The sequence below is a fragment of the Echeneis naucrates genome, chromosome 22 (assembly GCF_900963305.1).
Source record: "Echeneis naucrates chromosome 22, fEcheNa1.1, whole genome shotgun sequence".
NCBI lineage: Eukaryota > Metazoa > Chordata > Actinopteri > Carangiformes > Echeneidae > Echeneis > Echeneis naucrates.
Genome location: NC_042532.1, coordinates 13,159,168 through 13,303,346, shown reverse-complemented (window position 1 = coordinate 13,303,346; position 144,179 = coordinate 13,159,168). Strand labels below are relative to the sequence as shown.

General features: G+C 42.2%; 5 protein-coding genes across 12 annotated transcripts; 4 read left to right on the top strand and 1 right to left on the bottom strand.

Annotated features, from left to right (window-relative positions):
• The first annotated feature begins 7,073 nt into the window (after positions 1-7,073).
• msrab (methionine sulfoxide reductase Ab) lies at positions 7,074-37,537 on the top strand. The gene is made up of 6 exons (XM_029494025.1): positions 7,074-7,203; positions 13,255-13,323; positions 13,473-13,592; positions 17,197-17,301; positions 27,328-27,434; positions 36,556-37,537. Exons 1-6 carry the CDS (start codon positions 7,131-7,133, stop codon positions 36,727-36,729), a joined length of 648 nt encoding a protein of 215 aa, XP_029349885.1. The 5' UTR covers positions 7,074-7,130; the 3' UTR covers positions 36,730-37,537.
• A 21,747-nt stretch (positions 37,538-59,284) lies between these two features.
• id3 (inhibitor of DNA binding 3) lies at positions 59,285-60,936 on the top strand. The gene is made up of 3 exons (XM_029493818.1): positions 59,285-59,694; positions 60,009-60,082; positions 60,490-60,936. The coding sequence occupies exons 1-2, from the start codon at positions 59,395-59,397 to the stop codon at positions 60,060-60,062; spliced, it is 354 nt and encodes a 117-aa protein (XP_029349678.1). The 5' UTR covers positions 59,285-59,394; the 3' UTR covers positions 60,063-60,082; positions 60,490-60,936.
• A 4,053-nt stretch (positions 60,937-64,989) lies between these two features.
• e2f2 (E2F transcription factor 2) lies at positions 64,990-74,669 on the top strand. Of its 4 annotated transcripts, none has more exons than XM_029494010.1 (7): positions 64,990-65,504; positions 71,499-71,598; positions 72,299-72,518; positions 72,893-73,054; positions 73,175-73,289; positions 73,702-73,900; positions 74,128-74,669. In XM_029494010.1, exons 1-7 carry the CDS (start codon positions 65,256-65,258, stop codon positions 74,400-74,402), a joined length of 1,320 nt encoding a protein of 439 aa, XP_029349870.1. In that variant the 5' UTR covers positions 64,990-65,255; the 3' UTR covers positions 74,403-74,669. The 4 variants fall into 4 exon arrangements, with proteins under 4 accessions (XP_029349870.1, XP_029349869.1, XP_029349868.1 ...); XM_029494009.1 differs by having other exon boundaries at positions 71,499-71,622; positions 73,705-73,900; XM_029494008.1 differs by having other exon boundaries at positions 71,499-71,622.
• A 6,280-nt stretch (positions 74,670-80,949) lies between these two features.
• asap3 (ArfGAP with SH3 domain, ankyrin repeat and PH domain 3) lies at positions 80,950-103,276 on the top strand. 4 transcript variants are annotated; one of them, XM_029493788.1, is made up of 26 exons: positions 80,950-81,367; positions 84,317-84,389; positions 87,285-87,430; positions 88,640-88,714; positions 89,801-89,850; positions 91,084-91,207; positions 92,004-92,089; positions 92,440-92,515; positions 93,376-93,462; positions 93,653-93,762; positions 94,417-94,486; positions 94,583-94,670; positions 95,023-95,071; positions 95,817-95,983; positions 96,095-96,228; positions 96,387-96,478; positions 96,584-96,764; positions 97,614-97,699; positions 97,812-97,927; positions 98,015-98,082; positions 98,963-99,070; positions 99,270-99,483; positions 99,684-99,975; positions 100,176-100,386; positions 100,556-100,687; positions 100,813-103,271. In XM_029493788.1, the coding sequence occupies exons 1-26, from the start codon at positions 81,242-81,244 to the stop codon at positions 100,885-100,887; spliced, it is 3,036 nt and encodes a 1,011-aa protein (XP_029349648.1). In that variant the 5' UTR covers positions 80,950-81,241; the 3' UTR covers positions 100,888-103,271. The 4 variants fall into 4 exon arrangements, with proteins under 4 accessions (XP_029349648.1, XP_029349647.1, XP_029349646.1 ...); XM_029493787.1 differs by having other exon boundaries at positions 94,417-94,670; positions 100,813-103,273; XM_029493786.1 differs by having other exon boundaries at positions 94,417-94,670; positions 95,817-96,228; positions 100,813-103,276.
• Positions 103,277-115,492: 12,216 nt separating this feature from the next.
• On the bottom strand, positions 115,493-127,731 carry rps6ka1 (ribosomal protein S6 kinase a, polypeptide 1). Of its 2 annotated transcripts, XM_029493333.1 has the most exons (23): positions 127,598-127,731; positions 126,725-126,778; positions 125,409-125,507; positions 124,005-124,121; positions 123,766-123,847; positions 122,989-123,069; positions 122,779-122,858; positions 122,517-122,623; positions 121,574-121,611; positions 120,879-121,021; positions 120,719-120,789; positions 120,510-120,598; positions 120,290-120,354; positions 120,067-120,169; positions 119,712-119,842; positions 119,273-119,398; positions 119,025-119,114; positions 118,751-118,909; positions 118,326-118,487; positions 118,167-118,243; positions 117,953-118,070; positions 117,729-117,866; positions 115,493-117,433 (listed from the first exon to the last, which is right to left on the bottom strand). In XM_029493333.1, the coding sequence occupies exons 1-23, from the start codon at positions 127,637-127,639 to the stop codon at positions 117,311-117,313; spliced, it is 2,295 nt and encodes a 764-aa protein (XP_029349193.1). In that variant the 5' UTR covers positions 127,640-127,731; the 3' UTR covers positions 115,493-117,310. The 2 variants fall into 2 exon arrangements, with proteins under 2 accessions (XP_029349193.1, XP_029349194.1); XM_029493334.1 differs by lacking the exons at positions 126,725-126,778; positions 127,598-127,731 and having other exon boundaries at positions 125,409-125,943.
• Between the last annotated feature and the right edge of the window lie 16,448 nt (positions 127,732-144,179).

Below are 144,179 nucleotides of genomic sequence, written 5' to 3'. Positions count from 1 at the left end.
AATATGTGCACATTTGATCGCTCTCACACACATGCAAACAGATACTAACTGATCTGCGTTCCCAAAAATACCTTCCCTTTTGCCACTGCCTCTGCATACACCATGCCCCAGTTCCCCACCCCCATCCCTTTTTGTCAAATAAATTGCTACGTGACCTACTTCCCATTTTGCACCATTTCTCTCATGTTCAGATATTATTGTTTGAACATGAGTGATTTGCTCTGGGGCATACAGTATCAAAGAAAACACAGTGAACATAATACGGGGAATAGTCTACCGTAAAGTGTAATGAATGATTTTTTTTTTTCTTAAATATGGTAGCATTCACATCAGCTATGACACTTTTTTAATGTTTTTTTTTTTTTTTTTTAATCATGATTTGGTGTTGTTGCAGCATGGCATCTTCTGTTGATGTGTGGGCAACACAGTATGAGTGGGGTTTATTTTTAAAGGCTTTTGTTTTTGAAATTGCCCTTGTATGATTTGTAATTAAAATACATGGTTCACATATTTTCTGATTAACACATACAATAATACTCACAGCCCTCATAATAACAGGATGTCTTTGTGATGGTCATAGACTGGGGAAATAAGGTAAATCAATTTTGCAGCCTAGTTAAGCAGAAAGCACAGTGGTAATTTTCAGTAATAAGCATGGCTAATTCATTAGACCACATTGCATATATAACCCAGTTATGTCTGCACTAGTTGGCATCCAGTATTCTGTTTGGACTTGAGGTGCATTTTTTAAAAGCTCCTCATGATGAAGGGAACCTTGTGGCGGAGAACTGTGGATCCCCGATATCACAAGTAGGCGATACAGCAGTGATGTTTGCAGGGCTGCGACTTTTTTTCCCGTACTACAGCAAATTTATTTACACAACTTCTTTTTTTTTTCCAGGCTACTTTTGGTCATAATTTTGTCCATCTGATATGCTTTACAAATTACTGAAGGATTATGAAATTTCTCAGTGTTTCTTAAATTTCATGCTAAGCAGTTTGAGATGTGCACACTTACAATTACATTGGACTAACGGCATGTGCGTAAGTTTGTGTGCTTGTGCATACGTGTAAATTTGGGTGCCAGTATGTGTCTACCAGATCAAGCCTCCATCGTGCCTTTTCCCAGCCATGCGGAGATGGCACCGGAGACCACACTGACCCTGATTTATTGGGATCAGAATCCACATGACAGCAATTAATTTACATCCATTAACTACATCACTCGCTCCCTCTTTCCTGCTCTCTGTGGACATTTTGCACTCTCACACAATCACTTTGAACATTTTTCGTTTCTTCCCTCACTCTCTGACTTATTCCTTTCTCAGCATGTTCTTTGGCTACCTCTTTCAATCAGTCACTCTCACTCTGGCAGTCACTCCCACATCTTGCTGCTTGTTTTGTTCCAGGCACCGGGATTCGATATTCCTAATCCAGGGAGTAGACACTTAGCATCTCCCTCCATGTAGCAAAAACTATAAGTCATCAACTTCATATTATCTGTAAGTATATTTGTGTTCATGCAATGTGAGTATATGTGTCTTGGAGGCATGAGAAACCTTCGCCCGAGTGGGCAACATACAAATGAACCCTATAAATAATCATTATGTTACTTGGATTTTTTTTAATAAGCGAATAGACTATCTGTGTAATCGGAACAAATTAAAAACCACTCAACAAATTGGCTGCCTATGATTACACCAGGAATTTGACATTAACATTTCAACGGATCCTTCATCCTCCTCCACCGATCCTCCATGTCGGTTTCTCATTAAAGCGTCCAACTCTTGCAGGTTCTCGTGCTCAAGGGTCTTTTTCTCTGCCCCTCACGAAAAGATGGCCTACATCTCTCTGTTCCTCCCTACCTTAGTCTCAATTCAACTAGTTTCTGTCTGCCAAGTGCTTTTCCTCAGCTTTTCAACGCAAAAAGGAAAGGAGACTTTGCTTGAGGGAGATTTTGTCATTTATTTCCAGAGACAAAAAAAAAAGAAAAGGGGCTTTAGCACTTTGTATCTTTCCTCCCTTTGTGTCTTCATTCTCTACGCATCTTTGCTCTTTGCACCATTGTGCGTCTCTTCATCCTGCTCAGGCCTCCATGCCTTCTCTGTGTCCTCGGGCTGAGAGGACTAGGAGAGCATGGCTGGCTAAATGCACGGGGGGTTGAGTGACTGGGACAGAAAGAGTGAAGGATGAATTATTTTGACTTTCATCTAAACTCCTCGTCCACATGAATTAGGTAATCCGTTGTGGAAATGAACAAAAGATGCGCCCATGCTATTGCAGCAAGCACTCATACTGCATGCACACTTACTTTCCATAGTCATTTATTACTGTATGGTTATGCATGGATGCAAACAAGCGTTTTAATTTAGCACAGTGTATGCACAATATTTAGCAGCCTTGCCTAATTCAAAATTTATTGTAAAGAGGAAGACAATGCAAGGATCCTCTGCTCACATCACATAACCAGCATAGCTTGGGGACTCGTTGTACCAGTATCTGTTTAAGGATTGGCTGAGAATGTGGTGCGCGAGGAAAAGTTGCAGTTGGCAGCAGGCGGGAAGACACAGCAAAGGGAGTGGGGGTTCACAATAAAGGATTTTAAACCAAAGCCTCTTTGGTAAAGAGGAGGGAGGGAGGGAGGAAAGAATGATGCTGTGGGGGTGGCAGATAGATACAGGATGACACAAGGTCCAGATTAACCCTAATCTCAGGCCTGGTGGTTTAGGTGAGGCTGAGGGACTATAGGAAACTGTCCCATACCAGGTGGTCACGATGAGGTTAAAACTGGGAGAGGGTGGGGGACACAGGGGGATGGGGATGGGACAGGGTGTTGCTAGGGAAGACAGAGGAAAAGAGACAGAGAGTAAAGGAAAGAAATGACAGCGGAATTAAGTATTTCTACATCGGCCTCTAGCGTGCATTTCTCGGATAGAAATTCAGCCGAAAATCCAAAATGAGGGACCAAAAACAGAGGCAGAGAAGGTGTTAGGGATTGGGGTGGAGGGGTTGCACAGCCAGCAGAACAGCAGGCACTGCGACGATGGCTGCAGGGTGATTGGGTGGTTGGTGCATGGTGACAGTGGCACATGCTCCGGTGCATGGGATTAGAGAGACAGTCAGTAATCTGCTGTTTAGGCTGTATGTAGGGCAAGAGTGGTTTAGCCTAGCCACTCTGAGCGCGGGTCGAACACCAGAGCAAGGGGGAGAGGAAGTACGCTGGCGTTACATAGCCGAGATTGATTTCATTCCTCTCTCTTTGCTTGTATCTGGCATTTAACAGCTTCTAATGTCGAGCATTACATCTGCTGTTCTGAAATGTAAAAAAAAAATACACCTGTTAAACAAACAGACACGGTGTTGGAAGTACGGGAAAGCACGTTTACCAAAGCACTGCGCGTCTTGTCAGATTTCTTGCAAAATTAGACACAATTGAGTAATGCAAACATTTGGGGGCTAACTATGTTCATATAATTTCTACAAAACTACAAAATCTAAGCAGAGCTCAACCAGTTTATTTTGTTGAAGAAAACAAACTTCTAAAAGAGATCTTATACAATAAAATCCGAAGGGTGCAGGTGAAGATACAAGACAAAGAAAGACTTCTGGTAGAGCAGACATTCTCCTCCTACTTGTGATAAATATTGAAAATGGACCATTAAATTTAAAATCCAGTCCCTAACAATCCCTGCAATGCCATGTAGAACTCTGTCATAGGCACACTCAAGATTTACAGCATTAGCACCGTTACACTACAAACATCTTTCAGTGAAGCAAAATCACTGAACAAATTAATAAATCTCATTATTTGAACCACTGAAATAACAAATCCAAAACTCACAGTAAAATGATGTGCTACATGGCTCCAAAGCGATACTACATATTGGCAGACTGTTTCCTCAGAAGCTGAGGCACATCCCAAGCGAGTATAGACTCAGTGACCATCAAATAAGAAGAATACACAAAAAGACAAAGCTGCCAAAGCTGCCAAAAGAGGAGTGCGTACAGTTTTTAAAACAGTGGAATAGGAGAGATTGAGAATAAGTTTCTCTGCAATTTACAGAAATTGCCATTTCTCTGTCTGCTGAGAATCTTTTTGAATTATACGGTTTAATATATATATATATATATATATATATATATATATATATATGTCTTCTACTGTAGTTTTTGTTTGGTGTCCACTTGTAGTACTCTTAGATGATTTAAAGGTGCTCCCCATTTTCCAATGAGCCAAGTGATTTATGTCAAGTGAAGTCAAGCATGGGCCAGAGGATGAATCAAATTTTGTCAAGTTGCCTTTTTACACTAAGCTCTATGAATTGATACAGCTCAGTTTTGAATATGAATCCCCAGAGAGCATCACGCTGCTTTTAACTGACTCTAGCTTTAGCCAAGCAATCAAACCCTTTGTTTTTTCACACCATCCCACAATCCCACCTGCTTCGGCGAGACGATGGAGGACCCTTTGAAAACAACGAGGCGGCATGATTTATTATTCTAATTAGGCAAAGTGAGACTTTAGCAAAGCCACAATTACACTAAATCGCCAAAACTGTTTTCTGGTTGGCTGGCTCCTGTTCTCTTTAGATGTTAATCAGAGCTAGCTATTGAGTGGCAGTGGAAACTGCTCATGAGTCACACTATTGCTTGGTAATACCTTCCGTGAACGCAAAAATAATCAAACAACTGCTAGTGTGCTATACTGAATAACAAATAAGCATTTTAGATTACTAAATAAATTTACATTAATCTGTCCTAACCAGGAAACATGCAGCTTTCCAACCATGTCCGAGTCAAACAGATGGCTTAAGGTGTCACGATACCCAGTTCAAATCTACCAAGGTGGTTAATTCCAGGTCATTTCATAATCTCTTTGATACTCACTCACATCTGCACATCTCTTTGCTCTCACTCACTGACAATCAAACAGCTGCAAGCTGGCACACTCACTAAATCCTCCGGTACAACACACAAACCACACACGCTAACATATGCAATCACCGCCATACACACGCACACACACACACACACACTGCATACACGAGTGCCCATTAGAGAGCTTGCACACCATGTTGCACACAGGCCTGTGTACATGCAGACACGCAAACAAGTCTGCATGGAAATTTACATACACATGCTATCAGACTACTACTGCACTCGGACAATAAAAAAAAAAAAGGTTTTATTCACCAGAAATATTCCTCTGAATTAAAAGTAGATTCCACCTACTGTATGTCACAGCGAACAGAAGAGACATGGAAATGCAAAATTTATTGATCATTTCTAAGCTATACACACATATATTCACACACATGTGGATGAGGGGGCAGGGGCCAACACATATTTCGAGATGTGTGTAACTATGTATGTGTTTTCCATCCATGCCTTTGGCTCTCATCACCTTTTCATCCCCTCCTCCCCGCTTACTTTCCTCTTCTTACATATCTCCACACACCACCAAAACACCCCAACCACCCTGCATCAACAGGCATGTGAACCCGGTGTTCAGTTCATCTTTTTCCCTCTCTCTCTCTCTCTCTCTCTCTCTGCCTGCTCTATTTTCATCTGTGTGCTTCCACTCTCCTGGCTTTCGGGTAATTACCTGGCATTTGCATTGCAAAGTCCCCTGTGCCGCCCTCAGCTCCTCCGCAGGTGATTGAGCTTCATTTCCCCAGCAGATAAGAGAGAGAGAGAGGAAAGGGGGATTGCAGCAGGCTGTGATGTTATTCTCGCTTAGAGGATATAGGAACAATGCCCCAAATTCTTGCCAATGGTAGATCGGTTGCTTCATGGGGTACACAAGACGTTCCCACGCCCAAATAATCTTGCTCATTACTATCACATTACTCTGAGGCCAGACTGTTGTGAAATAAATCCAAAGAGCGGTTCAGGGAGCAACCTGACCAGTATATGTCTCCGACTTTTCCTGTTTTTCAGCATTTTTTGCCTTTTATTTGACAGGTTACAGTCGAGGATCAGACTGGACATGTGAGGTCACCGTGAGCACTAAATGTCATGCACCTTCCTTGACGTTACAGTGATGTGTATCTTCGACCAGTAGACCATCACTGTGACTCCCGTTAGATGTTACTATAAATTTCATTATTCTCTTGCACACACACACACAGGAACAGTGTCCACAGTGACATCTTGGAATGTTTAACTGTATGTGACAAATGACTGGACTTGTACTTTTCATTTTAATTTGCTTGACTGATTCAACTCTGTTGTTCGCTGCACATGGATTTTATATTTGTGACTAACTCAGAATCACGTCCAGCTTTTCATGACTCTTTCTGAACAGTGATTTTCGGAAAGAGTGCCCGTTGACTTGAAATAGAAATATGGATTTCTACTGGCAATTGGCAACTTTTCTTTTTCCAATATAACTGCAAAATGGCACACACGCACTATTATACATGCACGTGCATATCTTTAAAATGATTTGAAAGACAGAGGAGATGTGCAGACCCAACACGAAACCTCTGCATCGCTTTTTAAAAGAATCATACTGATGCTTTTGGAGACAGAAGACTGAGACTCTGTGGGAACCCTGGCGCTGTTTTCTTGTGCAGATGCTTTTCAAACATTTGTATAATACTGGCGTCAGGGACAGAGCGCTGTTTGAAAGGCTCTTCCCCGGCGCGGTCTTGAAGCTGTTGCTCGTCCAGATTAACAGCAAACACATGTCCCTTGATGTGAAAGCAGCCACAAAGGGAAGCCCAGGCCGCCATACGTCCATCCTGTAACCTGCCCTCCCAGAAACACCTCCCACAGAATGAGGGCTGATAATTGGCGGGAGCTCATTTGCATGCTGAGCGGCGTGGATATTTATTTAAATTCAATTTCGTTCCCGCACACGGTGCACTGTAGGCTTTTGTGCCAAAGTCATATTAACCCCTTGACTAGTTAATATGCAGTGCACGACGTTGCCCACGCACGATGAATATTCATATTGGTGGCGTTTTTTGCCGCCCCCCCCTCCTCCCCGCTGGAAAACGCCCCGGCTCGGTGTTATGGAGGCATCCCGGAAGACTCGGCCATTTTCACCACAGTTGTCCTCCCAAACACAAACACACACAGTTTGACTCCTTGTCGTTTCCGCTTCGGTCGCCGCCGCGGACACGATGTCACATAAGACTCAGCTGCCGAGCAGAGAGCGCGCGCTGAGAGGAAGAGAGGACAAAATGAACGTGGCAGGTAAATAACGCCCGCGTGGCCACCTGGCAGACCGTCAGCGGCACGCGACCCGCATCCGGGCAGCGGGAAGAAAAACAATGACAGGAAGTAGCCTGTAAGCGCAATGGCTGATGGGATTCATGGCTGAAATGTGAGTGTTCGGTTTGAGTGGGGTTGCAGAACTGCATTAATGTGGAGGCACCTGCCGAAAGGACAGCTACAGACCGGATGATTTTTTTTTAATCACCAGTATCCGTGTAGCATCATGCACTAAGATCACCTTCTGCCCCCTTCAGAAAAATAAACCCATCAGTGACAATGAAAAGTTCTTTGAATAGTAATTTGCACCACCAGATGAAGTAAAAACTTCTGTGAACTTTTTCTAATGCCTCTATTCTACAGAAAATACCCACAGCAGAAAAGATAACACATCCATTGAACAGATTATAGGTTCCAGGGAGAAAACCATTTTTTTTTTAAGTGGATGTCTGGGGTTTAAACTGTCTTTACTTAAAGGGCCCTTGACATCAGAAAATTGAAAATCATCGTCCAAAAGTAAGCTTGATGCTTATAAAGTTTATTTGAAGATATAAAGTTTAGTCTGAGGATCAATCCAAACATGTGGTTTAACATTGCTGTCTCACCTCTAAAGTGTGGCAATAAGTCAATAGAATCACGATTCCAGACGGACAGAAATGATAGTCCCAGAATATGCCTGAGGTCTGTTATGCTACTTTGGGTAGAAGCTGAAACTCAAATGTGCAAGTAGTTTGCTTTTTTTTCTTCTTCTTCTTCTTCTTCTCCTTCTTTTTGAGCTCTTCATCGCTTTGCAGAAAAGTCACTCAGAGCAACAGGGTGACTCCTAATGGACAACTGTCAGCTTCTTCTTCTTTTCTTTCTCTGTTGTCTTAAAATATAAAAACATTGACTTCTACGAGCTCCGAATCTGGGATAAAGTATCACAATGTGTTTGATTCATACAGTGCAAAGTCACCTTCTTTATCAACTGTGATTTGGCCCTTTGAATTTTGGTCCTGGGGAACTCACTTAGCCTTAAAGACCAAGTATATCTACGGTAAACTTCCTTGAATACTTTTTTAGCCTCTTTAGGGACACTGTTGAAATCTCTTAGTCAACCACAAAATCTGAAGTGGCAAGAAAAGCCTGTTGGGATATATGGTAGTATTGTGTTGCAAATAGTTCATGATTAAATTGGGATAAAGTAAATCTGTATGGATCAGATTCCTAGCACTGTCAGAGAGATACTGGCAATCACAGAGAATATGACATTTGTGTTACTATTGTTTTTAATCCCTTTAGCTGGAAGCCTGAAGTAAAGTTTGTCATCATCATTGATAAGATGACTTTTTTGCCAGTTGTCGTGCAAGAGAAGAATATATTATGCTCCTACTTTTGCTCTCCTATTTATAAATTTCATTCATTTTTGATGTGTAGCACCCAGTCAAACCTCTCCCTCACATCTCAGCCCGTCTTATCCTTTCATTCATCTTTTTCGCTATTTTGGGACAGGAGTGCTTGTAGGAGTCAGCGACAAAGGAGAGGTATGTAGCTATTTGAACCTGCTGCTCCCAGTCGTCACCTTGTCAGACGTGAACGTCCACAAAGTGCATTGTGGGAGCTGAGTATGAGTTTCTTAGAGGAAATGGTGCCGCAGCGTCCAGGGGCCCATCTGGGCATTATGCGCATGAAGGCTCCGCCCCGTCGCAAGTTCCTGCTCCGTCTGTCGAAGCAGCTCGGAGACACCGCATGGCAGAAATCTGTTCCTCCCCTTTCACCATGGGGGGCAGCTTAGGTGGGGATGGGGTTGTTCTAGTGTGTGTGTGTGTGTGTGTGTGTGGATTGGGATAGCATACTACTGTGTTTTGTCAGTGTGGGCCCAGTTTGTATTGAAAGGACTGTCTCCACACATGATTTGTTTAGTCCCAGCCTTGTGTGTGATCGAGTGGACACATTTGCTTCCTCTGTACAATTAAAATCACTAATATTAGAAGTTGCTGCGAGCCATGCAGCTTCTTTCAAGGAAGCTCCTTATTCCTTGTTCAGATGTCCCAGTGTTGTCCGTTCCATCCCTCGCTCCAGTGTGTGTAATGTACTCTGTGACCTTGGCGAGAATGATCCAGTGGCAGATTGCTACATGGTAGGGGCACAGTAGCTATTATTTTGAGTCAGTGCAGAATAGGCTGCCAATATTTCTTCCAAACAGGATGGGGAAGGTCAGCTGACCAAAATCAATCTTTGTTACATGCTTCTCCATAACTCTTTAAAGCAGGTTCATGGAGAAGATATATTTCTGGCATTATTTCTCAGTTGTTTTCTCGTCTCTGCTGTCTCCAGATGCCCTTGCTTCTTGCTATTTGGCCTTAGCTATGAGCTCAGAGAGGAAGAAAAATGTATAAGTAAGTGGTAGAGCGTGCAAATTAAGGTTAACAGTAGGTAAATAAAAAAACTATTTGCTCACAGGCAGCACCATAGTTTGGTGATTAATACTGTTGCCCCAGTACGGTAATAAAACGTAGAGTGTGTATGTTCCCCCTTTGTCTGCATGGATTTTCTTCAGGTGCTGAGGTTTCCAACCCAGTCACTTAGGTGAATTGAAGACCCTGAATAGTGTAACATGTATTTTTCCCGGTGTCTGTTGAAAAGATTGACTGGTAGAGAAAATGGATGGATTTTCTCCAAAACATTTTCAGAGGGAGGGTGTCCAGGTAGATTTCTTTTAACAAAATTAAGACAAGGTGCCTTTATCGTTTACTCCTACTTGTAGGATGGCATCCCCTTCTTTTCTTTTGAATCTGGCTTTTTGAGCAGTCCTCAACAGGATGTCCCTCCATCTTGCTGGTGGAAGATAATGGAGTCACTGCTATAGTAGATGGAGTCTTCTCCATAGCAACTGTATCTGTTGCTAGGCTACAGTATGTATAGAATGCATGGATGGCTTGAAAGTTGTATTCTCCAGAGTCTAGACACCGTGAACAGAGGCAGCTTCATGTGTGTGTTATATGTCACAATACCAAGTTGGTTTGGAGGTTTTAAGGCCACAGCAGCATAATTTCTTGTACTTACTTACCTCTTACTTATCATAAAAATGGACCACTTCCCAACAGCCTTGCCTCTTTCCTCCCCTCCCTTCCCCTTCTTCTTCTGCCCCATTCTTTCTCGCCACCCATCCTCCCATACAGCAGAGGGTAGTTGGCACCAATATAAAGCATCAGCCTCCTCCGATGACTCGTGTCTGACTCTCTGCCAACCTGCGTGAAGCTAGAAAGAGGAATAGTGAGAGGGAGGGAAGAGGAAAAGAGAGGGATAGGGAGAGAATGGATTTTTGGAAGGAAATAAACAGAGCTTGCTGGAAATCAACCTTTCGTCACCAGTTTTGGCATCCAGGGATAGTGCTTGTCCCGTGTCCCTGCAAGAGGGGACAGCAGCACTTGGACTTCAGTTTTATGCATGAGAGACACACGACCATTGGTAGAACCAGAGGGTAACAAAGACTAAATGCCCACCGAAACAAGTCAAACTGGACCTTATTATCCGCTAAGCCACAGCCAGATTGTTGTCTTTGACTGTTGGTAACCATGATACAAGCAGAGTGGCAGGAAACCGGGTCCGATGTTTTGGTTCTGATCCAGCTGCCCACAACAACCATATTAAAAGCAAGAAAAGGTGACCAAAGTATTCCGCTTCAGTCCCGCTGAACTGCATAGCCTGCACTGCGCTTTTCAGATATCCTCAAAACAAAGGCGCACAAAAAAAATTACGCTCATATCTCGTCCAAGTTGGGGGGAAAAAATCCTCTTCATGAGTGCTTCCCCCATATTCAGCCTGTTTTCTTCTTTTGTGAGCTTAGTCAGTCACCCTCCCTGCGTATTTTTTGTCGTCCTCTGTTCTTTCTTTTGCTGGCGTAGTGAGGGTATTCAGCCAGTTCTTTCTCAGAGCCTGTGTGTGTTAGGTGGGGTAGTTCTGGCAGAATGGGGTGTGGGCACTGGGCTGGCAGGGGGGAATGTCAGGCTAGGCACAGTGAAAAGAGCCAGCCTGGCACCGCCTGGACCTCTGCCAGCTGCTCCATGGGAGAAATACCCACAGCAGAGGTTTGGCGTGCGAACGATTGTGCGGCTGATTGCGTGCTTGCATGCGGGCGGGGGCACATGTGTTTGTAAAGAGGGGAGTGAGGGATGATGGGAAGTAGTGGTGTGCAGGAGAGAGTGTGAAGTTGAAGATGGAGAGCAGCTGAGAGAGACAAAAGGGCAGGGAGTTTTGGCTCGCTGTTGGATTCTCTGGACAGTGCTGTGTCGGCGTGTTCTTGGCTGTCTTCATTTTACTGCTCTGTATTTTTTTTGTTTGTTTGTTTATTTGCTTGCTTGTTTGTTTTCTCTCTGTTCTCTCTTGGACGAAACACTTGGTCTTTTCATATAGCGCTCAAAGGCATGGTGGTCTGAAAGCCAAAAGAATCCTTCACTGCTTCTCTGCTACCCTCATCTGTTGCTTCTCACTGGCTATTTACTACTTTTATTGTTTTGGCAGACTGATCTCTCCTCCTCCCACTCCTCCTCCTCCTATCAAACTCTTGTCTCTCTCTCACCCTCAAATTTTCTCTCTCTCAGTCAATTGGCAACCTCACTACTTTTTCAGTTTGGACAGAATTGCAGGACAAGAGGGTGAGAGTGAGCAGAGGATAGGCACGAAACAAATTCAGGGAAGAATTCTCCTGTCTTCCCAACACATTCAGTCACCATCGTGGACTGAGACTATTCAGCTAGTACAGTCACTGACACAGATATACTTTGACTACTGCTGACTGTGCCCGTGAACGTGACCTGGCAGTACCAAACAACCTGCTGCTAAAAGACAGAACTGTCACACAACAGGAGGGCAGGAAGTGACTGCCTGAGGGCAGCCAGGCCTCTGTGACATTTTAGGAGTCCTTTATGCTTCAGCAATCTGTTACTGCACAAAAAAAAAAAAAAAAAACCCAAACAGTTTTGTCTAGTATCAAAAAGTGCCCTTAAGGTGGCACACCAAGACAGCCATTATCAGCTCAAGTGCTGTGGTGCTTCTTTTTCCACCAATATTCTTCAAAACACTTGTTAATCTTTAGGGTACTGGAGAGGCAACACAGTTTGTGTGACTTTACAATAATCATTTAAAGCCTGAAATAGACAGAAGGTATCTGTGGGCCTATGCACAGAGAGAGATCATCCTGGACCTATCTAGGAAATGAACTATTCTGTCTGTATCAGATTAGAGATTGTTTGTATTGAGGTCAGCATCATACATCTCATCTCTGGGTGACCACGGAGCAATCACACAATGAACATAGATGAAGCATCCATTATTGGTATGTGCCTAAGCTCTTGGTGTACCCTGTGGCCTGTTTAGCTGGAGACTAATATTAGTGGTTGCTGTACAAACCAGCCTTGCTTAGTGCAGATTTGCACGTTAAGTCACCTCAGTCTTCTTAAACCCTAATCCTTCTCACACATCTGTGGGTTACACAGACACACACACTTCCTTTTTAGCTCTCTAATTCCAGGCAGCACAGTTGGCAGTAGAGTGACACCCCCCTGCCACCTCTCATCCCTCCAGTTTGTTTTACTTACTGGGTATTTTTAACATGGTGAAGATTAGGATAACGTTGGGTTTACTCGCGCAGCCCTCCGCAACTTGTGGGGTTAAACAAGTGTGTGCCCCTGATGTGTTGCCATGGGCTTTGTTCTCTGCCTGATGATGCCAAGCCTAGCACTTTATATACTTGCATTCAAAGACATGCACTCGAGTAAAAGAGAGATCAGAAAATAACTGTTTAATTGTGGGCATTGAGGAGAGAACAGCAGGGATAGGATAGGCGGTCAAAGCCGTGTAATCTCTTAAATGTCTTCCAGCACAGAAGCCTTTGGCTCTGATCCGCTGGCCTAGGTCAGCCTGTAGCAAAGTGCAGACCTATACAGCCAAGTTGAAGCAGCTAATGGGCCTCTTAAGTCGCCTACTGTAATTTGGGCCGCTGAAATACTGTTATGATCTGATGCGAGATTTACACACTCTGTCCCTTTGCAGACAAGCATGCAGTCAATGGGAATCCCACCGTAGAGCCTTTTCCAGAAGGCATGGAGACCATCATGTTTGGTGAGATCACACAATCACACATATTTTTTTATCAGAAATAACCCGGAGTGGAATCATCAGTGAGAGCACATTGTGGTTAAAATATTGCCCACCCCCTCTGTGGATGCTATCAGTAAACAAACACATTCCAACTGTGTGTTTTTGCCCAGGTATGGGCTGCTTCTGGGGAGCAGAGAGACTTTTCTGGAGGCTTCCACAAGTCTTCTCCACACAAGTGGGCTACGCGGGCGGCTTTACTCCCAACCCCACCTACCATGAAGTTTGCTCAGGTACTATCCTCACCACTTTTTTGTCTGTTTACTGCATCTACACTTTGATTTATATTAACCAATCAGGCTGCCTTCCAATCAGGGGGTGTGGGCAACTGGCAGGACATTTATTGCTTAGATTAGTCAAGGTTCAAAAGATAAAAAAAAATGCTAAGAAAAAAGAATAAGAAACGGAGTTGGAAAGGGCGTTTTTAAGCGCAGCACTCTCATCCTCTCGCCTCCTTCCCTTCATCTGCAGTCAACTACTCAGAATGTACTGCTCCAGATGGGCTGCACCCCCCCCCCCCCCCCCCCATCCCCACCCCCCCATGACCTACTTGTAAGGACTGGGCTCTGTGCTGTGCTGTACTGCGGCGTTTTTGCCAACAGAAGTTACTGTGTGTGTCGTGCCATAAATGGGTTTCATTCCCCAAGATTATGAGTTGGGCAACAATATGCTTTTACTTGAATTCTGTAATTTTGTTGTCAGAAACAATGAAAACGTGTGACCACTTGTGGGTATTTCCGGATTAGTTTTTTTCTGTTAATCTCATCACGAGATTCTAAAAGATCATGTACGGCGTTTATGTATAATTCAAGTGAAGATGTCTGGGCTCCATGTTTCCCTGTGTGCCTCTGCTGTATTTTAGAAGTCATGAGCTGTTAATTTGGGGCTGCTCCATTTTTGAGGGCACATCATTGCAGGCAGGTGTGCAGCCTAGGTGCAGGCACAGCATGGGGGACATGAAGAGGAGGCGAAAGATGCTTTGGGCTTGGCTGGCAGACTTTCTGATCCGAGCCCTTCAAGGGATGGTGTGTTTCCTATCTGTCTGCCGCCCAGTCTCTCTCTCGCTCTCTCCTTCTATCTGTCAGCTCCCCAGCAACAAGATGGCCAGGACGGAGATGGAGACAGATGACAGAGAAAGAGAGATTGAGACCTGCAGCAAGGGAAGGAACTGGTAAAATAAACTTTTGAGGGGGAAGAAATTTTGAGGAAAAAGAACTGTGAGAAAGAGCGGTTGCCTGTCCATCGGCTGAGGGAGTGCAGGAGTCGCTCCAGTGGCCATGACGGAGCAGAACACTGCGATGACATGAGACCGAGGAGCTGTCAACAGCCAGGGCAGACAGACAGACAGACAGACAGACAGACAGGAAAGAAGGGGATGATGGACCTGTCAGCACAGCCAGGGGAGGATGGAAGGACAGGCAGTTAGGTGGATGGTCTGATAGACAGAAATAAGAAAGGTTGAGGTGCGACCAGGTTTGTCTTGAGAGGACAGACGATATAGACAGCTGAGAGGTATTATCAATTATCAATCAACGTATCTCTCAACAAGGCTCTTTTGCAGCTCAGAATCAAGAGTTGATGCGCCACCCCTTTTTGTTTTAACTCTGAAGTTCTCCAACCATAACAAAATAGCCCCTTGGTTTTCTAAATAGCCTTTAAATGTAAGATTGTTCCAAAAACATCTCATGGCAGTATTTCCTGTGCGGCCCAAACTGGAGGAACCAAAGAGTAAATTGTGCTCATGCATCAATAAAAGAAACCAGCATTGATTGTTGATTTAGTGGGACATAAGCTACAGTTTCATTGAGTCAAATGTTTTGGTATGAACAACAATTCCACACAACAAGGCTTTGCTTCTTAAACTGGATTTAGGCTTGGCACATTGGGTTAGCATGGCTTTTGCTGTAGACACCTAAGTTTTGATTTACAGCACAATGTTAGATTCCACTTGTTGGTATTACACTAAATTGGTATAGCTTTATTGCTCTTTAATTATTATCCCCACAGTCACTGTGTGCGTGATAGAAGCCGTGACAGGAAGGCCTGTCTGGCTTCATTACTAGGAAATGGGGTATATTCCATACAGGTGGTGTTTTTACGATGTTTCAGTCACCGTGATCGTCTGGACTGGTGATTTCAGAAGGTTTGCAGTGTAAATGGCTCGGCTAGTTGTGTGTCTGAAATGGAGAAGATAACGTTCCCTTTTTAACGTGCGTCATGTTGTTTTCACCCATCGCCACCATCACATCAGTAACTTGTAGGAGAAAACGCAAGCAAATCACAAATTCATGCAGTGCCCACATTTTTATCTCTGTTGCTTTTGTAGCATGCAGTTACATTACAGTTACGGCATGGCTTCAGAGCCTGTGCGTGCCATAGGGTCAGTCATAACCTCTTAACACAGAGGTATAAATCCGGCTTTGCAGATGACCTTTCAGGATTTACCTCAAGTTTTTTTTTTTTTTCTGGTTCTTGTAATATGTCTGTATTTAATAGTATATTGGAAAGTCTGAGAACCCTTTAAACCGAAATTACTTGTGTCTGTTTTCAACAGCAGGGAACAATTAAACAAGAGGGGCAACAGGGTGGCATGTTGCTTTGGGAGGTTGTCATCAGCCAGAAGGCCATTCTGCCTTCTGAAGTGTCCTTCACCAAAACATTGAATCTCTAGCAGCTTTAGTGGTGCCGGTCTGCATCACTTCTCAGCCTCTCACCCCCTTCAGGTGGGACGAGCATAGAAAATCATGAAGCACATTCACTTTTTTTTCCATCAGTTCTTCACAGCTACTTTTGTTGCATTTTTAATGTCTCTTTGTTCTGTTTTCTAGCATTCTTGTTGATGTTCATGTGCAGTGAATGTACAGTATAATAGGTATATGATCCGTCCTCATACGTTGCCAACAAAGAAAGAAAATGTGAATGCCTCCTACTGTTAGAAATGATAAAGTCCTCAATAATAATTTGGCACCAGATGATCCTTTGGGCTTGTGTGTGTGTCATTTAAAGACAGAAACTAGAAATGAATTTGACAGGCTTTCTTCTGTTGTCTTCAATGCCCCTGATGCATCTATACGTGTTGGCATCCTTGTGGAGGTATATACTGTGTGCGCGCGCGCGCGCGTGTGTGTGTGTGTGTGTGTGTGTGTGTGTGTGTGTGTGTGTGTGTGTGTGTGTGTGTGTGTGTGTGTGTGTGTGTGTGTGTGTGTGTGTGTGTGTGTGTGAAAACGAGAAGGGGAACGCTTCAATGGATACAATCCCAGACTAACTCTGTTTACGTTTTGCAGCAGTATGTTAGGGCGAGGTGTGTGAGTATAGCTTTTCTGCTGTGAATGTGTGTATGCATGTGTCTACGTGCATGCACCTGCATGTGAGACATAAAGCAGCCCCACCTGAAAGCAGCTTGTTGAAGCTCTGGGGTCCTGGCAGCTGCCGACAGGAGTGGGTGTATGTTTGTGTGCTTTTGGCAACTGCCACCTTAAGCTCCAACCTTTACTGTGCCCTTTCTCTCTCTTTCCCCCTCTTCACCTTTCTCTATCAGCCTCTCTCTCTCATTGTGCCATAAGCACTAATGTAGCTCTGTGTAGATTCAACCTGAATGTGCTCTACTGGTGGCACGTGCTCTCTGACTACCACACACTCAATAAATTAGTATGCTGTTCATATGCAATGTTTTTCCATAAAGACTTCAATATGTTGATTGTGGAGTCGGAGGTTTGGCCAGCGTCAGTGAGTCAAACTCAGGATGTAGATTAAGGGGATTGAGTCAAGCAGGCATCATGGGTGAAAAGCATCGCACAACTGGATCATGATTAATGCAAGTTTGTGTTTCTCCTTTAGGTCTGACAGGTCACACTGAGGTGGTGAGAGTGGTCTTCTCCCCTAAAGATATCAGCCTTGAGGAACTGCTCAAACGCTTTTGGGAGGCCCACGATCCTACCCAAGGTAGCGCGCACACACATGCACAAACCCAAATGTTGCCCTCAAAAAAAGACCCGTCCCGAGGGGCACAGGGTGTATTAGAGCAGAAGGATGATGCCCAGACGTGTGCCTGCGTGTGCGTTGTGATGGTGGTAGTGGAGTGAGGGTTGGGGGTCTCATGGGTGTAAGTTAACGCCAGACAGTGTTAATGTGTCTGAGATCCAGCCATCCATGGAGAGACACACCAGTGTGGTGTGTGTTCAAGCACCAAATGCAAAAAAAAAAAAAAAAAAAGAGGAAAAGGAAAGACCTCACTGTTGGTGCATGTGTGTGGTACGTACCTTGTCCAACGTGAACCAGCTGAGAAATTTTTTCTCTTTTGTTATTCCCATCACGTGTGGGCCTCTGACTGATCCACTGATGATGCTAAGTTTGTTCTTTTCTGGGTCTCTGCGTTTCAACTGTGGGTTTATTCCCTTGACAACTGTTCTGAAGTTACCAATAACAGGAAAGTGGTAAATTTAAAACAGTGTTACACTTTACCCAATGCATTTAAATGCTGCAGGGTTGTTTTGTTGGGTTTTGATCCATATTCTTACACCACATCTTCTATACAGTGCGCTGAATATATTAAATTTGATAGCATTCGAGTCGTAGTCTCTTCACCTCTCTTCTTTAATGACACACATCTCTTCTCCACCCGACTCCCAACTCCTCCCTTTCAATGCTGACAAGAAGCCCCTAATCCAAAACCCATCTTGCCATCTCTTCTCTTCTGAGTTTCTTGCTGTCTTATTTTCTCTGCTCACTGGAGGAGGTGATGTAAGAACATTAATGCACTGGAAGGGCAGGGAGAGTGTGTGTGTGTGTGTGTGTGTGTGTGTGTGTGTGTGTGTGTGTGTGTGTGTGTGTGTGTGTGTGTGTGTGTGTGTGTGTGTGTGTGTGTGAGAATGAAAGGACAGGCAAAGAGGTACTTTGTTCACTCGTGTTGAATGCAGGGAGGAGCATGACAAGTTGGGAAGAAATGGATCAAAGATTCAAAGGCCCGACCTTCAGCCTTAAAACAGGCTCGCACACACGCTACATGATCAGCGGTGTTGGCCACATCAGTTCTGTCATCTTTTTTACATCATTACAAATACATTAAGATGATAGCCAAATTTGTGCATCTTTCACAGCTAGCATGCTAAAAGGATCATACCACGTTCTTCAAATTTCACTTCAGCTCTTCAACGAGAGGTGAGGCTTTACGGCAGGAGGCAGGGGAGGAAGGAAAGTTGAGTATTGAGGTTCGTTCCATAACTACAAGAACGCAGATCAGAAGAGATTCTTCTCCTGTTGTATGTAGCCGAGGGCAGAGACACATCTTACTACGGGCAAAGGCGCACGCAAAGTTGAGTCGACACACCACGGGGCAATGGCAGGGAGGCCAAAAGTGTAGTCATGCATTTCCCCTGACTCACTGCCTTGTCTCATCTCATGTTTTATTAATAGCATGCAGCTTATTGTCTACGCACTCCGCTAGCTTGTTTTTTTTGGCACAGTTAAGACCAGGTGACTTACTTTAAACCGCAAACTGAAATGTACATCTTTTTCTGGGAGTGTTACTGCCTGCTGCTTCTCTCTTCTTTGATTCTGGGTTCATGTGTAGCAGAAATTCCACTGATTTGACAAATGTGGTGTGGAGAGGTGGAAAGAGGCCCGCTGGCTGTGCCTTCACGCATGCTTAACCTCCAATTTATTCTGTCCACCTTAGAGCCGGGCTTAAAAGAGAATGAAGAAGTTAAGGAAGTTTGCTCTTATTCCCTTTTTAACTGCACAGATTCATTACAGATAATCAGACGAACCCGGGAACGTTACAAATTACGTTTTGTCCTGACACGTCAACACTGAGCCATCAGGCTTTTTATCTGCACGCTCTGTTGCAGCGTCTGTAGAATTATCATGTAAAGATACATATTCAGTGGCATGCAATACTTAATGTGTATGTGTAGGTGTGCATCTGCACAAGTGTGCGCGTGTGTGTGTTTTGAGATCCGTGCCTCACTGCTTTGCCTCAGTTCAAAAGGGTTTAGTCCCGACAACGTGATGTCGGGCTGCGCCAGCTCCACCAATCCCAGCCTGGATAGCAACATTAACAGCCAATCAGAAACTCCCAGCAGCCTTTGCTGTATGCCCTCTTTCCATATTCAGCAACACTAGTCTCAATCTGCTGGAATGTTGCATAAAGACCCCCCATTCAATACGCTCCCATATTACAAGTTTCTTATGTCTGCATAATGACAACTCTTCAGTAGCAGAATCTCCTCACGCAAGTTTGTGGGAACACCTGAGCTCGGGCAAACTCTCCGCCTTCAACGTGACACCCACATGTCAGAGGGTAGCTGCGGCTCTGTTTCATCACAACAGTTGAAAAGAGGATTTGATGTGTTTAGAATGATCACCGTCGGGATGCAAACGCACGGTGCAGTTCTTTCACACATTGCGGCTCAATTGTGCATGCATCTTCATACAGAAGCATACTGTTCATTTCACATTATGCACAAGTGCTCATTATGCCCACTCATAGACGGCTTTTTCTCTGTTTGTGCATGCATGCGAAAAGGCGCAACTTACACACACATGCACACACTGTACATGCAGAGGGTGCGCACAGCTGCACCAATGGTAGTTTGTCCAGTGAATACTTCCTCACAGAAGGCCGCATTTCACTCCGTTTAGCTATGTCCCCTTACCTGCCACTGGAGGATAGAAGCATCTTCACTAGCCACGTTTTTACCCTGCTAGCTCACCCCTTATCTCTTACCTACTTCCTCCAGAGTACTCTCCTGCTTTTAGTGTTTTTTTTTCCCCTCCATGACTTATTCATGTATAAGGTCACTTCCCTTCCTCTTCTCTCATTTTTCACTGATTTCTTGTTTCCTTTCCCCTCTGTTCTTCAGTTCTCTCTCCCATTCAAATTTCCAAATATTATTCACCAATTTCCGCCTTCCTCTTGTCGTCCTCTCAACCGCTGTCCCCACCTCACCTGTCTCACCTGTAAACCTTCCCCTTCCCTCCCCCAACCTGCCCTCCTTTTTCAGTGAGTGGAGCAGGGGACCAAATGAGTGAGCCAGCGGCCCCAGAGCCCATCAGCACATCCGCTCAGCAGCTCAGAGTCGACCGTTCCCTGAGGCCATCCGCTCATCACATAAATACACTCACATCAACTCACTCCTCTTTTATCTCTTAGTCACCCCCCACCCCAACCTAAAAAAAAAAAATCTTTTCCTCCCTTCCCCTCCTTCCCCCCTCTGCCGCTCTTCATCTTAACAAGCAAGGCTTTTCCCTTCCTCTTTGTTTCCTCCTCATCTCTTTTCCTCTCCTTTTCCCTCCCTATATCCCGTGTTCCCTCCATCCTCTCTATTTTTTTGAGGCCATGCAGTATTTATGGTGTGGGCTGCTGATGCTGCGTCAGTGAACAGGCATCTCAGGCATTCGCGGGTATACACAAAAACACCAATGCATGGCTAAGATGGCCAACTCTGCTGTCCTAATTTGATAACATCTCCACAAATGTGTGTGCTAACCTTTAAAACAATACTTAACAGTTAAATGCGTTTTGAAAATCAGTGCTCATGGCCATTTTTATTCATTCAAGTTTTAAAAACCAAAACGACTTATACCCAATTTTAAATTACACAAATATCTTATGCCACATGAAAATGGCACATCACAGGGAAGAATCACATGTCACACTTACCATGGAAAGGGTCAGATCACAAATACTCAGCTGTATGTAGACATATATTCAGCTGTCAGCAATCTGCTAAGTCATGATGGCGACAGTTACTTTCTGACAATTGAAATGAACATGAATATTCCATTCATATAATGCCTTCACCCCAGCTGGCTGCGACACACGCCAATTCCCTGTTGGGGTAGCCCCGCATCTCCCCTTGTGTCGCCACATCCCTTAATTTAGGGCTGTCCCTGCCACCTAAAGTCAAACCCCACAGGAGCTGACCTTGACCCCTGACCCCTTCACCTCTGCCACCCCCACGCTTCTAACCAAACCTCACTCCGTCTCCCCTGGTTGGTTGAGAATGGCGTGCTCATTACCAGGTGTCATTTATTACACCCTCACACACGCTGACAGCCCTAATTTATGGAGATTGTGGCACGTGTGTGTGCACAGTGTGGGGGGTGGAGATGTGTGTGTCCATTTGATTACGCTGAAGCTTTATAACTTCTTCTTATAACTGTCTTCTTTTTTTCCCCAAATATTCTATCATTTTCTTATGTGTTATGTTACATGTGAAAGTAAACTCGCATAAAACAGTGAATTAGAATGGGGAAAAAAAACGCATAAGTATACAGAGTCACTGATAAGCAAGAGAGTGACTTGCAAATCAAATATTATTAGTTAAAAAATATGTCTCAGCCAGAGCTTCAGGTGTTGATTAGACACAGAAATCCTCCTCATCAGTGTTGTTTATTATAATAACTGATAAAACATCAGCTAATGCAACACACATCAACACAGAGCTAAAACATCGTCATTATCTTAATTTCAAGTTATGAAAATTGGCATTTGAGTGTTGGCAAATTGTGTTGATGTCAAATGAAGTCAGACCTTTGCTCCAAAATAAGATGTGCAGCAGCATTGGAAAATCAATATTTTCTTACACTTATATAGCCTGCAGCAAAGAAAAACTCAGTCTGGTCTTCATTTTAAAGAGGAAATTATAAACAGAAGGAGTTATAATAATGTTATTGTTATTAAACTGCATCAACGTTCGTGGGATATTTCAGTATATTACAAATTATAATTATTTCAAAATAAAGTAAATATAAATATGAACATTTACATTGAAATTTTATGTGTTAAGTTATATGTGATAGAAAATAAATACCTCCATTCAAAATATTCAACATCTGTTTGCAATATTTGAGAAATTGCATATCTTAACAATATATAAAATAAAATAAAAAAAAAAATCATCTTCAACAAATGTGATATATTTGGAATTCAACATACTCTCTCATACGGGCCGATTTGGATGCAATGGTAGGACATGGTCTGCTTAGATTTAGATCCAGCCAAAAATAAATGGAACAGGGGCCAGAGTCACAGAGCTCTGACAGCATGCCCAAACCATGAATTGATCATGTTAGAGAGCACGGCTCCAGCAGAGAACAGGGAATTAAAGCTAGCGGCAGGAGTAAAACAGATTCTTAAAAGAGATGACAATAGTTACTGCAGTGGTAATCTACATGAAGTGCATGTGTAACTCTTAGGCATACATGCACTTCATGTAGATTACCACTGCAGTGCCACTGTTGGTTTATGGTTCCCTCTACATGTGTAGTGCCACTATCTGACAGCCAGCAGAGCATCAATTTCAGTTTTGCTTTGTTTGTTTCCATATGTCACATATATAAAAAAATCTATATATACACCCACTGTATGTGTGCGCGTGTATGTGGGCGCATGTGTTTGCACGTGCAGGCTAGTGTATGTGTGTATCCGCTGGGGGATGCTTTCACCATCCCAACTCCGTTCTCTGCCTCTGTCTCCAGCCCATCAGGAGCAGCTTACATAAGAACAGGGCAAAAATAGCTGCTGAGAGAGGAGAGGAGGAGAGGGCTCTGCTGGCACGCACATAGTCATAACAGGGCCGCGGGGCACAGCACAACTCCGACTACTATCACGCACACACACACACACACAGAGGGAAGACTGCTGTTATCAGGCATTATACTTTTTAAAGAAAAAAAAAAAATTCATTGTGCACTTTGTGGCAGAATAGTAGGAATGACGATAGCTGGTCAGACTTCCACAGCAAAATAATCCTTGCTGATGTTTCAGCACAGGTTAAAAACAAGGGTTATGCCTTCAGTGGGTAAAGTTAGAATTGCACTGAATGAGTTAGAGGTAGTGGGAAAGAATAAAGAGGTAAATAGTAAGGAAAAAGAAGCTTCAAGAGATTGTTCATTAGTGCTTACTCCATAGTCTAATTGGTACGCTCTCCCAAATGTAATAATTTGAATTTACTTCAAATGTTTTTCCTCCAAACTCAAAAGAATGCCAAGAATCTCCAATTATGCAGAAACTTTTCTTAATTATCGTTGACATCGACAATAGCTTGACTGTTGAAATGTGAATTCTTTCATCTCTCCGATTAATTTTTTCCCTCTCTCATTTGCAATCTTGTTTTACATTATGAAACACAGAGGATAGGGAGGGCGCTGAAAGAGGAGGAAGGGATGGGCCCACAGCACATAAAGAGACGTCGAGGTTAGGCTAATCTTCGTCCTTACAGAGGTTAACAGATGAAGGATTGTTGAGTAGAGGGCACCAGGGGAGAATAAGCCTGCATTAGGCCGAAGATTCCTGAAAGGAGCGGGAATAAAAGGACACGTTAAAGTTGTGACACGCATCGGTACAGTGCCCTCGTTCTTCCTCCTTCTCTCCCTCATTTCTTTTCCAGTTTTTCGTAGCAGCCAACGTCCCATTTAATCTGATTACCTTCTTTCTGTTCGGTCGTCTTTTTTTTTTTTTTCTCTTTTTGAACAACTGAAAATCACACATCTTGTTAAACACGGCGCGTGCCCACTCTTTCTTTCACCAGCATTGTAGCACACAAGCATATATGCACATGTGGTTAGATGGAGGAAGAAGCAATGGATGTTGGATAGGGATTCAGTGGGGGGGTACGCAAAAGAGCCAGAGAAGAAAGCTGAGCAGAACAAATTGCAGAAAGAAGGAGGGAGCGTGAATATGGATGTGGGAGAAATAGCAGACTTTTATCCCCAACAGCCAGCAAGGACAAACTGAGTGGAGCGAGTGTAAACACTGGAAGAGATTTTACAGAGTTGGAAGAAATCTCAGCGGGTTTAAACACAACAAGCCCAAAAAAGTGTACGCATCTCAGTTTGTGTTTGTTGGTTTGTGGATGAATGTTTGACAGAATTCTTACTCCCTCAGAGACACCCTACCACCCTCGCATTTGGGTGGAAGGGGGTAATTTGCTAATCTTTTTTTTTTTTTTGTGGGGGGGGGGTTAATAAATATTTTTGGCTCCTGTGGGTGTAGGTCAGTGACCCTGAGAGGCAGTGTGTGTATGCGTGTGTGCATGTGTGTGACCCATAGCCCCTCCCCTTCTGTCCACCCCCCCATTACCCTCTGCTTTCAGAGGCAAGGCTCTCATGCATAATGCAGAAAGAACAGGGAGGCTCTCATTAATAATTACTGCCGCCTTTGATGGATGGAGAAAATAACGAAGGGGGCTGTTAAAAATGGAGCGAGCGAGAGAGAGATGGAGGCAGGAGGAGAGAACCAGAGTTTTTTGGGGTGGTATTTGTTGCTGTTGTAGCTCTTTGAGGACTGAATGCTTATGGGGATGGATTTGGAGTTCGTATAATCAAAAGATAGGCTGATGTTTTGGCTGGTGTTAATATTTTCATTAGGAAGTAACTCCTCTTCTGATGGTGGAGGAAGCTATGAAGATGAGATGAATCTTAATTGTCTTTGTCCTAGAAGTAGCTATTACCACTCATGGGTTTCTGTCTCGTGGCTTATCTCTAATTTTCTTCAAGCTTCAAGCATTTCTTTGAGGTGAAAAAATTTTATTTTTATTTATCTCTGTAATTTTGGGACATTAAATCTTGCTCTGCTAGAAAATGGCTTTAATGAACAGTCAAACTATTAGTTTGATGATAAATGACCACTTCAATCTTCATATAATTATAATGCATATTTTGAAGCAATATAATCTTCCACGTGTACGTTTGTGCGTGCATGTGTCTCAGGTGTGTGTGGTTGGTCAGAGCCACAGGGCCAGTCTGAAAGGTCAGAAGGTCAGAGGGAACAGCACAGCTTCAAGACCCCATGCTGGGCCATCCAATCAGAGTAAAGGCTCAGGCTGACAGCCAATGGCAGAGCGGCTTGGTGGCCTTTAATGGCGGGGCCACCATTAACATTGTCCCTGAACAACAGTGCTGGGGGCAAGATGGCCGACATTAAGCACTGCAGAGATGGAAAGGATGAGCGATGTGAAGAGGAGGGCGAAAAACGAGAGAGGCAATAGATGGGAGGTGGTAGAATACTCAAGAAAATTACTTCTGTAGGCTTTTGCATCAGTTAGTAGATGCACTAACATGTAAATAATATTTATGTCCAAAGTTAATGTTCTTGGTATTATAAGCAGGACATTTTGAAGAGAGCCCTAGTAAGTGTGACAACGGTGTGTGTGTGTGTGTTGAGAGCACAGGAGTCACCTGAAGGTAACATAAATTAACTAGGCTCTTATAGAACATTTTAGATATAAACTATGTTCCGCAGAATTAAAGGGGATGAACTCTACACTGGACAAAGCTTGATTAAATGCACTAATTTTCTTCAACAGCATAATCACCACACCACCACTTTTTAAAGAATCTCAACACAAGTATTTAACATGGTTGAACACATTTTAAATGAAGCAAATTGTCTGAGGCAGCAACATTAGTTATAGAGAGTTTATTCAGTGTGTGTCGGAGAGCAGGCGACGCCTGCCTGTCTGCTCTGATTTCAATGAAGACCAGATGAATGCTTGTATCCCTCGTATGTGAACAGACTGTGTCACAGATAGGTTGTGACACCTAATGATGTAAGGTAACATTTAATATACAGAGAACAAGATTGGCAGATCTCTGTGATTGCACATTCAGTAAAATTCACTTTCTGCCATACACATGAGATATTGACTTCAATGTGTTGTTGTTTAAAGCTGTAAATGGCAACTTCATCTCTTAAATAAATGAAAGGGAAAGGAAACAGTGGATTTATGAAACGATCATAGCTCCACTTCCAGTAGATAGACCTGACACATTTCCCTCAACTGATGTACAATACACACTTTGATCTCTCAAACAGACCACCCAAATCACATTTTTTAAAAAGATTAAATTTCAATGTGCTTTTTCAGCCCATTGCTTCGGTTTTCCCAGTGCCTTACCACTGTCACCACTGTCATCACCCTCATTTCTCCATCAATCTGCTGTGAATCAACCTGCCAAGCAAAATGATTAGCAGCTGAGAGGCCAGAAATATATCCCTGGCGGAGCTGGGGGAGAGCAAAGCAGAGCTAAAAGAACGGGGAATGTTGGACTGTAGATGCAAGCACAACTGTGTGCCAACATGTTCAGGATATCAGCTTTATAAGGAGATAATACAGCATGTTCTTGTGTTCGCAGCTTGTATTGCTGCCCTTAAGTGGCCAAGAGAACAAATTATAAAAATATTTGAAAAGACAGGGAAGAGTTGAACACATCAAAGTCCACCAACAGAAGCTGAATCAGCTCTTATACTCATGTTATCTTCGCTCCTTCATTTTGACTGGAAGTGACTGACCAACCTCAATGGCAGGAATGAGTTTTTGTGATTCAGATACGCTAAGTTGCCGTCAGTGTCACAGCAGGCTGAAAGACAAAGCTGTAAAAGCTTTAAAGAAGAACACAAACATGCCACTCAGCTCAGCTCCAACCAGAAGGCCAAAGATTGGGTAACACAAGGATTTAGCTAGACGGAACAAGAAAAGAAACTACGCTCTTCGGTTGCAACATGAAACAAAGGCTGAGTGGGAGAGATCTGGAGAGATGAATACAGAGAGAAAGCTGCTGTAGGGATGTCAATGGATGCCAGAGGTGCTCTGGGTTGTAGCATCTGAAAAGCATAGAAGTGATGGTGGCTGTTTGGCCTGCTAATCAAGGTACTCTAGGCCTGGGACTCTGCCAAACACACTGATGTAAAGCTGATGAAAATTTTGACAGTGCCACATAGATGACAAAAAAGGAGAATGCACCCACCTACATGAGAGCATACACCTACACACCACAGGCCTCCTTAATGAAAGCCCAAATCTGCTGTGAACTTTGAATTCATTTAGCTTCTTTTATTCAACATGCAAGGTGATGACATAATTGTGAAAATCCTTTTCAAGCAAATAACATTGTCTCTGCTGTGACTGAGCATCTGAGTTTATTTCCAGAGTGTCTTAATTTGCTGTTGTGTGTATGCTAACGCAGGTATGAGGCAGCAGAATGACCACGGCACTCAGTATCGCTCAGCCATCTACACATTCAGCTCCGCTCAGCAGGACATTGCAATAAAGAGCAAAAGGGCCTTCCAGCAGGTACAAGACACACACACACACACACACACCACAAGGTTTCATTATGGAATTTACTCAAGCATGGAGTTTCGTATAGCCAAACCATGTGTGAAGTAAGGCAGGGGTGGCAGAGCATGTGTTGAAAAAGTGTAAACAGAGATTCACATTTTTTGTAGTTTGGCCGTTAATGTAAAGGCATAGCATAAAAGTGCCCATTGTTAAAGTAAATAAGAAAGTAAAGTCATAAATTCACTTTCACACATAAATTCACAAATACGTTTGCGTATTTGAATCACTTTTAGCAACAAAGGGAGATTTATCAGGATCCCAAAAAAAACCAAAAACGTTTCCTCATCATTTCCAACAACTTTTGGCCGTTAAGTTGGGTTAAGATGTAGCGTGGAGGTGCTATTTGAGTGACAGTTTAAGGCCCCTGGAGTGGTGACCTGGTGCCGTTGTTTGGTGTTTAGTCAAGCAAAGTCACCCCTGTTCAGTTGATCCCCAGCTATATCTAATCTGAGACACCCCTTTCTTAAACTGAATGAGAGGAAAGGGGTCGATAGGTCATCAAAACTCATTTCTAAATCTCTCCCTTTCAATGGCACACGCGTCCTCCTTTTGTCCTCTTCTTCCATATGTCTGTTCCTCTGTCCATCTATCCGTTGATCCCTCCTTCAGCTCCATTTGCTTGTGTCCTTTCTCTCAAAATGGTATTCATGGATAGGCAGGCAGGGGGCAAAGGGGCGAAAATTACGGTGGTCATGGTTACTTAGGACACTGGGGGTCAGCAGTCACAGGCCACAGGGCTGTCACATTGCCATGACAACAACCTCCCAACCTTGGCCTTGGGCTGGGGTCAGAGGTGAGCGAAGAGTGGCAGCTGGGACCGGGAAGGTGGGGACAGGCCAAGGGGGAGGAAAAGTGGGAAGAGAGAGAGAAAGATCAGATCAGAGGACCATGACTGACGTGTTAGGGTCACACACACACACACACACACACACACACACACACACACACACACACACACACACACACACACACACACACACATCCCCACCCATCCTTTGGCCATCAATTGATAGGAACCCCCCAATTCCCAAACCAGTTTGAAATTGTACGCTCTCACAGTGTTGAGAGAGACAAAACCACAACTGGCATTTGGGGAAGTAAGAGAAGAAAGAGTATGCATCCACAGCAAAGCATGATGGGATCTGCTGGCACAAAATATATGTAGCAGAAAAACAAATCATACCAATCACTTTTACTGCAGGTGACAGAACAATCTCACCTCAAAAATACATCCTTTTCTCTGAGCACTTTTACGGTCTCTCTTCCATATTGTGTGAAAAGTTGAGCTGAAAAGATGTTTCTTGACTGAGGAAACATTAGTTGACCAAATTACCCAACCCCAATGTTAACATGTGCTGATATTATGGCTTTTATGATATAATAATATAATCTTTTAATAATATTGAAACTCCTCCTGATGAGGATCACTGGAACAATTTAAGGAACCTGGAGGTAAAATTGATTTTTCAAAAGAAAAATTGTAATAGTAACAAAATCAATGGACTTCTTTTACACTAAAGTAGTTTTTTAATTTAATAATGCTGACACTATCCCATTATTGTAATTCTTTTACTCTCCAAACACTGATGTTTATAGAGAAGTATTTGCTTCGAGTACGATCTTTGAGACGTTTAATAAAAGTTGTGTGTTTTATTTTCAAGAAATTTGGTGGAGGGGAAAGTGTATTCAAACACACGTTTACCACCCACAACCAAATCAGTACCATTTCTGAGTTGCCCAACCTGTTCTGAAAATAACAGTATATGAAATGAAGTCATTCTGCCACGAGCCTGCAAATAAACTTAGTGAAAACCCAGCAAGGAAAGAAGCCTTGGGTTCATCAAGTTAATATTACAGCACAAAGAGGCAGCAGATACTCACACATTGCACAGATTTATAAACATCTAGAAGAGAAAGAACACTAAAACTGTTTCCCCCTTGTCTCTCCCCACCAACACTGCTGACACCACTGATCTGCCAACCACTTCAGTGGCACCCCAGTTTCATCTGAGGGGCCACGGGGACACATATCTTCTCAAAGCAGTTGACACGCTCTGAACCAAAATGGCAGCTTCCTGCCCTGAAATGGCTGCCTTTGCCGCATTGACGCTGAGTCTCAAAAACCCCTGGCTGGAAAATGGCATCTCTACAGAGGAAGGGCTCGCAGTGTGCGTTTGTCTGCGAGGTTACTTGCATGTGTGCGTGTGTTTTATCCGAAAAAGCTCTCGCGCTCTATTCGGAGAAGTACGTTCATGTTCGGTAGAATGACAAGAAGGAGTGGGTGGAGGCGATCTAAGACGACCAGAGATAAGACAGGCATCACAAAAATCCAGATTCCACCCCACTGCCAGCCCATGACTCACACACAGACACACACACACACACATACAGACATACATTTGGCACATACACGCACAACCCAATGAATAATTAACCCATACCAAGAGTCTCTTCTGCAGGGCTTTCAGTTTCTTAACTTCAGCATTGGAAGTGGAGGGGTGGGGGAGGTGGAGTCAGGGGTGGGGGTTGTGGGGTGGGTGAGGCAGAAAAGCTTGTTTAAGCGCTAGAGCAGAGAGGGGGAGGCGAGGGAGAGGGCAGAAGAGAAGGGGGTTCTCTATAATGAAATTTGAAATTTGCAGAACATCAAAGGCTTCTGTAGCCAAGCCGCTGTGGCAGCAGAGCAGAGAGGAGGAGTGCATCTCTTTCTCTCCCTCTGTCTCCCCCGGTCTCTCACACTCTCTCGTTCCCCTTCTCTTTTTCCCTCTATCCCTCCCTTTCCACTAAAATGTGTCTCCCCAGAGCTTGGAGGGGCTGAGAGGAGGGTGAGAGAGGAGGGATGGGAAGAGTTGATTAGGAGAGGAGTGCGGGGTTGGGTGGGGTGGGTCAGAGACGAGTTAGGATTTGGAGAGAAAAATGGGAGAACAGAGGTTCCATATGACTGTGTGTGTTTGTGTGAGAAAGAGAGGAGTGTGTGTGTGTGTGTGTGTGTGTCTGCATGTATGAACAATAGGTTTTATCAAGCCAGCTTGAATATTGTGTGTGCGCACATGTATGTGTAGAGCCTTGGAGGGGTGAGTGTGCCCTCTGATAAGGCATCCTAACTTAATGAGCTTGAAAGGGGGATGGAGGGGAGAGCACAGGGGGTTCGAATGATGCTTGGAAAAAAAAAAAAAAAGAACGGGGGTGTTATTTGGGGCTAGAAGTCTTGAGGAGAAGCCTGGGGGTTGTTAAAAGGTGCCACAGCATCAGCAGGTTTCATAATCGGGCTTCAAGTCGCATAAGCTCATGTCTCTCATTTTGGAAAGTATTCAAAAGTCAGAATTACCCTTCTCCCTATTTTTCCCAGCTCGCGCATTTTATAGTCTGTCTTGAATTCACATAGAAACCTTCCAATAGTTTTGCCATTTGCTGAACTTCAATATTAACAGGACATCTTGCTTACATAGTTCTAAAACAGTATCAGCTTAGATAAAAGGGAATAATAGAATATTGTTTGTGGTTTGATTTTCACACAACTTTTTCCAATCGCCCGAAGGTAGCCGCACATCCTCCAGTGAGATCTGGAGTTTGTCGCAGCTGAGATGTAAAAATGCAATTGGTTTTAAGAAAAATGTTGTGCTGATGTTTTGCGTTTTTGCTCTTCAGATGTTGAGCTACTTGTTGTCTGCCCTGAAAAAAAATAAAATAAAAAATGTAGGATCGTGCACCGCCTCGCTTCGAGACTGAAATGCGTACATCCTCTCTCCCTCTCAAAATGTAGGAGTGTTGGCTTCCTCACTCACAAAATGTAGGCGTGCTCGCTGAAGATTAGAGCCCAGCTAAAATGGATGACTGACCTGCACTGAGAGAGAAAGAGAGATGAACAGAGCAGGGCAGCAAAAAAAAAAAAAAAAAAAAAAAAACTCTTTATCCTCTGTGCATAGACAGACACACAGAGGGAATAGACATCCTTTCTCACAAACACAGTTGCGGTGATGTATTGGACTGTTTCACATGTATACCATATTACAGAACCTCAGAGGACCACGAAGCATCATGTTGTCCTACTTCAGTGTCTTTTTCTCTCTTTCAGACTCTTTGGTTTTCATCTTTCTGCATGACTCTGCACCATCTCCACGTCTTTTCTCCCCGATGGTCCTCTCTCCATCAATCCCACTCTTTCCCTCCCTCTCTCTCTCTCTCTCTCTCTCCCTTTCTCTCCCTTGCTCTCTGAGGTCATTGGGGGCAACCGTGGTGCAGCAGACTAGTCAATAAGTATCATGTCAGGTCATTTCATGTGTTTTCAGGCAGAGCCACAGTTGATCTATTACCAGCGTTGTACCACAGAGCAGCTTTTTCCTGACTGCGGTACTCGGTGTATTTACATTTTTAAGATGTTGAAGGGCTTTTTGTGCGCCAGCATTCAGGTGTGCTGCTTGAAATAGAGTATCCATGTTAATGCACAAACCGTCTGTTTTCTTTTGTCTTAAAATTTGGAATCACAGTGCTTGGAGGGTGCCTAAGTGCTTTATTTGAGACAGATTTTGAAGCACTTGAACATACGTCTTTTTATTTTCTGCTATTTTAGCCTCGTTTCTGTACATCTCATAGGTGATCTGTTTGTATCTTTTGTCACTTTTGTATTTAAATTTAGAAAAACAATTTGAAAGTAGGATAATTGAGTTTAACCTTTTTGCTGAGTATTGCAGTATAAACAGGAAGCACACAGAGAGGGTGGAGAAGTGATGACATTTGCTAAAGGTCCTCAGCCAGAATTTAATCTGGAAAGTTGTGGTGGTACATCAGCACGAACGTTTTATTGAATTATTATTATTTTTATTATTATTTTATTATTATTTAACTTAATAAGAGATCCCAGTGCTTGTTCCGCTGCTGCTGAATTACTGTACATCCTTTGTTAACCACCATGCTTTTCCAATCCTGTACTAAATTATGATCCTTCTATTGAAGCAAATTTGATTTTTAATTTGAAATTAGGAAAGTCAAAAACAATAGAGGTGAGCAGAAATGGTAAACTGGTGAACCATGCAATGGAGGGGACTGAGGGGTGATTACATAAATCACCAAATTGAGGTCATATTTTTCTTCAAATGTCTTCGCCGTGAGTTATCGGGTGTCACAAACTCTATGAGGATGCACGACTCTTCCCTACCGCTCTGCAGCCGTAGGCCTTCTGAAGGAAAATGACAGATAGAAACAAGAGAGTGGGGTAAGGAAGAGAGGAGAGAGTACATTTTCCTCCTCCTCCTCGTCTTCCTCCACCACCTCCACCCTCTCTCAGGGTGTCACGTCCTATTTGTGTCCTGGGGCTGTCTCTCTGGTGATGGTGATGGCGAAAGGGGCTCTCTCGCTTGGCTGGATAGCAGGGAGGACTTGGTAGCACGAAGCGAAGGTCTGTGCTCACATGGGGGGTAGAGAGAGCATCAGCAATGGAGGGGAATGGCAAGAGTCAGAAAGGAAGAGAAGGAGAGAGATGCACCCGTTCAGCCATGTCTTTGACAGGGGAGTCTTTCCGACAGGCGTGAAAAAAGGAAGGGCTGACTGGGCTGACTGAGCCCTGGACACACACACAAACATGCTTTTGTACCGTAAGAGGACATTGTATTGACTTAAATTCACTCCCCGAGTTTTAACAGACATGCCTAAATGTAACCGTAACCATAACACGAACCAAAGACCGAAGCTTAACTTTAAACTCCGGCGCTTTACCCTGTGAGGACCATCCTTTTGTCTCTAATTAGGAGGTGAATCCCTGTAAGGTTGCTTTATGTGACCCTACAAATTCAGTTATGCGTGTACAAATGCACACATATTGAACTGTTCTTTGCATTTCCCTTTGTTCCAGTCCTCCCTCACACATGTCTATGGCGTGTACAAATTTTTCTCCCCCTTTTGCAACCATCATTTGAACATTATCATCATGAACATCTAGTTTGCTCTTCCTCTCTGGAATTTTCTCTCCTCCATCTTTGCCATTTTTTACCCTCCACATTCTTCCCTCCATTCCTTTGCTGCTGCTGCTGCAGTGAGAGAGAGAGAGAGAGAGCGAGAGAAAGCAAAGCCACATAAGGTTATACACAGTGGCGTGACGCCATGCATTCTGATTTATAGATCTAAAATGGCCGCCGTGTTGTGACTGCTGTAGAGGGCTGGATGGAGAGCGAGGGAGTGGTGCGGGGGTGTATGCTTGCTCGGAAGAGCAGACCTTTTCTTGGACTTGGTGTTCTCCTCACATGTAGCATCCTCTGCCCCGGAGGGTTTGCTACTACACTGGTTTGGTGATGATGACTGATTAATTAGGCCATGATGTACAAAGCTCCACGCTTGTGTCGGGCTGGTTTCAGTGCTGTTGGATAAAGGCAGGGTGAAATGGGTTCTTCTGACTGCACGCCCTTTGCATTTGAAAGGTAAATATGTCCATGCTTATGATGCCAGTGCTCTTGGTTGAGGGCTGCGTGGTGCTGCAGTTTGGTCTGTGGACATTGGTTTCATCCTGCAGGGAGATTAGAGCCCTCACATTGTAGCTGCAGCCACTGAGGACTTGGAGGTCAGCTGCTGCCTCAGCCTCTCTGTGGGGCGCGGAGCTTTGATTTACTGACTCCACTGCATCACCTCTCACAAACACACACACACACACACACACACACACACACACACACACACACACACACACATATACAGCCAGTACCACACTGCCTCCATGTGGACAAAACTACACACTACCCTGCTGCCTTTCATTGACATTACTCCTTAGGAATTAGCAGCATTTTACATTTTAAGAGAAATCATCTCGATATTAAATGAACTCCTTAAGACCAAGTTAAAAGAAGAGCCATCTCCAAGCTGTCTGTCCTGATCAAAACTATTGAATTCCATACTTCCAGTTATTCAGCCCATCTGATAATATGACACGGGCCATACCTCATCTCTGCCTTGTATTTTGCCTGGCTCTGTGTATTTCAGCATGAGATCGCCCCTTATCAACCATCTGAAATATGGAGAACTGCTTGCATAGTCAGACGCAACAAAATGAGAAATCTATTTAAACATTTGGTCCTTGTAAGGGTTGAGGACACAAAGAGTAGCTGCTCAGAACTTTCTCCGGGAATTTCTCTGGATTCAATCCAAGATGGTGCACTAATAATATAAACAGTGCAATACTGATCAATGTTTCACTTTCGATTAATAAATAGAGGACTCACTACATTTAATTTTGTTCTCTCAACACTGTAAAAAGTTATTTATTTATGCTCTTAGATTTACACTTGTAGGCTCAATGCAAAATGTTTTAAGACAAATCAGAAGTTTTTTTGAGAGTCTGTTCTTCAGTAAGTGACTTTTGTGCTTGTTGTCAGTCATCTATGCCACATTTTTGCCCACCTGGTGGCAGTAAAACTCACAGTGAACCTCATATCGTCTCACCCATGTATCAACTTGTTAACGTGTCAGCGTACCAGCTAATCCAGCAAACAGTTGGATGATTTGGGCTAATATATTTGCCCAACTGGCAGATTTAAGTCTAATAGTCACACTATTCTAAAATCCTGAAACAATCTTTAGCTTTTTAGCTATGAAATGCTCCCCCATTTTTACCAGCTAATCCCTAACTTTCCCCCGCCGTGGAACTATTGCAGAGTTGTCACTACAAACAACACATTTTACATTACACATACAGTAATGTGACATTTTTGTTATGGTAAAAGCTTGATTAATGCAACTTCATGGTTACACCTACATCCAAGAATGTGTACCAGCCCACAAGATTCTATGTTCATCATATCCCAAATTTAAAATGAGTGATCACCATATTTCTGTAAATATCTGAATCAAATTCAGTTCAACAGTGGAAAAGTGGAAAACACAGCATGAATCAGCTTTATCAAGACTTTTTAACACAATATTTCACCTTGCAAATTTGTCAGCATGGAATAAAGTAATTTAAGCTGACCAAGGTTTAAGAAGAATGAGTCCCTGTTCTTAAAGACTCGAATGATATCCATGACAGTCTCATACAGCAAAGTAGGATGTAAACAGAAGCTGATAAGTACAGGTTGAGTGTGGATTAAATATATATACTCTGTAGCGCGGTGCCAGCTGAACGATGCCAGCTGACGCCTCCACGAAGCAAAAGCTCTTCCATCCTGGACACTGTTTTCAGGTGTAGCACGCTCCACGTAAGATACTTGTTGCCCACAGACAGTGCCGGCGCAACCAGAACTTGTTGTTTTGTCAGCTCTCAGGAGCACTGATCTAGAGAGGACCGAGCACTTGTATTATTAGATGAGAAACCCACTCAGCACAGCAGGCACACCTTTGATTTATCTGTCAGAGGTGTTTTTTGTGTGTGTGTGTGTGTGTGTGTTTGCTTGCTCGCGCGCGTGCCTCTGTGAGAGCGAACTGGCTTTTTTTAGTGCGTTTGAAGCCTTCTCTCAAGGTGTTTAGTAAAATGTAAGTGTGAAAATGTCTTAAAGAGTTCTGAAAGAGAGCGGATACTCTTTGATGCTTTGTCCCAGAGAGAGAGCCACAGTAGCAAGCTGCACTACAAAGATAAAAAGATGTTCTTTTCTTCTGTCACTCAATCACCCTGCTTTCTAGTTGAGGAGCAGAAACTCTTTACTGTATTAGTAAGAGGTATTGAAAGTTCACATCCAATACGCTACAGAATAAAACAAGCGTTTAAGAGTCGCGCTCATTCTGGGGAAGTTACACCAATCAGAAAAAGTCAAGCTGATTTTATGTCATGACTTCAGTGATCGAAACAGGATACTGAACACCAGGAATATTTTTCTCACAGATATGTGTAAGTGATTCTAACCTTGAAGATAGAAGGCAATGTAGCCCCCATCTTCATTGCCACAGGATGCTGTAAAGAAGCACAAAAAAATTCATTGATAAGTTTTAATTGCGTTTATAGACACAAGGGTCCTTCTGATCAACTATAGAGGAATTAATGTACAATTTTTATATTTATCTGTGGAAATTTAAAATGCCTTCTGTTTCGGCAACATAACCAAAAATCTCCATTCTTTCTTCTAATTATTTTTTGTATTTATGTGTGTTTCTTTACCCATAGGAGTTGGATAGAAAAGGCTATGGCCCCATCACAACAGAAATCCTGGAGGGGCAGCAGTTTTACTACGCTGAGGACTATCACCAGCAGTATCTGAAAAAGGTACCGAAAGGCTACTGTGGGCTCAAAGGCACCGGTGTCTCATGTCCCATTGGAGCCAGTAAGGACGAACTGTAAGAATGAAAGAGGAGGATGAAATCCTCATCCTCCTCTGCCATTATGGACACACATATTGTCATTTTCTTGGTCAATCTTTTGTTTTCAAAAAGTTGAATGCACAGTTCAAATTTATGCTTATCTTTTGAAATATATACATACATATGTATGTAGAGTACACAAGACCATGTCATGAAATTATCACCAAGAAAATGTTCTATTCAAAGCTTCGATAAGTCCTTGCTGTGTCTCAGTTACACAGAATACATAGAGGTGAACAGTAAGGCAGTTGTTATTTTGTGTTCAAACAAAAAAGCTATTCAGACTACCCTTACTATGTAAACAGAGTCATTTAAAATGTATAAAAGCAATGCTAACAAAATAAGTGAAAAAAATATGAGAATGACGCTTTAAGGTTGTGGAGCAGTGGTATCAGTGTCTGCAAGTACAGTTAGCTGCCATACGGTGGCGACCTTTCTCAAAAGAAAATTTAGAAGCTCAAACAGAATTTGTGTAATGTGACATATTGTAGCCAAGGAGCCGTGTAAAATCCTTGTCTTCCACTGTTGATTGATTGGATGGAAATCTACCAACCTCAATGTTTTTCAAAGCTGGCAGTCTTTCTTCCAAACACTGTGACGGAGCTCAGACTTTGCTGTCAGAGTTAGATTCATTAGGATTTGTTAAATGTAGATTGTAATATAATAAAGAGATTTTAGCTTGTACAAGGCAGAACACCAGCTTCATACCAATGTGGTATCATCTAATATGGTCTTCTTATTATACTGTAAATGACTGATGAGCATGAAGTTATTTCAGCTGAATCAGACTGAGAACATTTCCTTACATGGCCACAGTATCACTGATAAAACAAATTTTCTTCAGATTATGGTTTCTGTGCCTTGTACATGTTTCTGCCCAGTTTGAGAACAGGGGAAAAGTGGGTATGACTCACTCTGATATTCATTATAGATCACAGAATGAGACACTTGAAGCACTCATGTATGCAATATGATACACATTTTGTTTAAACGCTCATTCAACTTCCCCCAAACCCGTAATTATGAATAAAAGTTAAATTTCACATCATGTAATTATGAATCATGCAGCAATTACTTTTCCGCATTGTATGCTGTGCCGTTCATAACTGACACATCAACCTGACAGTCTATTTAAAAATGAAAATCACACTCATGGTTACATTCCAAAATACAGAGATGATATCTAGAAAAAGCTTTTTGGTCGACCGCACTAGTGTGATTCACCCCGCTCTCGTCTTTCCCCTCCCTCTCTTCTATCTCTTTTTCTCTGTGTGTATGTGTCACATCCTGACACCTGTGTGTAGGTGTGGACCAGGGCACAGGTGCAGGTGCAACCTCTCAGGGCCTATTTTAGTATTGGGACAGATATTTTTGCATGTGTCTGCATGCAGCAGCCGTGTGTGTGTGTGTGTGCGTGTGTGTTTGCGTGTTTGTGTGTGCCGGGGCATGTGAAGCTGTGGCTTGCTTGATCGAACCGCGCAGAGTGGTATGTGGTTGGGCCAGCTAGCGCTAGCCTATATTTTTGCATGCTGTTGTGCTTTGTCGTTTCGGAGAGGAGATAACCTTTTAATAAAGTGATCTTCATTTCCTCAGTTTTGAAAAGGCGGTGGTGTAAAAGCTTTAATTGCACAAAGACATATATTTAGTTTTTTGGGTTTGGTTTTTTTTTTTTAATTTGCCTTCTGCAATGATGCCTGCCTTCAGCTTCGTTCGCCTCAGTGATGCATGCCATGATATTTTTGCCATATTACAGGCACAGTATTATCAAAAACAAGGGTTATGTGTTGATTGTGTGATGTTGGAAGAGATCAGCTGTGGAAAATTACCAAGTTTAATGCAGGAGCAGGAGTGTATGTTTTCCTTGTATTCCTTTGTAATAGATTAAAATGGGGCATGGAAACACATGGTACTCTCATATACGCATCCATACACAAACACAGTGAGGCAGGGCAGGACACGAACCAGGCTGTGTGTGCCCTCCAGACAGAGCCTATTGTTTGCAGATGGGCCTTTAGTGGCCCCACAGCTGGCCACAAAGAGCATACCGCTTCAGCTCGCTGCTATGCCTCTCACTGGCCTATGTTCAGTCACCCTGAAGAGAGGAGCCAGCTCTCAGGCACATAAACAATACCATGTTCATCCCTTTGATATCTTATTCTGTTATACTCTTACAAGCGGGTTTTATTCTTCTTTTCCTGTCCTCAGTGTCCAATTCTCCAAGCTCCTAAAGAAACAGCATTGCCTGGTTATTTGAAGAAAAGACCAGCTTTGTGCGTCCACATGGTGCTGTGGAAGAGTGGGCTGAAACAAAGAGGTGTTGGTTGTTTATCAGAAGTACTCTACACTCTTACACACACACACACACACACACACACACACACACACACACACACACACGTCCCAACCACTACCTCTGACTTCGTCCTGTACTGCCGCCTAATGCAAAAGGCAGCGCCCACGCACGAGCAACAAACACACCAAAAACACACCTTGCAGAGATGTGCACCCACACAAATTTCTTGCACTGTGGTACGCTCTCTATTGTGTCCTCCTTTCAGTGTTTTATTTATCTTCCCCATGGCAGCTTCAATAGATCCTACCATATATATATATAATAGATATGTCACACCTTGTATGTATATATCGCTAAAGGTAGCCTTGTTTTATTCCTCTCTAGATCAGCAAATTCATTTTTCTGCGGGACACCAACATGGCATTGTTTGTTGAGCTATATAAATAGAACAGTAGAGTGGTATATTGGTGTGTTATTCTACCAGTTGGATAATTGTTGTCTTCTTATCCTGCTCCTCCGCACAGAATAACTTTTCTGAATTGTAGAGGTTGTAGGCACACAATTAGATGTGTGTGAGATAAATGCTCTGCATATGTGATAACAGAGGGAAAACAGTTTGTGTTTGTCTATATCATCTGAGCATTTCCTTCATGATGATTTCAGGAGGCGGTGCAGGGTTTCTGCAGATGCCAGATGTGTTTGCATGCCGTTCCTAGGTTTCCCTTCCCCTCCCTCTGGTTCCTGCATGGGCGCAGGGTCTCAATCAGAGCATCAGGGCTCCAGGAACCGGAGCACAGCAGTCTCTCTGTGCTGCCCAGAGAAGTGCAGCCTTGTCTGGGTCGGTGCATCTGCGGCTTGGGGGTGAGTCAGCTGGGGCAAAAGGGCCGATGCAGCAGCATGCTGGTTTCACTCAAGGTCTTCAACGTCATTGCAGCCTGACCCCTGAATACGGCAGATAAGCACATAGCCAGAAAATGCATGTTGATGCCAGATTAAAACTTTTTATCACATTTTATCCACATGGTGCAGCAATACCGGAATTAAAAACCAGAAAAAAGAAAAAAGGCATTCACACACGTTACACAGGTGTGTGTTCTTTCACTTAGAGGCAGTGTCGCAAACCTGTTTTTCCTTTCTCCCGGGAATAACAGTGGGTTCAGGGTGGGGGGATGGAGGGCAGCACGTGCTGCAGGGCCTAGTTGGCTCGCTAACTGGCCCACTGGCTTTCTGGCTGACGGCCCACACTGTGACACTCTGCACCTGGGAGCCTGTGAGTTGTCAGCCATGGTAGCTAGTTCAAGCTACCACCACATGACACACAGGAAACACAGAAATAACTGCCTAGTGTGTTCAGCACAGTAACCACTTGCCGGGGGTGTGCTGCTGACAGAAAAGGGGTTTAAGGAAAGACGAAGACAGGAATACTGGCTGGAATAACACTCAGCACTAATATTAGGAGGCAAGAATAGAAAACTGGAATGGAAAGTGAAACACAAAGATGCTAAGGCAGTTGCACCTGCACTAGAGGACGACTCTTCCTCAGCTACATGAGCCATTTACACATATTAACTGCCTAACCCTGCATCCTGTTTATCATGTCGTTTTTATAATCAAACCACCACAAAGATAATTGTGCAACAATCAAAGTTTGACATTTTACAGCTGAGGCACTGATGTAACTGTTGAATTTCCAAAGCATCATTCAGTCACTCTCTCTCATGTTCATCTTCTGTCTTTATCAGTTCTGTCCATCTGAGCCTCACTTCACAGGTGTGAGACTGTAGTCAAGTTTAAACACCACCGTGAAGACCTCAATTAGAACTGAACATAGGAAAGCGTTGTGCAACATTTGGGCTTTCAGATTGAGCTGTGTTGATGTGTCACCATTCTGAGGAAAGATGACAGAAAAAGGGCACGCGGTGTGTGCAACATGAACAAATTGCATTTTTGTGCCACAGCCAGCGAATTCGTGCAGTGGCACAGATTGAATCTTGTGCGCATTTTTCTGATAAGCACAACACAAGATGGTGGCCATGGTTGGTCTCGTTGTCTATTTATGACTGGATGTATCTGTCTGTGTAAGTGGGGGAGAGAGAAATTAAAGGAAGAGAAGAAATAGATGTAGAGGAAATGAGCAGATAGAGGGAGAGAAAATGAGAAGGGAGGAGAGATGGTGCTGGCTGCACCAGGAGGAAGCAGAGTCTGATGCTTCTCCATGCAGCTGCTCCCAAACACCCACACTCTTCCTGTTGGAGTGTTTGTGTGTGTATAGATGAACTATATTGCTGCAACATAAGGAGAGAGGAACCTGCATTGTTACAGCACAAAAAGTATATTATGTAGACTTTTTAATGGCTTAATGAGGATGTGCTTATTTTACAGGTGGACTCTGACCTGTAAAGATGCAAAACAGAGCAGAATTTTCGACCTTGAGCTGTAAAGACAGATCAGTCATCTTAAGTCAAACTGGCGTAGAACAAAGAGTAAAGCGGGGCCGCTTGTAAGCCTTCAGAAAGTAACTCCACAGGTATCCTAATGCAGATGCAATGTAAAATAGCGAAACTAAGACTCTCCCGCCCGGCTGTGGCCCTCTGTGTTCTTTTCAAAGAAACGCTGGCCTTAAAAAACATCCGCTGGTGGAAACACTGGCCTGGCAGTCAGTGAATGGAAAGGTTTGAGGTGAGAATGTGGCCACACTGAGGTGTCAGCAGGGTGTGCAATTGTATACGTGTGATTGTGTGTACGTGGAATTGTGTGAATGTGTGCGGTCTTTTTAAGTTTCCATCACAATGAAATTCAAGTGGCTTTTTTTTTTTTTTTTCATCAACCACAATGCTGTTGTAACTGACTGACTGGGTTTTATTGTAGCTATATATCCGCTCAGACTGACCTCGGGCACCAGTGTCCTGTGCACATCGCACCAAAAGCTATTTAACAAAATTTCCTCTCAGTGTAAAGCACCATGTATAAGCTGTCAGCTGCAGAACTGAGGTTTCTCTTTCAGCTGCTAGAAAGTAAGTACTGTCTATAAAAAGAAATTAAGCAGCTGTTGTTGTGCCCTAAAATGGTATTTTCCCCAATAACAGATTAAAATTAAATTTGATATTGTTTCTAAGTGAACACACTCATCACTGACTGAAAGAGGAGACTTTGCATTACAGTCAAATCAACATTAAGTCAACAAATTCAGCTGAAATCAACATACGCGCAAAAAAGATCACATTCTCTTTTCAGCTGTTACAAGGTGTCCAAATATCGACTTATGAAACGCTGTCGAATGAACTGGTTTGAAATTGATGGAGTGATGGATGCTGAGGCAGCATGCAGAGCACCAGCCTCACTCCGGTGTGTGTTCAGCATTAAACTGCTAAAGCGTAGGAGCACCAGCTCGGGTTGGACTGCTGTTACAAAAGGAAATAGAAGTTTTCGATATTCATAGAACAGGCTTTGGGGTGATATGGGTGTTTTGTTGTTGCCCAGTCTGATACTAACATGTGGGGCATTTTGGTTTCTGCCCAGATCACTCTGGACAGTTTTCATAATTTTCACACACGAAAGAGTCTAAAACTGGTTGATATTGAAAATTATTATTAGTCAGCGATAAAATATTCTTCATTTTCTTCATGCTTACGAAGTAATAAATCATGAAGTTTTTTTTGTTTGTTTGTTTGTTTGTTTGTTTTTTTGGTTGTTGTTGTTATTTTAGTACCTCTCAAATATTTATTACCGCTCTGTAATGGCCATCAACTCAAGTTTCATTTGTCATAGGAATCTTTTATTTTGGCAGATGCTTGAGATACTCAGTCTGTGTGGGAATAAACCAATGGAGAATAAATAGAAGCGGTGAAGCACTTTTTTGTGCCTACTAGTACACACTGATTCATCACATATTCTCTGAAGTCTCAGACATTGCAATAATCTTTGATGACAAATATGTGTTGTCCCACCTCCACCTCTTCCTCTTCTCTTCTACAGCTCTGTCTTTGTCTTGCTCCCTTGCCTATTCAGTCTGTCACACTTCTTCCCCCTGCTTCTCTTGGGGCCGTACGAGATGAGTACAAGACAGGGGAGAGTGTAAGCTGTGGTGAGCCACAGACCAAAATAACTGGTACTTTTTTATAAAAACACATGTGCATCCACCCACACATAAAGTCACACATGCGTGCACAGCCGCACACATGCTCACACATTACAGCAATCCCTTTTATTTGAGGATCCCTGGAGAGAGGTTTATCTGGATATATCTTGGCCATGCTGTTTCAGATGTTGATATCCAGAGTTAGGAAAGGACCACTATGAGGAGGGAAATGGAACTCGTGTTGTTAATATTTATGAGATGAGAAATTGGAAGTTTTGTGAGCTTACTAGACTTAAAATCTAGAATATAAGATTCAGAAGTGCAGCAACTGTTTTATTCTTTCAGTTTCTACTCTGCAACTCTGCCTTACTTTCTCTCTCGGTATCTCTTTTGCCTTCGTGTGACAGATCCTGCTGCCTCCCTGTCAAACTGGCATAGTGGCATCATTCTAAAACTGGTATTAGGCATTTCCTGCTGCGTCCGTTGGCGGGTGTAAGGGTGTGAGTGTGTGTGTGTGTGTGTGTGTGTGTGTGTGTGTGTGTGTGTGTGTATGTGAGTGAGTGTGTGTGTTGGGGCAGAACGCACCTGGTCCGCGCAGCTGTGGGGATCCTAGCAGGGGGGAGAGAGAGAAAGAGAGAGCTAGAGGAAGAAAGAGAGGGATGGGAGGAGACGAAAAGGGGCCCTGTGTGCTGTACTATGGACCCGATCAGTTGAAAGATGTGGGGAGAAATAAGGGATTCAGTTTTATTAAAGCAATTCCAGTAGCTTAGTAAGTATGGGTCTACAGTGTATCTATTAGCTTCAGACCTGCTGGAGCTTCGCTTAAAAAAAAAAAAAAAAAAAAATCTGTTCATGAAAATCAGCCTGTGTAGAAGAAACCTGCAAGTCTAACCCAAGTTTACATCAGCCACCTGCGATTGTGACGGAAATTGGTGTGCTCTGTTTTTTCTCTCTGGTAAAGGGTTTGAGGCTAATTTTAAACAATCCACCTTGTGTAGTAAATTGTTCCTGTGTGTAGTTCTGTTGATAAAAACCTGCCGAAATGTCGTTTTTCTCTGAAGAAGAAAATGAAGTGCAGGTAAAACAGAAAGTTTTAGCTGCACAGTTTTTCATTTTTAGAATTCTATAGTGGTTTTGATAGAAGATATTTACATATTGAAATCAGTTGACATTTGCCTGCTCAGTCTCCTCCCAGTTAGATAACTGAAATGTTGATCAGTCTCGACCAGGATGCAGTTCCTCTGGTCCTCTGCAGAGGGAGCAAGGAATCTGGGAAAAGCACAATGGAAGAGCAATGATAGTTAAGAAGATTTCTGAGTGCAGATTTTAAGTTTGAGAAAATAGGCCGACAATAAGAGGAAACCACCTAGGAACCCACACTAAGAGGAAACAAAAAAAAGGAGTGCACCAGGCCTGCCAGTGCACATCTGTGCTCTGGTAAACCTGAGCACATGTGTGTACACACACACGCGCGCGCACACACACACACACACACACACACACACACACACACAATCTATTTGAAAGCTGGACAGCCAAGGAGTGGTCAGTGTTGAGAGGGTCAGATGATCAGGTCAAAGGTCAAAGTCCAGAACTGCAACAGAGGAGAAGAGAGCACGAAGACCCAACATGCACACACACACACACACACACACCCATACATACTTACCCTCACACACATGAAGTCATCAGCACTGTTGCAACCCTGGGCCTTTGCTCCAGATTAGCAAAGAAAGCAGATAACATCTGTACGTAGAGAGACACACCACACACTGCCGTCCATCAGCCTGTTTGCCAGGGTTTTAGTGATTTGATAAGAAGCCAGACTGCACATCAGGAGTCAACATCAAAGCAGCAGCTAAGTAGCTCAGCTCCCAATACATTTTACATAATTGCAGTGGTTTGAGGGTTAAAACACAGACGTCTGCTATAAACAGAATATAATATAATCACTTGATGATTATAGTTTTTTGGGAGGAAAGTTTAAAATGCAGTGAGTCCTATTGGATCCAAATCTGACTTTCTGTTTCTGTTCCACCATTGTCTAATTTTAGCTAGTGTCTATATTCTTAATAAGAAGTGTATGAACTGCAAAGTGGGATTTTATTCTCAATTTTCTCATCCTGGCAGGAAATGCAGAGTAACTGCTCCCTAATAATATTCAGGAGATGTCGGGTTACAGCAGGTGATATAAAACAAGCATTAACTGCCAGATAAATGCAGTGCACATTAGGGCCTATTAAAGTGGGTTTAGCAGCTGTTTCAGAATGACCAAATGTTACCTAATGTGACCTTTGCGTTGACATTTTTGTAAGTGGACTTGGTTTGGCATTTCTTCATGTGGGTGTAAAGATAATAAGGATGCTATTTTTATATATATGAAATTGAGTTATAAAGCATTTGCATTCTCCTACACGTGTACAACAGCCAAGACATCAGGGAAGAATGTTGTCTGAGAGCAGTCTTCAGATCGCTGTGAAATTTTTTTTCTTTGCTTCATCTTTACGAAGACTCACGAAAATCTGCCTGGGCCCTTTTATGTATTTGTGTGTGCAGCTGTTGTACGTAAATAAAATAGATTTTGTTTTATTACAAGCTGCGTGCTATTCTGTACCTCTGATGCCATCACTGGCAAGAGTCAGACAGGCATGCTTCATTCAGATAGGGATGTTTCACTGGCTTTTATTGATGCAAACTGTGAAAGTTGCAGTCTTTTCCCATAACGTAAAGTAATAACAATTAATGCCACTTAACTATCATCTTCCTTCCTTTTATATTACAGCAGCTGCGTCGTTGTTTACTTTATTTTTACAACAAATTGCTTGTAACACACACAGACACACACACACAAACAGTCTTATCAGTACATTAAGATATGCAAAGTAACATGCTTGGCGAATGATGCACGTTAGTAACCACTGAGTTCAATTAGCCTTGGCATGCAGCCTAATTTCATGGTGTGACCCCTGCTGCTGCACAGACACACACACACACACACTCTGAAACCAATTCAGCTCCCTCAAAATGTCTATCTGCGTCGGTCAGTGATCAATGTGTTCTTTGAAGGAAGCACTAGTAAGGAGGTCAAAGGGGGAGAAGGAGTGAGTGAACACAGCACTTAAATGGGTAATGAAGTGGAGGAGGAGGAGAGAGACTGCATGGAACAAGAAGGTGAAGGAAGGTGACGTCGTATCCACAGTGATAAATGGATGCTCACAGAGAGATAGCATCTTTACAGGCTAGATGGCCCCCTGGCTCAACCCGCAGCACCCTATGTGAGGACAACAGCCACAGCATTTGTTTGAAACTGAGAAAGACAGAGGTCATGTGGCAGAAGCTTGTTTTTCAACAATACTTAGAGAGGTAGCACTGTCACACTTTATCCCTCTGGAGAACTGATATGAAAGTACCATAGATACAACTAGGTTATACAGGGACAAACATACATCTTAGCACCTGCATGGCTAATGCAACTGCAATAACATATTTTTACATAATTATTAGGTCTTTAAAGGGACAGTTCAACATGTTGTGAAGTACCTTTTTCTTGACAATAGCATCAGAAGAAAATTGCTATCTTCAATGTCTTCATACTATGACACAGGATTGATTTTATATCATTTATGTATTATATAATATTTTAAAAGCAAATTGTGTACAGAAATCAAGGTCATATCCTGGTTTTATAATTTGCATTTGTATAATTGAAACTTCAACTGACTAATTCCTCGAAGAAGGGATTAAATATCGTTATTTGAGTTTTGTTTTGTTTTGTTTTTTCTTTTAAGGCTTTTACCTCATTACTGTCAAATTGTGAGGGAGAGATGAGAGGAGACAGACAGAAAGAGCTCCAAGTTGGACTGGAATCAGGCACAGACACAAGCAATAAGCCAAAGTGGCTGACACTTCACCAGGTGAACCACCAGGGATCCCTGAAACAATCATTCATATTCTCTTTCTCACAGCCTCTGTCTGTGTGTTGCAATAGTTTAGCTTTTATGAACTCCCAACTCCAAAACACGACTTTTATTAGAAGCAGGTCTTTATGTCACACTCCCTCGGTATGGTATATAGGATTGGTCACAGCTGTATTTTAGTGCAAAGCCTCTCTTTGAATCGCCCCTTTTTACTGTGTTAAATGTACTGCAACGTGTCTTAGTGCAAACACAGCATCTCCAGTGGTCATTTCAAATGTAAAGCCCTCTAATGTGTCAGTGGACAGAAAGTTTTACACCTTCTAAGTGCACTTTGTGTCAAGTTGCTTGCATTTCTGTTGTTTGTTTCTTTCTTTCTTTCCTTCTTTCTTTTTATTCAGATCTTCTACCGTCTTCTTTCTGAGTGATCAGTGGTGGAAATATGATCACCCACTCACTCAGTCAGTCAGTCAGTCAGTCTGGGGTCATTCCACATTATAGCCCCACTGCCACAGTCAACCCAAAATGATTTATATATAAATTTAAAAAGGATAGGAGAAAATTGTATAAACAAAATTATTGCCAATATGAGGATTCAACAAAGTGGGAACATTTTTGGACTTCAGACAGAGCCAGGCTAGCTCTTAGGTTAAGATAATCATGTCTTAGGTTTCACCCCATACATAAGGCATAAAAATTAGTTATCAAACTTCTCATCTTATCCTTGGAGGCAAATAAAGCACACTTCCAATCCTTTGAAACAAATAAAACATGAGCAATTAAAAGATGTTTCCATGTATACTCGTAAACATAACTGGTCTTAAAGTTAGGCCAAAGTGAACCACTGCCTGAGGCCACAGAAGCCAAAATATCAGGTATTAGAGGCTTGAGATGAGAGGAAGAAATTTTGGGAAAGCCCACTGAACTTTCTGTCTCCAACCAGTCTACTTCAACATCTGGAGCTCACATCAGCCCTCCTCAGAGACTGGCAAAGCCACAAAGACAAAGGCAAAACAATGAAAAAAAAGATAAGAACGGCGGCGAAAATGGAGCGTTTGACTCCTTATTACCAGAGATTGACAATTCTTTTCTTATTCTGAAGAGACTTAATATTTTATCTTCATCCTTTCCTGAGATAGTATCAATGCAAAACAGACCTGAGCAGCAAATGTGTTTGAGTTCATACATCTGTGTTTGTGGTAGGTGTGTGTACTTGTGTGTGAGTGTTGTACTGATGATTTTCCAGTGATCATGTTCAATGCAGAGCAGAGAAAGCATGAACACTGGTTAGCTTCTGTGGCTAAGCAATGTGTGGCAGGAAACAGAACAAACCTGTGATCTCTGCAAAAACACTAATGGAAAACCTTACTCAGAGAGAATACGTGGGTTTGTGTCTGTGTTTGTGTGTGTGCAATGTAGTACCTGCATGAAATTGGACAGTGTCTTGCAAACTATAAGACTTCTAGAGTTTCCAAAGTAAATGCAAACCGAACTGCGAGGTGGGATTTCTGAAAAAAAGTATAAATGCAACCAGCATCAGCTTTACTTGAGAACCACAGGCTTTCCTTTACAGATAACAAGTGACACTTCCCTTAGAAAAGTGTAAACAACAGAGACATTGTGAACCCAAAACATTTCATGTCAGCTTTTTTCAAACAGAAAAAAAAAAAATACCGCTCCGGTTTCAAAAGTTAATGTATAGCTGGTTTAACAAATTACTTTTTAAGAGATTAAAAAAAAAAAAAAAACGTAATCGTCTCACGTCTGATGCTGCTTGCTTACAGTTTTGTTGCAGCAATAATTTCTCACAAAAGTTATATGTAGCTTTTCCTGATCTAGTTTTGGTGGAAAGTCTCTTATAAACCAACAGCGCATCTGCTTGAATGGGAAGACAATCACAGGAAATTCTAGAGTAATAGTCAACAGTCCAACCCTGGATCTGGATGGTGCTGTTAAAATAAACTCCATCCATCTTCTCTTGAGCTAAAAGAAACACTCACGTCTATTTGGGAGTTTAATTTGACCCTAGTTTCTTGTAATGCGTGCAGTAGGTGCTATCCCTTTGAACACAGCCAGCTAATCTTCACATTCTCATTAGCCGTGGGAGGAGACACCAGAGATGACAGTGACTGATTTATGTGTCTTGTTTTTGAACTCTAAGATGCCTGAAAGCTGATCTCTGAGTAACATTTCTTCTGAGAATTAAGACTAAGAGAGAGTTCTCACTGTCGTGTCCTGACTTTGTGGGAAAGATCTCTTAAATGACTCAATTTATACTGATACTTAACTTCATCAAGAGTTGGAGAATTAAGTTGGAACCAAACTTACCAAAAGAGGTGGAGTTGGGGGTGTGTGCGTGCGTGCATGCGTGTGTGTGTGTGTGTGTCTCTGTGCAGGGGGTGCAGGGATGTTCTTGACTGTGTCATCTCCACCAGCTGTTTCCCTCAAACCCTGCCTCACCCTCACCCCCACCTCCCCCTCCCACCCTCTCGCCTCACAATGAAACCAATACAAAGAAACAGGAAGTGCCTCCCATTAACTGGGGCCCAATCAAAGCCATCATTATTCCCTTGTCAGAATTTTTTACAGGAAATAGCGTCTCAGTAAATATGCCAGCTGTGTATGGAGCGTGGTATTATTGTCTTGCAGGTCTTGTCTGTTTTGTTTGTTTCTTTTTTTTTCTCTCTCTCTTCACTTATCGGTCGCTGCTAACAAAAGGACACACAGACCCATCTCAACCACGTGCACTGCACACTGTCTCTGCTGTGTGTTCACAAGGCAAGCCAGGCACTGTTCTCTAGGGCTGGGTGGTTATTGTGTGCGCTGTGAAAAGGGCTCCCCTGCTGTGCCTGCACCGGCTTCTTTGGTTCCCATCCTGAACGGAGCAATTGTCTTTTTAAAACCCTGCGAGCCGAGCTGGGCCGAGCCGAGCTGAGCCCGGAGAGCACACAGATTCAAGGGTACACACACAGTCGCACACACAAATCCCATCTGACGCACACAAAGCTCTGCCCGCTGAAGCTTCATCTGTAAGAGCGCTGCTCATGTTACGGCTTAAACGGTTAGTTTAGGTAAGGCCTAACGTTTGCCAGATGCTGCGGTAAAGTCACCAGGAGGTTAACCCAACACTGGAGTGTTGTTGTTGGTTGGGGGGGGGTCATCTGGCATGAACAGAACAGTCGTTTATGAACATTATCTTAAACAGACATGAATAACAATGCTGAGACTTTTACTTTTCTGTGATATGGAAACGTGGTGGAATTGAAATTGTGTGATCAATTTGGTCTCGCAGCTATAAAGAAAAGTAGTCTCTCTGTTTATCTAATCTCCAGTTTGTCCTTTGTAATCTCCCTGTCCCTCTAAGGCCTTGCAGACGTCTGGAGGACAATAATTAACTGAGCCACTCAGTGCGTTGACACAGGTGAGCGCTACTCAGCTTGTTAAACAGTCATTATAGGGCTGTTGTGATGTGAATGAACACACACACACACACAAAATTGACTGACCGCTAACATTGTCATAGCTTGTCTGTCACATTAGGCTGAAGCCTATTCAGTTACAAAATGCCACTGTTGACTGTATTAACACTGATTAGATAAAGGGGGAGTCCCATCTGACAGCAGCTCCCACACCTTTAATTTCTGCTGACACTCAACCTTTAATCCACCTGGAGGGGGGGGAAAAAAAAAAAACACTTTACACTTGTGCCCTTTTCTGAATACAATGCAGAAACGTGGAGATTTTTATCATTTTATAGCTAAACTAGCCTTTGTGTCGTTTTGGCCAAAGAAGCTGCTCTGTGTCCTTCACTGTGAAGCTTATCAGTGTTGTTTGAAGTGCTCGTCTTTATCTGATCACTGTGTTGGGGTCATCAGCCTTTTTTATCTATCACACATAACCCCAAAGGTGGTATGGCATAACTTTGGTTACATTTGTCTTTTTATGCTTGTTTTTGCTATTTGATTTTTAAAGATGGTTTTTGGTGCTAGCTTGATTTTGATAGTGTAACGTTATATGTAGAGAGACGCTCGACAAAGAGAGGACGGTGATGGCGGATGAAAAATGTTCCATCCATGTACTGAGATGGAAAGGGCGTTTGTCTCCAAGCATGTTTATACAGAAACTAGTGCTGGAATAAGGGATAGAAAATGCAGATGGCTGCATTGGTGTGGGTATGTTACTACAAACACCAGGTGAAACATGATCCTGGACTCCAGGACAGCTGGATTGAGTAATGTATCCATGAACAAAACACTGCACAGGTAATAATGCCATGCAACGCTCCTGTTATAACTGCCAGGTCATTTTTTTCATCCGTTACTGCTGTTGTTCTGAATGTAAAAGTCTTTTTTCCGATGAAAGCAAACCAACATTTTGTTTACAGGTTTACTGCTTCAAAAAACATGTCTTGACAATTCACTGTCTCCTTGAAACAAAATCCTGGTTTCTCGTGAGCCTTAGTCCTCTGGATTTTGTGGATTATCCAGAGGAAGGAAATGTTATTGAATATTTACGCTGTGGGCAACACAATTTTCATTTATTTCAATTTCACCGTCTGAGGGACAACTGGAAAAGAGCACCGAAACTATATAGGTAAATGGCTACACGGCTGACTGGCAGTGATAGAGCTGATTGAGCGATATACGCCCTTGGTCACCCCAATGTGATAAAACTGAGTTGTGAATTAAACAATCGGTTTGCCACAAAAGTACTGGGGTTTCCCCGTTCTCCTGCACTTTCAGTATGGAGCCTGCAGTGCTGCCAACTTAGAACATTCATCACCTCATTAGGGGCTTTTTCAAAAATCACCCAGTGACAAATTTAGGTACTCTTAGTGTAGGACAACCTTAAAAGAACCTCCATAAAAGACAATGGCCCAATGCTGCCCCAATCTTATGCAGTCTGCTCAGTGAGTGGCAGCGAGACGAAGCACCTTGTTACGAGGTTTTGCGGTTTCGAAAAGGAAAATTTTAAAGATATTCTGCTTTCCATAACTTTCTCTTTGAGGGATTATTTTAGTATATAGCTGAAGTCACAGCATTGCTGTTTTGTTTTTGCTCGACAAATCGCAGTTCAATATAATCTTGATTTTACTCATGTAGAGCAACAGTGTTTCAGTCTGACAGAAAAAAGCCTAAATTTACTGTATTAAAATAATTCATTAGTTTGTGTATGGCACAGAGATAAATCAGTAGGTGAAAAGCTGAAACTGGTTAAAAATGAAGATTGAAGCATGTAAATATAGAACAATGATGTCAGTGATGAACAGCTGTTCCACAATCATTTTCAGCAACATTTTAAATTTTTTATTTATTTTTTTTTCCATTAGCCCAAAGTGCTTCCAGTTTGTGAGAACCAGTTCCCAAAAGTAATTTTCCTCTTTTGGCAAATCTGGAGGATTCAGAGGAAGCAACATTTTTAGAAATCTCAAACAGCTTTTGACCCTTCACTTTGGCCAGACTCTTAACTTAGTGGTGAAAGGTTATTTTCAGTAAATTACAGAGTAGCCAGAGAATGTTAACAGGAAATGTCCATAATACAATACACATGGAGCAGACATGGGTTAACACATATAGGCATTTCCTGGTAGTGTTTAGAATTGACTCATGGATGTGGTACTTAAGCTTTTATTTTCAGAAACAATATCTAACACAAAATTTTAAAACATTTTTGCTCAGTGCCACTCAGAAGCAGCAGAAATGGGTCACATGCTGGGAGCTCGGTCTCATCATCGCTTTTTTTTTTTTTTTTTTTTTTTTGGCCTAAAATGGCGCATAGAACAAGAAGAGCATTACATTTGAAGCCTCTCCCAGCCAAAGGCAAACACAGCAGACCATTACAATCTTAGTGACGTGTTGTGTTGATGATAGTTTCACACACAAAGCCCAATTAAAACCTGCTCCATCATCCCAGCCTGGACGTGGCAGTGCCGAGCTGACCAGCTGCCAGCGTCCGTTCTCCGGGAATCCTGATGTCGATCCCATGATGCTGTGCACATCACAGCACTCTTATTATAGCCATCTCAGAGGAGCAGTGTATGTGGGTGGGGGGCGAGGGGGAAACAGAACCCTCACTTATCAGAGAATATGAATTATTGCAAAGGGAGGATACATGCGAGCAGACAAGTACAGCTCAGCAGTGTGGGCGAGCGCTTTTAATCAGGTCACTGAAAGCCCAGACCTCCTTGCTCCCACTCTGCCCCCTCTGTCTGGAGGGCTCCACCAGGGGTGACCAAGAGGGGCACCACTGACCCAGATTAGCAAAGGGTAGGTGACTGTGTGTGTGTGTGAGGGTGGGATCAGGGAGAATCAGCTGTGTGTCATGTCCTAACCCCCCCCACTGTTTTAATTCATTAGCAGCACAAGGAAGTGTGTGCTCATGCATGTGCTGGAACATGCATGTGCGCTGTGTGTGTGTGTGTGTGTGTGTGTGTGTGTGTGTGTGTGTGTGTGTGTGTGTTGATAGGACTGTGGGGGACTGTAGAAAGATGTGCTGTTGGAAGAATACATTGTCAGTGACAGAAGGAGAAAGTCACTGCTGCATCTTAGATTTCAGGGACCTACTTGACCTAGAAACACATAATACACACACACACAGGTGCAGAGATACCCACCAGGGACCTAATGGCCTCTGCCTATGTGTCTGTCTGAAGCCTGACCAGCTGATCCCCTGTAGCAGCAGCCGTAGCATCAAACTCTTCTTTCTTTTGCCGTGTGAGTGTCTCTTTTTTCCTGCTGCCACTCATCCTCAACTCTTGCACACAATCATTTTTCAAAGTAAAGTTCTCTGCTTCACTCGCCTTGTTGACTTGTGCAAATTCCCTCTTCTATCTCCTGCTGCATTTTAATATGTTGTTGTATTTGGTTAAAAATGTTGGGATTGCTTTATTTCCATTTGAGTTGTTTTCTTTCACCGCAACGCCTCCTTCCAACCACCGAGCTGCAGTCAGAGTGCTTTTTTTTCTCTCACATACATAGTTTAATGGCCAACACTCTCTAATGTACAAGCAACAGTCTGTGTGGGGTCTTACAAAGTACAGGCCCAGACGTCGGTAATTACAAGACACTCTAGGTCAAATGAGTTTAAAGTGTATTTACCACAAAATATGCTGCTGGCAAAAGAAGCACAAGAACAGCAGTGACACAAGAGTATTTGCAATTATTGTGGACATCATCTGGTAGTCATCTGCAAATTGTTGCATAGGTCTTGATTTTGGTTCAAAATTAAGCATGCAGCTCCGCACCGAGAGAGGCCAAGACTGGGTGTGGAGCCAGTGTGTCTCCGTGCTGTCCGCAGACTCTCATTCTGGTGTTTATTTGCAGTTTTGAAAACAGAGGAATTGTTTTTGAAGGGAGATCAGCGCCTGCAGTGCTGCTATTAATGGTCATCCGATGGTTCACTGCTGCAGCAAATTCAGTGTCAAGTGTGGCTGTAAGTCATTCCAGGTCTGCCGGCATCATATATTCTGACAATGAGGGCTACTGGACCAGATCTAAGATCCAGTGATGTATGTCATTTATAAATGCAATGCAATACATAATTAGCATGTCAAAAGGAACGGTTATTACTCTAATACAGATGCTGCTGCAATTTTGAGGATTGATAGAGGGCGTTAAGACTCAGATTACCCTTGCCAACACTGAATAGCCTCAACTACGATCATCAAGTCTGACCTTAACTATGCTTACACAAAGCCAGATGTTTATCCTCATTAGAATAGCTGCAGAATAGACGGCCTGTTCCAGTCAGGGTCGATGAAAACGACAAAACAATTGTGTGACCAGCAGCTGGCAGCTTCTCCATTTGTGCAGTCACACTGAGTATTGCAGTCAGCTTGTTTTGGCCCTATGTGGTGACCGTGGGCTTTATGGCCTTCTGTGGCCTGTGTCCCACCTGTTATACATTTGCATTTATTCCTGAATGAACAGAGTATTAAAATATTCAAGGACATGGGCTCAGCCACCTGACGACTTGATACTGTCAACACCCCAGTTCCCACAATGTGCAGCAACACTATTGCGAAACTATAGTTTCATGATTCTGACTCCTTCGCTTCTTTGACAAAACAAAGACACACAAGCCCTCTTCACACCTCTATTCATCCCCATGTCATTTATATCCAGTTGAGATTGACAAGCGTTATTGAGAATAAATATAGGAATTATTATCAAACCTGATGGTTTGATAATGAAGTTCCAAAGCTTCAAAATCCTATAATTCCTTCATTCAGCTTCATAGCATCTTTCGGTTATGGAGAATTAACTTCTGTTTGGAAGACGCCCACAGCTTTCGAACTCATCACCCTCGGTGTGCAACACAAACTAAAAAAAAAAAAGAATAGATCTCAAGCTCAATTGAGAATAAATCTTTCAACATCTCTATGGCTTCATCCCATTATTTCTTCACACTTGACAAAGCAGCTTCCAGATCCAAAGACATCATGCAACTGTTGCCAAACTATGTAGTACTCCTTGGGATGAGAAAAGTGGCCTTGTGTCATGTGTCCACATGTGAAATGATGTTGCTGCTGCTGCAAAGGAGAAATTCATTACTTTGCTCAACTGTGACCAGAGAAAAAGTCTTACACCATGTCCATGTTGCCCATATAAAAAGCAGAACACAGGGAGTGATTTGTGATGATCAGGTGTGGTCTGAACTGTGCACGTCTTAACGGCTTTCTGCTTGCTGTTGAATCCACAGAGATGTGGTGTGCTTCAGTTTTAATGGACACAGAAGAGGTGAAGGAACCATCCTATCCCACTAACCCTAACCCTAACCCTAACCCCATAGAGTTTGTCATGTTGCCTGCTGCCCACAATGGACTCACACAGTGGCTGATTTGCTGAATCAGTTAATGATGTGTGTGGGTGTGGTTTCTTTCTGGATACATTAGATGCCTTGAAATCTCTCAATCAAGCAAGGTCAAATGGGTAACGGCACACAGGCTTTAACAAGAGACTCTAACATAAATAACAAGTGAGCAGCACAAATGAACAATGTGCATAAAATGTCATGTCACTCTCTGGGTCACCAGAGACAAAAGCTCTGGATGTGTAGGCTGGTTAAAGCTGATGTAGACGACTGAAGCCTCTTTGACGGAGAACAGAGTGAAAACAGGGTGCAGAGGAGGAGGCGGAGGAATCCTGAATGACATGCACACTACCGGAGTTACAAATGAAGTTTCGTTCTTTCTTGACAGTCAATTATCCCTCAAAGATGTTCTCGCACTCGTGGATAATAAAAGATAGCCTTGTGTCTACAACTCTGCCGCTCCATGTGACATTGTGGTGGTTTACCCACTCTGTGTCTCCGGCCTGCCTCCCTCCCTCCCTCCTCTCCCCTCTTCTTCTCTCCCACAAGATGACCCTCATTACTCCTGGCCTTTTGCTGATCTTAACGCACTAAAAGGGGCACTTGTAAGACACATGTTAGAGAAGGTGTTTTAGTAGGTATGGATGAGTAGAGGGTGGGGGATGGGGTGGAGTTGCTTCAGAGTGTTTCTACGTCTAAATGGAAACACATCCAAGTCATATAAGTGAAACAGATGTGTGGGCTTGTTATCATTCCATGGTTTTATTTATTGTTTGTGGTTGTTGATAAAACAAAATAGTGTGTTAGAATTTAATTGAGAGAGAAGGAGAGGGAGAAGGAGAGGGGAGAAGAGAGGAGGGGGCGCTGCTAATTATGCATGGCGATTGTTGATGGCTTGATTGTCTGCGTCCAGCTGCACGGAGGAGCGGGGAGAGGGAGAGGGGAGGCGGGGAGAGAGGCAGACTCACTGACGCCAGGCTCGGAATTCTCCCATCCATTGAAAGAGAGACCCGATTGTGTCCGGGGCCTTTCCGACAAGCACCTGATCCCTGCCCAGACACACCAGCATGTGTGTGTGTGAGTGTGTGTTTGTGTGTGTGTGAGGCACAGATTTACGCACCGCAAACTCTGGAATCTGCAGACAAGCTCCGTCATGGGTATCAGAGGGAAATACTGGCATTTCTTTAATATCCTAGAAAATAGCACCTGGTTCCGAAAAAACATCTACTGTGCTGATCTCCGAGACGGTACTTTCTATTGATCATCAAAAACAAATCAAATAATGCTGATTCAGTTCCCGTGGAGGCTTGTAATCCCAAACGCCTCGTCCATTCGACCCAATCCCTGCCCCAGCAGCTCAGCTCGGTCAGCTAATGCAAACAGCTCTTCCCACCAGACTTGGGAAATTTGGGGCAATATTTGTCCTAAGATTGACATATTTAAGCAAGATATTTGAGGTCAAAGTCTTGTTTAGATTATCTGTGCCACTCACACAACATGTCTCTAAAATAGTTCTGGGCCGGGGTCTTATCTCACGGCTCCATATTGTGCTTTGCTGTAAAATGCGGTTGTCATGCGTGGGGGGGGGGGGATTGCCAGAAAGATGACAGTGCGACTAGAACATCTGTTAAATCTCTGCCCAACCAGGCGAATATCTTCAAGTTTGCGCATTTACGCACCAAAAGAAGATAAGAGCTGAGTGTTCTTACTTACTCATCCTCCTGAAAATAGCCTCTTGTAGTTTTTTGTTGTTTGTGAAGTAACACACTGTCAGATTTCCCGACGGTCTCGCCAGACTTCTAAGATACTTCACTCTAAATTTGATAGTTCGGTTTTGACTGATTGCAAAATGGATGTGAACTCGTACGGACTGGCACCCAGGGACTGTTGAGCAACCGCTCTCATTATAATCTAACTGGATTTCAAAGCCCACATCACTGGACGGTGTCATGTTAGATTTTGGTTTGGGCTTTCATAAAGATCACGCTGGCTTTGGGTGCTCTGCAGACCACCCTCTGTTGTCAGCTTTAATGGTGAAATACGTCTCCGAGCTTAATTTATTCATCATTACACACTTTGAAGACAATTTGAAGAGGTTTTACTGAATACAACAGCAGACAAGCGGAGGGAAGCTGGGGTGGGGGGGGGGTTGTATGGCTGTGAGTGACAGAGCCGGCCAGCCAATGAGATCTCCGAGCGCCTCTGCTGCTTCTCTCCCTCTGGTGGTGGACGGGGAAGGGCGGGCCGTCTGCCAAAGAGAGGAGTGCGCGTCGGGGTGAATGGATGACGTCGGGAGGCTGGCGCCAGCATGTCTGGGACTGGCGCGTTAGATCAACACAGCTGGGCCGGGATAGGACACACAGCTGGCTCAGGCCTGCATTCCTCCACAAAACAGGATTGTGAGAAAAGGGGAAAATAAGACCCAAATAGGAGCAGAACGGGACGTGCTTTGATGTAAACTGAAAGGCTGCAACTTTTGGAAATGTTGAAATATAATTTTCATATTACACTTTCGCCCAAGGGGAGGTTAGAGTAGTAGTAAGTGACTTTACAGCTTTATTCTAATGAGTGCTACAGACTTTTTAAAATTGCGCTGGACACACACAGTGAGTTTGCATTTAAGCAACCAACATAAATGATTAGCCAGTTAACGCCTTTTCACTGACTGATCAAAGTAATCATAGTTTTTTGGTACAAAGTTTATTCAGGAATAACTTTACCTTCCACTGACCTTTTACCTATATTATTCAAATATAATATTTATCATCTTTGTAAATGCATTTTTCATCACTTCTGCATTAAGAATATACAGCGTTGAGGAATGTGAACAAAAGAAGGACATTCAATATTATAGTGTATATTTGTGTTGAGGAGGGTCAGTTTAAAGCAATATTTTAAATGTGTTGACACCACAGTGAAGCATTAGCAGACGATGCTAATAATTGATGTAAAGTCATTAATGACCAGTAGAAAAGTTTTCTAATGGAACAGTTACATGAGAAGATGAACACAGGACGACTCTGAGCTTTTGCTCTTGTGATCGTCTGGATTTATATGAAAGTAGAAATCCAATAGAAACCGCAGAAAAAAAAAATCCTTCTCGCCGAGCTTCTTCTCAGTGCTAAAATTAGGCCTTTCCTCTTCAAGCAACTTGAACTGTGTTCTACTTTGGAGAATTTTTATATTAATTCCAAATAAATACAAACTTTTTCTATATATATATATATATATATATTTATTGAAAAAAAAAAGTAACTGATTGATTGACAGTCCCCTTCAGGCATCCCACCCCAATTTCCTCATTCCTTCCAGCTCCTGCTTCAAGGTGATATCAGCCAATGAGAATGGGCGGGCTCTTTACGTCCGACCAATCAGAGAGCAGTGTGAGAAAGTGGGCGTGAGCGGGCGCGCAGCGTATAAGGAGCAAACTGTAGGCTGCTGTCACAGTACTGTAGCCTCTCAGGACTCTGACAGGGAGACCACAATAAGGACACAAATACTCAGACACCTACCCGAGTTTTGTTGTTGTTGTTGCGCCTGCCTTCCATCATGAAAGCCATCAGTCCCGTCCGCTCGGTGAGGAGCTGCTACAAAGCCGTGTGCTGCATCTCGGAGCAGAGTCTCGCCATCAGCCGGAATAAACACTCGTGTCTGGAGGAGCCGGTGAGCGCCCTGTGCGACATGAACGACTGCTACTCCAAGCTGAAGGAGCTGGTGCCCAGCATCCCGCAGAACAAGTCGGTGAGCCAGGTGGAGATCCTGCAGCACGTCATCGACTACATCTTCGACCTGCAGATCGCGCTGGAGGCGGAGGACGCGGCCGCGCCGGAGATGGTGCTGTCAATAAAGGTGAGGTGGGAGATGCTGGCTGGAGGACGGAGCGATGTCCGCGGTCAGACGCTAACGTTACCGAGCAGCTGCGGATCCGCAGTTTAAAGCCCAGTTCGGCGAATTTTCTGAAGTTAAATCAAGCTTCAAAGCTGCGTCTGCGCCTCAATGCACGTCGATAATACTCTGCTGCATTAGTGGGTGGTGGTTTGTCCGATATGTAATGTTGTGGGAGGCATTTTTACACACACCCGCAGATCCCAGTTATTCCCGATTATGTTGAGAATAATGTTGCCAGCGTCTAAGACTGCTTCTGCTTTCTGTTCTCCCTTCAGACCGCCGACCTCACTCGCAATTTCTCCAAAGAAGAAGGCCGGTTGTGCCACTAGGACGAGGATGACTGATCACGGTACATACTTACCTTTTTTTTTCCCCCTTATCAATCATCTTATCAATATCGTCCTGATGATCAAAATCACAAAATGAATGTGCTAAGAAAAAATCTATCTTTTACGAGACTGTAATTACAACAGGACCTTGTACTGGCTTAAAAGGCAAAAATATATAAATAAATAAAAAATCTACCGTTTAAAGACCAGGCAGAATAGTTTGAGCACTGATATGCTGGGTCATGAGGGTCTCTTTACCCTCCACAGTCAGACATGCCAGTGAATGTGTAGCGGATTCGCTGCTATCTGCCTGGGGTTAATGAAAGTTCCATGCTCGGCGCCAGTCTGTCTGCTCCCCTCTGCAGGGAGGGAGGGAGGGTGAGAGGGAGAGATCTGACTTCACTTTTCTTCCTTTCTCCCAATGCAGGTGCAGGGAAACACATGTCTCCACTTCACTCCGGGCAAGAGGACAAGAGGGGCAGAAAGGGTGGGATAGGTATTTGGGAGTGAAGGAGAAGAAGAAGGGGGAAAAAAAAGGAGGAGGAGGAGGGAGGTGGAGGCTTTAAAGAAAGGAAGAAAAGACAGAAAAAAGTGGACTGTTTCCGAGATGAGCGGGGATCAACAGCAGTGCATGAGCAAGAAAACAGAGACTCATTCTTTGGCCCCTGGACAGACAAGTCAACACACCAAAGCAGCCAGGATTGGAAACTGAAAGCATGAGGCTTTGTATGCCATCCTCCACAAACCTGGGATTCCCTATAAATAGAAGTAGAAATATTGGTACATTGTTGTTTTATGTTTATTTCTCATGTTGTACCCCCCCCCCCCCACCCCCCAAACCCCCAGCACACACACACACACACACACACACACACACACACACACACACAAAAGAAAAAGAAAAGAAAAACTTTTATGTGGGTCAAACTCACACCCAACAAATCCAACATCATCTCACATGATTTTCCTTGTATTATTATTTCCACCAACCCTGTCCACCCCAAAATATCTGTTTTCCAATGATCTGGAGACTGTTAAGGCTTCATCCGAATGTGTACATATCTGCTCTGGGTATGTAAGGTGTGAGTCAATTCGGTATATTCAGAACTCTATACTAGAGTTAATTGTAAATGTTTGTAGGGATTGTGTTATTTCTACAGACAAATGGTTTGTGAGTTTTATAAACTCCTTATTATAAAGTTTGCTTTGTATGTATGTTCTTATGTAATGAAATAAACAAAAGGATGTGAAATAATACACCGGATATGGTATTTTGATATGAAATAATGAATGATTATGAGCTCATGTTCTTCTCAAGGTAAACATGATGCTGACGAGACTCCTTTGCGTTGGATGGCATCAAAATGCTGATACAACAGGATGTTTTCGGATGAATCTTGAGGTCTAGTGGTTGGAAATCAAACGAAGGGAGTTTCCTGTGAGAGATTCTATTTTTCCAAAGAATGAGATACGAGCAGTTTTAAGTTACCGAGCTTTCTGACAGGTGTAGATTATCCTATGTGAGCATGAACCAACAAACCAACCATTCTGATCAGTCATAAATCATGAAAACCGAGACTCACAAGGTCAATCAGTTTCAACAATCATGACATCTGTGTGTGTATGGTGTCTTAACCTTGTAGAAGAGCACCGTTTCTCATCGAGCATTTATGCATTTTCACCTTTTCCTGCCCCTGATAAAGGAGTAACTTGTACAGTAAAGAGTGAATTTGTTAACTGTCTTAAGTTGAATGATCAGTTTGGGGAATTAGTGGTACTGTACTTCACTGGTCTTAAGAAAGAACAAACTCCACCATCTAGTGGATCGATGTGGTAATTCAGGCATCAAATGTTGCCACACACAGTATAACCAATGCCTGATCTCAGTCAATCAGCAACAATAACACACGTTTTGCGGTTTTATTGCCCATCTTGTTATTTACAGACAGTAAGTTGAACAATAAGCCAGCCCAACATGTTGGTTTATTGAACTCGTTGGGTTCCAACCTTTAGTGCACTGGATAAAAAGAGGTTGCATCTCCATCTGGTGGCAAATGTTTGTTATTGGCTCAAAGAAAGTTACAGGCTACTGTACATGAAAAATACATGAAGGAATTAGCCATATCATATCACTTTACAATAAGTACTTCCTTTGTGGAATTCATATGTTTATTATTTTGTATATTATTATGTCTTTTTTTTTCATCCATTAAGACAATTACAAATTTTAAACTCACCCCAACTACAATGTAAAGGAGAGGACGATAAATCATAAATCCCATATACAACAATGGGATAAAGCTGTCTGAAACCATTGTGGATACTTCAGGGGGTTTCAGGGGATCACCAGCAAAAAAGGGGGATGTAATAATACCTTCCATTAATAACACAATGACTGAATGACTATTTCAGCTCAGGGTTTTAAAGATCTTCAGAAATAAAAACTCCGGTGCTGTTTTTTTGGGGGACCTTCAGCAGATTGTTAGCATCAGTTTTGAGGTCCTTGTGAAAACCAGTGGCACAGAATGACACCCCGCTGGCACACAAATAAATGATAAAGATTTTATCATTATCTGTACTTTTTGCATTCATATTTTACTAAACAGCATTCTTCTCCTGTCAGTTATTCCCTTTATATTAATTGTGCTTTTACTAAACAGAACAGTGAGTCCTGCGATGGACTGGTGACCTGTCCAGGGTGTACGCCGCCTTCGCCCAATGTGAGCTGGGATTGGCTGCAGCACCGCTCACAGCCTGCAAATGGGTAAGTGAGATGAATGAATGAAGCCAGTGAACGGTGAGTCAAAGTAATGCAGAGGAGCTACCAGTCCTCACCACAAGATGGGAGCATTAGATGAGAATGTTAGAAGCTAAGCTAATTTCTTTTCACCTGCCAACAAATCCAAAATGATTTGATACCAAACTGTGACTATTGGGCATAAAGCAAAGAACAAAGTGAGTCAGAGCAGACAGCTGAAGTGTAATCCAAGTGTTTCCTCAGTCACATGAGATACACACAAGTAGCTCAGAATTAGTGCAGTTGTGTCACAAATAAGTTTTGGCAAATGTCATGAAAGAGGCTGTATTGCTGTACATGATAGTTGCTGTACTTGATTTGGCAGCACATTGTATTTTTGTTATGCCCTGCAATGTGAAGTCTGACTGTACTTTACGTGACTTTAAACACATAAAACATATTTATTTCTCACTATTGAAATCCCATTACTTGAAGATGTTCTCACTAAAGAAGACAGCATTTAAAAGATATTTATGATGATAATAATAATAATAATGACAATATAAATATAAAACATTGTGTTAAAACTGTACTGATTTTCTTATACTTTGTCCTAAAGCGGTCACGATGATCAATTTGTATGGCTGATAGCATGTGGAATCTGAAAGAACTATGAATCGAATTTTCACAACTGAGTGTGGATTGAGCAACACAACTAATGAACTGAGGAAATTTTTGAAAGCGGATGAGGCAGTGGGTGGGGATTGTTTGAGTTGCATTCTACAGAGATCACCATGGATGTTCTGTTGTTATTTCTAATGTTTTGGATCCATGTAATGTAACTTTGCAATTGCTACAAAGCAAATCTGTAGGCCAGCCGACAACATAGAATTATCTTATCTAAGCAGCTCAGTGTGTCCGCTTTTTCTCTCCCCATAGTAATTTTTATGTGCTCTATGTACAGACTGAATAAAAGATTTTATTGTTTTATATTCAAATAATTTTTTTTATTTGACTTCATATTGAGACATGACAATAGGGTTGCTTTGGCTGGGAGTCTTCTTTGCCCTGGCCAATGGGTGTCCAGTCATATGGCTTGGGTCTGGTAGCTGTGGATGGGGGAGGGGTTGTTTTCTTTCAATATCTCTCCTGAGCCAATAAGCAAGAGTTGCTACTGAATGAATCCAATTATAATCTACAAACTATCCTCATCAACACCTTGCACCAGGCCACAGTGCCCTTTTATCAAATAGAGTATGACGTGAATAGAGTAAAGAAGGTAACAGCTTGGTTCTTTTTAGACACAGATTATCCAGGAGAAACATATTTCATACTAAATTACATGTTGTATACATCGAAGTAAATTTATTTTTCTCAACTTGACATTTTTTAAGTGTCTAATTTTAACAGCCTACAGTTAATTGTGTATTTACAACGAAATAAATTAATTCTCAATTCTTTGAAAACTATATGATGATATTTAATATCAATTTTCATTGATTATCAATCAGGTAAATATTGAAATATCACAATTCTACCTGGTATGAGCATTTTTACGTTACAGATGATAAATCTCGTAAACTGCCCATACAGTTACAGGAATGATGTTTTTATGGCTTGACAGCAGTTCATATGATAGCAGATATAGGTCAAATTGTTTCGTATTTTGTTTTACGACACTGTGATCATTCTTACGACATTTTGTGATAATCACAAAAGCTCCCCAGTAAGATATCCACAGCTTTCTATTTAGATATCTGACTCCAAAGAACGGACACGTTCACATCCAAATTAATCAATTGTCATTGTGTCCAGACATTGTCTCCCAAACTCGAGTCTCTGTCTCTTTAAGAGGACGTGTCCTGTCTCCGAACAACTGTTTTATGCAAATATCGCACGCCGAACGTGCCCGGAGCCAATCAGAGACGAGTTCTAACCGCGGGAGATCCAAATTTCGCGGGATGAAGTTTGGCGGTAAAAAAGCTGCTCTGTTCCAGCTCAGGTCCTCTTGTATGGAGAGCGGAGCTCTGAGCCGGACGGACGGGACTCCCAGACCGGATCACCAGAACTTGTAGATCTCAGACTGGATCCGGACCTCACTGAGACCCTGGAAGTCTTCTGTTATTTGGCCTAAAAAAAAAAACAAACTAGGTGCTTTTAAAAAGTGTTTATTTATCTAGGCTGAGTTTTTTTTTTATATAAGTTGTGCGGGAGTTTCTCTTTGCACAAAGGAAAACAAACCGGCCGGTCTGATATCTGCGGCTGGATTGCACGTTGAACTGATGCGTTTAGACCCGGGGAGGCTTTCTTCTGCTGTGTGAGCTAAGCTTTGTTATATCCACAGGTTAGACTTGTACAATTACCTCTCGCCTGTGATTTGGCAGAGCATTGATCAGAGAGCTGACTCCCTCCCCTTCGCCTGACCGATCCGGTTCAGTACAGTGGACTCGGGGAAAATGATGCGTTTGCCGAAGGGTGTCTCTCCGGCGGCGGGGCTGCCCTGTCCGCAGCAGAAGATCAAGCTCCTGGCCAAGGCCGAGCTGCACAGCACGGTGCTGTCCAGCCCGCCGATCAGCTCGGTGCCGGTCGGCTACTTCACCCAGATCTGCAACACCGCGGCGGCCGAACAAAGAGCCAACAGCCTGTACTCGACCCCCCACGGTCCGGAGGCTAAACCCATCCGATCGTCCACCGGGCGACTGCCGGTAAAGTCCGAACCAAACACGCACATTTAACACACAAATAACGACTCGCTGGATTCAGTGTCCTCCACAGTGAACAGTGTGTGTGTGTGGGCGGAATAATGCATCATTTCCATCGGTATGCGTCTTTTAACAACATAGGGGACCCACTGAAATATGTTTTTTGACGTGATCAGACACAGAGGACTGACTGTGCCTGCTGCTGCTGCTGCTGCTGCTGCTGGATGTGTATGAATTGTGTCTTCCCTTTTGGCTGCCATGTTAAGTTGTGTCACATCTTTTCCCCCGCAGTCCAGCTGTAGCCAGACAAGCCCAAACGCTGTGTGAGCGCTTGATAGAGAGGTGGGGGATAGTTGATACCGTTTGTGGGGCCCCTTCTCTCTTATGAAAAGAAAGGATGAGTGGCCCCCACAGTGGGAGGTAGCTGGGGGCAGCACGGGGACACAATCAAACAATGCTGGGGGTTGACCAAGATGATGACACTAATGTAAACACAGTGTTTTTTTTCTCTCTTTAAACCGATTATGGGACAGAGAATCAGGCCTGACTTGGGAGGAAACCTTGTTCCCAGGTTTTTTGCTGTCACTCTTATTTGGACAGCTTCTTTTGTGATTGTATCTACATGACAGCTGCCCCTGCTGCACCTGTCATTGAGGAAACGTGGGACCTGTATAACCTGCTCATCTCTCTGTGGGAAGGAGGTTGAGGTCGCAGGTCTTAACCACGCAACTGTTTTCTTAGGAGCTGATGTTTTTATGCTCAAGTGGAATGCACTCCCAGAAATGCTGAAGAAGTAAACTGATTAAGTAAGACAAAGAGAAGTGAAATAACACTGGTGATCCTGTCATGTATGGGTAGTAGGCGGCACAGATCCTGAAGGATTATTTGAAAAACTCAATGACAGGATCTAATCTCACTCTGGGACATCGGTGCTATATCTTCCTAACAAGACTTCCACTCCTTTTTAGAATTACTGAATTGCAGTAGAGCTAAAGGGGGTTAAGGGTTAGAGTGTGTGTCCAAATCTCATGTTAACCCTCTAGCCTTTGGGCCTGTATTTTCTAACAGGCCTTCAAGAGGATTAGCTGAATCTAAGTAAAGTGAGTGATGGGCTGCCACCTGGCTTATCATATGCCATGGTGAAGTGAAATATGGCTGTATGCATTGATAGATTTGTACATGTCTCATGGTAGGATGATCTTGTGGTTAAGACATGCAGACCAGCAGTAAGACCAGTTCATGTGACATCATATGTCTATAACTGACCCCGACTAATATAGAGTGTTTATAGAGGGCTTAATATTCAGATTATGGCAGCGACAAGTTGCAGGGAAGAAGCCACAGTGGCGATTGTGTGGCCTGTTCTTCTCTGCCACAACTAAAACACCTCCCCAAATGTCCTTGGATTTTTTGTGAACTCATTAACTTTGGCTTTAAAGTGACCTGCAATGGACAGCTGCACATGTCGGCTAGTGAATTAACAGCATTTGTCACCAAAATGAGAGCCTCACTGAGGTGAGCATAAGGATGAGTAATGTACTCTTGAAAGTATAGAGCACATTTCAAAGGTCTCTCAGTCCCATTAATTATGAAACTTCCTGCGCACTTTGCAGTGAAATGTTTACACATTCAGTCACAGAGGAGGGAACTGAAAAGTGTCACGAACATATGATTAGTGTATCAAATGTAAGTTTGTGATATGAACCTCTTTCATGTAAAACAACAAAAAAAAAGCAGTTGTTAGGATCTTAGATGCTTCTTCCATCTGCTTTGCCTCATGAACATCTGAGCAAGTATCACGTTTCTTCCTCTTTTTAGTTCTGTTTTTTTTTTTTTTTTTTTTTTTTTTTTTTGGTGACATTATTTGGGGGGTCTGATTGTTCTGATAAAGGCCTGCATTTCTAATTGCAATCTGTGGCACACACACACACACACACACACACACACACACAAAAAGCCATTAAGGATTGTGTCCCAAATATGAAAACATTTTGTATCAAATGCTGGTTTTGGATTCGTGCTGCTATAGCCAAATGAAGGTGGGCTTCAGTTTTCAGCCACAAAGCTTGACTGCTGCAGGTGGTAAGGACTTGCTGTGGGACTATTTCTCAGGTTTCATACAAACTCTAAACAAATTTGGTTCCGTTTCACTCCACTTAAGGCAGGCAGATAAGTCTTTACATTTATTTGGTCATGAAGAGGCTGTCTTAGGTCGGGCGATGTGCGCCATAATAATGTGCATCTTAACAGCCACTGCAAGGATGTAATCATGATGGCTATTGAAGGCATAAATAAAAGTAGACGTGTTTGATAACAGTATGTGTTGAGACTAAAACAGCTATTACGCAGTGTACATTTGATATGACGCATATGTTTGTGCTGACACAGCAGCTTGAGTGCATGTTCAGTTATGAGTCTTGTGTTTACAGGAAGTGTTGCCCGTTCATGTGCAGCTCACTTCCTTCAAATTAAGCACCATAATAACCACTGTCTATTGAGCTTTCTTTGACTGTGTAGCAGGATGTTTGGCTCAGAGATAAAAGTACAAACAAATTTAACAAAACAGTCACACATAAACCCACATTTGAACCCCTGTTCATGGGGCACGTGCTATCAGCAAGTGAGTGAGTTAATGTTTGACTTTACCAGCAGAGAGTTGTTGCCTTTACTTATTAAGCATGCTTAGTGTAGTAAAAGGAAATCTGTCAGTCATTGTCATGTGAGTTTTAACCAGGGTGCGTTATCTGTTGAAAATGTTGTGTAGCATTGTTTCCTTTTAGTTTGATAGTGATATAAATATATTCAGGCCTCCCTCTAAAGCAGAGGAAAGCCTCTCTTTGACAGCTGTTTTCACGTCAGACCCCCCTCCATGCTCTGCAGCCTTACAGATGAATGGATTTGTCTGTTTCAGATACACCAAGTAGTGTTTACCACAGCCAGATGCCACTTTGGCCAGAAGATGCATCCAAATTCATGTCGGATCATGAGACAATGTGCCACTTATTTCCTGTTTTCATGGCGCCTTCACAAACTGCAAAACTGCACAAGCGTTTATCAGTTCCATTAATTGCTCTTTCTACCAGTGGGTATGAACACACAAAAACCTTCAGCGCACTCTCAATTCAACTCTGACTTCCACTCTTCGTGGATGGGCCCATTCGGTGAGGCCTCATTAGATGAGGATGTCATTCTGGAAATATTGCCAAGTGTATGCAGTCACCCAAAATCTCACTACTTCCCCCTGATTCACCATGTGTTTCTCCAACTGTAGGGCACTACTTGCCCTGGAGCATATATTCCTCAAATGGGGGCGTTTGTATTTCAAAGCACCCCACCACCTACCGCTCTCAACAGCCTCCCAAATGGACAGATCCACCCTTCTCTTTTTTTCTTTTTTTGTTCCTCTTGAGTGATTCTTTGACAGTCTCACTGGCAATGAAACCATTGTTTTTCTTTTCACTACCCAAGGGTGTGGTAGTGGGGGGTTTGTGTAAGGAAAGACTAGTTATTTGCAGGCATACTGTAACTTGCCCTTGGCTTGGCTGGAATCTAAGCAGCGTGTAGCTCAACCGACATGGTTTGTTGGTTTGAGGAGAGGCCCGGCAGTGGAGGTCCTTCATGTGACTCTGACTTTGTGTGTGAAACACCATCATGGAGATTGCAGCACAGCAGAGACAGTGGGGAATCAGCAAAGAATGAACAACAAACAGAGACTGCCACGTGCAGCGTTTGGGCGTAACCGGGCAGGCAAGCAGGGTGAGGTTATAGCAAACGTAAGTGGAGTGATACTGCGAGTTTTTGAGATAAAGAGTTAAAGGGGAGTTATTTGACTCAGGCCTCTCACAGGAGTGGCCTGCTGCACAGGAACTACATGAGAAGGCAGGCTTTACAGGGGAACGACTTTCTTATAAAGTCAACTATGATGCACACCATCTCTATTTCTCTATGCAAAACTAAATGAATTATCAGATACATGAGGTTTTTCTGCCATGATTGTTTTTTGTTTTGTTTAGTTTTTTTTACTAAAATGATTGTCGGGTACTTTTGGCTGGCAATAAATCAAAAGCATAATAAAGACGAACACTTCAGATGATTGCATTACTCTCATAGATTTCTACAGTTGAGTAAAAATAGACAGCCTGTCTTTCCAGTAGATGAAATGGTGTTTGTGTAATATGGTTGACTCACCAAAGAAATCCCTCATACAAAGGTGGAGCACCCAAGCCCCCACCTTCACCCGTACAGCTGCAGGGAGAAACCGTTGGTTCCCTCTTACAACATGTCACCATGCTTGTGGCTATGGCTTCTAAAGTATAGACCTGCCAGACCGAAGAGTGCAGACATGATGCAGTTTTATCTGTACTTCTAGGTCACGGGAGTCAGGCAGCGTCACTTTATTTTATGTGAACCTTTTTTTTGCTTGAGCATTCAGTAAAACTACATAGATCAATTCTCACTTTTTAAATTGCTGTCACTGCTCATAGACACAGAGTCTAATTTCTCTTTGTGACCCTTGGTGCTTGACAGCTATTGCCAGAACTCCGGCCTACTGAAGACCATTTTCTCACAAGTGCCCGGTCCCTGCCGTGTCTCGTGTCTCTTTGTGTCCTGCTGAAGTGTCTGTGTGCCTCTGTGTGCTCTGGGGATTAGAAGCTGCCTTTCCGACACCAAGTACATTCGCTGCACTGCTCCAGATGTCGCTGGTCAACAGGTGGACATGTCAGGAAGCACAGTGGGACAATGGCGGCCTTTATTATCCCTGCGCTCACACAGGCACATCCACACATGGTTAAGTCAGTGCCCCACTTTCTGACCTATCCATGAAAATTGTTATCAGTTGCCTCAGCCTATCAGGGGAAATATCTAAATGGCTTCTTATGCGCTGCAGTGGCAAAAGGGGGATCGTGGTAAATAGGATAATACAAAAAAAGGTGATCTCTTTACAATATTCTAGAGATTACTCAGTAGCCTCTGAGTTGATACCCTGCACCCCCATTACCTGAGTCATCAGCGTGTTTTTGCATAGACCTTGCCTGCAAACGTTCTCATCCACTGTGAACATTTGTTGCTGCTTCCCATTCACTGGCAGATAAAGGGTGTGAGGCATTCATCAGACAGTTGGTCATGTGCTAATCCTAAAGGGAAGGCTGTGGTCTGTCACTTTCACTTTTGTTATATAGGTCATTGCTAAAGTAATGGTCGAATGAAGTTTATCTCAGGGAGCAAAGGTGTGTGTGTGTGTGTGTGTGTGTGTGTGTGTGTGTGTGTGTGTGTGTGTGTGTGTGTGTGTGTGTGTGTGTGTGTGTGTGTGTGTGTGTGTGTGTGTGTGTGTGTGTGTGTGTGTGTGTGTGTGTGTGTGTGTTTGTGCGCGCAGTTGAAGCTGCAGGCCTTGGAGCGCATGATGCATTAAAGTTGTGGTCAGGTAACTGCATGGTTGTGTGAAGCCTGTGCTTAAGACGTAATAGAAAGGATGTAGGGGGAGCTAGAGATGGGGGAGGAGAGGTCATTGAATGAGTCCAGGGATTTCCTGGCATTCTGCAGGCAGTGGGTTGATGCTCGAGCCCCCCCCACCCACCACCACCACCACTGCATGCACGCACGCACGCACACACGCACGATTGGAGCTCCTTGAAGTCCTTGGGAAAGTGTGAGTGCTTTGTTTCTGCACTTGAGGGCTGTTGGCACATTTACGACGCAGCACTTTTCAACAGCCCCCCCCTTCCCCTCCCCCGCATGTAGCACTTTTGCCAGCATTGATGTCACAATTTCATTGAAGAGCTGGAGTTGCCCTATACAATACATTTGAATAGTTTTACTCTTTGAAAGGTCAGTGAATTTGTTACATAGGAATCATGTAAGCTTGTTTCCAGCAGACTACAGTCTGGCAAGGAAGTTAATAACATTATTCTCACATTGGATATTCTTATGACGGCTACAAAAAATGCAATCTTTGCTGTAAAATGTCTCAGTTTTTAATCTAATTTCTCTGCTCTCTAGGCTAAGAGGAAGCTGGATCTCGAAGACCCTCTTTACCTGCCAGAGTTCCGCACACCAAAAGGCAAATGCAGCATCGCAGCCAGGATACCAAGTCCAAGGAGTGAGTACACTCCTGGGATCAAATGTAAGGGGAGAAAATTTAATTTATTAGATTTTGCATGGAGATGCAAATGTGTCTGCTGACTTAATAGTGCTTCTGTTTAAGTCCAATTAAACCTCTTATTTCAAGAGAATAAAATTAGTAGCAGGAAGTAGTCTAATTGCAGTTCTTTACAGTGGTCCATATCCTGAAGGGGCTGTTTAGGGGCTGGATGTGAGACTGTATGGGGGAATAATAATAGATCTGCTTCATGGCTTGTAGAGATATCAGTGTAAAAGACAAAAACGTTCAACCATCAGCCTCAAAGAGAAAAGCAGCATATGAACTAAATGTCTTGTGAACTTAAGAGCAACAGAAACTAAGCTTAGTTAGACTATTAGAAGAACTAAATGCTGTTTTTAAAATAAAAATTTTTCAGCAGATTAGTTGTCAAGCATAGAATGTGAACTGATGTCTGATTAGACAGGAATGGAGAAAAGGGATGCATTCGTATGATAGTTTCTTTTCAGAGTAAACTATTGACAGTATCTTAAATCACTAAAGTAAATATTTGAATGACTACCTCACATTGGATGAACTGAATGAACAGTCCCATTAGTTCAGAAAAACAGGATGAGTGCATTTCCAGTACATGCCTAAATATGTGCTGCTTCGCACTGTTCTCTTCTCATGCGCCATTTGCCTAAATCTTCGTTCTTAGCACCAAAGTCTCCAGGAGAGCGGACGCGCTATGACACCTCCTTAGGCCTGCTGACCAAGAAATTTGTGGGACTGATTGCTGAGTCTTCTGATGGAGTTCTTGACCTGAACTGGGCCACCGAGGTGCTAGAGGTCCAGAAGAGACGCATCTATGACATCACCAATGTCCTAGAGGGAGTCCAGCTGATCAGAAAAAAATCTAAGAATAACATCCAGTGGCTGTGAGTAAACATGGATAAACATAGATTGGGAATAATCTGTAGTTCCAGCCAATAGAAAACTACACTAGAGGGAAAGACCTTCAGCATTTCCCTGGTCTCACTCATATTTCACCAAGGTTGTGTTTCTTAAAGAGCTCTTCTGTTGGATTTCATAGCTAAGTTGTAAGTTTTGACTGAAGTGTATGTATTTTTGCTCACACTTTTCTAATCTGCCACCTACTGGTTGTAAACAAACATTATGGAATGTGTAAATTGTACAACATTGACTTTGTCACTAGGTGCTTTCTATTTGTAAAATCACCTGGAACATGCAATCAAATCATTGCAGATATATTTCTTTTCATTTATTCACATCCCTATCTGTGGGCTCTTAGGGTTGGAGATGTCTTTGAGGGTGGTTCGGGTGGAGGAGAGAAGGCATGTGCCCTGAGAAAAGAACTGGGAGACTTGGAAAGAGCAGAGAGATCGCTGGATGAGCTGATTCATTCTAGCACCACACAGCTCAAACAACTCACTGAACATAAAGACAATCTAAAATATCCTTTATAGAGGTCTCTGTTGAAATGCACTCTCATCGTGGTTGTCCTGTGTTTGGTTACAATGCAAACATCCACTTCTTATCTGCTGCTGTTGTTACACTTGACCCCACACTGTACGTTGGGCTATGTGACATACCAGGACATCCGCTCCATTGGCAGTCTCCGAGACCAGACAGTCATTGCTGTGAAGGCCCCTGCTGAGACCAAGCTGGAGGTGCCAGACACAGCAGGGGTAAGAGAATGGCTTTGTTAACCCCTTTTCACCTCTCTCATGTAAATTTTTATTTGTCACTACTACATTTCGTTTGTGTTTTAAAGTGACTCCAGAGTATTTGAAACACTGCTGGTCTGTAAGTGACAAAGACAGAGTTACTGACCTTGTGTTTTTTTTTGTTGTTGTTTTTTTTTATACGAGCAGCTGTTTAGTCAAATTCAGCATTTCTACCTGCATGTCACTCCTCATTTTCAGGAAATGCGACACATCACCTGACAGCAGTTCCCAATTCAGATAATGATTCTTTTTGAAACGCAATTTTTGTTGGCAGAAACTTTCCAACCAATAAATGAAATGCATGCAAGAAAGACCCTAACCCTAACCCTCTGATGGATTTCAACCTAACTGTTGCGTCCCTCTCTCCTGACAGCAGGGATCTTTACAGATATATTTAAAGAGTAAGAACGGCCCCATTGAAGTTTACCTGTGTCCAGAGGAGGGTCTTGAAGATGCTAGTCCTGTGAAGAACGCTGCCACTCCCAAGAAGGAGTTCCCTCAGCCTCTCGGCCCTCCAACTGCAACGCCAGTCCTGCCACAAACTTACAGCGTCAAAGAGGAGCCTGTTGAATGTAAGCAGGGGTCTCTGAAAGGTCACATTCTGTATTGTCAGCTTCTGACTTGGCACTAACAGTACTGTTTGGAATGAGATAACATTGCTTTCTTGCAGTGGTTGAGAATATCAGTGTCTGAGTGTTAGTTTTGGAGACAGTTCTTTTTGCTGTGGTGTTTTGGGGTTGCACAGAAGGACACACTTGGACTCAACCTCTCCCCTCCTCTGTTCTCTCTTCCAACATAGCTAACATGTTGACGGCAGCTCCGTCCACCTGCTCGGGTACAGCCTCCTGTTCCTCTCTGCTGGACGTGGAAACCCTGTTGGGTTTGCCCCCCAGTCTGCTTCAGATTACAGAGGACCAGCTTCCTGGCACCTCTTTTACCACAGATCCCAACACCCCCTTTGTCAATTTCTCTCCACCCTTGGACCACAGCGATTACCTCTGGAGCCTGGAGGATGGTGAGGGAGTGTCAGATTTCTTTAACAACTATGATCTTGGGGATTTGTTGCAGGGTTGAGGTATAGATGAGGAAGGGGGATGTTTAAAGGGGGACTCTTTAATGGAATGCCTTCTCCAAGTGAAATAGGAAATGTCACACTATGAAATCATCACTCTTTCTTTTTGACTTGTCTGTGTTGATGTCAATGATTTTGTTCATTTTAATTAAGTAAAAATTGTACACTTATTTGTACAAAAAAAAAAAAGACTGTGTGTAAACTCTGACCATAGATAAACACTGTTAAAAAGCAGGAAGTTTTATTGTTTTGGATTTTGCATTTTTAGATTGTGAGACGAACGTTTGTATTTGTAAAATTTTACAAACATAGAAGTTATTATGCATATCACATCAACAAGAAAAGATCTGATAACGTGTCAGTATCTTGTCGTGTTTACAGGGTGATAACTCAGGAACTTTTTTTTTTTTCCCTTCGTTTCCAAAGTCTGAATGTTATTGAGCCTGTCTTTGGCCCATAGGGGGCAGCCTTGTATTATGTCAGCTTTAACTGCCATGCAGCTTTACAGGATTCAATCACTGGATAAGAGAAAGCTAAAGCCATCAAGAACTATTCACAGGGTATGTTGGTAGGCACCTTAGCCTCTTCAATACAAACCAAATAAACTGTGAATAACTCTTTTTTTTTTTTTTTTTTTTTTTTTTTTTTAATGCCAGCTTTGTAAATCCACTACTCTCTGTTTGATTATACAATATGAAATCTGAGCTTAGATATTACAATAAGTTCTGAAGGTGCTGATGAAGCTTCTGCCTAATCATATATGCCTGAAGGTTCATGTCAGGCCTTTAACCTGTTTGGTGCTGCATTATGTACCCAACTACGTAGGCTGTGGCTCCTTAACCCAGAGCCATGTGGCTCACACTTTCTCCTGTAGTTTTGGCAGCTGTGTTTCAAATCCAGCTGCACCCTTTTTGATGTAATTTCAATACCTGAATATTAATTAATTTTATTAGGTTTGTTTAGTGTAAAACTGTTATTGTATTTCTAAGGAAATAACCTTGAAGAATGAAATCCAGCATGTGTTGCAGGTGTGTAAGATCTGTTAATGGAATTAAGGTTTAATAAGAGGAGTGTTTTTCTTTTCCTCTACTAGTTTTAACTTGATTTAGAAATTGAGCGCAATTGATGTCAATTAATTCTTCGCCAAAACTTATGGTGCAACCCAATGTGTGAGACGTGCACCTCGGATCAGAGCCGTTGTGAGTTTTATCTTTTAAAGGGTTTTTTAAAGTGTTCAAGACATTTGGAAATTTAAATTTCATGTGATATATTTTTGGCTTTTCCTCTACATTGCAGAGATAAGCTAACTGTCCTGTCCTAACAAAACTTGAAACTGTGTGATTGAGTGTGTGTGTGTGTGTGTGTGTGTATATATATATATATATATATATCTATATATATGTGTGTGTGAGAATTCAATATCTTAGGAAATGGATGTTATGGTGTGTTTGTGTGTGTGTTTTTACAGAATAGATAGAGAATGTAAATTTGGAATTGTTTTTTTTTTTTTTTTAGTATTGTTTTTCTGGTATTTGTACATAATATTTTGTATTTATACCTTTTTTTTTTTTTTTTTTTTTTTTTTTTTTTTCTGAATTTTGTTTGAAAGTTGATACTAGCCTTTCTGCAGAGGGCGTGCTTTTGTACGACATGCGGCACTTAATATTTTGTAATATTGCGTGGACTGTTTGAAATAATTAAATAAATACATGAGACCTGTTCTACAGGAGAGTTCTATCTCATTTAAAAAAAAATACTTTGTATGTTGCATTTAAAATTTCTCTTTCCTAAATGTTCTCAGCAAACATACAGGGGGAAAGAAATGGTTAAAAATCTGGGTGCACATCAATGCATTTTCTCGCCCCTCCACGGTTATCATTTATATTACTGAAAAATCCATTGATATGAGGGCTCACTCTGTTTCCCTGACTCACATTAAAACATGTATTGCTTTTGAATAATCTTCTAAAAACAGCAAAGCCACTGGCAAAGGCCACTGAGGATATTGATCTAACAAGAATTGACATTCTCTGAGGAGAGAGAATGGGCTGACACGAAGAGTGACAATGCCTCTGAATGAGCTATAAACTCATTCAGACAGGTAGACAAAAACTACTCATCATTCTTTGTTGGTTGCTTTAGAAATAAGCTCACAAAAGGCAGCGGGCCTGCAAGAAGGTCAAGGTTCACAGGGCCAGTGTGAAATGGGGTCAATGCATTCAACCCCAAAGACATTTGCAGGGAAAGGCCGGCCAAATTTCTGTCAATACATGGAACATGTCTTACATGTTGCTTTTTATGTCATTATCCTGGAAAGTACAGAGCAATCACTCACCTTAGGAAATAACTTCCCAAAGGAGTTTCCAAGTGCTCTGTTGGCTCCTCATGCTTGCTCTGGCCTCTTTTTTTTTTTCTAAGGTCTCAGACATGAGAATGGTCTACCTAAGAATTTAGAAAACGGCACAGGCAGATTCTTCTCTGCACAGTTCATAATATTGAAAATTGAAAATACAATTACAGGGGGAAAAGTAACAGACGCTCAAAAACATGTGTTATCCAGTGTGGGTTTTTTTTTTTTTGTTGTTTTTTTTTTTTTTGTTGTTTTTTTTTCGCAACAGACAGGGGAAAGACAAATCTTATTTAATTCAGTGACAATCTTAGTCTTTCATGTTGAGGAGTATTTACTGAGCCACTGTTTGGTTCAAGTACAAAGGTAGGAGCTTCTTTTTCCTATACCAGAATGTCATAATTAATGTTTTAAACAGTTGAATAGCCAGGATCAGGTTCAATGCAGGTATTAACAGTATCAGAGAATTGAAAAAAATTACGCAATATCTCTGTGTGCAAGGACATAGAGTAAAGTTAGCAGATTTACTGTAGTACATATATCAAAATGTGAGCGGATATCCTAAAACATCTTGTGAAGGTTTTTTTTTTTTTTTTTTAAATAGGGGAGTCTGCTATCAGAAAGTATCTAAAGTTTATGGCCCCTAAAACTCTTGAGACTACACATGACGATAGAAAACACACTTTCATTATGCTGACCGCAGACAAATATTATCGTAAGTCAGGAAAAAAAAAAAACACTGGAGCTTGTGCGAGTGAAATAAACTCTGGCATGTGCCTGTTTCTGAACCATCAGGTGCATATTAGTGTTTAAGTGTCTATTAACAGATGTTGCTTACAACAGCTCATGTGTTTAACAAGAGGCCATAAACTGAAACGTCAGACACCACGTACACACACGGTGTTTGACTGCGTGGTTTACGTGCAATCTAAAATAAAAAAAAGAGCACCTCAGTTCTTTTACGTTCCACCTTCAGACAAAGTGCTGTGGCTTGAAGTAAACATTGTTTGTTGGGTGCTTGATTTGCCAAAAGGTTACAGGACTTTCTGTCTGCTGCCATTGTATAAATAAGGTGACAGCTCATCAGTGAGCAGCAACAACCTGAGGCCAAAACAGAGAGCAGCATTTTTTAAGGCTGCACACCCATCTAATCTTATTTTGATAGTAGGAACCTTTAGTAACTATAGTTGGTGTGTTCAGAGCCAGACACAGCCTCATTTAGAGATACAGAGAGCCTTGAACTAACTTAAACATTGGATTGATTTTAATGCAATCTGTTGGAGGTATAACAGCAATAAATTTAGGACAATTGACAGATAGTTGAAATACTTCCAGAAATATGTGAATAGATTTTTTTTCTCATGCGGCACTGCAACGCTATGAAATTAATGCCATAATGTCTTTATAATTGACTGTGAATCACAAACAGGTTTTACAGTCTGTTGCCTGTCTGGAAAACGTTTTTGTTGCCACACCAATGGTGATGACGGGCATGCTGGAGAAGACGTCTCTCTGAGGGTGGAGTTGATAGACAAATGTGTTGGCACCTCAGAGGCCACTCAGGACATTCATGATACTGGAATGATCAGCTCCAGTATCATGGAGACAGCTCAGTCACTGAGTCAGGGATGACCACTAAATCTGTCACTTAACCTGATGGAGAACTAATTCCTTTTGCATCAGATGTGTTTTCTCAAACACATGTCCTTGGCTTAAATGTGCAGGTTCCTGAGGTCAATGGTTTTCAATGGAGGCCCTGTCCATTTCAAAACACTTCTTGATTATTCCAATGGGAAACTGAAGCACAATGTTAAACAAAAAAAATCAACTCCCCTCCCCATTTCTAGAATCCTCCCATTTTCAGTCAACCGTGTCAACCAGGAGAGGGGGTATTTTACGGTAAGCCTGGGCCTCCTGGCTTGACAGGGGTAGTAAATTGATAGCAGAACCAGTGGAGCTGAGTCAACATGCAGAGTGGTGAGGGAGATATTTGGGGGGTGGGGAAGTTCTCTGCAGACCGTATGCTACTCCTCTGAGCTGCTGGGAAGCGGCAAGGAAATCCTGGCAGCTGTGATCTTTACTGGAAGATGTCACTACAACTTCTGTGCTGCTGGGGGAGTGCGTGTGTTGCAGAGAAAGAGAGAAGTTGCATTTGGTGTGCTACACATCCTTACAGCTGAAAAACTTCCCTGCTAACAGGCACAGTGGAAGAAGATCAGAAAGAAGGCCATGTTGATGATATAAATAAAGAGTGAAGCTACCATTAGCATTGGCAGGAGACAGTAGAGAGAGTATCTGATGTTTAGGAAGGAAAAGGGTGGAGACAAGAAGGGAAAACATAAAGTGAGTCACTCCATTTTGTGCACTCAGACAATGAAGCTTATCTATCTCTTTCTCTTTTCCTCTGTCATTCCACCTTCGTCTTCCTCCCTGTGCGGTGCATCCACTCCTGCTACACTCCCCCCACATTCTAAAGCTATTCAACTCTGTCAACTCCCCATTTCTCCTCAATCACGTCCACCACCTCCCCATCCTTGGACTTGTGTTCTCCACTATAAGTTAGTTCACTGCCTGAGCAGACCGGTTTGCTGGGTTTTACAACAGGACTCAGGCTTGAAGGCTGGCAGACACACAAAGCCTCTGCTTCTTTACAAGGGGCCGCAAAGAAACTGAAGGAGGGTATTGTTGAGACTCAGACACCCTCTGCATTACATCAGCCCAGAAATGCATGCAAGAAATGCATGCATGCAGAATGAGCATGCAAACACATATGAACTGCAATAATGGACACCTACATGTATACATGTAAACTGCTTTTATCCATTTTTTATCATTTTCACTTCCCTTCCTAATGTCCTATTATGTTAAATACAACCATGCAACCAAAACAACGAGTAAGGCCTCATCAATGTGGGTCACTATCGGACTGTTTGTGCGGCTCTGCACTGTTTAGAGTTTGTCTTGTGCCTGTCTTACAAAACTAGACATTTCTTTTAATGGGTTTTGTCCTATAGAGACTTTGTTGCACATCTATTTAATTTTAGAGTGTTGCCGCAACTTGCATGTAAGAACATGAGAGGCATTTTCAGTGAATTTTAATTTTGTGCTCACAGAGGGTCACATTCAATAACCGCTCTTTTAAACTTTTTGGTGTGTCGGAGATATTTACTAAGTGCAGAGACTTTCGACACAAAAAGGAGTTTGTCTATCTTTGTGAATCAAACACAGCGCCACTGTGAGTGAATACAGAGCTTTGCACCATTCATTGAGTGACAGTAGCAAGTACTTACAAAGAACAGATAAAACCCTTTTACCGCAAAGTAAGGCGATTTTTCCTTGGATCATGAATACAACTAAAATAACCTCAAGTTCTCAATAGCGCTTGGACTAAATTTCCCTTTACAAAGCTAATGTTGGAAAATATTCAGGTTTGTGGTGGAATCAAAGGGGGCCACTGTATTTGATGCCACTTCTAAAAGCACTCACCTGCACTTCACAGTGTATTGTATCACTGATCTCCCCGAGGCAAGCTTCTGTGATACACCTCTTCTTAAAGTTGACAGGCTTGACAATGCCAGGCATGCAGGAGTTGTGATTTATACACAGTTCCCAACCTCTCTGATACACTCTTTCCTTTGCTTTCATTTTGTCAGCGAGGAAGGAATTCAGAAATACAGCCAACAGCCCCCTACACGAGACAGAAGGAAGGAGAGTTTTGAAGAGTTTTGAGGCCTCGGCCAAGCACCCCTCTAACTAACAACAAAAAAGTGGCGCAAATTAAACCTGTGCGGTTAAAATGCATTGCTTGGATGTATGAAAGCACCGCGTGTGCTGAAGCTCTGTTTTGTGCGAAACGGCAAAAAGTGTTTGGTGTAAAACAGTCATTTCAATCTTCAGATGTGCAGATGTAAACAATATGTGGTCGCCTCACAGCAGCTCTCTCCCTCAACATGCACCTCATCCATTGAAAAATTCTTCTGCCCCGGTTTAGGCTGAATGAGGCTTTCTGTATATCCATGGCGACCACAGCGCGGATCATCCGGAGTTTGCATGGAAATGAGAAGTAAGAATGAAAGAAAAGAGTACACACGCGCACGCGCGCGCACGCACGCACACACAAACATTCCCACGTGACGATGGAGCTCGCGCCCTCCCTCGCCGAGCAGCACAATAGCGCGCGGCTTCACCTCCACGCGCACAGATTCGCCGAGCGGAATCAAAACTCGGTCGACTCGGCTCTAGTTTTCTGGGGAAAGTCCACCTCGAAGACGCTTTTATTTATTTATTCTACATGCATGTTTGGGAGCAGTAACCCCGAGGAATACTGCCTCATTTCAGTCTTTGCACAGAGTGGATGAGGAAACCATTTAAAACTGTTTTTTCTTCAAATGGGAGTTACGTACGCGCTTGAAACTTTGGCTCACTTTTCTCCCCAGTGAACCTTTAAAAAAATTAATAAAAAAAATTATATATATATATATTTCCGCCTCAAACATGCCGGAGCGAATAAGCGTTTCGGACTTTGTGGTCCTGACTAACGAGGATTTGTCTTCGCCCGGGACTTCAAGTTTTCAGTCCAAAATGAGCGACTGCAGGAACACAGTTTCAACCGTGGAAGAGGTGAGAGAGAGAGAGACCTGCACTCCTGCTGGTTACCTGTCCGTGTAGCTACCTGTCCAGTTTCTTTAGAGAAAAGTCGCTTCTTTTGGCGAACACTGGGCAAAATAATAATGTCTGTCCAAAAGATGAAGCGGTGCAAGGTGTTTTTGTTTGTTTGTTTTGTTAAGTCACCACTAACTGCTGTTAGTGCAACGCGTTGTATACAAATAAAAGTGGTCTGTGGTGAATTGGTGAGGACAGAGCTGCACTTAACAGCTGTTGGAAGAGAATTTAAGTATCTGGAAAATAGTAAATAAAATATGAGAGGCATTAATCAATGAACGTGTGGCTTTTGCTCTGCCTGTTAGGTTGTTTTGGTTCTGTGTGCTGGTGGTTGAACAAAGGTAGGCCTGGTTGAGCAGAAATGATAAGGTTATATGAGGTAATGTGGCAAACATCACAGTAAACTTTCTCCTGCCCTCATTCTCACTGAAGTCCGGCTGAGATGGGACACAAGTACACAAACATGACATACAAACATGACATACAAGCATGCGGCCCGCTGACAGGATCAGGGATTCATCTGAGTTGGACTTTTGACCATTCTCGCAGGCTTGTCAGTATAGTGAAGGCCAATTTGATAATTTTTGCCTGTTTGAACTGGTGCTTTGGCTCAATGCTTGTTTGAGGTCTTTTGTGCTTGTTTGAAATCTGTTCTCCTGAAGCTCCTCAGGCAAAGGAGGAAACAGGGAGGCTGCCACAAAGCAAATAACCCAAGTTTGCGCACAAGACTTTCCTTCCTTGTGCGTTTCCTAATGGAACACTGTTCTATTGTAACCTCAGCTCCCATTAGTTTTCATCACCTTTCAGAAAGATGATCTTTATTGAAAAGTTCAGATGTCTAAGTGTCTTAATATTTCACTAATATTAAATGATGGAATACAATGGACATACTACTCATTTGATGCAGGGGATCTTATAAAGCCTGTGAGAGTTGACGACATTCCTGGCTTCAAACTGTCAACTGAGCAGAGATGGAGACAGCAGAGTCTAGGGTTTATGAACAGAGCAGTTTCAGACAGCTGGCTGATGTATTTATCCTAGCGAATGTCCTTATTTATGGCCATGACACACTGGAAAATACATAGCTAGAATAGTTGCTTTGGGGAGGATCATGCTGGAATCCTACACGTGCAGACAGACAGGCAAAAAGACACACAGATACAATAGTCCCATTATAGCTACATCTATGGTTATTATGTTTAGTCTGCTCAGCCAGGACAAGCCTTATTAATGCTTAGGGTAATGTGTGTGGTTTGTGGCAACAGGCATACAGACAGAATTTCCCCCTCACACAAATTTACTTCCGATTAGAGATTACATTAATCAAAAAAGACAGGAATAAAGAATGGTTTCATTTCCTGAAGCTGTAAGCTTTGATGGTAGTTTCCCTGTATGGTCAACATATTGAAATTGTGCATTTTACGCTGCAGACAGGAAAGTCAGTCATAATGCCGAGCTAATGCAGTCGAAATGGATCAAATATCAGTTAGTCATGAAATATTAAGCTCTTCTGTTAATAATCCCACACACACCCTGACAGCAGGTGTACACAGTCTTGTTTTAGGCCACAAAAAGCTCTGCAAGAGATACTGGAGTTTCATAACACTTATGGGTGGAGCTATATACCTGCTTCATAAGGGCTTTGTGTGTTGTTCTTGTTGTTGTTCTTTGTCAGTTTCAACTGACAAATGTATGATTTATTTAGTTTTTTTTTTTTCCACCTGTATCTGTGTACCAATTTCGTTGGCTTGCACCAGTTTGTTTCCGCTGTTTACATCCCGTCTCCTAACCAACCTACCAAGTGTTGGAAGCTGCAGCAGAAGGCAACTTCCATTCCCTGTCTCCATGAAATTACTTTTCTATTCATTGTTTTTAATACCACATTACACACCACCTTTTAATTAGTGAGCTAACACTGAGGGAGTGGACTGACTGGGAAAGGCAGGGGCAAGTAAACACAATGTAACAAGAGTCTCTGTTAAGTCTAGATCACTGGCTCATTTAAACTATTTTTGGTGGCACGTAGGTGGGGTGCCATATGTTTAAATTGGTAAAACAAGTGGCTTGTGTAAGTGAACAGGAGGTAGCTCAAACCTTGCTGGTTTGGAAAAGACTGATTGTGCAAATATATTGAATTCACTTGCCTATTTGCATCTGGTCTGATACTGTTTCATAGTTAGAGGAAAGCTTTATTTCCTGCTGAAAATCCCCAGTCTGGTTTTTCATGTGGGGAAAGTGTTGGATGTGATAGTCAGACAGGAGAAGTAGACATTGTGACATCAGTAGCACCTTCACATGACAGTCTTAGACAATAGTTTTCACAATTGTGCTGACTCATCCGTTCACTTTAGTCATGTACCGTGAGAAAATAAAATGTAATTTAATGCAGATAAAAATTGCCTACGGTAAACTTACAGAGGAGACACACTGGGAACTAATTCTTCCATTCATGCTAGGTTGTGACCATTAACCTCCACATTGAAGCCTGTAGAAAATAGTAAGCTGTTGGTTTTCCTGTTCTTCTGGTAGTAATGTAGATGCCCACCAAATATCTCCACAAAAAGGCCAGCTTGCAAACCTAATGCAGACTTACAGTACAGCAATGTTGCATCTCCAGGATTTTTGAATCCTTTCATCTTTATTGCTGCTTTTAGCCCCTCCTGAGACAAAATGTATCTCCTTGCTGTCACAAACAATAGAAGACCAAGAACAGCATCCCTTCAATATCTTCCATAGTGCCTCTGTGTGTGTATATTGAAGGGGAAGCCACTATAGTCCCAAAGGGGAGTAGAATAAATTTGAGCCAGACTTAATTCATACAGACCAAGCTTAAAATGCAAATGCTGTTGAAGTATGTTGTTCTTGATTTAATTTTAACACCAAACTTTGTCTCATGTTTTACTACAGTCTCTGGAAATGGATCACACAACTCTGCAGAGGATGAAGAAGATCATCAAATCTATACACACATCTGGACTTTGTAAGTGTCACTGTGTCACACAATATAGTTTCACTTTTACAATGCATTGGAGGTTTGAGTAAACAACACCAGCTCAAAGTCTGATAGTCTATAACAAAGCTTCCGCTCTTCTTCGGTGGATTTTATTTGCTAAATTACTGTGGTAATTAATCTTTGCTCAGTGGCTGTAGCACTTTGAGATCTTCTCGTTGTTGTCGGGTTAAAATTCATTCTTGACTTTGAAAATAGTTTGGTGGGAGCTTAAGACCAGTTTTCTAGATCCTGAAAGAAAATTATTTAAGTTTGTTTATTTTTATTTATTTAAAAAAAAAAAAGTGGTCAAATTCCAGAATATAAATAAGCAACAGCACCATGAGGATGCTTTACACTGTAATTCAAGTTCAAGGATGTCTTGTTCCAAAGTATGTTAGCGCAGCAGTGAAGTTTCAGTTAAAGGTCAGCCTCTATTATGCCACGATGAGCTGTTCACTACATAGGGGGCCTCCACATAATTCATTGCACAAGCCTGATTCAGATGACATCACCAGTCTCTTGTGGGCAGTCATGTTTATGAGTGAGTCCCCTTGTTATGGCACCAGAGTGCGTAGGATGTTGGGTGATTGTGTTTATATCCATACAGAGTGTATGCTTTTGTGGTGTATGTGTGTGTCTGTGTTCAAGTAAATGGTATGTGTGGTTTCACCAGTTACAAGGTGCTCAGTTCACAACAGCCCTGCGGGGTCACCAAATAAATGTTTTATGAGTGTGTTTCATATAGCTTTGTCACCATAAATTTGATTCCACGTGCATAGGATCTGAGTGTTCACCTCAAAAATGTGCGGGGAAAAAGAAAGGAACTGCATGTTTCCTGTTGTTTTTTGGAAGCTGCCTACAAGCTGGCTTCACATTTGAAGACTTCAACTGAAAGTTTTTAGTAAAAATGAGTCAGTTAAGCAGCTGCCCACAAGTAGGCAACATCATGCAGTTAGTAATATCTGCAGAGAAGGGCTTCGTGATTATTCACAATTTAGTTTTATATCTAAATCATAATGGTTAGCAATAGTAATTTGAAAGTGAGAGGCCCTTCCCCCTACTTCTCTCTCATCATGTTGAACCCTTAATCTGTTTTGATTTTAAGCTTGCATTGACTATCTGACTCACTACATATTAAGACATGCTCCCCTCATGCTGGTCTGATGGCCCCTTTTCTGTGTTGGACACAAAAACATGCACATTTGGTGAGATGTTTTCTTCTTTAGTTCTCGATTCCCAGAAACCTCTAAGTACAATTTTTTTTGCCAAGACGCCAAGGCCTATGAGTCTGTGTGTGTGTGTGTGTGTGTGTGTGTTCTGGCAGAGGGGTTGACTTACTGCGCTGGTAACTGGTACTTAAAGGTCAATGCAAAAATCCTCCTCTCTCCTTTGTGACACAGCTGTTTGTTGTTTGATGGATGCAAGCAAGTTGTTTGTTACTTTTTTGACAACAAAGCTGCCACAACAGCTCAGTTTTCCTGCTCCGCTTCATTCTGTCTCCTCCATCCTGCGTGTCTTTCCTAATTAAAAAAAATTTACTCATTCTCAAGAAATGTTTAATGTTTGCCTTACAGTCAGTCAGTGCCGCTGTGTCTGTCATTCTCCAGTCAGTAAGTTTAATATTTTAGATGTGGAAATTGAAACAACAGAGATGGACATGTGATATCGTTCATGCCTATTTATGCATTTGTCTGTTGAGTCTGCTATAAGCGTTTCTGCACATCTAATTCTTTAGGAAACTACACAAAAAATAAGGGAAATCTTAAATCACACATTGGATCTTTATGAACCAGTCACCACAGCAGCTACATAGTTTCACGCCTCTCTCTTGTACTCAGTATGAACCTGCTCTCAACTGCGTAGGGAACAACCAAAGGTCTGTTCACCACGATTCACCACAGCCGGTGGCGGAGCTGCCAACTCTGATGTGCTGTGGTGACTGTGCTAGGAGACACAGCAAAATTTCTTTCAACTGATCGCATGTATGGCTGGAGGAGCTGGACAATGCAACCTGATAGGGTAGCAGGTATCGCCTTATGCTGTCAGTAGTGACAAGGACACAAGAAAAACACTTGGATGACGAGAGAAGACTTGTCTGTGGTGGTTCTCTTACTTTTATCTCGCTGTAGCACCTGTGGTCATATTCATTTGACTTAAGGCAGTTGAAAATGATTCATAGACACTGCCACTTTTTAAAAGAACAGATTGATATCCTTCATTTATAACTGTCCTGGTGTTGTACTGTGATGAGGAGGAACATGTCCCTAATTTTTTGAGCAATGTACTTTTTTTTAAATTTGCGGTTTACCACCACTAACAATTGGTTCATTTGGACCTGATGTTGGAGTTTCCTAAAGTCAGTTTTTATATGACTGAAGTGAGCAAACATTTGGTTATAACTGTGCATCAAATACCCATGTTTGTTGATTTAAAATTATTTCCAAGCCTCGGATATTCGCCTGAGTTTATTTGATGTCCTCACGTAAACATTGATTTCAAATTGCTTTGAGGTAAAACCTTGTTTAGTACAATGTAAACAAAAGTGGGGCCTGTCAGACAATTTTCCATCAGCCTTTTCCTACATAAACTTAATAGACTGAGAGCCCACTAAGGTCATGACCATTGGGAGAGTGACCTATAACATTATGCATTGACCTATAAGCCAAGAAAAGCATGGTTCTCTTTATCCGTGGCTGGCTTCTGCTCCAGGATGAGTGGAAACCAGCACTAATTTGTCCCACATGCTTGTCTTGTTAAAATACTCTCACTTCAGAAGAGCAAGTGAGTCGGCCTGTACAGATTTTCTGCACATGTAACTTGAGTGTGAGTCACCTTTTCATACATTTTGCCATATCCACTCTGTTTGCACGTGTTGTTTTTCAGCCCATGTGGAAAACAAAGAGCAGTATATTGAGGTGCTGGAGAACTTGGGGAACAGCCACCTAACACAGGACAACAATGAAGTCTCCACAGGTTTCCTCAACTTGGCTGTGTTCACCAGAGAGGTCACTGCCCTCTTCAAAAATCTGGTGAGAAAAAGGGAAAAGATTGCAAAAAAAAAAGAGAACGGGTAGTTTTGTAAGTTCAAACCACACATGTAAAACCTAGACAGCAGTGAGGAAGGAGGTAGAAAATAGAGGAAAGAAAAATCCAACTCTTACGCAGCTCCAAAACCCCCAAATGGTGGCAGTAAATCAGATCAATTTGAATTTAAATCATGTGAAATGGCAGCATTGAGCAGAACTCCAAAACCTGTTCTCCTAAGGTGATGTGTGTATATTTGTGCTCTTTGCACAAAAGTGTGCGTGTGTGAGTGCATGCACATGCATGAATGCATGGAGGAAACTGGTTTTCAGCAGCTGCATACATGCCCCTTTGGACTGCAAAATATGGGCCAGTCTGAATCCCTCCCACTGATAGTTTCTATGGTGATGATAATTCATCCCAGACCTCCATGTGTGAATAAACAGACACATGTACACTCGCACACACATACAAAGACACACCGTCTGACATACTCCCTCCTGTGTGTCAGTCAAAATCTCACAGGGGAGAGTGGGCCTTACAGATGTGAAAAGGAAGTAAGTCCAAATCGACTAACAAGAGGGTGATTTAACATTATACATTTAAATGAGCCCTGCATGCCATGGGTGTGCCATTATATCAAGGCCAGCTAAATGAAGTGGTTGAACATTATTTATGTTAATAAAAGAGTGCAGCTAGATTGTAATCCATCAGGATCCATGGAAAGGCTGCAGAGTCTCTTATGAACAGTGGTCAATTAGAAATGTGGACAATAATGCATGTAGCTAGGATGTGTGCCAAGTTGCCAAATGTGGTATTCTTTCACAGGGGAATTGATTGTAATGGTGTCTTACTGGGCGACGTATTGTTTAAATGAATCTCAACTTCCAGTTCTGACTACACAAACACTTAATTAAAGCAATTGCGTCATGCTCCCATTTCATTCCAAAAAACTTAATGACACAGATTTTTGTCCAGTGTTTTCTTTTGGTGAGTCACCTTTTTCAAAATGACTTCATACTTATTCACCATGTTTTTAGAATTATCTGCAACTCATTCCCAGAAATAAAAGTCCATAGGGAGGTACAGTAAGAGTCTGAAGAAGTGTGTGTATGACTATTTGCTCATACTGTAGAAGATAAAATCTGTCTGAAATGCTCTGTGGAATAGTTTTGACTTCTTTGCTTTTTTTCATCTGCTCTTATATGTTCCAGGTACAAAACCTCAATAACATCATGGCGTTTCCTTTGGAAAATGTGTTGAAATCAGAGCTCCGGGACAGCAGACTCGTGAGTGCAGATATAATCAACCTTCAAAGTGGTATAAACACGGTGGTGACTTGTTTTCAGTTACTGGTTGAAAGACAGGGGTCAAATGACAGAAAAGCCCTCACCCCTAACCCCTTCAGTTATTTTCTTTAAAGGACCAGTTTAATAGTTTCACAGGTCAGTATAGTAGATATACAGCTTGTAGTTTATAATCAGAGTCAGATGATGTTGGAATATAAGATAATGATAGTCATATTTGTTGGCTATAGGTTTACATAAGTTCATTTTCAATTGCATAATCACTCTGATATAATATAGAAATGATGAGCAATTAGTGTTTTACTCATGTACAGTTCTGTATAATCAGCAAATAGTGTAGATGTAGATTTTGTAGGAGCCAACAAACAAGGTCGTTTGATAAGCTGACATGACATGTTCACGATTAAGTGATTTGCAGTTCAGCAAGAATGAATGGGTCAATATTTTGAATGTGTGGCAGGAGGGAGGTCCAGAGGTGGGGGCAGAGCAGCTGAAGGCACTGGAGCCAAACGATAGCAGATAATACTGTCCGTCTATATTGTGAACGCAGCAGAGCCTACTACGGCACTGGGTAAAATGAGGCTGTTTATGTAGATTAATGAGCAGAATACTGAGCCATTATCTGTCTTGGGCACTATTTGACTTTTCCATTTGCCATGTCAACAAGTCTAGTAGTGAGAAATGATAGGCTAATGCCTCTGTAAGCTCCTGCCATTGCCCTGTTTTCGAAACAGCTGATTCAACAGCTGAACATTGCATCATTGCTACTTTGACAGAAGGTAAAGTGCTACTGAAATCCTGTTCAGCCAGATTGCTGGCTCATTCATGTAAGTCATCAGGTTTCTGTGCATCAACTGTCTGGCCCTATCCAATCAGATAATTACCAATGAAATCCACGCTATGCAATGCAGCTTCACCTGACTTGACAGCTTCATTTACCTCTTGTGTGGGTATTTTATTGATTACAAAAACACTACTGTCTGTTTATGGGATCATCACCTCATGGCCAGCAACATTCCTGATGTAACATAAAAATATCTTCTCTTCTCCTTTTTCTCTGTTTTTCAGGAGCTCAAGAAACAGATGGAGAAGAGCTGGAAGGAGTATGACATAAAAATGTAATTAACCATACCCTTGCTGCATATTGTGTGGTCACACTCAGGTTCTTCTCTTTAAGCCTTTCTACATTCACAAGAGAAAAGAAACTGAAGCCTGAGATCAATATTATTGCGTAAGGAGACTCTTGTATCGGATTTTTGGTTCTTGTCAGTCGTTTCCTTGGTCATGGAAGTTAGTGTAACAGCATCAATTAATCTCCAGTGTTAATTTTGACAGGCAATTTTAATTTATATTTAGTCTGACAAAAATGCCCTTTAGTTTTAGTCATATTTTAACAAAATGAAATGCTTCAATTTTTGTCTGGCTTTAGTCAAAGAAATATCATAATGATTTGGGTTTGCCAAAATCAAGCAGAATAGGCAAATTCAGTCAGCTAAAATCTAAAAGGAGTAGTTCAAGGGCAATCTAATATTTAAAACGTTTCCCTTGGATCTCCGCACATTGTGAACATCTACTAACCTGTTAAAATTGAACGGTGTAAAAAGCTGCAAATGTCATTTCAGATTTGTTGTGTTTTTGCCAGTGATTGGCGTTTCATTTTCTATTTTTCAAAATTTTTTTTCCACCAAATGTAAAGCCATCCCAGACATCTGTTTGTCTCCTATGACCAAATTTTACTATCAATGGATGCTAAGACATTTTTGCAGAGAAAAGCTGCTGTTGACTTCCACAAATGCAAAGTGTTGGAAGTCCCTTCCCCATCGCCTCAAAAAGACTTTTGCTCTTAACTGATGAAAACTAAAAAAAGGATATGATTTGCTTTCTTTCTAACTTGCTGAGGTTTTAGTTGTCGACCAAATGTTCATTACATTTTATTTAGTTTTTTCATCATCACATGAAAGTAACACTGTTAATCTGATAATAGTTAATTCCATCTGGCCATTCTCCATTAGAGTCCTATAAAGTAGAACTGAGAAACTTGCACTTTGCAGTCATCATTTGATCTTCTTCTGATAGCTGCTGAAAGTGTTTTATAATGTTGTAGAGTTTTCAATTCTTCCTTATTGACTTTCTCTCCACCCTTCCCCTGTTTCTCTCTTTATGAAGGAAGTGAACGAGTTGGTGGAAAAAGTCCCTCATAGTTTGCACTGGAAAAAAGCAGCTCACTAAAACTGCTTGATAGGTTAATAATCAAATAGAGAATTGATTAGAGAGGTGGCCAAATAACTTTCTGAGACACTGGATACCATTCTTTATTGTTTTCGCTCTCTTTCTTTCTCACCCCCTTACAGAGGGAAGCTGGAAAAGGAGAGGAAGGAGAAGAACAGGCAACTGGGGCTGATCAGGACCGAGGGATCAGATGGTGGGGAGGACATGGAGAGAGAGAGGAGGTCCTTTCAGCTGCAAATGTGTGAGGTGGAGGAATCAGTGCCAGTCAAAACACCAGACACAGACACCTTTCACATACCTGAGTAGGGCATGATTTAGTTCACATGGGTGGTCTGCCTTGCGGAGCCCATTTTCCATCAATGGCTGACAGGATGCCCAAGGCAGATCCCCTTTGTTTCTCTCTAGTAATTGCCGCAGTGAAAAAGATATGCTTTAGAAAGTCAAACATCAGTTTAATTGACCGACTCTTGCACAATTACATAGTGCTGGGTCATATACACTAGTTTGCAGTTCAGTACCAGATGAAACTGCTTTATGACTCACACCTGAAAAGCAGACTTGGGGAGTACACACGTAGCTGGATGAAATCCTGGGGAAAAAATGCCAACTTACAATGCAGCTGTTTTGAGACAGGTAAAATGTCTCTACTTTTCCATACCTCAAGCTGTCTGCCCTTCTTTCCCTTCGCAAACATACAAAAACGCTACAGTTTGCTACAGGATTTTTCTAATCCTGTTCTTAAATTTAGATTTATGACAGGCCTGATCTTCACAATAAAGGTTACAATGTCTGCTTTATATATATATATAAAGTGTGTTAGCACTGACTTTTGTTGGAGTGCTGAAGGCAAATAACCTTTGAGACAACAGCAGTGTCTTAGAAAGCACATATTAAAAATATCAACAAAACAGCCTGTAAAAATATGTTGCCCAGGATTAGACCTAAACTATAGGAACATAAACAACTTAATTTGATGCCTCAGGTTTTTCTGCTGTTAGTTCTGGAGCGTGTCATTAATTTTCTGTATTTTTTTTCTCCCCAGTATCTTTTGAAGATCCAGGAGCTGAAGGTACGTCAGGGCCCTGATCTTCTCCAGAGCCTCATCAAATATTTCCAGGCCCAGCTCAGGTCAGTCTCAGCCAACACCATCTTTTGTGTCATAGCTATTGTGTTAAAGGTGTGAAATAAGAATAAGAAAGTTTTTTTTTTTTTTTTTTCTTCCTGGCATAAAAGGCAGCTGGATTTGATTTCATCTTTAGAGGGGAAATTTTCGTAATAGTTGAGGTTCTTTGGTTTTCACTTCCTTTTACAAACTATTACTGTTAACCATTTACTCATTTTAATCTCACTGAAGGTTTTACATGAGGACAAAATTGCTTATACAGCCTCAGCATGTGATGTTTTGGCTGGTGCAAACTAGGATGTTTGGACTCATGTACCCTCATGACTCAGCATTTGCCTTTTTTTTCTGATCTCAGTTTCTTTCAGGATGGGCTGAAAGCTGCAGAGAATCTTGTTCCCTTTATCGAGAAGCTTGCTGCTTCTGTGCATACGGTAATCACAGAAACTGTTGCTAGTTTTTCTCTTCTGTGTGATATGAGTCAGTGTTTATAGGGGTAAAAAAAACAAACAAACAACATTTTGATGTTGTCATGCGTGCTGTACAAACATGAACATAGTTTTCTACTTTTGTCGTCCGTTGCTCAGTCTGGGTTACTTTAAATCAAAATGTTTCAGTACTTTCTGTAGTCCTATTTTACTCTTTCAGAACAGCCAAAACCTCAGTCCCCCAACCCCCTTCAAACTGAGCCAACAGGCTAGGACTGTTATTGGAGTATATTCCCAGCAATGCTTCCCCTGTTTCCAAAAGATGAAACAGAAAGCATCCATCATTTTCATTCTTTCCCTGCTGCATACCTATTTCTCTGACCACTCTGAATGGTTTTCAGCCTGAAAATTTCCCTTTCTCTGGATAGAGCACTGGAAACAGACTGTTAACTGTGATACTAGGAACGTTAGAGGTTTTTCTGGTTCCTCAAGAGCAGCGCACAGATCTGCACAGACATGCCAGTCCTTAGGCTCAAGAAGGAAATTCAGATGGAATCTGTGTAGGATTCGCTGGAGAAAAGCTCAAATATTTCAGTTAAATTAACTTATGGTAAATCCAAGCCTGTTCACCCTGTTTCTTAATATGAAAAGCGCAACCTCCCAGGAATACACACCCCAGCACCGAGCTCTGTTATGCATTATGTGGGACTTTACACAGAGCTGGTTTATTTTCATTCTGCTCTCAATGCTTAGTACAAAACAAAAAATATAGCAAATGTTATAGATGTATGGATATTATAGATATGATTTTTTTTTTCTTTTTTTTTTTTTTTTCTCTCTCTCTTTGTGTGTGTTTTATGTTATAGGTGCGTCTCGACCAGGATGAAGAAGTAAAACAACTCACTCAGTTGAGGGATTCTCTCAGATTACTTCTCCAAGTCGAAGTGAAAGAAGTGAGCTCATTCCTAAAGTCTTAGAAATTATACTTTTTACTCATAACAAAAGTACTGATCCTCAGTCAGTGTATAATTGTGTGTTCGTAATGGTGTCAGAATAGTGTTCTATATTGTTTAGTATGTCATGACCTGCAGAGCTGGGTTAGGGCCTTGGAGCTACTGTCCTAAATCCATGTTTGTCTCACAGGAGTACCTGAACAGGAAGAACTCTGGCAATGGGTACAGCATCCACCAACCACAGGGAAACAAAAAGTATGGGACAGAGAAATCTGGCTTTCTTCTCAAGAAGAGTGACGGGTGTGTAAAAGCACAAGTTGTTGTTGTTATTATTATTATTATTATTATGATTATTATTATTTAAAAACTACATCTATTTTCAAAGTGAAATCACAGCTCCCTGCTGCTGTTGATTGCAACAGCAGTCATAGCCGGGTAAAAGGAAAGCCAGCAAGCAGGACAGAGAGAAAGGGGGAACTCAGACTTTGTCTGCCCCAGCTGGTCTTCATTATGGTGAGATGAAGATTCAAACGAGGGCCCCTCCTATTTAAACTTATTGGCAGACTTGCTAACTGAGAAGATCCAAGTTTTGCATCTCGCTCTCACACACACACACACACACACACACACACAGAGTGCTAGATTACTGAGTGATAAGGGGAAAGGATGTGGTTCAGTAGGGCAAATGTGCAAGAGGAGATTTAAGTTTCCTCAGGCCAAAGACACAAAACGGAAAACGTTGTCTAACCATTTTACTCAATTCAATCAAGTTAATGAAAGCAAGACTGGAATTCTGTGGAAATAAGCTGAGTCAGCACAATATAAATCATCATTATTCAAATCAACGCTGTTTAAATCAACAGAAACCAGTCACAATTGTTATATTAGTAGTAATACTGTGTATGAGATTAATTTGTGATATTTTATTTCATTTTGTGCATTTTTGTTCCACAGCATCAGGAAGGTGTGGCAGAAAAGAAAGTGTGGAGTGAAATTTGGCTGCTTGACCATTTCTCACAGTACGGTGAGGACAGAAGACACATGTCCCCAAGCCTCTGTCAGTCTTGAATTATGTCCAATTTTTTCAGCACACGCTGACAGCATATGTGTCCATCTTCAGATTAATCGACCACCTGCCAAACTGAACCTATTGACCTGTCAGGTGCGACCAGACCCAGACGACAGGAGGACCTTTGACCTGGTCACTCGTAGGTTCATTCCAAAGCTTGGCCTGTACACCTTACTCTCAGCGTGTCATGCTTCTCCTCACTCTAAAGAGTCATCTGCAGTGCAGCTGTATGGAAGTGTGCATGTTTGGCCTGTACATCAGTACAAATTGAGAACAACAAGAACAAACAAGATATAGATGGAATGAATGCCAGAGATTCCTTATGGTTCATATCCCCTGTTGTGACAACAACTGGCTGATTGTGTGCAACGTGTTTGGTGTTATGCAACTTTGATTTCTGTCATCTTTCAGACTTTTTATTTTTTATTTTTTTGAGAATTAATTTTTTCATCAGCTGACAGAACCTAACTACTGTCTCTTCATCTCCATAGATAATCGGACGTACCATTTCCAGGCAGAAGATCACCAGGAATGTCTGATGTAAGCATTGAAACTATTGTACTGCTTGATGTTAACTTTATTCACTTCCTTATCTTGTTCATGTCCTCATTGTCTAAATAAGTTGTTGTTTATAATGCAACTTTTATTAAAGCTTAGGTCTGAATTGGAAGGAGAACTGCACATAGAAAGAGGAAAGGCGTACTTAAGGGGGTAGTTAAATAGAATGATAAAGGTTGTTTAATCGATTGCTGTAAACAGAGTATGGTCTTATTCTATTTACGGTGAAGAACAAGGAGGGCTGACAATAGACAAAAATGGACAGAAAATAAAGAAATGCTGTCCTCAAGAACCCCCCCCCAGCCCAGCTGGTGTTGGGTGGGACGTCTCTTTGCAAGCGAGAGAACTTTCTGTGTTGTGATGTGGTGTTGGACAGAGTTGTGTGTGGGCTTTTCTGTCCCCTGCCCTTCCCTTGTGTGTGGGCCTCCAGGCAGTCTTTGATCCAGTGTGCTGTGTGAGTTTACGGACAGAGAGGAATGGAAATGGTTTGCAGGGAAAAGTACCAGAGCTTCAGAAATGAAAGACACAAGATTATGTGCAAGTTTTGGTGGTAGAGATCTGACCAAACGGTGAGAGTGCTGATGACTTATTACTAGACAACTGAGCAGAAAGCACATGCAAAACATATGGTGGAATACTTTTGATCTTAAAGGGAAAAGAGTGAATTGATCGGCCTTTTAGTTTCCTTTTGTGTGACATATTCTGTGTATGTGTGTCTATAAATTAGTTGGGTGTCAGTGCTGCAGAACAGTAAGGAGGAGGCCCTGAACACAGCGCTGGGAGGAGATCAGTTGCACCTCCAGGACAGTGGGCTCCAAGAACTTTCCCGAGGCATCATTGCTGGGCTTCAACACATGCCTGGCAATGAGGCCTGTGCAGACTGTGGGGCTCCAGGTCAGCCAGTCATTGCCACTGATGATAATTGGAGAAATAAATATGAAAATCTTTGTCCCAAGCATGACACAATTCAGATGTGCTTTTATCTGTTTGCTTTGTGTATCTCAGATCCAACATGGCTATCGACCAACCTTGGTATCTTAACCTGTATTGAGTGCTCTGGGATCCACAGAGAGCTGGGTGTCCACTACTCCAGGATCCAATCTCTCACTCTGGACCTACTGAGCACTTCTGAGCTTCTGGTACTACACACACACATGGAAACACACAATTGGCAGTCACACAGACAAGTTCCTGGTGGATATTTTCTGTCATAAATTACAAACATTATGTAACTGCTTGGCTTTCATTGAAATTCCTTTATGTCACATCTTTGTGACTACATTGTGTTTCATTGCAGTTGGCTGTCAGCATTGGCAACACCAGATTCAATGACATCATGGAGGCGGGTCTTCCTAATGATGCTGTCAAACCACTGCCACAAAGTGATATGTGAGTCCCTGATTTAATTTAAACCAAATCTGACTGTTCAAAAAGTATTTTTCAACTATGCGGTGCATTTTCTCTTTTATGAATTTGTGTATCCTGTACAAACAGGAATGCAAGGAAAGAGTACATTGTGGCAAAATATGCTGAGCGACGTTATGTCCTACGGAGAGAAGAAGCCGATCCCGGCCGGCTGGCCGACGCTGTGAGGAGTCGTGACCTCATTTCTCTTCTGCAGCTCTACGCTGAGGGAGCAGACCTGGTGAAGCACCTCACACCACCAGATGGACAGGTGAAGATAATCTAGAGCCACTAATGAATTTTCACACAGTGAGCTCTTCTTCAAATGTATTTCAGTGTGTTAGAATGACAGAGAACATTATAAACACATTCCATCTAGAGAGAGATTTCTAAATATAGCCACAGATGTAAGGCATCCCGACAATGCCGCGGAGCATGCTTGCTTAAAACCACACAAACATTTGTGTGATGCTTCAAAGACTTACTAATTTACTTCCAGTTACTTTGGAGCTATGACTGAAAATCATAGATGGATGGATAAAAATAGAATCAAATCATGCTCTTTATGAAAAAAAAAAGCACCAGGACAATAAGTTTGTTGGAGGTGTGTGGAAGGTTCCAGTATTTGAAGTATGCGTTAATTGTCCTCTTGTGTGCATGCATCATAAGAGTGGGTAGTCTGAAGCCCTCCCATCTTATTTAGCCTCTAATCAAATCCCCCCCATTCATCCTCTCATCTTGTTTTCCTTGCCTCTGCTGTACGTCCAACGCCTCATTTTCTTGTCTTTAATCACATTCTACCCTCATGTGAATGTAATGTCTACTTCCTCCTCAGCTCGTGTGTGTGTGTGTGTGTGTGTGTGTGTGTGTGTGTGTGTGTGTGTGTGTGTGTGTGTGTGTGTGTGTGTGTGTGTATTTTTAACATACAGACACAAATGAGTCATTATAGGCACTCTGGTACAGACTAAACAAAATATCCCAGTCATGCGCCACATCTTTATACCTGATTGTTGGATGCAAAAAGCACTACAGTGACCATTGCAGAAAAAATATGATAGATGGAAAATGTTTTGAGGGTCAGTACTGTGGCCTAATTTATTCTCATTCCTTCCTTTACAAGGGGAACAAAGAGACAGCTCTTCATCTTGCTGTGCGTCTAGAGGAAAGAAGCTCCCTGGCGCTTGTGGATTTCCTCTGCCAGAACAGGTCAGGCTGACAAATATCGAAGTGTGATTTGTAGTTGTTGTTGTGAAGGAGATTAAAGTCTTGGTCAGTATTATTATACTAACCAAGAAGTATCTGTATTGTATGATGACAGCAACTGTCTGGAGAAAAGAACAGCAGAGGGAAATACAGCTCTACATTACAGCGTCTTATATCACAAGCCGGAGTCTCTTAAATTACTGCTTAAAGCAAAAGCAGCTCTACACACAGGTACATTTTATTGTGTTTTCATTTTTCTTTCAACATGTGCAATCAGTGAATACTTAACCTTTTTCTTTCTTTCAATGTCTGTTTCAGTGAACTCGTCAGGAGAGACAGCCCTCGATATTGCCAGGAGACTTCAGCACATTCAGTGTGTTGACCTTGTAAGACCTCACACCCCTCTTTTAATGAGCACTTTATTTAAATGACAGTTTTCTCTAGGTTTAAACAATTAGTTGGTTAAGTACACGTCAATATAATATTTAACATTGGTCTTGCCATTTCAGTACTATTTAATGTGGGGATAAATACATATTGAAATCTTTAAGATTTGCATTCATAAATTCATACTATGAGGTTAAGTTCAAAGGAATCAAGTTGCAATTAAAATACCCTCCAAAAATCCAACTCTAGGAACAAAACAAAACAACTTCCACAGCTGGAAATACTACCTTAAAATAACTCCCTGTGCTGCAAACCCCATCTAAGAACCTCATCCTCATCAGGTCCCACTGTGGATCATTTATAAACTGGTTATATTTTCTTACCGGACATCTGCCCTGCTGAATCAGACCCGCTTTATGTAATATCCTGTTAGATTACGAACATCCTTGTTTTGTAGTCTTTCTGTTTAAAAATTGGAAAGGTCACACTTGTCCCTCAAACTCTTCTCTCCTGCTGCTCATTGGCTTCCATCATTTGTAGTTGCGTTTGATGTGATTGCCTCTTTTGATCTGTATTTATTTGTGGGTTAGTTGCAGGCTGGAGGTTTTCAGTTGTTTTCCCCTGTCTCCCTGATTCTTTGTTTTAATCCTAAAGCCACATACTAGTCGTTCACAAATGTAAAAATATGGCACTTTTCTTAAAACAGCAGTCAAAGAGCTGCCAAGTGTCAAAAGCTGAACTAGAAAATGAGTTGATATGTAATTGGTTTGATAGAGGCGAGTATAGTTACCACATCTTAGCTGATCCTAACTTTTATGTGTGTTTTGCTGGAGCAGTGCACACGTTTTCTGAGTGCTTGTGCTTTTGTGTGTGTTTTAGTTGGAGCTTGCCCAGAGTGGGAAGTTTAACTCTCAGATCCATGTGGAGTTCATGTGGGAGACTCAGTCTCAGGAGCTCTATGACAGTGAAGATGACCTGGATGAGAGGGTAAACAGCACACACCCCCACCTAGGCAAACTCATTACTGGCTTTGTCTGTCTGCCAAAAACCTTTCCAAACTTTGGAAACTAACATAAAAAGGGTTTTCCACTGCACTCTTGTCTGTGAATGTGGATGAGGTAATTTACAGTAAATTATTAAGAATAGAACTTAAACTAAACTTGTGCTCCTTTTAACATTTTTCCAGGTGAGCCCACTACCGAAAAACCGGTCTCCATTGCCCTCCAATGGAGGTGGTGGATCGTCCTTTTCCCGCTGGAGTGTGGCTAACACTAGTACAGGCAGCAGGCCTTGTCAGACTTATGAAAATCTAGACTTCCTATACAGAAATCCACCTGCCAACAGTGCCCCCTCTGGAGCATTAGGACCACCACCACTGCCAGCTAAATCCATCCAAAGAGGTAAGTTACTCCATGAGGTCAAAAATGCTCATGACACCTATTTAAACTTTATTTTATACTTTATATTGATCCTGTTCACAGCCAGCTCAGACAGCAGACTTTAAAGCGTCATTCTCGATCATGATAACGGGACAAATCTGTTTATGAATATATAGACTGGACACTGATGCTCTTGTCCTATTTGTGATTCTCCTCCACAGGCCGCTCGGACCCCCAGATTTCGGTCTCAACGCAGGAAGGAAACCCCAGTCCAAGACGTTGCTCTAATCCTCCCTCCCATTCCTCAAGTCCCCAGACACAAGTGAAACACAGCCCTCCTTCACCGAACACAGAGAATCCAGGCCAAGGTGGGAGAACACCAAGGTCTCCCCACGGACATGGAGGTCTGCTTAGGGGACAGAGGCAGAGCACAGAGACCCAACCTGGTGCCATTTCTGGGTCTCAAAGCAATGTCACGCCAACATCTGCTCAGAATCATATAGGACCTGTCAGGTAAGACAGCACCGCTCCAAATGGTTTGAGGCTGCTGAAAGGATATAATTCACGATAAACCCATGTCTAAAAATAAAACTTTTAGTACTATCTTTAGGAAAAGCTTTAATAATATGCAGAAGAGAATGATTGTTTGACGTATTCATAAATAGGTCTTCTTTGATCACTGTAAATTCATTATACTTTAACATCATTTAAAGCTCAGAGAAGACCACATCGTATCGTCGGACCAGCAGTGGCGGGGGCAACCAGGGGAAATGTGGCGTGTTGTCTCAGAGCTGTGTTGGCAGCCAGGAGGAGCTGTACTGTAGTTTACTGGGTAATATTGGAGCCCTCAGCCAAGCTCCTTCACCAGCCCCATCATCGTTACCTGCTGTGACCTGTGCCCCCCGACCTCGCAGGAACGCTATGGTACAACTGCAGCGACACTTTTTTTTTGTTAAATTCAGCTAATAGTTTCACTTCTCTGCTTTAGTTTTTTATACTTTGCACTGCTGAACCAGAATGGGCATGTGAGATTTCACAGCCAATATACATTTGTTGGGGGCAAACTGAGAAATAGATTAAATATCTCCTCCAGGTTTCTGGCAGTAGGCCCCCTCAGAAGCGTGTAAAGGCTTTGGTGGACTGCCGAGCAGTCAGTTCAGAGCAGCTCGCCTTCTTCAAGGATGAGATCATAGTGGTCACGGCCACCAATGACCCCCACTGGTGGGTAAGTGTCATTACAACTTATTTTCATTTTCGTCTCCTATCACATGCCATCTGAGTTGCATTCTGAATCATTTCTCGTAAACGTATGTGTTTGTGTTATAAATATGGTATTCTTTTTCCTCACAGGTTGGTCACATAGAAGGGGAACCGTCCAGGAGTGGGACCTTTCCTGTCAACTATGTACACAGACTGACAGACTGACTGACGTGGAAATATGAAAGTACTGTTTCATAACATTAAAGGACCTGAACCAGCATTGGATGCTTACTGGAACTGAAACATCACACAGTGGATTTAATCTTCCAGAGAAGACGTGGTTATTGTCCTAGATCCAAGTCAAACCATAAGGTCTGAGAATAACTACACGAGGAAGTCAAGGGATACACGACTGTTTTAATTCAAATTTTTGGGGATTATACCTTTTTAATTTTTACTCATGCTGGGAGCTCGTGGAGGAACGTAAGGTTTTCACAGCCCCATTAAACCTCTTATTCCTAAGACAAAGTTTTCCCCTGTTCGTCTGCACTTGGTTTTCTGACCCTCCATGTTTCTGTAGAGAGAAACCTATGAGGTGCACATTCATTTGTGGCTGGGGAAATTGCTCTAATGTCTACTTAACACACAAAATGTTGTAAATGTCTAGGATCTCTACCTGGAGCCAAAGCTTACCTGCAGGGGAAAACCCTTTAGGGCACTTAAAACTCACTGAAAAGAAAATGTCTGAACAGTTGGCAGACCTGTAATTGTGTATCTATCCAGCTGCTGTATACAGTTAGAGCTGCTTTTTGTCCTGAAGGAAAACCGTCCAGTCTTTAAAATCACTGTACACTGAGAGATCGGATATGAGGTTCAAACCTGCCCAGTGTCTGTTGGAGCCTGCCCTGGGACTCTTAAAGTGGTTGTCTGCCTGCCAGCCTGTCTCCAAAGAAACCCCAAGCGTCTGGGCAGCCCGAGGAGGGATCTGAAACTTTAGCTCAGCCATCTTCAATCTGGGCATGGCTCACCGCCTGCGCGGAAAGCGATGGATCCAGTTTCTCGTGGCTCCAGCCATCTGTCTCTGGAGAACCTGGGATAACGATAGTGTGTTAGAAGAAAAAGAGACTCTCTGTTCTACAAAGAAAGGGCACTTAAAGAGGACTTGTTATTAGCAGCACCCCACTGCAGCAATTTGTTTACTGAACTCACACTTACTCACTGTAGCCACGTGTCTATCACATCAGATATACACAAGCTCACTTGCACTTAGCAATACACACAGATTAGCCTCCAGGAGCGAGGAAGTGTGTAACTGCTCCACTTTTCTAAAACACAGTAACAACTCAGCACCTAAATCTAATACATTTCACAGCTATTCCACTCAATTTACTGTACATACTTCTCCAAAACTATCCACCAACGTGTACAGTGTACATCATGTTTTCTAATCTGCCATACCTTTATAAACAAGTGTATTATTACATACAGTGTTACTTCATGTTCCTAATATGATGCTATGCGTCCTTTGTTCAGTTGCACAAGTTATCTAATGGTCATGAGAGAGAAAAAAGAAATAGACACAGTTGCAGTGTTAAAGGATCCTGTCTCATTTAACTGAAAACACATTGATGGGGAAGTATAGGTAGTTAGACAGCAGGAATTCACTTCCTTTGTATAATTCAGTTTGAAACCATCTGGCGAGGAGTATCCTAGCTGTAACCTTTCCTTTCGGTCTCTGCTGGTATTACCTCTTCACAGCATTGATTTGTTGACATTGTTGGATTAATCAAAACAATACAGACCAGACAGCCAATGTGTGAATTAGCACATCACTGCAACAGACCACAACTTTGAGGAACTCAGTCCAATGTAAAATAAATAATGGTAAATTAGCTCATTTTAGTGAGTGTATATATGTCACATGCGCAATAAACCGCTGATATAATACAAATGAAGTGTTTTCTGATGCATCTTGTGACTTCAAAGGAGTTGGGTAATGTGGCCAGCTCAGAGCTAGAAAGCTAATCCTGTATAAAGGAACTGAGCTCTTTCTGTACAGTACAACCACTTTGATCTTAAATTATTTAGCTAGTGTGGGTAACCCACAAGTCCAACATCCTAGAAATATGTTATAGAACATTTTAGTTCATCCTAAAGTAACGCTTATGTGTGCAAAGCTAGCTGAAACAGCTTTCACTGCAACAGCAGTCAAACTTGGCTCGATTGTATGCCCAATGTTTAACAACTGAAATCCAGTAATTCTGCATCCGTAAACTACTCAGGAACTATACTTACAATCAGAATATAAACCAGCCAAAAAGGGTGCAACCGAATGTTGTGCATTTTCAAACTGGGGTCTATATCAAAAGCGACTGCGAGGCGGAGCATCTGTGAGAGCTGTAGGCACAAAATGTGAGGAGTTTGTAAAAGAATTCATAAAAGAATGCATTGCTGTCTTTGAAGCCTGACTAATACCCTTTTCCTCTTCAAACTACCACCCTTTCCCTGAAGCCAAATCTCTAACCGTCTCTCTTGGCAGTTTTCCCTGCAACTCGCCATCCTAGCAGCCTCATTTATTTCCATCCAGATGTTACTTGGCCATGGCCCTCCGTCCCTAGGCCAGGATGATGAAATTCCAACCTGTCACTTGCATAACTTGCCACCTCTAGCAGCCAGCGTTACAATGCTGCATGCCTCAGCCTATTCTCTTTGCCCAATCCAGCAACAACAACATTTCCTGCCCATCTGCCAGTACTAATGCATACAATGAATACAACAAGCACTTTGTTATTCCTAAAACATACTTTTAAGTTTTCGTGTTCTAACAAAAGTGTAAGAATAATAATCCAATGCACAAACTCATTGTAATCCACATTATGCAAAATCAGGGCTATGCTAATCTCTAGATTTATTTTCTTCACGGGTAGGAAGTGTATCTTCGGTCCATTATTAGCATTTTTACATCCATGTATGTTTGTGTGCATCAGGATCTATAATCTCTGAACATGAAATATTATAGGATGTTCTATCATTGCAGTACCCCAGATACTGAGATCTGCCTGTTTAAAACCCATCTGCCTGAGTAATGCCTTTCATTAAGTGAGCAACAGCAAAACCATCAGCTTAATGTAACTTCACAAATCCTGGCTTGCCATAATGAGAACTTGGAAGTGGGATATGTTTCCAGTAATTCTGCCCTTTCCATCCGAACACAGAGTTATCTAACCCCCATTTGACTAAATAATCAGCTGAGGAGGGGCTTTAATGGACAACCCAATGGCACCGTGAGACGAGATGCAAAGTAAGAGCTCTGTTGAGCCTAAAGTCAGGCTTACCCGTGTCACGAAGGCGGCTCTCTTTTAAGCAGGCTGTATCACCATGGTAACTTATTCTGCGAACATAACCTGGTCCGGACCAGTTTCTGGGAGATCCAGTGGCTTTAGGTGTTGGAGCCGCTCTTCAGAGGGAGAGAGTTTCTCCAGACCGGAGTGATCTGTTGGCATTTTCAGACGATATTCTCTATGAGGGACAGGCTGCAGCTTCTCAGCTGAGGGAATATGTCACATATGCAAGCTTGTTGAACCAGATGGAAGTAATGCGACCAAACAAAGCCGTGTATTTACAGTAAAGCAGCCATCAGCAGCAGTTTTTGACCCCCCACCCAAAAAAAAAGACCACCGATCACAGGATGTTATATATTAAAGTCTGCCTTTCCTGGGAAAAGGAAAAGTCATAAGTTTAAAATGTTAGTCATGCTTAACAAAACATTTTAAAGTATCATTTACTGCAGGGCCTTTTTCTCATACTCCAGTTGCTCAATCTCAAATTTTAGTGTCTTGATTTCCAACTTTTTTCTGATTATCCAGCTCTAGATTTCATTTATAAAGGCCCCTCACATTGTGTGCTCCAACATGTATTCATAGGACATCAAGATGCATGAGATGAAGATGAAGATCAAGATGAGTGAGATAGACCTTTCAGTTATATTGGTGTACTGTGTTCATCATTCACTTATGTGTTCTACTTTAAAAAAGTAGCCTGGCCGAGATGGGCCTAGATGTAGAGGACACAGGCTGAAGGGAGGGTTGCACAATGTCCACCCACTGTGACATTAATAAGCAACAAAATTAATTGTTCCTAATTTAGAAGGATGAATTAAATTTTTTAAATTAAATTCTTATTTAGATAATTAAAATATCTAACCCAAAGGTACCTCTGAATACACTGAAAGTGTCTCATCATTAATCTCCACCTGTGGAATAGTTTAAGAGAAGCGAGTAAAGTGAATAAACACAGCAAACAAAGATAAGAGTACATGGAAACTTTGACAGTTACCTCTGTGGGGGTCAGCAAGGGTGTGTGCTGGCGGCCTGAGCAACACTACAGCGTCTCCCTCAACTGTAAATTAGATTAAGACTTTTCTCATCTGAGAAACAATAAATATACGTTTAGTATTTTACCACCAAAGCACTTATACTTACCCTGGAAATAGAATTGCTGCTGGGAGCTTCCGGCGCCGGGGTCTGACTGGATATCCCTCTGTATCCCCTCCATGATCGGCCGCCCTTCATTGTTTGCAAGGTCCAGCTCCTCTCCGGGGCCCCATCACGCTTTCTCCTCTAATTTTTCTTTTTGTTTGCTTCAGATAATATTAACACGTGATAATACACACCATTTTGGATGATATTCTTGTGCTTGGTCCACATTTGCTGCCAAGACTGTTTTGCCCTGCTGGCACTACTACTAATAGAACACCAATTAGAAAATAACTTAGACTTTATCACAAATAAGACAAATCAAATAAGTTTCCATGTATCCTTCATTGTGAGACAATGTCAGGGAGGGAATTAAAGTTATATAATGATATATAATATATATTATATCGGCTATATTAGTAGCATCGCTCACCGCTGTGAAGGATGCAATATTTACAGACTCCATCTGAGAAATGAATACTTCATGCATGCAGTTACCAGAAAAGCAGCAAAACACAGGTTGTGGCCTATTAACAATTTCCTGTCTTTCCTTGCAGCAAGATGCACAAAAACAAAAAAACAAACAAACAAAAAACATTTTTGTTAATTAGTCCATTTATTCTAATAATTCAGCCTACCTTACAAAACCAGATGCTGATGATTCTTAAAATGAAATCTACTTTTCACCTATTTAATATCCGTATACATCGTAGCACTGTGCTCAAGTAAATGATAATATCAAGAGAGCAAACTAAGTGGTAACAAATTTAAGCATAAAACAAAGCAGAACATACATTCTTTCATGGCAGAAAGCAAAAATCTTTTCAGCAGCAATGCTAACACATCAGAAAGGTTTGGGGACAAATGATGTTCCACCCAGCTGATTTTCAATTAAATTTGGAAAACGGATTTTCTTTCCCATGAACAGGGTCTTAACATTAATCTGTTAAAAAAAAAAGCCATTCGGGCCGTGTAATTATGCAAATGGATGTTTCATTTCAGATTTGACTCCAAACCTGCTGTCAATGTTAAGCGTATAACTTTTCTGAGTAAAATTTGACATTTATACCAAAGTAGAAGATTCAGCTCAACAAAAGCCTCACACTATGACTAAAAAGTAAACACTTGATTTAGGAAAACCAATAATTCTGTGCTTTGTTCACCAGAACAGAAATGCATACTGTACAACAAAACACAAAATGTTAAAACCTTCACAAGGATAATCATAAGAAAGGTGGTTTGAGGCCTGTGGTTGACCATTGTTCATTTCAGTAAAGATATATGGGAGCTGTAGTTGTAAATAGTTGCAGTTCCCAGCACACCAGTCATCGGACCATAATTAGGATTCCACAAACAGGATGTGAAATTATTGCCAACCACAGGTTCAAACGGTTATTATATTCGATAGTTAGTCTTCAAGGGAAAAAAAAAAAGAAAGCAGAAAACCTTGAGTAACAATTATCATTACATTCATTCTGCAAGTGGGCCCACAGATCTTTGGGAAACATAGTATTTCTCTTTCATTCATAGAAAAACCTAAAAGGAGCAGTCCCACAACAGTGTATTACTTGTGTTTGTTTGTTGTTGTTTTTTTTTTCTGACCAGATAATGATGTTTGAGGGCTCTGATGGTTATGGTCTCACCTGCACCAGCACCCTCATCACTGGTATTATCACTATCAGAACTGTAACCGCACAAAGCATATTAAAAAGCAATATATAGGCCAGCTGTATATTCATTTACAACTCTAGCTGTGTATATAGGACCATAAATACACATTTAAGGTCTACAAGACCCTTGGATTTATTCTGCACAAGTATTCTGCTGGCAAAGACATTAGCTAAATATGGTTTGGTAAAGATGTGCACAAAGACCAAAAAGCAGTAGCTCCGCGGGCCACGTGGAATGCTTATGTATTGAGTCTACATTCAATCATAAAGTCTTAATGGCTACCAGGAATCTGAAAGCTGAGAACAGTAACATTGAATGTCTGACGTTATCTTTGCCTGAAGGGGTGCTGTACCTCAATACATCCCATAATGCAATTAAAAGCTGTTTGTCATCCGACCACCGTGTGTGCTTAATCCCACTTCGATTAAATCATACAGTACATGCTCAGTCGTAACGAAGGGGCTCCATTCAGTCAGTCAGTCAGTCATAACCCTGACAACGTCACTATGAGATCATCTGTATTACTTTTATTTATCTAGTATCATTATTCTTATTTGAATTTTGTGGGAAAAACTGACAGAAACCAAACCTGAACAAAGCGATCATTGAAGCCCTTAGAATCCAGATAAGAAAATTAAACAAAGCTAATCTGTGGCCTTGTGCTAATTGGTGTGCATCAACCTGCTGTGCGGCATAAAACTCATGCATTTTATCATCGCATCGCATTTTACATGCATCATGTAGTTTCTCATCTCACTATCCCCGCAGGGTCGCTTTACAGACACAGAGCATCTCCAATGATGCACCAACACATCCCAATCATGCCCATCTGTGCAACGAGGGAGCAAAACTGCAGAATGTAAGTGCACAGTATGACCTAATGGGAGACCGCAGTGAGCAGTTATACAGTCGAAGCATGCACCTCTCCTGTAAACAGTTCTGCTGCTTTGTTCTTCAGTGAGGTCATGTATGATAGAAAAGCAAAGCACCATCAGAGATTCTGCATCTGCAGAAATCCCTTTTCATTCTTTTCGGAAAGTAACACACACGCACAGATGGATACCGACATCGACTCATGCTGCTATACGTGCTTCGTCCAACGGGTGCTGCACCGAGTGCCTGCGTCTCTGCAATAATCTTTGAATGCCAAAAATAGATATCTCTGGTGAATTGGCTGTGCTCTTTACTCACACACACACACACACACAGACATATATAGCTGAAACAGGGATTGGTGGAATAGATTAATACACTAGATACTTCGTCATTCCCTAGTCCAAAGAGAAAAGAAATGGGAGGAAGGAAAGGAAAAATACAGGCCCAAAAAATGAGAGGAATCTATATCTGGAAATCGGGCCACTGCATATAGGACAAAGATACTTCTGTGCGTGAAGCGAATTATCAACTGAGCTATCAAATTAAGCAAATGATCTTTTTTGGCTTTGACATACAAACCCCGAATGAAAGCATATTGTCCAAGGCCCACATACGTTGGCATGACGGCATGATGAAGCTGATACTTACGCATGCATGGCTTCATTTAGATGTAACCCTAAATCTTCAAATAAACGAGCCCTCATCCTTAATAACTATCTCATTTATTCTAGATGCAACAGAAACTTATTTCCTAAATCCCTCTACAGTTGTCTAGTTGTGCTGTAGGTGCAGCGCTCTGCTGGATACGTTCTGGAGGTTTGTGGATGCAGATTTAGGACTAAGAGATGAGTGGTTGCTAGGTGACTGGATGAAAAGAGGCCACAGGTGGATTTGTCCCAGTGTGAACTCCTCTCCTGCTCTGCTTGTTTTGTGCTGCCAAAATAACAAAACAAAAAACAAAAACAAAACAGTGACTGTGGTAGACGAGTGGTGTCAGAGAGAAGGCACATTTTCCGTCTAATGTCTCAGCTAAATCTAAATTGCACACAATTTTGTAAAAAAAAAAATTTTCCTCCCCATTTTAGACCTCTCCTTTCCATTTCCCACCTTTTTACCGCATCCTTGGTTTTATGTAACGGTGCAGCAATGGCTGTCACGGCTTCACATCTCTTCTTACGGAAAGGCAGATGTTTCAATGCCGCCCTTGTTCTTTTCATCTCTTTCTTGCCCCCCTCCCCTTCTCTCTGTTTGCCCCTTCAGCCCTTTGAATGGGTTAACATTACACCATCTTCACTGGCTTCTTTTCCTCCCTTGCTGCATAAGTCAGGAGGTCCAGTAAAGCCCAGCAAAGCTCCTGTTCCCTTGGGGTCTGAACCTCTTCAACCACATCACCTGAAATCACCTGAAATCACCTGAAATCTGACTCATCTGTGTACCAACCGCGGGCTTTATCAATAAACCATCTCTCCTGCTTAAGTCCGACACCACAGAAAACTGCAAGCAGCAAAGCATCAGTGAGAACAATAAAATCTTAATGACATCCTGTGCACATTACACTGCTACTGGCGTGATGGGTTTGCGAGCCAGAGGATTTCCTCAGAGAGACACTGAACAGGAAGATCCTTACTAGCATTAGTGATTATTGTAGGCACTGTAAAGACCTGGAGGACCAGCCTCAGGATACAATAGCAGAAAGGTTGAAACTGGCGAGCAGCTGTGTCAATGAGCGTTTGCTGAATGATGAAAGTTTATGCTCCTGTTTATGTAAAGCACATTTCTAAAGCAAAAGCTGGAAACGTAAGCCTCATTGTCCTATTTGAGCTTCACAGGCCAGGGGAGGCACGTGCGGAGTCCCAGCATGGAGGAGAAGACGATGGTCGGTCGGTGTTTCTTGAACTTCAGGCCCTTCTTCAGTCGTTGGCTGTTCTCAGCCACGTACAGCTCCCCCTGTTGGGCCGTGCTGGATATCCTCGACACCAGCTCTCCGTGAACCACCACCTCCTGTTCTGAGCGCACAAACACCTCCCTGAGCTCCTCCAGCCGTCGCTCCATCTCCCTGATGACCCGCTGACGCTCTTCCACCTCCAGGAGACGCCGTCGAGCCGCCTCAAATTCCATGCTGGAGCTGGGGGTCACGAGCTTGGAGGAAGGGGCCGTGGCTGAGGTGGATGGGGGATCAGAACCGGCCAGCAGAGCCCCCGTCACCCTGCGGAAGTCTCCCATGGAAATGGAGCGTCTGGTGGCAGGCGAGGTCAGAGCCAGGAGAGCAGAGGCAGACGTGGAAGGTGACACGGCCAAGGGAGGAAGAGGGGGTGAAGATGAACCTGGCACTTGGAGATCAGGATGCGGGTCTGTGTTTTTAAAAGCTGCTGCCATGTCCTCAGTTGTGTCCTCATCACGTGGGTCTGCGTTTCTTTGTTGTCCCTTCATGGCCAGCATGGCTAGCTCTTCCTGCTCTGCTGCTGTCTCTGTCGCTGTTTATGTTTGTCCTCTGTCTTCCTGTCAGGGCAGAGAGCAGCTGAGCAATGAGTGCGGAGATGAGCAGGGATGCAGCCTGGGAACTGTTCCATTCATTAATAAGAGATCCGAGCCAGGCTTGTGCTGCCGCTGCATCTGAGTGGTTGTGCTGGGGAGGAGCCTGCTGGCAGCTCATTGGCTGCAGAAACTGCGAGCATGTCAGCTGATGATTGGGCAGCCTAGCCTCTGTGCTGCTGCTGATGCTGGCAGGCTGTCGCGTCCGCTGTTTTACTGTTTTTGCTTCGTTGCTGTCAGCTGGTGTTCTGCTTGGATCAGCTCTGCTCAGGCGAGCGAGGTGGAGGGAGAAAAGAGATGCAGAGGTATTGTATCTCTCCGCCTTTTTTGCTGATGCCCAATTTGGCTCACTTTCTGTTCTCTCAGCTGCCATCCCTCTTACCAGCTGGTCTCTCCGTCTCCCTCTTTCTGCCTTTCTCTCATTCGGATGGTTTCCCGTAGCAACACAGCCTCAACATCAGATGGTGAAAGCAGGTGGGGAGGGGTGACGCTCCAGTCTCTCTCTCCTTTTATCACCTTGCTGCTCGGTGTTATCACCATTTCTCAGTACTCGTTCTCTCCCACATTTCCTCCCCCCTTTGACCTATTTGACAGCTCACGGCCTTCCTACAAACTACGTGCGTAACATTGTGGTACACACACAAATAAAAACACAACAAAAAGCTTCTAACCCTAATCAAATAGCAATAGAACTGTGTTTATTGGCAGAAAGGTGTTTGAAAGGTGTAAACTGTTCTGTTGAAAACTAAATTCACGCCATTAGATTTTTTGTTTGGTGGCAAAAAAAAAAGGCTTTTTTGGTGTTTATACTGGATGTTTAAAGCCGTGATGTGTTTAATCCTGAAGCCCTGGATGTTGCACTCCCACCTGTTCTGTTCGCTATCGCTTTTGACTGATCTGATAAGTTACATCATTGTGATACGAAACCTATTTTCATTTTCTTCATCTGGCTGCCGTAATCTGATCCACTAACAGCTAAGTTTATCTTCTCAGTCTAGACAAATATTGAGTCTGTGGCCGCGCTGCAGAAGGTGTGTGATCGGATTATGAAGTAACGCGCACATACACACACCTATCCTTATGTTATTGTGTTCAGAGAGACGCAACAATAGTTGGTTGATATGGTTTCCCTATAGCCCCTTAAGACAACCTTAACCTTACCCTTAAAACCACCATAAAAAGTCTCAACCCTCAAATAGCCAATTAAACTTGGGTGCTTGAGAATTGTGGTCCCCATAAAGCTGTTGGTCCCCACAAGTAGAGTGGATGCTCAATTATCTGACCTCACAAATATACTAAAACCAGATTACACAACCAAAGAGGGTTATGCTGCATTTGGAGCACTAAGATGTGATATTTTAAATAACAGCCCTGAGTTAGGGCAGTTAGAGTCCAAACCCTGAGGCTTTTAGCAGGTCAGAGGTGTGCCTGTCCATGTGCCTGCATATTTGAGCATTCACTCAGCTCTTTGTTTTAATCTCAGGATCGGCATCGCATTAGCGATAGCACTGACTCTGCTCTCTCCCTGCTTTTAGCTCGAGTGATCTCCAGAGAGAGACAGGCAGGCAGAGAATTTCCAAAAGAGAGAAGCAAATGGAAGCAAAGCAAGAGTCTGCACTTTATGTGTCTATGGAAATAATTGATGAGAGGAAGCACAAAGGATGCTCCTCAGCTCTTTATCCTGCTGTTTCTAGGCAGCCAAACAAAAGCTTTAAAGTCATAAAGAGGACACAAAGTCATAAGACAATAGTGGTGCAGAGAGAAATTCAGAAAAACCAAGGTACAATGTGAAAAAGACTAAAGCGTGAATGAATTCATCTACACAGTGACCGATGAATGAATGGAAGGAGATTGAATTAACCTATTATTAAATAACGGACATGAAACGCTGGCTATTGTGGGTGTAATTTTAACAAACAAACGATAACATTAGTTTAGAATATCCTTTGAAATGTGAACTGTGGTACGGCTCAGTGAACACAAACAACTTCCATGACATCTGTGCAGCTGCTGAACATAAACATGGCTGCTTGAGTAAGTAAAGATTTTAAGGATCAACACAAGATGCAGTGGGCTAATTCTTTAACCTGATGCCTGTTTTTGGAAGAGCTGTTATTGGTTGCGCAACATCGTGCAGTTAAAAACCACTCACTCTAAACCAATCCCACATGGTGCTTACAGTCTCACTCACACAGATTGCCGTCATCATTTGCAAACATCTTGAGCAGCAGGAAGGCGGCCTGTCTGCGAACGCAAGGATGCTTAACCCGCAAACTGTTATGTTTTGAAAAAGTCAAACTGCATAAAAAACAAAAAAGAGCATAGGCACCCATTACTCAAGGAAATTCTCTTCATCAGCATCGCAGAGAGAACTGAAAAGTTTGCTTTCTTAATCCTTCCAAAATACAATCATCACTTCTCTTTTCTACAGTCTGTTCTCCTCCTCTCTAGCTGAAATTGTGATGACAGCCTGCTCTCAATCTTTCACGCTGCACCAGGCTTATTCAGCTGGTAGCCTGATGATCAATTGCTTAGTTACTTAAAAAAAACAAAAACATAAATTGAACACCTAAAGAAGAAAATTAAATTATATTGACATTTTTCATGCAAATCAATCCTTTAACCTACAGAAAATGACGTCTGTTTTGATGGGCCTCACATACAGGCGGAGAAAAGAACAGTTTCTACCCAGTAGCTCCTGATTTATCTCTTTAGGCCGACTCCAGATGTGCTCCCAAAAAAAAAGAAAAAAAAACACCATCTCCCCTGTGTTAGGATCATTTCTGAGGGACCATAACGGTTCACTAGAAGTTCCAAAAATAATGTTCAGAAGAGCCGAGGAACATTTGCTTAAGTTTGCAAAAATGTAACTTTGGATAGTCTGACCCAAAAAAAAAAAAAAAGTTAAATAAAATAAATGTTTCTCTCACATTTGGGCCTTTGTGTAGGTGCAGAACTTTATGATAGCAAAGATGCTCTTTGGCAGTAGATATACTGAAATGGTTACATCATCAGGGTTAAGTAAAGGGTTATTACTGAGTTGAGGTCAAGGAAACAGCTGCCACTGAAGTACATCAGTCTGGACCGACAAACTGGAATGACTTTCTGACAATGTCATGGTTTCACTCTAGTCTAATGAAATACATGCACTGTTGTGCCATTTAGAAATACATTTGTCAGAGGAGCTACAGCCATGTACCACGTCATATTATATGCATCTTGTAACTAGATGACAAGCTTTTCCCTAGTCAGTATAAATTCCTATTAGTATTTTCCTGGATGAGTGCAGGGTTACAATGAATTATCAGTGGCCGTTAGGTTACCATAAAAATGATAAATTACCCTTCAAGCTACATACTGGCTAGAGAGCAAGAGCAAGACTGCCATAGATTTTTGTGCTGGCATATGCAATTTAACAAAACCTGAGGAAACACAATAAGCAGCACATCTCAACTCGAACGCATATCAGCTAGAGGAAAAAAAAAAAAAAAAATGCAGACTAAACAGTAAGAGCTCTTAAAATAGAAAGGAGCTTCTGCTAAATTATTCAGCCAGTATCCCTTATACACTTCAGATCAAACGAGGATCAGCATCTACGTTCCCGTACACGTCTACACACACTGTTACCAAAAACCAAAAAATTCTGCCTCCATTTGAATGGAGCCTCTTCAGCTGACAGCTCTGGTAAACTCCGGAGACAGAACTTAGTCAACAGTGGACCTTATTCTTCTCATCCGGCACAAAACGGATGATGATGGAGCTGCTTTTTCCATTTGTTCTGTAATCAATATCAGTAGCCTCATTCTGCTGCTGCAGGCTGACTCAATCACTCTGTGTGTGTGTGTGTGTGTGTGTGTGTGTTTATGTGCGTAAAAGAGCAGGAGGTCATTCACCGCAGAGTTACTGGTATGATGACATCAGAGTGCAGGGAGCAGAGCCCAGAGAGAATGTATATACACAAGTATGAACGTGTGCCAGTGTGTGTAAACAAGTTAACCCCGAGACATGATGGACTACAGTGCTTATTTTCAGCACGTAGCATATTATGGGAAAGCAGATGCAGCACTAAAACAGGATGAACAGCTACAGTGTGACTGTTATGTAAGTGAGAGCTACTCTGCGCATACAGAAAGAGGCAGCGGCAGGTAGAGCTATGCCCTGATACTGTGATGCAGAATCTGGTGTAATGGTTCATGGCATTACAGTGTCGGCACGCCAGAAAGAAATAAAATGAGGAGGAGATTAATAGGAGAGTTTCAACGACACAGAAAACGCAGATGGAGAGGCCCTGAAGCAGAGAGCCATTCTCACACAGAAACTGTAAGCCGTCACACATTGTGCACCTATTAATATCAATCTATTGACATTAACAAGAACTTGTGCAACTACAGATGTCGACTCCTCCGTCTGTGCAGGGGCCACGAGTTGGTCAACAGCTGTCATTTTTATGGTGGAATAGTTTGAAAGGTCACATGTAAAACAGCAGTTTCATGAATAGTAAAGGAGCAGCAGTGGCCTTGACGGAAAATCTGAACCAGATGGATCGGGATTCATTTCACAGTTGCACTTTATCTCCCTCCAGTGACCAGCAGAGGAAAACACACCGCCACCACACAGATAAATCACTCCCCCCTGTACAGCGCTGACAACTGTGCTCAGGGTATCTATACGCCGATAATAGATGGGCAGGGATCTAACTGTTGGGGGGGACTTGGGGTCATTTTTCTGCAAAGGTTGGCATTATACGAAACACACAGTCTACAAAATGCTTTTTAATTTAAATGTAGCAGCTATTTGACTCTATACCGTAACGAGTTGATAACTGATAAATGTATTCACTCCAAGTCACAGCCGTTAGCCAGCATACCTAATACGGTTAGGATCGGTGCAGAAACGAGCCCAGCTTGTTGAACTGTTTCCTGAAAACATAAACAGTCAATAAATGTCAAAGACGGAAAAATGACAAGACAAAGTCCTCAGGTCGTGTCCTTCTTATGGCAACAAGACTAAATTTGCATGTTAGTTTCAGCCAGCGTGCAGAAAAATGTGTCATCAGGTTTGGAGAAGGATGGAGGCGTTTCCCCAAAGGAAGGGAAGGTCTACAGCTCCTATGGGTCAGATTATGGGAAATGTACGCACGTTTTGGTGAGTAGAGAATTGAGCTTGCCTTTGTTTTTAATCTGTCCATTTGAGCCCCTTTAACTTCACAGAAGTGCAATAATAATAAAAAAAGTCAGTAGTACTCACTTAAGATGCAACTGAAACTGAACAAGGGACACGGTTTGTCATAGCAACTGAATTTTTAATATTTGTAAGATATAAAAATCTTCATCTTTATCATACAATAACATCTTACCATAAATTTGATCAAAGAAGGGAGAGCTTTGTCACCATACAAGAATTATAATATCCCTTTGAGGTAAGACAGCTAATTCCTCGGTTTAGCCACACAGGTCTTCTCTTCCACACACGTGAGGCATGTTCTGGTTGCTTGGTTCTTTTTCCTGCTTTCCATGTAAGACATTCTGCCTCACCTGTAGGCCTAGGCACTGAGCTGAAAGCAGGACCTACCCTTTGAAGCCACTTACAATGACACAAACTTTGACTCTTCTTCAGGATGTCTCAGATTCATTGTTCATAAAAATGAAATCAGAAAAGTCAGCCAATTAACAGAATAAATGGATATTCAAAGATCATGAATGAAAAAGATCCACACAGAGTAGGTTTCATAATAACACTCAGTGACTACACAGAGAATTTAAACCTCTGATTGTTTGACTCCAGAAGGACAAACAGCCTTGTCCTTTATGACAACAGAAGAGACCTGTGCGGCAATACGTCCACAGACTGATGTGCTCAGCATGTCTTCCACTACTTTAAATCAGAACTTTCTTTGAACAAAAAGAAAAAAAAAACAAAAACAAAAAACAACAACAACAAACTAAAACAATCAACGACAAAAGCAGCCAACACAGGAAAACAGCATCCAATATGCATTATCCAAGAAACACAGTGGAAAAAAAGGACAGGAGGAAATAAGAAAACAAAGCAAGTACAGAATTTTAACATGCCACATTGTTCCTTGGGCAAGTTTTCTTTCACAGAAAGCCACCTATGTTACTAGTTTTTTTGTAGTCATAAAAATAAGACATCTCAAATGGTTGCCAGCAGATGGACCAAGCAGGGAAAGGGGAAGAAAGGAACAAGAAAGCCACATGACATCATCACGTCACCGGACCATGCACATGACCCTGCAGCATCCCGCAAGACTGTCCATACACACTATCTGTAGCATACGCACGCGCGCACACACACACACACACACACACACGCGCACACACACCCTCTGTAAAACAAAATACAAGCATAGATTGACATATCAACCAAAGCATCAGCATTTGACATTTCCCAGAATGCTCTTTCAAAAAACATTTAACAGCAGTACAGGACAGTACTGTGGTTGTGTGCTGTCGGCACAGGTTGATTTGGCAGCACATCCGGTGATATAAAGCTCATCAAATTTACAAAAGAACAGGGAGACAGACAACAAAACAGGCAGACAAGACAGGCGTGCAGCAAGCTGAATGACAACCAATTACAGCAACGATGAGGAGAGAAAACTTTCTTTGTCACAATCGAAAAACTGTGGCTGTTTCAACTCTGTGGCAGGTCATGCAAAAACTCGCTAATGTGCGCACACAGACACACACGCACACGCACATACACACGCACACACACACACAGCCACATGGCACTAATACGTCCGTCAAAAACCTGCGCCCTAATTTTTCTTAAATTTTTTGTATTTCTATTCTATTTTATTTTAGTTCTCGTCCCCCTCCCCCCACCAGTCAATCTTCACAATCTTTTTCTAGTCCGAAGAGACTAACAACAGCTGACGATCCCAGAGGAGGATGATAGCAAGAGCAGGACGACTGAGGTCACAAGAACGGGGGGCAGGGCCACAGTCAGTGTTCCTTGGCTGGTAGTGACAAGTGGACAGCGAGTCCCCGAGCAAGCTGACTGGATAGTTTGGAGCCAGGAGGTGAAATTTTGGTTGGTCTCCAGAGAGATGACTGGCTGTTTTGGAGTCTCTACAGGGAAGTGGAAGGCAGCTTCTTGACACGCCTCTGGGCTAGGAAGGAGCTCTCGATGGGCTTGAGCTCTGGAGTGGGTTGGGAGTTCTTCAAAGCAGAGTAGGTGGCTGCCATTGCACCCTGGACATAAATAGCAGGCGATTGTATCGACAAATAACCACTGTAGCGCTCAAAAATAAGAAGAATATATAATAAAATATAGGCGAACCAGAAAATAAACTATTTCCAAATTTATAGAGGAATTGTTGGATTTAATGAAACATAATTAACTAATTTCCATGTATTTGACCCTACTGCTCAAAGTTTAGTCCATAGTTTTCATTTCTACTAATTTCCTGAATTACAGAATTACAGAATTACAGGTTTATTAAACAGGTCATCTTGAATAATTTAGGTGGTAGATTTTCAATGTTACCTTGACCAGTTTTGGGTCCTGGTGTGGGAGCTGACTGTTGGGTAATTTGTCTCTCTGGACAATCCAGGGGTGCTTTAGGACCTGTCGAGCTGTCAGTCTCTGGTGAGGGTCCACATGAAGCATCTTGGACACAAGGTCCTAAAGGAAGCACACGTTAAATATGAAACTGACGGAGGAGACTGAAGAACTGGGGCAGAAGGCGTCAGTCAGGATTTGACCTTTACCTTGGCTGCGTCAGACACAGTGTCCCAGTTGCCACCAGTCAGGCTGAAGTGGCCATTTCCTATCCTGTTCAGGATCTCATTGGGGGTGTCCTCTGGTCCGTTGGCAAACGGAGTAAAACTAGAGAGGTAATGATATACAGATGATAGAATTAGTGTGAATGGCAGCGCGAAACAGAAATCAGTTTCAGGTGAGTGTTTGACTGTTTGTATTTACCCAGCCAGCATGGTGTAGAGCAAGACTCCCAGACTCCAGATGTCACATCCTTCATCATAGCCCTGACGCTTCAACACCTATAATGTAATCAGGGATTATGTGAGTGTCTGACACTGTTGTGGTTCATTCCACCAGACTGACTGTAGGTGACCTCCTCACCTCAGGTGCCACGAAGTTAGCAGTGTAACATGGGGTCATCAGAAGGCCATTGTTGGCACGCAACTGCTTAGCAAAGCCGAAGTCACAGATCCTGATTGACTCAGGATTTCCTGACTCATCAACATAAAGGATGTTGCTGGGCTTCAGGTCTCTGTGAACCACCTGAGAAATAAGAACACACACGAAGGATGAATAACTTAAAAAGATTTTTTTTCCGGCATTGCACTGCAGTTACGGGACATGAGGTCCATACAATTTGCAAACAGTGCTAAATGTATTTCTGAGAATCTGTTTCTGTTATGTTTAGAGTTGGTTTTCCTGCTGTGACATACAACGTTAATACTACCAGCTGTTTATTTTGCCCCCCCCCCCCCCAATAGGCTTGTTTTAGGGTTTGACCAGGGGATGGCGCGGCTGGTCCTCACCCCCTGAGAGTGCAGGTACTCTGCAGTCCTGGTGATGGTGTGGAGCACGGCGCTGGCCTCCCTCTCCGAGAAGAACTTCTGTTTGAGGATCCGATCCAGCAGCTCGCCTCCGCGCATCAACTCTGTCACCAGGAACACCTGCTTCCCGTTATCGTACACCTGAGGCAGAAACACACACCAACTGTCAGCATCAATTTTAACAACTGCGACATTCGGTACACTTAACACCAGAGGCAAATAACAGCGTGACACTAGTATGTGGTGTTATACTCACATCCTTCAGTGTTATGATGTTGGGATGCTGCCCATATCGAAGTAGAATCTCTATCTCCTCAGACGGGTCTGTGCTGGTTTTGTCAATCATCTGCCATCGAGAACAGTCACACCGAGATTATAGTTCATTTTCGATCTGATCAATTTCTAATGCTAATCCACGTTTTGCACATTTTAAGAAGTAATACAGAACGCAGTGTAATTTGTATTGACAGCCTGGTGATGGCTCAGTGTACTTTGTATTCATACCTTGACAGCATATTCTGTGTTGGTGGCTTTGTGGATACATCGTTTACAGACAGAGAAGGAGCCCATGCCGATGTCCTCCTTCAATATATAGCCATCGCTGAACAGCAGGTTTTTCCCATGCAATTGCTGCAGAAGAGGAGTCGAAACTTTAAGGGCGGCGGTGAGTGAGAGGCGTGACAGGCTGACAGAGCTGACAAGGCAGATGCCCACTGATGCATTTTTGGTAGGCCGTTGAATCTGTTTAGAGTAGCATCTAAGGTAAAACTGTCTCTGTGAGTCCAACTCGTGCTAATTCCTACTGCTAATCCCTGCTTCTGTCAGGCTTGAAACAGGATCCGATGGAATGTCCTTCATTTATTAATCTGCACTCACATATTTACTTCTTTCCCCCCTCCATCACATCATCTGCACTATGCCGTGTGTGAACAGCTTAACTGACCTGGACCACTGGATGAGGCGGTGGCTGCACTGGCTCCACTGAGCCTTCCTCTTCGATAAAAGTGGACGCGATGAAGCTGAAGCCTCTAAAGAGCTGGTGAGCTCCAGCACTTGGAGGCACACCAGGGGAATCTGGAATATAATAATGAAGTACAGGCAAAAAAAAAAAAGGGAATTTGAAAATTATGCTGGAGATGTTCATGATAAAACAAACTACTTTTTGCACAATTAATTTAAAGCTAGCATTGAATAATTGTTTGGGTTTTTTTTTGTGCAAACACATTCCCATAAACTTTTTTAGGATAAAAAAAATCTGACAGGATGGGGTTAATAGACATGGAGTGATTTCAAAAAACCTTTTGGGGTGCGGGAGGTGAACTCTGAGTCAAAGTAGAAGGTATCGTCTGGACGTGCCACTGCCGGCCTGAATGGAGGCTTTACTTCCCTCCTGAAGAGTTTCTAAAAGGAATACAAAAAAGCTGTTACTCTCAAAACATACAGGAGAACGCAGCTGCTTTCTCCATGGAAATCCTTTTAGCTGAGCTTGTATTTTAATGGTTCTAACTGTTAAACACTCACATTCCAGTCTATTGTGGAGAAGAAACCGTGTCGTTTGATCTCCTCTGCACCATCTGCGCCAGATCCTGTTAACAAAAAGTTCAGATCATGTGCCTGAATCAACCAAAGCCAAATGACACATTTCTGAAGAAACACAGAGCCAGTGTCTTTCCGATACTGTGTCGAACAGCATCGCATATACTGCCATCTGTGACAGTCATGTTTATGAGTGGCGGCTCACCCAGTCTGTTGGCAGGGTTCCTCTTGAACAAAGCCCGGAGCAGAGACTGAGCCTCTGCACTCAGGAACTGAGGCATTCCCAGACGTGCCCTGCAAGGAGACACAGACGAAGCCCAGTGTTAAAGTATTTCACCATGAGTCTTTAAATGGGAACCTCATGTGATGACGGTCATCTGTGTCAGATTCCCCCTCCATCCAGAGGATACTCACTTCAGGATGAGATTCATAGTTTCTTTGCGGTCCTTCCCTTGAAATGGGAGCGCTCCTGTCAACATCTCAAACTGAGAATGAGAACGTAAAACATTCTTTTACGATCCAGGACAAAACATGGGCACATTACCACTTCCTTTCTTTTTTTTTTTTTTTTTACCATTAGCACTCCAAATGACCACCAGTCGGCGCTGTGGATGTGTCCCTGCCTGTTCACGACCTCTGGTGCCATGTACTCCACCGTACCACAGAAGGAGTAAGCTTTCTTCTCATGATCAATAGCTTCTTTACACAAACCAAAATCTGGAAAAAAAACAAAAAAACAAAAAACATCCAACACTTTCAATGCACTGCTACAGGAACTGGAAATGCAAAATACTTCACTGTCATTCTGAATCAGTGTCTTAGTAATGTAAATGTAAGTAATGGGCTCTTTTTTTCTATTATATAAAAAAAAAAAAACTAACAATAACAACACTTTTAATCACTTTATTATGTTGATAGAAATATTAAAAGATCCCCAAAAGTGAGATCTGCAGTGCAAAAGCAGCAGAGCTAGCTTTAAATCTCATATTCCATCTCATCTCAACACTTCAGTGCTGTGACTTGAATCGCCTCCTAAGGTCACCTTAGGTTCAATGGTGGCAGAACTCTGGGTAAACAACTCATTGTGATTTTGATAAGATCAAGTGTAATAATTAACCTGGCAAACACGTACAGCTTCATATGTAGATATGGTGAGTCAGCGAGATAAAAATGCCTCCACATGGTGAGTAATGAAGGTCGATGAGAGGAAAGTGTGTGTGTGTGTGTGTGTGTGTGTGTGTGTGTGACTGGGGGTGTAAGGAGACTCACCTGTGAGTTTGATATGGCCTTCCTCATCCAGCAGAATGCTGAAAGGAAACATTGCCAAATGTGAAAAAAATGCAGAAGAGGGTGTGAATGTTTGACTCGTGGAGACATCACAAATCGGAGACACTGCTACCACTTCAGGTTAACTTCCCTTATCTGTAGCAGTCCTACCTCTATTAACATTGCAAAATATAACAACTGCTAGTAATGCTGCTTATTTTAATGCCAGTAGTACAATCAGTACTCTGTTGTGCGACTACATAGAGGAGGGTGCAAACACAACAAGGGAAGAGCAGAACTTGATGAACATCAACAGCTGCTGCCACTAATGTGCCATTAAAAAAGGCCAATTAAAATGGACAAAAGAGGACCACAAGTTCATGTAAATGATGCACGGTTGAATACTTCAAAAGGTTTTTCCAATGTTAAATGGAGGTATGTTTATATTTCCAATCTTTGTCAGACTTAAAAGAAACACACAATTTGGTAAGGAATGATGGTTCTGCATGGTTAAGGGGAAAATTGGAAAATTCCCCCTGGTGCCTTTGAAAAATTAATTTCAAAACCTCTATTGACGGGCAACAGAGGTTTTGAAATTAATTCTGAGCGTGGAATAAAAACCTCATCACTGTTAGTCTTGGTTCTGGGCAGTCGGATAATTTATTAGATGCCTCTAAATAAAAGCCTCTGCAGTAGGAATAAAAGCTTTTCCATAAAGATTACAAGGACATACACGTCCGATGCATAATTCCATCTGTGGATTTATTCTCTTCAGATATGATGGTGAACATGTAAAGCAGTGTCGTTTGGTGCAGTTGCAATAAATTTACTGGATAAATTGAAAGGTCAGTGATGTCATTGGACACCACATGATCAGCTCCAGATATCCGTTGTTCAAATGTGTATTTGTTTGTGTACGACTGAGTGTCTGTCACTGAGCTCTTACTTTTCAGGCTTAAGGTCTCTGTAAATGATGCCCAGGCTATGAAGGTGGTCCAGTCCTAAAGCTAGCTCTGCCAGATAAAACTTCACATCCTCCTCTGTGAACATCACCTGTGAAACACAAACACACACAGATTGGGTGAGACGGAGGAAGAGAGGAAAACCCACGGAATGAGAGAAGTTCAATTAAAAAAAAAAATGGACTTCAGGCTGAACAAAAGAAATACTTCTCACAGCAAAAAGCATCCCAATCTCATCTCTCTCACCTCTTTAGAGAGTCTGGTGAAGAGGTCCCCCCCTCTGAGGAAGTCCAGGATCAAGTACAATTTCCCTTCTGTTTGGAAAGCTACAAATACAGTTTGGATTCAGCATGAAATGAGGAAACCCAATTGAAGATAATTTGCTACAATGAAACAGCAAAAGAATCAGCAGATCCAATCAAATCTTTTCTGGATTTTGAGAATAAGGAGACTCACCATAGTGCAGTTTGACAACAAATGGGTGGTTAACATCTGCGAGAATGTCTCTCTCCATCTTGGTCCTCACACGGTCTCTCACTGAAGGATTAATAGTTATACAGTGTTTAGTGTGTGTATAAAACTGAACTTTACTTAAAAAAAAAAAAAAAAAAAAAAGTATTTGACTGTGCTCTGTACTAAGTAAATAGTGAATGAAGTAAACCCAGTCATTTATCCTACACTCCAAGATACTAAATGCCCTTGACTGAATTTAAAGATATGAAAAACAAAAGAAAAGAAAAAAAGACCTACATCGAGTGTCTGAGCAAGTTGATGTTTGAGACAATGACGTGAAAAACCCTGCTGCAAACAGGGGTGGTCTCAATTTACCAATGTATGTAGTTCTTTTCAAGTTACAGGAAAAGCAACTCCTTTACATAAAAGCGAGGATTCTGCCATCTGACACTGAGCAGCGTAAAAGAGAAAGTTTTCTGAAAATCAACCTTCGTGAACTCATAGTCGAGAAAAGTGTCAGTGATTATTTTATTTACCAACCTGCTGGTTTTTCCTTAAAAATTATTCAAATGTCAGAAAATTGTTCAATGCAGTTTTTCTGGAAATTGCTATTTTTTTTTCCCTACCAAAAGGCTCAAATTACTAAACATTTAATTTGCACTCGTATAAATCAAGAGAAGTCCTCATATGAAAGAAGATGTAAGTTGTGAATATATCTATTTTTGACAGCTGGGATCTAGACAAACAAAGCCAGGCTTTGATACTGTCGGCCTAGAGCACCTTTGAGTGTGGCCTTCTTAAGGACTTTCATGGCATACAGTTGGTTGGCATCTGGAGGGGTCACCTTTCGCACCAGGAACACCTGCAAAATGCACGCACACACGCACACACACACACACACACACATGCACCAAAACCCCATTGAATGAGATGGGAGTTTGAGAGTATGAAAGCATTCAGGAGGGAACAAAAAGAAAAGAAAAACAACAACCTAACCGCAGCTGTGAGTTATGAGTTACCTTGCCGAAGGATCCCTGCCCTAAAACTTTGAGCAGCTCAAACTGCGAGGCATCAGCCTTTTCTGAGCCCTCTTTGACCACATGGGTGATGTTGATCTCCTTGATGTCTCCATCTTCCTGGAGAGTGCAAAACAGAGACAAAAACATATTGAGTGAATACAGAACAAATGGCTAAAAGGATTAAAAAAAAAAAAAAAAAAAGATAAGCTTTTTTAAAATAACTTTCAGAGAAATGAGAAATGTTGGCACATTTCAGGAGTGACTCTACTATTAATAGCAGTGTATCAAAAATAAATGCTAAAAAAGAGGAAGCACAGCAAAGAGAGGTATGTGAAAGAATGAGCGATTACACCCAGCCCAGAGCGCGTGTGTGTATATGTGTGTTTTTTTCAAAGATGTTTCTGGAAATGATGAGGGATAAGCTGTTTAACCTCAAGCGCCACTTCATCTGGGGCAGTTCTCACGGGTACCAACTGCACTCCACCCAAAAGTCTCAGAGCAGAGCTGAGTTTGACCTGGACCTGGTGTCAAGCTAAACCACAACTCATCAATAACCTTCACAGGTGTTGGAACGCATCGACAACGTAAACAACAACAATAAGCGGCTTTGTAGAGACCAGACTTTTCAGTTCTGAGAGTTCTCAGGATCCCCAGAGTTTCACTCCACAGGCCTGCCGCGATCACAGCACCATGGTGTCAGCAGGGAGCCTTACGGGTTTTAAAGTAAGACCACTGAGTCGAAAGTGGGACATCTTATATTCCATAGTCAGTTAATCATAGTCAATATGTTTGAATGATGATGAGAGCAATCACACTTAGTAAAAAAAAGTACACTAAAAGTTAGCTAAAACAGAGTACCAGAGTTGAAATGATTCTATCAATGATTTGATTTAATAGTTTCAGCAGTTGTTTATAGCATTTATCAAGTAAAAACAAAAGTTGTGCACTTTTTAAATTAGAAATAATAATAATAAAAAGGCTACTTAGGTGGCTGACATAAGGTCAATTAATAGCATTCACCTTCAGGTTCCTGCTCTGAGAAGATGGAATTGGGCATTTTTCACAATTTTCCAACACATTAATAAATAATGACAATAATCAATAGAAACAGCCCTAAAGAAGTGGAAGACTGATTAAAAAAGTATGGCTTGACAAGGTTATAGCAAAACACAGTCAGCAGTAAATATGAAAAAAAAAAAAAAAACAAAAAAAAACCGCACTAGAGCCTGTGACTTTATTTGACAACAGGAAACCAGAGTGCACCTTAGCTGCACTGTTTCTCTAAACAACCACCAATAGCACCACATTGCGCTGTTCAGCCTCTGCAGCAAAAACATCACTCAGAGAATCTTGACATTTCCAAAAACGTTATCAAGATGTCAAAGTGAGAAAGTGTCACTTTACCGTCCAGGGGTTCCTCGGTGAAGGTAAAGTGCCGGTGCCTGTTTCGGCAGCGGACCTGCAGCTCTGGCAGTGAGTCGGGCTGCCGGCCCGAGTTTTGTTCTTTTTGGACAAGTAGAGGGTCAGAAAGTTCAGCAGGCTGAACTTTCTCTTGTCCTTCTCCATTTCAGCATCTCTCAGACAGTTTTATCATCCCAGCCATGCCAAGGCAAGCACCGTACTGCCTCACATAAATCGCCTTAAACCTCACCTGATCCCACAACACCCACACTTTGGACTCATCTCTGCAACCATGTTAGGATTACTTCTGTCAACTGCAGGTATTAAAAAAAAATAAAAATAAAATAAACTCTGTCAGCCTCTGTCCTTTATCTGCTCTACCTGAAGGAGCCTCCTGCCATTTTTTTTAAATTTAAAAACTCCTCATCTTAATTTTCATTCCCATCATTGCTCCTGTCTTCCACCTCGCCTCTCTCTCTCTCTGTTTGTGTTGATCTGATTAGCCTGGTGTGTTCTCACTGACTGACTGCATCTGAAGTGTAGTGAACTGGAACCGAAGCATGCAGGAAGGAAGAGCCTGCCCTTACTCTCACAGTCCTGCACCCAAGTGCACCCCCCACCTCCACATCTCTCTCACACACACACACACACACACACACACACAAACTTCTCACAAAGCAAGCGATTGAGAGAGACACAAAAAGAAAGAGGTGAGGCTAAAGGAGAAAATAATTACAACAGCTACTGTGACTGCATTACATTCAAAACCCAATACTCCCTTTTACCCATAATTCAACAGACTAATAAGCTGGAGGAAGGGGTGAGGCATGGAGAGAGGGGATAAGGTGACGATTCAGACATCTCACTGTCTGTGGATGACAGAGATTTTCCTCTCTGTGGCCAGGCATGTCCCTCTCTTCCCTCTCATAACAGTTAACAGTCTATTCTTGCTCATCCTGTCTCTTAAAACAGCACCCCCTGCTCCTAAAGTGCCCTCTTACTCTGTTCCTTTCCTCCATCTTTCACTTTATTGCATTCTACAAATCCTCTTTTCTAAAGAAGAGAGAACAGGCAATTGCACACCCATATAAATACGTGGCATCGACTTTTCTCTTGACCAAACAGGGACAACTTTTGTTTGACAGAGTTTTCACACACACCTCATGGCACTTCAATGCAGTCACTATTTGGGACAAGTTGTGTTTATCATTTTTGCTAAATAAATTTAATTTACAGGGATGAAAATGAAAAAGTGCGTTAGTAAGAAGACGTGTTGCTGCGAGCAACGCTAAGCTGGAGTGTGTTTGTTCAGAGCTTACCTGGCCTCTAATATTGCCAAAGTCCCTTTCTATCCAGGTGATATGAGACTGGTGCTGGGATGGGGAGGAGGGTTTTGTTAACATAGGTTACAGAGTCTTACATGAAAAAATACAAAAGGTATCCTCCTCTACAGGTGGAATGATTATGAATACACAGCTTGCCTTGCAGGTACATCTTATTTATGTGAACACATACAAACACTCAAACATACTCACATACAAAGACACAAACAGCAGATAAAAGCACAATTGTGATCATTCTAGTGACAGGAAACCTCTCTTCCCTCACAGTTCTTACTTCCTCTTTTCTCAAACCGATCTGACTTCCTTCCTGCTCAATGGCTCCAACATGGCAGCAACCGTGGCCTGGGTTTCCCACCATCATTACGGCTTGAGAGATTGGAAATTTCATATATAGAATATATAGATATATACAGAATTTTGCATGTTATGATGATTTTGGCTGAACATTTTCAGTTTGATTATGTTCATGGGCTGAACACTGAGGCAGCAAATGTGGGGCATACTGAAACACAAGGTGCTTCCCTTCATTAGCGCTGCCCTTGGGTTAGAGTTAGAGTGTCATTGTACCAGCTAATCTAACCATTTATCATTCAGGGTTTAGAGGAGGTGGACTGTAAACACGTCCTCCTGTATTTCCTCTCACTTTACAGCTGACTTGGCTTCACATCCACCCTCGCAGATGAAACCCCTTCCTCACGCCCTAAAATATAATATCACACCACAGACACACACACAAAACTATCTCAGACTTTGGGCAAAACCCCTGACCAAAGTACATCTGTCACTCAGCTGCACAGACACAACAAATCAAACAGAGATTCAATCAAATATGAAAAAGGGGCCACTTGCCTGTTGTATGTGGGCTTTGGTGCGAAATAAAAACCTCCACATGTTTCAGTGCAGATAGTTCCATGTCACTGATGGGTTCACTGGTGTCTCAAAGACACTGTCACCCTCCTGGCTTACAAATGCACAGCCTCAAAAATTAGCACACATTGCCTGTATGCAATAACACAGTGACACATATAAAATCTAAACCCACAAGTTCTCACTCACACACACACGCCACACACTACACACCAAAATGGGAAGTGAAGTGAAGCTGTACGAATGAACACAAGCAAAAGAATTGTCATGGATACAGTTGTAGGAAATGCTATCAGATCTGCGGGAAGTGGCCCTTCGGAAACGTTTGGTCATCGGGAAAAAGGAGCAGAGACAGGGAGTGGTAGACCAAGAGAGCAAGAGGGAAGAAGAACACTGTTACAGAAGCGCAGAACAGCTTCCAACAAGTCTGCTCAGCTGCTTTACAAACTCTGACAAGAAGTCAAACACAGCAGAGATTCACTTTGCACATTTACTCGCTGCGTGCTTACAAAATTGGGTTCACGCTAGCGCACTTGTTGAGGAGAAAATCCTGTAAGAAGTCAAAAGCCATTGTCTTCTCAAACTCCAAACATTGAACCACAACTGTACAATAAACCTTTCTTGACAATTCTGTTACTATCAAATAAATGCAGTTAAAACAAACCACACAAATGCATCTGCTTCATTTAAAGCTTTTACTTGCAGATGTGTGTTTCTGACAGTGAGAAAGCACAGATAGCTTCTGTCAGAGGGACATGACGTAATGCTCTTTGATAGACACTAGGGGACAGCGCAAGTCTACAGTACAGCAAGGCAGTGAAGTACTCCACAGGGGAGTGTTGTGAGATAGAGCTTTAGCCAAGTAAGGGCATGTTCAGATTGTTCCTCATGCCTCCTCCAGATCTCAGTCTTGGCTGTGACATCAATTACACTGAGGGAGACATAGAGTGGGACAGAAAGGGAGCATGTGGGAGGTGGCCAAGGCTGGGCCCCTATTCAAAAAACCGTCCAATCACGGCAGGAATTGTCACACAGGTCTGAGGCCTTGCTGATAAGGTTGAGGGAATAGATTCACAAAAAAAAAAGAAAAGAAAGCTGGGTGTGGTAAAGAAGACAGAGACACTGTTGCCAAAATGGTGCATAAACACAAGACAAGTTCACCCAAACTGTGAGCGATCTGAGGAAGATGGGAGAAATACAGTAATCGTCTCTGTGTTTCCCCACTAAAGCTTCTCTGCTTTCCAGGAAAATGGAGCAGAAGCACCTGTCCAATCTCAAACGCATGACAGCTCTGACTCTTGGAACGGAGGAGGCAGAGGAAAGAAAATAGAGTATAGAGACAACGTAGATAACTGGTGTACATGGAGCGAGACAGAGCAGTCTAAACATGCATCCAGCAGACCAAGGTTCAGTCTCATTACTGTGAAAACAAATATCATACACGCTCCGAGCACACAGATGCACACACACACACACACAGAACGGCTACAACAAACTGACTGCAAAGGTATTCTGCAGCTCCACTCTGACTAAGATTTGGTGATTATGTAATTAGAGTTGAAGGGGAAAGGCGACTTAAAAACATTGTGGGCAGAGAGTCAAATATACCACTATGAGTACATACCCTATATTTTTAGGTCTCAACATCTAACTAAAGCACCAGAATTTTGCTATTATTGTTATGTGTGTGTTTGACTATACATATTGCACTTATGGAGGAACTTCAACTTTGGAGATACCAAAATAGGTTTGTGGGTGTATGTGTGCGTTTTGTTGTGCATGAGCATCCAGACATGTCTGCAGGCAGGCACCCAAATCTGTCAGGTGAGAGAAAGGAATGTCTCTCTCTGTCTTTATCAGTCTGAAACTCTCCCTCTTTCATCAGCGACAAAGGCCTGGGCTGTATTTTGGATGGCAGGTCTGACTCATTCATTCAGATAATTTCTCTCTCACTCGTTATCCCCCCACCCGGTGATCCAGTGATGAACAGGCTGTTCCTGTGACACACCCTGTCTTCACTTTGCCCAGCGGCCTCTCCATCTGTCCACCTTCGTTTTCTCCTTTGCCCTGTCCTATCCATTCCCCCACTTTCTCCTTACGCCCTCTCTTGCTACACTTGCTGTGACAGCTGTGGCTGACATACAGGCTGAAAAAAACTAAACAAAACAAAGGGTAGAGCTTGGTCACCCAGTCATGGTGCTTTAATTATTGTAGGAGCAGGCAGGCGGAGAACAGATTTTAAGAACATTTGGAAAAAAAAAAAAAAAAAAAAGGAAACTGATGGAAAAGACAAAGTTTAGATTTCAACTGGCAGTGTAAGCCTGAAAGCTTGCAAAGAACAAAGACCCAGCAGCACTGCACATACTGAAAGATCTAATCCCTCATTGCCTAACCTGATTATCTCTGTCTTTGCCAGTGTGGCTTCTTGTATCCACAGAGAGACGCAAGACAAGAAGATTTAGGGAAAAAAAAAGGTGCAAAAAGAAGAACTTTTAGGAAGCATTATTGATGTCAAACGCCTTAAATCAGACGAAGCTCCAAGGCATGTCATTATAAATTATGTAGAGATATAAAAAAGGAAAAATAAAGAGTCACAATAAAGAGTTAACATGTTTTGTCCTTTGATCCCTGAGTGGAGGTCAACACTGAGGTTAATCCGCATTCTATAGCAGAGCATCTGTCCCATCTGCTCATGGAGAGAGAGGATAAGGTGACAATTCAGATTTTCCTCTCTGTGGCCAGGCATGTCCCTCTCTTCCCTCTCATAACAGTTAACAGTCTATTCTTGCTCATCCTGTCTCTTAAAACAGCACCCCTTGCTCCTAAAGTGCCCTCTTTCTCTGTTCCTTTCCTTTATTGCATTCTACAAGAAGAACAACAGGCAATTGCACACCCATGTAAATATGTGGCATCGACTTTTCTCTTGACCAAACAGGGACAACTTTAGTTTGACAGAGTTTTCACACACACCTCATGGCACTGCAATGCAGTCACTATTTGGGAAAAGTTGTGTTTATCATTTTTGCTAAATAAATTTAATTTACAGGGATGAAAATTAAAAAGTGCGTTAGTAAGAAGACGTGTTACTGCGAGCAACGCTAAGCTGGAGTGTGTTTGTTCAGAGCTTACCTGGCCTCTAATATTGCCAAAGTCCCTTTCTATCCAGGTGATATGAGACTGGTGCTGGGATGGGGAGGAGGGTTGTGTTAACATAGGTTAGAGTCTTAGATGAAGAAATACAAAGGTATCCTCCTCTACAGGTGGAATGATTGTGTATACACAGCTGTTCTGTGTGTGTGAGGCGCAATTCTGATTACTCCACTGACATGAAACCTCTCTTCCTTCACAGTTCTCATGTCCTCTTTTCTCCAACTTCGCTTCCTTCCTGCTCAACAGCTCCAACGTGGCAGCAATGGGGAGCAAGGTTTCATCTGCTCACCCAGCTACTTCCAAGGCATAGTCCCCCCAAAAAAGAACACCAAACAAAAAACCCCAAAACATTTTATAACCACTTTCATACTCAAAAGTGGTTGCTGCAGTTCTTACAAAACAAGAGATGAAATTAAAACTAAGCTGACCCTGCTTCACAATGCGCCACACTAAAAGGCATCATTGAGTGACAACAGCAAATGTGTCCTGAGCAAGCCTGGCACAGGTGCTAGTTTTATATAAAATGCCGTAGATAAGTGAAGTGGAGGAAATGTACCAGAGGTAGCAAAGGATTAGCACAGATGCTACAGGAAATCCTGCAATGGCATCTGTAATATTAATAGCACGAGCAAGGGTAGCAGTAAGATGATCGGCAGTTCAGCGCCGGGCCAGTTGACATGAAGTCATAACGATCTTGTGTAATATCTACTGTGGCACAGATGATCAATAAAAACGGAGAAAAACAGACAAGGGTCATAAATGGCAGGAATGAGTAAGAGATAGGAGAGAGGGATAGAGAGATAAGTGGGAGAAAACAATCAGACAGAGGGAGAGAGGAACAAGTGGCTGCTGGTGTAATATACACAATGAGGTCATTGGAGTTAGAGCTAAGCTGGCTGACTGCAGAGGAAATGTGTAGCACTCTGCAGCACCATGTGAGGAATAAAAAAGCAACTGCACACATAGCAGGGGGGAACGTCAGCACTCAGTATGTCCACATTCTGATTTTCTTAGTAAGTACAGCAAGAAAATTTCATTTCAATTTTGAGCAAACAGAAAGCCGCACACAAAGGAAAAAATAAAAATAAAATTAAGACCTAAAATACATCTAATGCTTCATCTGGAATCAGTGGAATCAGTTCCTTCTATCATGTTGTTTTTTTTTTTTAAATTGTCCTCTGAATGAAAGTCCATCCTGGCAGATGGCAACTGATCCATCACGAGTACACATCTCCATTCATCTTTCCTTTAATAATATGAATTCTGCCAGTACCTTGAAAAGAGAAACGCCCATATGTGGTGATGCTTCCACCTCTAAGCTCCACTTTTGGTATTTTTAGGATCAGAGAAATTTCTCCTCTAAACTTTGTGCTTTTATTGGCACACACAGTTTTCACCTCATCCAGACCAGACCACATTCTCCATAATGGGATGAGCGTGCTTGAAGGCCGTGGCAGTGAAGTGCAAGGCCTGTCGTTTTCTCCATACTGTCTTTGGCTCTTACAGAGTGATCCCCAGCTCTCAGGCTGCTCCTGTAATTGACCCTTTGACATTGCATGAGGAGCTGCAGATAATGGCCCTATTTATGCTAACCGGTAGATGTAGGAGTTTCAAAATCGCTCAGTGACCTCTGACATTGTTTCTGTGTAGCAGCAAAAGGTGTGTTCAATAATGTTTCTGTTATTCTTGAGCATAACTGAATTTAAAGATTGTAATGACCTGAATGCGAATGAAGTAAATACCAATGTCTGGGGGAATAAAAAAAACCCCATCAACAATAGCATCCCTATAACTTTTCATCTGATTTCAGTCATTACCACGTTCATGTGTCAAACTCTTCACACCAGCCACATCAGTCCAAAATAGCAGCATCATATCTCAGTCAACACTTTGTGCTTCCTGCCTCTGGTGCTTCCAATCCTTCCTCGAACATCAGCTGAGCCACATGCCAAAAAAACACTCTCAGATAACACAAGGACATGAATCAAAACACTGGTGTCTTTCCTGAATGTAATCATCCATAGTAGTTCATGCCCTAATTATACTGCCAACTCAGTGTGAACTGTGTACCCTCCACGATAATGTGTTTCATTGTGGGACAATTGCGGCTGTACGTTCAGGCCAGAATAGCTCTTTCCTGCTTCACTTTATTAGGCAGAATCATGGTCATATTCAGCAATCCCTGAATTTACCGGGGGGAAGGATTTATTTCAAGTTTGTGGATTGCTTACTAGGTGAACAGCAGCTACCCGTTCACAACTTAAGCTCCAGTTGAATGAGTAAAGCTCATTCATTCGACGCTGAAATCCTGACAAATCCATCAGATCACAGCGTCTGGGAAGAGGCTGTTGTGAGGGTTCATTTTTGAGGGATTACCAGGTGTATCAATTTGGGTATAGACAAGAATATGAAATAAGGAGACCTTGAAAACTTTAATTTTAATCTTATTTAGGCTAATCTTTATCCTCTACTATGAAATATGTTGTCAATGTTTTGCATTTCCTGTGGATTTCTGGAATATCAGGTTTTAAAAGCTATATTGGGATAAGGCCATTATTCAGCAAAGGTGCTTGTGGAACCCAGGACAACAGATAATTTACCCCGTTTGGTATAAAATACAGAGATCTATACCGTGATTGCAACTCAGCCTGAAGACACAGATCACCTAGCATTGCTGCCATGGTAACCAAGGTCAAAGGTGACACGCTACCGGGTACATGTAAATGCTGGCAAACAGAAACAGATGAGAGAAGAGATGAAAAGAGGCAGGACTTACAAATGTAAGACATTAAGTTGTAAAGATAACCATTTAAATAATAACATACAGAAGAACGCAAAGGAGGATTTGTCATATCAAGAGAGAAGAAAATAAAAAGGAAAGAGCTGAGAGAATAAACGCCTTCAGCATCCATCCATATTAATGAGACCTATAAAAGATGAGGGGAACTGGTCGGAACATTTTCCTTAATCGACCCTGAGAGGGGAAAATGTGAAACTATGGCAACTGTGATTTCTGTCTCCATCTCCCAGTATCCTTTTTGTAACACAAACGGTGGTACGAGAAGAAGGCCCACACACACACACACACACACACACACACTTTTAGATGATGTTTCCAGGTAACACTTGCCAGCTTCTGTCTGCATAAATAAGACAATTTTTGTGCCTTAACACTTTGCAATTTGATGCCATAATCCTTGTCACCATACATACTGGGTAAGAATGACTTTGTGACTGCATGGATTCATTCATTCTGTAGGGCCATATGCTCTGATGGCCTTAAAGGTTGTCAGTGTAGCCTGTGACTCATCAGACTATCAGAGACCTTTCAGAATACACAGTTAACCATAAGGTGATGCACAAACACACACACAGAGCTTAATGGGCCTAACTCTCTGTCAGACCAGCCCTAACTACTGTACTGTAACTAGTGTGCATTTTAAGCCAAACTGATGCATGAACGCTGAGTGTGTTATCAAAAACCTTTCTCCTCCTGACAGCACAAGTCACAATCAGGCCTTAGTGATGCCAAGGACGCAGTAACCATGGCAACTAGGCACAGAGAAGCCATGAATGGGTGGAGGAGGGGGTGACACGAATAGATGGATGGATCAATTTGAGAAGGGCTCACGTTCAGTCGTGTTTGTGTTGTTCTGGGTTAACAAAACGTACTGATATTTGAACTCAACGTGCTCGGTGCCATTTGGGTTGTGTCTTCAGATTTTTTTCATCATACTAGCAACATCAGGCAGACCACATGAGCTCTTATAAATTGTATGGTGCAGATTTTGCTTCGGATTATGGTTAATAATACTTCACACACGCCGATACCTGAGATCTGAAAATACATCAACATTGGCTTGAAATAATCCAACATAGGAAGGTTTAGCCACATTTCAAAGTGTTTGAAAGAGACCCCATAGCATCGATGTCGCCATGAATCAAGATATTTTTACTTTGAGCACAATGCTGTCATAGCCAACAGAAATACAACCTCAATAATTTTGACTGTTCCTGAAATTATCGTTTGTAGTTAAACAAATCCTTTGAGATGATCTGAAAAACTCTTCAGGGAGAGATAAAGATTAATTTAACAAGTGGTCTGAAAACAGAGCAGCTAGTAAGGCCATATAGGGGGGGAGGGAGGGAGGAACAGAGGTAATGTTGTGTACAACAGGACCCAAAGATTTAGAGCCCCCTCCCAGCGCAGAGGCAGGCTGGGTAATTGGGCTGTAAACCATCTCTCAGCCTGTCTGTGTGCCTGTGCCCACCAGCACCCCAAGCCACCTAAACTGCTGCTACCATTAAAATCAGTTTCTCCTGATGATGAACTCAGATAAGAGGATATTCACTTGACAGACACTTCAATCAAATTCTAACAACTGCCCAACGCACATAAGCGAGCGCACACACACACACACACCCAAACTGCCCAGAAACATCACCACCAATCACTGATTTACTCCCTCCAAACTGTTCTGCACATACACACAAACGCACATTAAAATGCACACACGCCGCACACCTCTCCTGGGCTTGCAGACACAATTGCAACAAGGTCTGCTGGCCACCGCAAAGAATAAGGGAGCATTTAAATTTGTCTTAAGTCTTAAGTTTGTCTTAAGTGCACAGACAACTCTGTGGCTCACACTTGATAAGATGTGAATGATGAAACACATGGTGTGAGGTTTTAAATTTTTTTTTTTTTCTTAAACATTGTAGTCAGCAGGCTGTGTTTGTGCGTGCGTACGTGCATTTGTGTGCGTGGTCGAGCAAAGTCTGTGCAGCTTGTGTAATGGAACGAATTTTCCATTCCACACTATTGTTAACTGACTAACTTTGTTGTTTATACATAACAGATGAACCAAACATGGCTATAATTACTCACCAAAAGCTACTGATTTGCTGAACACCATTCAATCAGGCATCACAATTTCAAACTTTTTTTTTTTTTTTTTAATACTTTAATACTGTGTGACCTTGCTGAAAAACTAGCATTCATGATTTGACAAAAGGCCTTCTGCAAGAATCGAGTTGCCGTTGTCCTTGCTTTGGAGTGGCTAACTTCACAGTAGAAGTTTGGCTCAGAAACTTTTGCAGGACACAAATGAAGATAAAAAACAAAATAAAGGGGCAGGACAGTCAAGGACACCTGTATAACTAAACATCAAAGAGCCGGCCTTTATCTGGACTACAAGACATATTGATGAATTAGACTCTAAGGAGTGCTGAGGAATAGTGATGGGAGATATTGGTGGTTGGGGAAGAGGAGGATGTTATACCAGAATGTATGGAGCAGAGCGATGAGGAGAGCAAAGAGGGCATCTTCAAGCCTCAGTGCCTTTTCTCATTTAGGAAGCCTATACATGTGTGTATGTGCGTAGAAGTGTGCGTCATCAGGGTTCACTCCCCATCCCGATCTAAGCAGGAAATCCAGAGTCCACTCAATGCACCACTTTGACAGAATCCAGACAACGTTCCCAATTGTTGTTATTGCTGTGATCAAACAATTAAAAAGCAATAACTGCCGGTCTGGTCGTTGCTCATAACAACATCAACAAAATCATCTGGTCATTTTGACCTCACTGTCTTTAAAACTGATGTAGTCATTCCCCTTAGAACATGTGATGTATGAGGACGGAGAGGGAGAGAGGCTGAAATGGAAATGCCAAGATGGATTGAGGGTATAGAAAGATACACAGTGTGAACATCTATGGTAGTAACCTCATAATGTCAGGTCTTCACAATCATCTGAAACCTAAACATACAGGAGCGGCTCATGTTTTAAGGGAACTTCACGATCACAATCCACACATCTAAAACAACAAAGAGACAATACTAGGGATGCAACCTTTTTTTTTTTTTTTTTTTTTTTTAAACATACATACATGGTGTCAATGGTAACAAAGAAAATTCTCTCTATAGAACAATATAAAAGTCTCACAAAAAGAGGCTGGAATGAGAAAATTACTCAATTAATTCATTATGAAAATATCTCCTCATGTGTGCTGCTAAACCTAAAATGAAAAATTATACTAGATGAATTTATACCATGTACACTGCTGTCAAAATAAGATTATCACATTGCATTTAATCTTCATGAACGCAGACTACACTGGCAGCACACAAGCTTAAAATAGGTTTAGATATCATAGTTTCCATTAACATGATAAAGGAATTTTCACTAAACGTGGCAATAATAATGTGACAATAATGTGAACAGTCATGTAGCCATGCTATCACATTTCAGAGCACTTTCCTTCCAATCACTTAAGCTTTCGCACAGTGTAACATCTTCTGCTGGAGCACAGATGCCACCAGGAAGGCTGCAATTAACTTCAGAGGAGCCAATGCTCTCCAGTTAAAGAGCAGATCTGTGCACAACACAGCCCTCTGCAGTGGGAACATGGAAAGAGAAAAACGTCTCAAGTGCATCAACCTTTAAGGGCTGAGTCGGCATCAGATGTCAGATGAGGTGAACAGGGACGCACCTCATCTGTGGTCCTCTCCCTCTCTGTATACCAACACTGCTTTTCACACAATGGAATGAATCTCACTAATAAATAAACAGCACTTAGTACGAGCATCCAAACAAGTTTAACTCACCGATCCTTGCTTTTTCATTCCATACTCCTGCTTTGTGTAAAGTCTTTTATCATGACAGTCATGCATTTTAAAAGATGGGCCACTTCAGATCTTGGCTTTGCTTCTTGAAGCCTGCGAGGTGCTTTTATTAACCCCCCCTTGAGATCAGTGATCAAGATATGGCTCGGGTTGCACAGCTTGCAGAGTTTGGTCATACACTGAAACAAGACTTGAGATATGAACCACATTTATGGCCGCCTCATGAGCTGAAATGTTTCCTTAACAGAAGTCAATCTGGTGCTCATGATTATAATTGATTCTATGTATATCATCAAGATCCCAGCAGAAGCTGTTCATTTTCTCACCTATCAAGCAGGAAGTAAAACACCCGTGGGGTTATGTAGTCAGATTGCTATCACAGTCATATTCTTCTTCGTTACTTTCACTAGCTGCTCACTCACTGTTAGAGTGATTACATTAGTTATGCTTAATGATCATTTTGTAACACTAGCTTGTGGTGGTTGTTGTTTTTTTTTTTTTTTGGCTTTCCAACCTGTGCTTTAACTTGCTGCCTCTCATACTTCAGTGTTCCGGTCCAACATGGTGACCAAAAACCTCACAAAAGTCAAAGTCCTCCTTTTCACCTATCACGCTGCTGTGTTTACTGTAACTGTGAGCCAGATAGTGACTCAAAAGTTAGCTAAAGTTATTTGATTTGCTGTCATAATTAGGAGTTAGAGAGGAAACTTGATTTAACGGAGGGAAACTGATCATTTCAACTTTAAATTCATGCTGTGAATATTCTGAATCCAAATTTCAACCAAACCTGAATGGCAGGGTCAATTCATCTGTTTATTTTGTTGCCATGAGATTTCACATTCATTTTTTGTTGTGTGTTTGTGCTTGGCTGTTTGCCTCTCTCTTGTGCCTTTTCAATTGAACTGATTAGTATGCAGCAACGAAACAGCAAACAAATTGCAGTTTAAAATATCTAAAACTAAATTGAAAAGTTTTCCATATTTTACAGAACTGATATTGTTAAATCTTTTTATAAACAGCTGTAATACCTGGATTAACATTCCTGCTTTCTCTGCCTAGAAACTTTTCAGTTTATTTCAAAAAGATGTCCTGTGAAGTGAGAATAGTGCAGTAAGTTTAGCAGAAACAGACTAAAAATACAGAGTTGTACTGAATGAGCGGTGCAATTTTATTCACACGTAGACAAAGTCTGCTCAAAGGGTCAGATATAGCTGACATATGTTTGAACCAGGAACACATCACACTGATAATAATGAAATTTGTATTAATGCTTCAGTGGACAGCTTTTCAGTGTTTCTGATGCCTGCCCCCTGGTGGAAGAGTCCCAACCCTCCTGTGGAGAATACTGAGCCTACATGCTACTGTACATGAATGATCCAGTCATTTGCACTGGTGCCATCTACTTTTTGTCACTTCTATAACAAAAACCTAAATCTATCATTTCAACTCAAATTTCTATACTCAGTGCTTAAAAATGAATCCATCTTTCACGTGTGATTCTTCCCAAACATTCCATTATTTCCCTAAGTTGGGAGCTAACTGAGTAAACTGAATAGGATGTTAGGTCATTATTTCTACTCCTACTGTGCTGTTAGGGTCCATCAGCCCTTAATACGTACACGGTGCAAAAACCAACAACTGCACCACTCATTGGGCTATTAGGACTGAGTTATCACTGAGTCATAAAATACTGGCTACTTGGAGCCGTTGTAGGACTTTGCCAATGCAAAATGACGGTGAGCATAAGCCTTCAGGGACCGTGCTGATTTTTTGGCATAGAACAGGAGCAGGAAAGAACATGGCATGCCATGCCTGTGAGGTTTCCAATCTCAATGCAATATCCATCCTGAAATCTGTTTAAGAGCAGCGTTCGTTGATGTTGTTATGTGAGGCGAAGGCTGCTGTCCACCAATTTTACCCCTTTACAGATAAAAAGAATATAACAGGGAAAAAAAAAAACAACACACAAACAAACCAACGAAACTTCTGCAACGACACATAAGATATTGAGTTCCTCTGCCTTTTTTTTCCCCCTAATTTGGCCTGACACAACCTCAGAGCTCCTGTGGCTTCAAGTGAGATTGGAGTCTTTCGATCAATGGGACTTTACAGCACCTGTTGTGACAACAGCTGACTTCCAAGGCTTTGGGAAATGACCAAGCCAAGCTCCATCAGTGTGCTCTCATACGGGCTCAACCTCATTTTGACGTGCTCAATTATTCTGACTAGTCTAAGTGCAGGATGATTATTTCGGTTGGTACATCATGGTGCCCCATGATGCCCGGCGGCGTGTATGTGCAAATCATACTAAAATGGAATGTGTTTCCATCCATTTATGACTCATTTCTGGAGTGGGCATCAGGCCTGTAAACATTTAGCTTTACAATGGAAGTGGAACATGGGAGGAACACCATCTGAGCTGCAATTTGTACATTTGATAAAACCTTTATTTACAACTGGGCGCGTACACAATACTATCTATAAATCTGCTCAACACACACTACAATCGACGCACCAAGATATGTATATGATTCTTCCAATTAAAATATTCTGCATTCATATAATCTTTTAAAGATACATACTGTGCTGCAAGAGGAGGCTCTAATCTCTAAATATTCCTTTATTTAATTAATCCTCTTAGTTCAGCTATTTTCATAATCTCAATAATGCCTTCACCTTAAACAAACAGCTGATGCATTTAAAATTACTTTAATGGTTAGAAGCAACAAGTGATGAGAGGGATTTTATTTCAGCTTGAAAGACAAAAGAGAGCATCTTCGTTAGGATATGTATGAGCACAGAAAAAATAAAATATATAGAAAATATTTCTGTCCAAAAGAAACTAATTTCGCCAATCCCGTCTGCTTTAGTGCTAGCCTTGCCCTGGCTGTAGCTTTTATGAACAGCCCTATGCTCATTATTGACAGCTAACTGGCAGCTAATCACACACCCAGGAAATGAAAGGTACTATGGTATATAAACTGTAATAATGTGTGTTACCAAGGGAGGAAAAAGAGACAAGGGGGGAAAAAAAACAAAAAAAAAAAACAAAAACACAAAGTAATGGCAAGACTGCAAGCAGCAAAAAGCTCCATCAACACTAAGGCCCGATGTAATAGTGTATAATAATACCGTCACAGTAATTTCCAGGCTTGTTAACCAATTCATGCATGAAAGGGAATATACAAGTATATTACATTCAAGTGCAACACATCAGAAAGTGGAAAATGATGAGCAGTCCAACAACAACAACAAACACTGCAGCCTGTCTATGCCTGGACTATATCTGGGTCATATCCGTGTATGTGTGTGTGTGTGTGTCTGTGTGTGTGTGTGTGTGTGTGTATGGGCAGCCTCTAAGACATCATTTCACAGAGTGGGATCCAAGACAGTGTTCTCAAACTACTGAATGATATAATGACAGAGCTGTCAGGAAAACGATGCTATAAAAACACAGCCTCGAGCTATGTTGTAGTTCTTAATTGTTGCCATTGTGCGTGTGTGTGTGTGTGAGAGAGATGGAGTCACATCTGTCATGTACATAGCCATGACAGATGCAACAGATTTTTGGGGAGAAATGTCCAAAAAAACATACACACACAAAAACAAATACACAAAATAGATTTTCCACAGGTGCAGGTTAAGGTTTATATGGTAAAGGGAAGAACAAGCTGGGGACATGGAATATGCAAATGCATGTATCTTTATAAAAGTTCAAGGCTGAAAAAAAAAAATTCTGTATGCACCAAGACGTGTAGATGTCATCACAGACACACATACAAACAAGATGCGCACATGCTAGACAATAAGTGTGAGAACCCAACGTGATTTTATCAGCCACAGACAGCTCTGACCACTTTGCCTTCAGTTGCTCTCCACAGTTAACTGCCCCTCCTTCTAACCCTGCAGTGGAATGTGAAGTGTTTAGCTCTGTGCTGCTCTAAGGCGTGTCCAAACCTTGTTAATACAGGCCTCCGCTCACTGGGGATAACAGCCAAGCGCATTCCGGTATAATGCATTACTCCTCTGGCAAGATTTCACACTCTGTTGCAAGATGGTGATCGTGTTTTCTAAGAAACGTTCGACACTGCCCAGCTCTGAAAACGTTGGATGATGCTGCGCAGAGCAGCAAAACACCAGACAGGACCAAGCTGAACGTGCACATCCACAGCCATCCTCTGTCTTTATTGTCATACCTCCCATAAAGTTTAATTGTATTTAGTTAACCTATCGTAAGCCCCACAAAGTCCTTTTTCTGGTAATATCCTGTTGCACTGTAATTTAGTTGCACACACTCACACCTTGTACACAAAGCAATCTTTCTTTCCTGATCCCACTGGACAAATGAATTACCAAGAGGTCAGGTTGCCTCTGGATTTTTAAAGGTTGGTCTGCACCAAAAAAGATGCCAAGGCAGCCATTATGTCAAATTTACATTTAAATAGTCTATCTGGGCTCAGAGTCAGATTCCAAGCGAAGTGATTCAGGTTCACAGGTTTGATGATACAATGATCATCATAGTGTTTTTTTTTTTTTTTCCAAATAATTCTTGGCATTCATTAGAGCTTGGCAAATGTGAGTAGCAGATGGTTGAGGAATAGTACCATATTCAGATGGTGTCAGGTTATTTATTAAACACTAGAAAACTGATATGATTTGTACACTGCAATCTTCAGATCGCTGGCACGCCATAAAAAAAAAGGGATTTTTGTTCCTCCAAGACAACAACAGTACTTTACCCTGATGAAGTAAATGTGGGCTTCGATTGGAGCTTGGGGCAAAAAAAAATAAAAATAAAATTAAATAAATAAATAATTCAAAACACACACACACACACACACACACACTCCGCTGCTAAAGTGCCATACACACAAACCCAGTTTCTTCATATAAATCCTACTATTAGTCAGCTAAATCCAGAGGGGCCAGGAAGTAGAGTGGTTTTGAAACTATATGATTCAGTGCATCAAGAGGGAAAATGTTAATAAACAGCCCCATGCAGGCTTTTGAGCCAAGAGAAAAGGAAACGTTTAAACATTTGAAGAGAAGTAAGAGGAAGAAACAAGCAACTAGGAAATGACTTTGCCTCTCTCTGCCCCATCCTGCTGCCATGAGGCCCTCCGAGGAGAGTTCAGCACGTTTACCAGATTAAAAGCCCTCAAAGGAGCCACACATGCAGTGGATCTACGAAGGAGACCGCTGCTCTTCACTGACAGGCCCCATGTGGGGGGGGGGGGACTAGGGTACAAGCAACTGAGGTGGCTTCCCTTAAAGAAATGGTTCTGGGAAATATGCTTATTTGCTTTCTTGCTGAAGGTCAGATGACAGAACTGAAAGCTAATGTTTGAGAAAATATGAAGCTACACCCAGAGGTATGCAATGTGGTTGACAGGACACAAAGGTGAGAGTAGAAACAAAACCATTCCTGTCGTTTAACTTTTACATTGCTTGAATAGTTCAAATGCCACCACCTCCCCTCCCCCAGTCTCCGTGTGTGAATTAGCATCACTTAGCAACCACAACTATTCACAAGAAAGCTGGGATTGGTATGCAATTTACACATACATGCATCCAAGTATAATGCATAAACACATGGGTACACAAGGAGGCTGCAAAGTGCAGCTGCTTTGATATACGCATATCAATGGCATGCAGGGTTAAATCCTTTCCAATGTGGCTTCCGGAGGATAATCATCATCATCATCATCATCATCATGTTCTTCTTAAAATAGGACCATAAATCAGCACATGCCGCAATGACCATGAGAAAGAAATGCTGGATACACAACGGGAAACAGATTGTGCACCAGTGTCTTAAACCAACCTGACAATCGTCTGTGGGAAACAGTGTAATCTGAACTCCATCCAGGATTTAGGACTATCCACATTCTGATTCTTCTGGAACCGGAGAGGAGAGTTTAGTCTGTCTACATCTGTGGAATATATGTGTGGTGGGGGTGGGGGGGGACAATGCCACATAAATCAAGTGCGAGGTCAAGCTTGTGAAAGAAAAGCAAGAGCAGTTGCCATGCCTACATCATGCATGTGCAAACACAGAGGCTTACAGTCACATAAATACACGCCACAAGGATACGCAGCCTTGACTTTTACCCATTTCCTGACTCGCCAGACCTGCATCGCTCTACGGTAACCCAGAGGTCACACATTTCACGATGCAAGCTCCACCCCCAGCCCACGCACTCTCATAAATACTGGTAAATAATTAATCACTCCTTGAAACACTCAACACCAAGGTTGCACCGAGGCCTTCTTCTGATTAACACACGTGGAGAAAGGCGGAGATGAAGTGTGGGTGCCAGCCGACAGTCACTGATCTGAGGATAAGGACAGATTAGCTGGAGGCACGTCGGATCACACTTCACAGAACCACGTGTGTGTGTGTGTGTGTGTGAGTAAGAGAGAGAGCACGCACATCTCCTTTGCACGTATCATTCCCTGGAGTCCCAAAGTGAGTGGCTGAAGTGCTTATTCTGCCATCCTGCACACTGAGTCTTTCTTCGGTCACAAAGCTCTGAACTGTGCTGCTGCCTCTCCGTCCACAGCTGACTGACTGGAGGGAGAACTACTAACAGGCGGCCTACAGCCTGCTCTCCTCCCACCGCTCTCTAAAACGCCACTTTTGTAGTTCGGTCCTCCCTCCATTCTCTCGCCTCTCAACCTCTTGACAATGCCCTCGCCCCCGTCTCTGCTCTGCTCTTGGTCCCTTGGTCAGTGAAACACAAACAACATTCACTCAGCACCTAGCTGCAGTAAAAAGATATCTACATTA

Excerpts from the sequence above, each read along its gene's own strand:
- e2f2 (XM_029494008.1), top strand. The coding sequence starts at position 65,256 with ATGATGCGTTTGCCGAAGGGTGTCTCTCCGGCGGCGGGGCTGCCCTGT. Across the intron at positions 71,623-72,298 it reads GTACACTCCTGGGATCAAAT|CACCAAAGTCTCCAGGAGAG; the intron begins GTAAGGGGAGAA and ends CTTCGTTCTTAG. Across the intron at positions 72,519-72,892 it reads AAGAATAACATCCAGTGGCT|GGTTGGAGATGTCTTTGAGG; the intron begins GTGAGTAAACAT and ends GTGGGCTCTTAG.
- rps6ka1 (XM_029493333.1), bottom strand. The coding sequence starts at position 127,639 with ATGTGGAGGTTTTTATTTCGCACCAAAGCCCACATACAACAG. Across the intron at positions 119,115-119,272 it reads ACACAGAATATGCTGTCAAG|ATGATTGACAAAACCAGCAC; the intron begins GTATGAATACAA and ends TCTCGATGGCAG. Across the intron at positions 118,071-118,166 it reads CTCTACACCATGCTGGCTGG|TTTTACTCCGTTTGCCAACG; the intron begins GTAAATACAAAC and ends TTACCTCTCTAG.
- id3 (XM_029493818.1), top strand. The coding sequence starts at position 59,395 with ATGAAAGCCATCAGTCCCGTCCGCTCGGTGAGGAGCTGCTACAAAGCC. Across the intron at positions 59,695-60,008 it reads AGATGGTGCTGTCAATAAAG|ACCGCCGACCTCACTCGCAA; the intron begins GTGAGGTGGGAG and ends TTCTCCCTTCAG.
- asap3 (XM_029493786.1), top strand. The coding sequence starts at position 81,242 with ATGCCGGAGCGAATAAGCGTTTCGGACTTTGTGGTCCTGACTAACGAG. Across the intron at positions 89,851-91,083 it reads AAGGAGTATGACATAAAAAT|AGGGAAGCTGGAAAAGGAGA; the intron begins GTAATTAACCAT and ends ACCCCCTTACAG. Across the intron at positions 91,208-92,003 it reads TTCAGCTGCAAATGTGTGAG|TATCTTTTGAAGATCCAGGA; the intron begins GTGGAGGAATCA and ends TTTTCTCCCCAG.
- msrab (XM_029494025.1), top strand. The coding sequence starts at position 7,131 with ATGTCACATAAGACTCAGCTGCCGAGCAGAGAGCGCGCGCTGAGAGGA. Across the intron at positions 7,204-13,254 it reads GGACAAAATGAACGTGGCAG|ACAAGCATGCAGTCAATGGG; the intron begins GTAAATAACGCC and ends GTCCCTTTGCAG. Across the intron at positions 27,435-36,555 it reads GCAAAAGGGCCTTCCAGCAG|GAGTTGGATAGAAAAGGCTA; the intron begins GTACAAGACACA and ends CTTTACCCATAG.